At 46.5% G+C, this 119,288-nt stretch overlaps 6 protein-coding genes across 17 annotated transcripts; 3 read left to right on the plus strand and 3 right to left on the minus strand.

Moving 5' to 3' along the window:
* Positions 1 to 8,290: 8,290 nt before the first annotated feature.
* Positions 8,291 to 20,229, plus strand: THEMIS2 (thymocyte selection associated family member 2). The gene is made up of 5 exons (XM_040534995.1): positions 8,291 to 8,435; positions 14,147 to 14,287; positions 14,404 to 14,604; positions 14,794 to 16,020; positions 16,576 to 20,229. The coding sequence occupies exons 1-5, from the start codon at positions 8,342 to 8,344 to the stop codon at positions 16,668 to 16,670; spliced, it is 1,758 nt and encodes a 585-aa protein (XP_040390929.1). The 5' UTR covers positions 8,291 to 8,341; the 3' UTR covers positions 16,671 to 20,229.
* Positions 19,966 to 24,554, minus strand: RPA2 (replication protein A2). Of its 2 annotated transcripts, none has more exons than XM_040534997.1 (9): positions 24,408 to 24,554; positions 24,095 to 24,207; positions 23,895 to 23,996; positions 23,676 to 23,789; positions 22,852 to 22,926; positions 22,096 to 22,209; positions 21,662 to 21,772; positions 21,393 to 21,487; positions 19,966 to 20,615 (listed from the first exon to the last, which is right to left on the minus strand). In XM_040534997.1, the coding sequence occupies exons 1-9, from the start codon at positions 24,421 to 24,423 to the stop codon at positions 20,531 to 20,533; spliced, it is 825 nt and encodes a 274-aa protein (XP_040390931.1). In that variant the 5' UTR covers positions 24,424 to 24,554; the 3' UTR covers positions 19,966 to 20,530. The 2 variants fall into 2 exon arrangements, with proteins under 2 accessions (XP_040390931.1, XP_040390930.1); XM_040534996.1 differs by having other exon boundaries at positions 24,402 to 24,554.
* A 148-nt stretch (positions 24,555 to 24,702) lies between these two features.
* SMPDL3B (sphingomyelin phosphodiesterase acid like 3B) lies at positions 24,703 to 31,438 on the plus strand. Of its 2 annotated transcripts, none has more exons than XM_040534998.1 (8): positions 24,703 to 24,817; positions 24,938 to 25,278; positions 26,745 to 26,842; positions 27,389 to 27,532; positions 28,120 to 28,292; positions 28,443 to 28,623; positions 29,234 to 29,367; positions 30,491 to 31,438. In XM_040534998.1, the coding sequence occupies exons 2-8, from the start codon at positions 24,965 to 24,967 to the stop codon at positions 30,869 to 30,871; spliced, it is 1,425 nt and encodes a 474-aa protein (XP_040390932.1). In that variant the 5' UTR covers positions 24,703 to 24,817; positions 24,938 to 24,964; the 3' UTR covers positions 30,872 to 31,438. The 2 variants fall into 2 exon arrangements, with proteins under 2 accessions (XP_040390932.1, XP_040390933.1); XM_040534999.1 differs by lacking the exon at positions 24,703 to 24,817 and adding an exon at positions 24,834 to 24,847.
* Positions 31,439 to 32,840: 1,402 nt separating this feature from the next.
* XKR8 (XK related 8) lies at positions 32,841 to 36,307 on the plus strand. Its single transcript, XM_040535172.1, has 3 exons — positions 32,841 to 33,147; positions 34,142 to 34,338; positions 35,222 to 36,307. Exons 1-3 carry the CDS (start codon positions 32,855 to 32,857, stop codon positions 35,959 to 35,961), a joined length of 1,230 nt encoding a protein of 409 aa, XP_040391106.1. The 5' UTR covers positions 32,841 to 32,854; the 3' UTR covers positions 35,962 to 36,307.
* A 1,549-nt stretch (positions 36,308 to 37,856) lies between these two features.
* EYA3 (EYA transcriptional coactivator and phosphatase 3) lies at positions 37,857 to 108,018 on the minus strand. 10 transcript variants are annotated; one of them, XM_040535162.1, is made up of 19 exons: positions 98,901 to 99,032; positions 79,632 to 79,723; positions 76,968 to 77,062; positions 73,401 to 73,444; positions 70,365 to 70,444; positions 68,466 to 68,532; positions 67,536 to 67,678; positions 61,583 to 61,720; positions 56,777 to 56,859; positions 55,082 to 55,265; positions 50,954 to 51,093; positions 48,644 to 48,727; positions 48,031 to 48,120; positions 46,212 to 46,270; positions 45,132 to 45,292; positions 42,938 to 43,052; positions 42,410 to 42,531; positions 42,039 to 42,139; positions 37,857 to 41,206 (listed from the first exon to the last, which is right to left on the minus strand). In XM_040535162.1, the coding sequence occupies exons 3-19, from the start codon at positions 76,998 to 77,000 to the stop codon at positions 41,126 to 41,128; spliced, it is 1,725 nt and encodes a 574-aa protein (XP_040391096.1). In that variant the 5' UTR covers positions 77,001 to 77,062; positions 79,632 to 79,723; positions 98,901 to 99,032; the 3' UTR covers positions 37,857 to 41,125. The 10 variants fall into 10 exon arrangements, with proteins under 10 accessions (XP_040391096.1, XP_040391103.1, XP_040391097.1 ...); XM_040535169.1 differs by lacking the exon at positions 61,583 to 61,720 and adding an exon at positions 78,587 to 78,661 and having other exon boundaries at positions 98,901 to 99,009; XM_040535163.1 differs by lacking the exons at positions 79,632 to 79,723; positions 98,901 to 99,032 and adding an exon at positions 107,827 to 108,018.
* Positions 99,327 to 108,007, minus strand: PTAFR (platelet activating factor receptor). The gene is made up of 2 exons (XM_040535173.1): positions 107,827 to 108,007; positions 99,327 to 103,500 (listed from the first exon to the last, which is right to left on the minus strand). Exon 2 carries the CDS (start codon positions 103,440 to 103,442, stop codon positions 102,396 to 102,398), a length of 1,047 nt encoding a protein of 348 aa, XP_040391107.1. The 5' UTR covers positions 103,443 to 103,500; positions 107,827 to 108,007; the 3' UTR covers positions 99,327 to 102,395.
* Positions 108,019 to 119,288: the final 11,270 nt, after the last annotated feature.

Raw genomic sequence — 119,288 nt, forward strand, 5'->3', positions numbered from 1 at the left:
GGAGTTTGCAGGAGTTCATTCTGCATTAGCCTTTCTTCTATAGGCATAGTAGTGTGCTCAGTTACTTTGATAGCGATTTCAGGGTTTGGTGACGATGAGGAAAAGCCTGGAAGTGGCCTGTTTAACCAGTAATTCCACTGCCTGCTTAAGCTCAGATACCTCATAGCTCTGATACTGCTTGCTTTTTGACAGGTCAGAGGTGGTTTGTGCTCCACTGTGGAAAGCATTACAAGCCTTCAAGGTGAGGATACTTCAGGCTGACAGACTACTGTTGCTTTGGTCGTAGCAGCTGACTTAACATTTCTCCTGTGCTAGTCTTCCTTGAGCCCTGCTTGTGGGATCTCAATTCCTGCTTCTGTCTGAGGAGCTCTGACCTCCTGCTTGTTGTAACTTCAGGATTTCAGGTGTAGTAGAACAACAGTAAGCTTAGGACTTTGAATGACAAGCAGGGCAGGATGACTTGAAACTGCCTAAAATCTGTGGAAACTCCAGTTGTCTGCCCTGCAAGGCGAGGCAATTCTTTAGGCAATTTTTAGGTTTCCCCAGTTGAGTGTGGACACCAGAAGAGCAGGTGGACAACTTTGGTATCTGTAGGTGTTCATGGCAGTGTGATTTCCCACCCATGGCCTGAAGCTGACCTGGCCAAGCCTTGTTCCTGGCTTTCCACAGGAGCTTTCCTCTGCCATACAGCACAGACATCATCTGTTTGTCTCTGAGTGCCTCTACTTCTGTGTCTATTTCATTTTGCTTTCTTCCAGGCAAGCCACACAAAGACAGTGGAGACTGAACCCTCAGGACAGGAGCATGAAAAGTACAGCAGGTACAATGAAAAGTGCTGATAGCTAATCATCCTCCCTGGGCCTGCGAATACTGTCCAGAGGCCAAGCTAATGGCTAAAATGGACAGAGTAAGAAAGTGTGTGCTGCAAGCCCAGGTGGGCTTTTAAAGACTACAGATTTAAAGACTACAAATAACAAGTAGTAAATGATCTGATGTCATGTGGTACCCTGCGCGTGAGAATAGGAAACCAGTGTTTTCCCAGCTATCCACCAGCTGTCACCCGCACAGAAGGGACACGACAGGATGATATTGCATCTCCTTGAGCATCTACTGCAGGGGCTTGGAGAGCAGCTAGCAGCCCTACGTGCTGGGGTGGAGTGTGTCCTGTGCTGGCAGGGACTGCCCGTGTGGTTCAAGAACCTGGCTATTGGCTTTCAGTTCAGTGTAGATCCCAAAATGCCATTTAGAACATTGCACAGCTGAGGGATTTGCCAAGGGCCCAGTCAGATTTCTAGTAGCACCCAGAACTGTCACCTCCATCTGATGCTGAGTACAACACAGTCAGATGCTGAGTACAACCCAGTACAACCTGTCTCCTGCCAAAAAGCTCTGCACTGCACTGACTGGCTAGGCACTCTCTTGTGGGAAGCTGCACGTGAGATCTGCCGTCAAGCTCAGTGAAAGCTGAAATAAACCACGTGAATGTTTCTTCAGCAGCTTCCTCTATGCCAGGAGATGGCACTACGTGGTGTTTCAGACAAGCTATCGTGCTGTAGAAAGAGCTGTCCTTTGCATGCAGCACTGAGGTTGGTAGACCTTGGCCAGGCGCCTACCAAGCTGCTCCCTTGCTCCCCCTCCTAAGCAGGATGGTGAGGAGAAAGTAAAATGAAAAAAACTCACTGGTTCAGATAAGGACGTGGATCACTCATGGATTACTGTCATGTATTAAGCAGACAGCTTGGGGAAGATTAAGTTCATTTATTGCCAATTGATAACACAGTAAGGCAGTAAGAAAAAAATAAATTAAAGCACCTCCCATCCCCCCTTCCCTGGCACAACTTTGATCTCAATTTTTCTACCTCCTCCCCTGAAGCAGTGCAGAGGAGAAGGGAATGGGGGTTGCAGTCAGTCCATTACACATCATCTGCTGCTCCTTCTCGGTCCCTCTCTGCCCCTGCTCCCCGTGGGGTCCCTCCCACGGGATGCCGTGCTTCCCGAACTGATCCTGCGGGGGCTGCAGCTCTTCAAGAACTGCTCCCACACGGCTCCGTACCACGGGGTCCATCTGTCAGGAGCAAACTGCTCCAGCACGGGTCCCCTATGGGCAGCAGCTCCCCCGAGACCCTTTGCTCCTGCCTGGGCTCCTCTCCATGAGCTGCTGCAGTGTGGAGATCTGCTCCCCTGTGGTACCCCATGGGTGCAGGGGGACAGCCTGCTCCACCATGGGCCTCAGGGGAACTTCTGCCCCAGTGCCTGGAGCACCTCCTGCTCCTCCTTCACCAACCTTGGTGTCTGCAGGATTCCTTCTGTCTCAGTTTCTCAATCCTCTCTCTCCCAGCTGCTGTTGCACAGAATTTTTTCCCCTTTCTTCCCACAGAGCGCATGGCTCAGCTCTGGTCAGCAGTTGGGTCCCTTTTGGAGCCCTCCAGAACTGGCTCTTTTCTAACACAGGGCAGCTTCTGGACTCTTCTCACAGAGCCCCCAGCCCTCACTACCAAAACCTTGCCTTATAAGCCCAATACATGTTTGCTCTTCCCTCGTCATACTTAGTCATCAGCCTAGGAGCACAGAAACTTCATGTGATTTTATATGACTTGTTTGCTGAGTTCTCATCACTTCCTTGTGGGTTTTTGGGTGGAAAAAAAGCCAGTTCCAGGAAAAAAAGTTTCTTTTGAAAGGGCTGTTTCTGTCCACCCTGTCTTTTGCAGAAATCAACTATGTGAAACTGATAACAGCCCTCTGGCTGTGGGCAGTTGCTGGCCAACAGTTGTTCCTATTTTGATATCACTGGGCCCTTCTGTTATGTTTCATCTTTCTGTTCCCTTTTAACCATTTTGTCTCAGTTATTCCATATGCAGAAGAGAATATGCACTAGGATGTAGGTGTCAGTTGCTTCTTGATGACCAAAATCCTAGTCAAGATGTAGGTGCTGATCCACACCCAGTTCAGTATTTGAATTTCTGCGAATCATTTTCAGCATATTTTTTTTTACCTAAGCGTGTCAGTGATGTAGGTATGTAGGTAAAATAGGTATTTTCTTCCATCTCAGACAAATGCACAGTTGAAGGGAAAAAAAAAAAAAAAAGCAATTGCATTCACTTTACTGTCAGTGAGCTGAACCAAGAGGGAGATTGTGGCAACTTCCTCTGATTGTAGTAACTTCCTCTTCCCCTGTTACCTCTACTGACCATTCTCACCCTTATTATATGCTTAAGTAGGGGGAAGGATCCCCTTGAGAGGAGTTTCCATCTCAGTTCCCCGTGCTGTTGGTGACCCCTCTTCCTTGGCCTTTTGGCTGCACGGCTTGCGCCGGCCTCTGGCCTTAGTGAGGAGCTGGGTGCTGTTTGCTGGGAGGAGCAGTGGGTCACTGCGCTCTGATGTCCTCTGCTGCCTGTGCAGCCGAGTTGGAGTACCTCTTTGTGCTGTCCTACTGTCAGGGCACTCCTGTGAAGGGACCGCCTGCCAGGCCTCTGCATCTCAATTCAGAGAGGTGGAGACAGTGGTCACAAAGGGGCCCCCAGCCCAGGGGCCGTGTGCCTAGCCCGAGCCTAGGTCCCTGACCTCAGGCTCAGGGTGCCTGATTTGTCCTTTCCTTTCCTGGTCCCTGTGGGGAAGTGAGAGCTGTGTGTGGAAGGGGGTGGGATTTGTTTGTGACACCAGCAGTTCCCAGGGCCCTGCAGCCTACTGTCCTGTTCCTCCCCTAGCAGGCAGAGCTAGCAGGAAGACACCAGCCTGGCGAGAGCAGGAGGAATCGAAAGCGTTACATGCGATTAGTTCCACTCATTTATTCAGCCCAGGGTTTTGGCTGTGTTTGGGATCACAGAGCCCTGACAAGTTTGCTGCCTCTTCCTCCTACAACTGCTTGGTTACTTTGCTTCCTACAGGCATCCCAAACCTCACGGGGCCATTACACGTGCTTCCAGGTAGCTGCAAAGCATTAGCCTCGTTCACCTCTCCCTTGAACCTGAGTAGATGAAATCAGGCTCAAGGCTAAGCTACCATGAGAGCACAGCGGGTGTTGCTGCCCCCAAATCAGAGCCAGTCAGCCCTACGGGCTGTTGTCAGCCAACTTGGACATCTCTCCCCGCCTTAAGTCCAGGCAAGGGGTAGGGAAACAAGCGTGCAGCCCAAAACAAGCACATTTGAAAGACTCATACGACGAGGGAGAGTAGACTCTTGTCTCAGAACAGAGATGGAGGAGTTGTCTCACCCCTGCCCATGAAGTGCCCCTGCACAATAGATACAAGATTCTAAGGCAGGAGAGAGGAGCCTCCGGGAGAAAGAGTAAAGACCTCGTAAAGACCAAAGAGAACTCAGAAAGGCTGACCACACAAAGTTGGCTCAGTCTCCCAACTGCATCAAAACCAGTGCCACAAAAAAGGCGCAAAGGGTGTTAGTCATTGGAGACTCCTCTCTGAGAGGCACCGAGGCTCCCATTTGCCATCTGGACAATCCCTCCAGAGAGGTTTGCTGCCTGGGGTCTGTATTTGTGATATTACAAAGAGACTACCGAGTCTGGTGTGTTCCAAAGACTCCCACTTCCTACTTTTTCAAGTAGGATCAAACGAAGCTGTACCAAGGAAATTCTGAAATATCAAAAAGGAAAAATCCATGTCCCTTGGAAATATGTTGAAGGGATCGGGAGCGGAAGTAGCATTCTCTTCTGTCCTCCCAATTGGTGACTGGGACCCAGGAAGAAGGAGACGAAGGGGCCAAGTGAATTGGTTGCGAGACTGGTGGCATGCCAAGGTTTTGGGTTCTACAACCTTGGACAAGCTTTTGAGAGACTGGGCATGCTGATGCTGGATGGGGTGCAGCTGACCGGGTGGGACAAGAACTCACTGACAGCAGCCCTGCAGAGAAGGACTTGGGGGTTCTGGTAGACGAAAAGCTCGGCATGAGCCAGCAGTGCACGCTGGCAGCCCAGAAGGCCAGCTGTGTCCTGGGCTGAATCAAGAGAGACATGGCCAGCAGGTTAAGGGAGGTGATTGTCCCCCTCTGCTCTGCCCCTGTGAGGCCCCACCTGGAGTCTTGCGTCCAGGTCTGGAGCCCCCCAGTATGTTGATCTGTTAGAGCGGGTCCAGAGGAGGGCCACGAAGATGATCAAGGAGCTGGAGCACCTCTCCTACGAAGAAAGGCTGAGAGAGCTGGGGCTGTTCAGCCCACAGAAGAGAAGGCTCCGGGGTGACCTCATTGCAGCTTTCCAGTACTTAAAGGGGGCTTATAAAAAAGATGGAGAGTGACTCTGCTCAATCAGATAATGACAGGACAAGAGGGAATGGTTTTAAACTAAAAGAGGGGAGATTCAGATTATTGGTTAGGAGGAAATTCTTCACTCAGAGGGTGGCAAGGCACTGGAACAGGTTGCCCAGAGAGGTTGTGGCTGCCCCATCCCTGGAGGTGTTCAAGGCCAGGTTGGACGAGGCCCTGGGCAACCTGATCTGGTGGGTGGCATCCCTGTCCATGGCAGGGGGGTTGGAACTAGGTGATCTTTGAGGTGCCTTCCAACCCAAGCCATTCTATGATTATGTGATTCTCCCTATCCTCACTCCTCTTCTCATGCAGTTCTTCATATCCCTAAAGAAAAGAGATGCTCCTGGCCCATCTCCTTCCTCTTTGGCTCTGACTCACTTTGGCCAAGGCCAGGCTTGTTGCTGCTGGAACTCAGCAGCCTTGAGAGTTGCTCATAAAGGCCTCTTTCAAGCAAGATCCAGTGTACGATCCTACCACCTCCATGCTCACTGTCTCCAAGTCCAGGGCTTGGACACCTTCATGACTCCTTGTATTTTTCCAAATTTCCATGGAGATTTGGACACCAGGTCCTCAAATGTCCTGTCACAGTTGCACTCTACACCTTGCAAACTAGCATCCCCCTTGATCATGTTTCCTTGTATCACTCACCTGCTCTGGGAATCAGGGGCAGGTGGACCTGCATCTCACAACAGTGTCAAAATGCAAAAATGCATCAATGAGCAGAGCTGCACTAGTGCTGGGTTTCCTGTGTGCTGTTTCTGCTTGGGTGTTAGTTTTTCATGTCTGTGGGATGAAACTTCAGCAAAGACCAAGGACAGTCTTTGGTATCTTCTCCAACTACAACCAGCTTGTTAGCTTGGTAAACTATAGGCTGCTAAGCCTGGGAGCAGCTATATGGCATTGATATTTAAAATATATACATGTATGTATTTTGTTAGCTTTACTAGAATTCTCACGGTTCTGTTTAAGCCACTGTATGTTTCTGTCCCATTTCATTTAATTTCCCCGTGTCCTCTTATTTTAAACATATTTTTATCCACCCCTGGATATGATAATGAGCTTAATGGAGTACATGCTAAACATATATGGCTATAACTTGACTCTCCACCCAAATCATGCTAAACATCACCATGTGGGGGGAAGTTTAAGTTTAGAGTATAAAGGACAATTGTTAGTGTTAGAAAAAACAGCATTAGTGTTAGCATTAGTTAGATAAAGTGAGAAAAAAAAAGTTAGAAAAGTGGGTGGCGGAGGGGAGAGAAGACATTGGAGACCTAGAAGAGGCAGTTGATGGGCTGTGCTCCTTCTCCAAGACAAAGATGCCTTCTTGGTAAGCTCTGCACCTTCACTTTTTGGTGAGGAATACCCCAGACAGCATTTTGCTAGCACTGTTATCATATATTAGTGCTATTGCAGTAAGTATATTTGTCAACAGCAATTGCGAATCTGTTATATCTTGTCGACTTATTAAATACTTTCAATTTTGCAAAACTGTCTCAGCAAAAGTCCTTGGCAGGGCTCTGAAACAGGCAAACGTTTGACTACCCTTTTATGTGACACCTATAGGGGGTGGTTTTGGGAGCTGGGCTAGTTTTGTCTGGTGAAGAAAAGGAGAAGGGTGCTCTAATAGCGGCCCACAACTACTCAAAGGACAGTTTCACAGGCAATGGAGCCAACCTGTTCCCAGACGTGGCAGACAAGACAGCAAGGGCCAATGGCCACGCCTGCAGCCTGGGACATGCAAGGCTGAGCAATAGGAAAGCATCTCATTTGGGAGGGTTGTGCAGCCCTGGGACAGGTCACCAGGGAGGTGTGGGGTCTCCCTCCCTGTAGGTTGTCAAGATATTGGCACAGCTGAGCTGCTCTGGTGCCAAGGATAGTCCAGCTCCAAGTGGCAGTTTGGCCTGAAATCCTTTGGACACCTCTGCTGCTGTGACACGCTGGAAGGCATACTGAAATTGCCTTCTGTGTGGGAATCACAGTGCTCCAGCACTCTCCGTCCCTTAGATTGCTTTGTGCTCTTCTTAACAGTGGGAAACACACACCTTTCTATGAAGGAATTAAGAAATTCCTGTTCAGCAAATGGAGTCAAAGCAGAGCAAGACACCTTTTTGTGCATCATCTATTTAAAAATACCTTTCTTCAAGTTTTAGCCCTACATGCAGGCCCATCCTCCTGCTGTTCCTAGCCTGCAGCTTCAGTTTGATTCATCAGCTGAGTTGAAGGAAAGTTGTTAGAAAGATAAGGCTCACCAGGAGCTGCAGATCTCAGAAATGATGCTTCCATCTCAGCAGCCTGTGTGACTGGTGTGTGGAGCCTGCGGCCATGGGGACCGTGCTCCACTGCTTTGGCAAGGGACGGATTCATCTCTATGGGAGGCCGAGCTGGGTGCTGCTGCCTGTGCTGGACACAGGAATGTGGCTGCTGCCTTGCCCAGGGCTGAGGCAGCCACACAGAGATTCCATCTGGACCTGCTGCTTCCCCTCTGCTCCTCTGCGTGCTGAACACAGCCAGGGCATGATGCAGGAGAGATTTGTGACTGGGGCAAGTGGAATCTGAATGCCTGGAGGTGAGCAGGATGGAGGTGCCTGTGTGCTTCCAAGGGCTGAGGGCTGCCTGGACACAGCCCTTCAGTAGCTCAGCCATGGTCCGTTCAGACCTGGCCTCTGCCCCACAGCACCGTCACTCTGTCTGGCCTCAGACACAGAGGGGTAGGGCAGGCTGGCACATGGGAGGTGTGCAATGGGGACAGCCTGGGCAGGACGGACTGAAGCATTGGTCCAGCCAGGACAGCACCATGGCAGAGCCAAGGGTCTGTGCCTTTGCCTGCCCTCAGCACCATCAGCATGGGCAGGGCAGGGCTAGGAGCCACCAGGCCGTGACAGGCCATGGGTGACAGGAATTGGGCTGTCACAGCAGCTCATCAGTCTGTTTACACGGACTGGAAAGCTGCCAGCAGCAAGTATCTGGAGCAGGAACTTACCACTGCTAGAAGCAGAAGTGAAAACCATGCAGAAGTGAAAGCAGAGCCCAGAGCTGTCTTAGTTCACTCCCTGCAGAGGACCCCGGAGCACGCAGCAGCACAGGCATGGAGCCCCTCTCCTTCCAGGAATACATCTGCTCCCTGGACCCCACCACCCTACCCCGCATCCTCAGGATATGCTCTGGTGTCTACTTCCAAGGTAAGTGCTGGGTGCCCGCTGACGCAAAGGAGTGCCCCAAGGCTGTGCCACCTCCCCGTGGCCCTGAGAGATGAAGCCCTGACCGGTGTAATTTCCTCTGCTGATGGCCATGTTGGTGGTGAAATGGAGTCAGAAATTAGCAAATGCTGGATTTCTGGGTCTCCCAAAAAAATGGGAATGCACAGTGGGATCCTGCCCACTGTGCCAACACCAATGTGGAAGATACTACCAGGACTTGTGAGATTTCTAGCACTAGGTCACACTGACTTTTAAAGAGCAGGAGAAGCAGTGGTCTAATTCTTTTTCCCTGTAGCTCAGCAGAGATGGATGCTTAGCTCTCCCAAAGAGCCTTTACCCTTGATAACATCTTAAATTTGCTAAATGAGTAAAACTGCCACCGTTCATTGAAACAACAGCAGTTAACATGTTTAGCAGTTGCTGGTAGTTGTGGTGAGGAGGCTGGAGCAGGGTGTTTGTCATGAGTCCATCCCAGAGGGGGGAGAAGTTTTAGGCTGCAAAATGTTTGGTAGCAGCTCATTGAGTGCAGAAATTCAGGGTCAGAAGGGTTCATTGCTCGTGGTGGACGGTATCATGGCATGGCAGCATAGTCTGAGGAGCTCCTGCTCCATGAAAGGCAGCGTGTCCCAAGACATACTTACTCTGTCCCTTCGCAGTGTAGTCAAGTACCAACTCTTTCCCACAGCTTGGAAATGGTGTTTGCATTTGGCATCCAATTACATTGTTCAGTCTCCAGCCATTCCTGTTGTACTCTTCTGCACTGTTTATCTCCTCTGTTATGACATCTGCACCATTATCAGCACTGAAAGCTTTCCAGGGCATGGATTGTACAAGCTTCTAGGTATTTCCGACTGCTTAGAAATAAGTGTCAGCACAACAAGGACCCCTTGGCCAGCTCTTCCAGGGCTCCCAGCTACATATTTCCTTGGCTGCTGGTGGATGGTGTTAGACCCTCACAGGCAGATGATTATGCACCGGGGGTTAGTCAGCATTGCACCCTGCAGATGTGTTATCTTGCAGAGATAATGTTTCTTAAACATTTTGAGTTGAATATTTCTGGATTTCCTGCCATTACTTCTGGCTTTCTGTTTTGGGGACTGCAGGGGGGCGGGGAGGGTGTCTCCAAGAACTTCAACAAAACTCCTGCCACTCTCAGCCCTTTCTCAGGCTCCTCCCTCAGCCAAACACTCTTCATGTCCTCCACATTCTTGCTAATATTTTCTGTTGCAACTGCTGTGGCTTGATGCTACGATGGAGCTGAGGAGCAACTCAGGTTCCTACACAGACCAGCCACAAGCCTCCTCATGCAAAGCCCGTGTCCCACTGCCACCCAAGGGAGCCAATCATGCCGGGCATGTGGGGTTTCACAAGGTCTCTGCACCATGGCACAAGGCATGGCTGTGCTGCGGGCAGTGCAGCCCCACTGTGTGCTTCCTCTAATTTCAGATCATGCCCTCGATACTGTCATGGTGTGGCTGGAGGAGGGGGACCAGTGCTTGCATACTGCAAGAGACTTTCTGATGCTTTCTAGCTTTCGTTCACCTCTTCCTAGTTATTTTTCCATAGTAATTTCCACATTGAGGTTCTCCCTCTCCTGAGGAAGAGGTCCCAGGGGCAGGCGCTCTGCGGCTGTTCCCACCTTGCTGTTTCCCCTAAACTCTGCAGAGCTGTGCTCGTTGCTGCAGCTGTGCCTGTAGCCATGCTGTCCCCCTTGAGCACAGGGATGCCAGCCTGCCGACAGCAGTGTCTCCAGCCTTGGCTCCCTCTGTCCTGCCCAAGCCTGCCAGCATGGCTGTGCATGTCAGTACATCACGCCATGGTGTTTCGAGTTTGACCAGTACGTGGGGCTGCCAGAGGCGTCAGCTCAGCCCGCTCACCCAGGTGACCCATTCAGCTCCCTCTCTGCCACCACTGAGCCTGCAGACCAGCTCTGTCCTGACCCATGCAGCTGCCGGCCCTCCTCCCTGTCCATACAGGCCCTCCATGGCCCCCTTCAGCATCCTGGGGACCCCCAGCCCCACCACAGCTCCAGAGTCCTGTGACTCCCCCAGGAACGTTGGTGCACAGCAGCCGTGCCCTGGAAGCATTTCCACACCATGCAAGCGCTTCCTACATTTCTGCAGGAAGCTGATCCTTGCATAATCCCAAAAGCTGGTGCCACCTGCAGCGGGAAGCTCACACCACCCTCTACCCCGGCCACATCCGGCTCCCTCCAGTTTCCCCTGCCCATGGGAAGAGTTAAACCAAAGAGCTCCAAGTGTGTGCATGAGCGGCCTGAAGTGTCTGCTCATGCTCACCCCCAGTCAGGACCATGTGCACCAGGACACTCGAGCTCAGCCCTCTGCCGCAAAGGACAAAGCCTGAACCAGGGACAGGCTACAGCTTAGCCTCTCGGCACTGCCATGGGACTTCATTACAGATGACCTAACACAGGCCGCCACCATGTAAGTGGTATTTGTCAGTGACACAGACCATGCCGAGACTATTTGTGGTGGGAACTGCCAAGCTCACAGCATCAGTGGTGTTGGCAGGGACCTCTTGTGACCATGCAGGCCAAACCCCTACCCATGCTGAGCCAGTGGCACGGCACCACATCCAGGCAGCTTTTGAAGATCTCCAAGGAAGGAGACTCAATGAAGTCTCTGGGCAAGCTGTACCAATGCCAGACCACCAACACAATAAAACAAGTCTTCTTAAGTTCATAGGAAGTCCTTAGAACTTAAGAGTTTATTCCCATCCATCGGCAGGACTTTGAACATCTCCTTGTTGAACTTCATGAGGTTCCTGTCCTCACGCTTGTCCTTTAGCCAATTGAGTCCCCTCTTGGCCAGCAGCACGACCCCATGGTGTATCAGCCAGTCCTCCCGGTTTTGTGTCATCTGGAAAACTGCTGAGCTTGTTCTCTGCCCCATCATTCAGATTATTAATGAAGATTTCGAGCAAGACTGGACACAGTATTGACATCTGGGCTACACCACCAGTTACTGGCTTCCAAGTAGACTTTGTGCTACTGATCACCACCCTCTGGGCCCATAACCCAGTTTTCGGTCCAGCACAGCAGGCACTTGTCTAACCCATACTTCATCTGCCTCTCTATGAGGATGTGATGGGAGACATGCCAAAATTTTTGGTGCCAAAAACCTTACTGAAGTTAAGGTAAACACCACCCACCGCTCTCCCCTTGTCCACCAAGCCTAACACCTCATTGTAGAAGGTGATCAGGTTGGTTAAGCACAATATGATCCCCTTTTGATAATCTATGCTAATCTCAATCAGCAAAGCTTTTCATACTGTTTCTCACAGTATCGTTCTGGACAAAATATCCAGCATACATCTAGACAAGTACACCACACAATGAGTGAACAATTAGATGGTGGGTTAGGTTCAAAGTGTTATTGTAAATGGGGTTACATCAGGCTGGTCCCTAGCAGAGTTCCTCAGGGCTCCATTCTGGGGCCAATTCTCCTCAATATTTTTATAAATGATCTGGATGCAGACTCAAATGCATACTAAGTTTGCATGTGACATTAAGTTAGGAGTAGATGTTGACTCCCTTGAGGCTAGCGAGAAGTTGCAGAGAGATCTATACAAACTAGAGGGCACATACCACTGTATGAAGTTTAACAAGAGCAAGTGCTGGATTCTGCACCTGGGAAGGGGCAACCCTGGCTATACGTACAGACTGGGGAATGAGAGACTGGAGAACAGCCCTGCAGAAAGGGGTCTGGGGTTCTGTTTGCCAGCAAGTTGAATCTGGGTCATCAGCGTGCCCTGGCAGGCAAAAGAGCCAACCATACCCTGGGGTGCATCAGGCACGGCACTGCTAGCCGGTCAAGGGAAGGGATCGTACTGCTCTGCTCTGCGCTGGTGCGGCCTCACTTCAAGTACTGTGTGCAGTTTTGGGCACCACAATATAAGGACATAAAACCATTAGAGAGCATCCAAAGGAGGGCTATGAAGATGGTGAAGGGTCTAGAGGGCAAGACATATGAGGAGCGGCTGAGGTCCTTTGGTTTGTTGAGCCCAGAGCAGAGCAGGCCGACGGGAGGCCTCATGGCGGCCTGCAGCTCCCTCATGAGGGGAGCAGAGGGGCAGGTGCTGAGCTCTGCTCTCTGAGGACAGCGACAGGACCCAAGGCAACAGCATGGAGCTGGGACAGGGGAGGGTCAGGCTGGATATCAGGAAAAAGTTCTTCACCGAGGGGGTGGTCGGCCACTGGCACAGGCTCCCTAAGGACTTGGTCATAGCACTGAGCCTGCCAGAGTTATAGAAGTGTTTGGACACTGCACTTAGATACATGGTCTGATTTTTTTGGGTGGTCCTGTGTTGGAGCCAGGAGTGAGATCTGATGAGCCTTTTGGGTCCCTTCCAACTCAGGATATTTATTGATTATGTGATTCAATCACCTTTTCATCTTTCATGTGTCTGGAAATGATTTCCTGAATTAGGTGTTCCATCCCAGGGCTTGAGGGGAGAGTGACTGGCCTGTAGGTTCCTCTCTTGTTCTTCATGAACATAGAAGTGGCATTTGCTTTTTCTAGTCTTCTTGATTGCCCAGGACCTCTCAAAGATAATTGAGAGACTGTGTCAGCACTCATGGGTGCATCCCATGAGGCCCCACAGACTTACATATGTCCCGTTTGTTAAGATCTCCATGGCCTGATCATCCTCCACCAAAAGTAGGTCTTCTTTGCCTTCTTTTCCTCTGGTCTCAGGGAGATTCCTGAAGGCCAGTCTTACTCTGGTAAAGGCTGAGACCAAGTAGGCATTGAGTAACTTGGCCTTCTCCTTGTCCTTTGTCACCAGGTCCACTGCCACATTCAGCAGCAGGCCCACATTTTCCCCAGTCTTCCCTTTGTTGTTGATGTACTTGTAAGAAGCTCTTGTTGCGCTTCACATCCCTTGCCAGATTCAGTTCCGGGTGGGCTTTGGCTTTCGTAACCCCAACCCTGCCTTCTAGACCATATCTCTATATTCCTCTTTGGTCACCTTCCCCTGCTGCCACCTCTCACAGGACTCCTGTGTATCTCTGACTTCAGTCAGGATCTCCTAGTGTTAGATGGAAGCACCAACCACCTGCAGATGTTCTGGAGACAGGAAAGGACAGCTTAGAGGAAATTTAAAGGTCTGAATCTAAAACCCATCTTTCTGTCATTCTGTGTGTTGTTAACAAAGATTAACAACAGTTAAAAAATGCTAGTAGAGGCAGAGTCTTCCAGGAAATCCTGATGGATGCTGGTTGCTCAGCCCTCTCCAGCTGTGCTGAGCTCCACTACACTTGGCACTAGGGTGTCCAGCTGCAGCCCCACTTGTGCGGGGCAGCAGCAGCAGCAGAGAGTGTGGCCTTGTGTGATCCAGAGCAATCTCTGCCCACTGGTAATCAAAGCATGTGGGCTCAAAATTAATCGGCCAAGAAGAAATAAACCCATTTGTGAACAGCTTGCAAGCAGCAGCTGATGGGCTTGGCAGCAGTTGCTTCCTGCACTGCTCCCAGAGCACAAGTGCCCATGCTGATGGGTGACGGCTCCCTGTCCCCATGCTCTGAGAGGACAGGATAACAGAGTTGCTGGAGCCACTCCACAGCCACATGTGACCCAGCTGGGCTGTCTGGGGCCATGTGGGACACCTGCACCCCACAGCCCAGCCTCAGCACAGTGGCTGTCAATGACAACATGTCCCTCCTCTCCCTGCAGGGTCCGTGTATGAGATCGCAGGCAATGAGTGCTGCTTGTCAACTGGTGACCTGCTGAAAATCACAGCTGTCACGCTGCAAAAGGTTGTCTGTGAGAATGTGCACACGGGGCAGACAACGGAGCTGCTGCCAACATTTAAGGGTGAGCAAGGACACCCTGCCCCAGCCCACCACAACCGAGCCCCGTGGCACCCCACGGGGCCCTCCTCCCTGGGAGCCCTTTGCACCTGCCAGGGTCTCAGCCTTGCCCTCCCACAGGTCTTTTCCAGCCCTCCCCAGATCTGGGGCCATGCCCCATGCCACAGGGACCCTTCCTGGAGGGTGGCATGAAGAAGGGCCTGACGCTGCACCAGGCGCTGGAGTGGGGGGGCAAGCAGAGACAGCCCCTACGGTGCCCCACCATCGGCCCCCACGCCCTGCTCCTGAGCCCCGTCTACGAGGTGCAGGCCACCATGAACCGTGAGTCCTGCTGTGGGGTCAAGCAGGGGTGCTGGGGGGTGAGGGGTGGGGGGGGGCCTTACACAGGTTTGTTGTTAGGGCCCTGACACAGGCAGCGTGGGTGGTCACAGGCAGGGTGGGCACAAAGTGAGGTTCTCCACAGCATGGAGAGAGGCCGAGCACAAGATCAGGGTGGCTCTGCCCCTGCAGTGCGAAGGGACGAGGTGAAGATCCCCTCCACGCTGGAGGTGGACGTGGAGGATGTAACAGAGGAGTCGCAGGACGTTCACTTCTCCCGGCCACTGCTGCTGAGCGAGGTGCTGGGGATGGAGGAGGTGCTGCCGACACAGGCCGAGATCCTGGAGGGGCCCCGCAGTGCCACCATCTTTGAGAGCGCCTGGGTCCCCCGCCTGCGGAAGGGACAGCGGCTGCAGATCCACAGCTGCTCCCACACCTGGAGGGTCCTGGCCTCTGCCCGCAGCGGCACCCGCCGTTTCCTTCTCTCCAGTGCCTACCAGGGCCGCTTCAGGCGGCGGCCCCGGCAGTTTGCAGGGGTGCAGGAGCTGGCAGCCAGCCTGCAGCCTGGCCAGCAGCTGCACGTGGTGGCAACACAGGACTGTGAGGGCCGCGAGGACGACGTGCCCCCACTCAGTGTGGGTGACCGGCTGGAGGCCCGGCAGCTACTACTGGCTGGTGGCAGCACCCGGCTCCTGTGCCTCCGCCATAGTGAGGAGGAGGATGAGAAGGAGGAGGGCGAGGAGCTGCTGCTGCCACTGGATCTGGGGGGCAGCTTTGTGGAGGAGGCGTGTGACAGCAAGAAGTACAGGCTGACGGAGCTGGTGGAGCTGCTGCCACTGCCATGCGACGTCCGGGTGGTGGCCACAGACCCGGCCCTGGAGAGGGATGTGCTGGGCTCCTTCCCTGCACTGCGGCTGGAGGCCCGCATCACCCAGCCCTTTTTGATCAGCAGCTTCTGTGAGGAGCCAGATAAGGGCTTTGAGATCCCGCCCCAGTGGTTGGACCTCACCCTTGTCCTCACTGAGGAGCCCGTCCACTCCCAGGCCCCCTCCACACACTGCTCCCATGTGGAGGAGCTGACTGAGGCCTTCTACTACAAGCTGCTGGCGCAGCTGCCGGGTGGCTCAGCCCCGCCACCCCCACGGCCCCCCAAGCCGAAGGCGGCTGGTAGAGATGTGCAGGTGCAGCCATGCCCTGCCCCAGAGCAGAAGGACAGGGCACACTCCAGGGGAAAGCGCTCCCTGGCCCCCAGCCCCACCACCAGCTCCCAGACACGCCTGGCTCCTCCACTGCCGCCGCCTTTGGTCCTTCCCCAGAAGGCGAAGAGCCTCACTACCCATCGGAGCACCCCCAATGAGTACAGCCCACGCCCCCGTCTGCTGGCAGCTCCCTGGTCCCACAAGGCTCCCAGTAACACAGGTGAGGGGATGGGGCCCCCAGTAGCAATAGCGGGTTCTGTGTATTATTTGTATTGTCGTGGGGCACTGCTGGCCATGAGGTATCTGGGGCTGTCCCCATGGGGACATGAGGCAAGGATGTTCTGCTGGGGAGACCGGCACCCACATACCCAACCCCAGACCAGCTGAGTTTCCGTGGGTGGCTGCCCCATCCCTTGTCCCACACATGGGCCATGGCATGAGGGAAAACAAGGTCTGGCCTCCAGGGCTATTGAGAAATGAACACTGTACACGAGCACTTGGCCTTGACCTGCTATCAAATGCAGAATGTTCCTGCCCCACAGATTGCAAGGGACCCGTGGCACTGGAAAGCCAGTGTCTATAGTGGCGAGAAGCCCTTTTCCTTCTAGGTGCTTGGTCCCATACTCGCTGGGGCTACTGCTGAGTCCTGGTGCAGGTACTCCTCCTGCACCACCACACCAGGGAGGAGGGGAGGGCAGGCTGAGGCATCCCCCTATAGGGTTTCCACCATGCTCCAGCTCCATTTATGTACATAGTCTGTGCTTCTCTCTTGCAGACATGGAGAAAAGCAGTGATGAACATGACTATGAAGTCATTGAAGAAGACATTCAAAAGACAATTCACAAAATGCAGACTGTTTTTCCTTTCTAATCATCTGGTTTCTGGAAGCTGTCCAGCCTCTGAATTTTCTTAGATCTTGTATTAAATTAAGGCCATTAAATAGCCTATTAAATAAAGGCTAAATACAACCTTAGGGGTCCACAGCACAATTTCCAATTGCCTCGATGATGCAAATAATATGTCCCCCTTTCCTTGAATGCATCCTGGTCTGCGTTAGCAGAGGAGTGGCCAGCAGGTCAAGGGAGGGGCTTGTCCCCCCTCTGCTCTGCCCCTGTGAGGCCCTACTAGTGAAGACTCCAGTCCTGCATCCAGGTCTGGGGTCCCCAGCACAAGAAGGATGTGGGGCTGTTAGAGCTGGTCCAGAGGACCATGAAGATGATCAAGGGGCTGGAGCACCTCTGCTATGAAGAAAGGCTGAGAGATCTGGGGCTGTTCAGCCTACAGAAGAGAAGGCTCTGGGGTCACCTCACTGCAGCTTTTCAGTACTTAAAGGGGACTTATAGAAAGGATGGAGAACAACTTTTTGCTTGGGCAATGACAGGACAAGGGGGAATGGTTTTAAACTAAAAGTGGGGAGATTTAGATCAGAGGTTAGTAGGAAATTCTTCACTGTAAGGGTAGTAAGGCACTGGAACAGGTTGCCCAGAAAAGTTGTGGATGCCCCATCCCTGGAGGTGTTCGAGGCCAGGTTGGATGAGGCCCTGAGCAACCTGATCTAGTGGGTGGCATCCCTGCTGGTGGCAGGGGGATTGGAACTGGATGATCTTTAATGTCCCTTCCAACCTCAGCCCCATATGATTCTATGAATGCAAGCAGCCCATATGCCTGAGGAACAGCCACATACACAGACTAAATCCCTCCTGCTCTGCTGTAGCTGGCTGTTGTGCGATGGATTGCGTCCTCTGCTGTCACTCGTGGGACTCTCCAACTGCACCAGAGCAGCAAACAGTTGGGCAACCATCCTGGGAACTGAGCAGTCACCAAGATGTCATTGAGATGCTGGCCAAGGCCCTAGAACATGTATCTCACTCTGCTCCTATGCACTAATATCATCCACGCACTTTCTGCATAATAGCTTGGCTGGATCCTAAGGATGTGCTGTGCTCATAGCCATTTCAAACTGAAAAGTTCTAGAACTAATTCTTCTGTTGCAGTTGCTTTGCTGGAATCTACCAAAGGCTCATGAACCAGCATCAGCAGCTTTCTATACATCCTACTCCTACTGGACGAAGCATTGCCATCCTGCCTGACTGCTGCAGTGCCAGGCAGCACCAACACAGGGCAATTTCCAGACCTCGCTACTTCAGATTAGAAGCGGGTACAAATCAGAGCTGGAAAATAAGTTTTTCAATTCCTTTACTAGTAAACTTTTTTTTTTTTGTTAAGTGTAATTTTGGGTTGTTTTTCAGTTCATGTCATTCCTCACCTAGGGTCTAGAGCAGATTTACAAAGTTGCAGAGAGCATCTCCTCCCTTCCAAACTTGCTAAAGCCCTACATGGGATTTGGGCTGGTTTCCTTCTCTTTATTTTCACCCTGTGATTTACTGTCAGTATCAGGGTTCTCTCCTCAAATCACAGCATTGTGACTAAGACACTGACTCTTGCTGTTGAGATCATTTCACTGAATACTCATCAAAGCAAGAACTCATCTCTCCTGCAAACAAGCACTATCACCATTTACAGCACCTAAACATTATGTGCAAAGCTTCAACCAAGCAACCCACTGCAGTCACCCCAGAACACAATTTTTGGTTGCCCTGGAGGAAGAGTAATTGTTGAACTATGGCTGAGGAGGATGAAGAGAGGAGCAGGAGCTTGGATTTCACCCTTAGCTCACTCATAGCTTTAAACAGGCATTTTTCAAAGCAACAAACACTTCTGTCCCCAGCAGATCCAAACCCTACACCAAATTGTCCTGATAGCCAGACAAAAGCAGATGTCCTTTGATGCTTTGAAGAAAAAGCCAACTGGGGCCTAGGTAAAGAATTAAACCCTCTACAGCTGAAGACATTTTAACACTCCACTCACAAGCATTTCATATAGTCCTACAACTACTCTCTTTACTGCAGGCAATTCCAGTCATCTTCACTTCCAAAAATAATCATTTTCTTCCTAATCTGCACACCACCTGCAAAATTGAAATTATAGTACTTCCGGCTTCTAGGTCTGCAAGTCTCCATAGCAATCGTCACTTGTTACACATCCATAGTATGATTTAGCCCCAAAAGTACACCACGGACTACAGCTGTGCCACCATCTGAACCTGCGCAGGATACCTTGATTTTGCTACAGCATCAACAACGTAAGCAGATGCCGGTGTCACAAATGGGAAGACAGGGAAGAACTGCTTTTCCAAAGCCAGGTCACCTCATCCCTCTCAGATATAAAAATCTGAACTGAGATCCATAGTTTGCAACTCCCACGGAAGCCAGCTGACAAGCAGGGAGCACAAGCCATTGACGGCATGTGCTTTCTCCAGTAGGTCCCATACCACAGTGAAAGCAGCAAGCAGCTCTCAAAGGACAGGTCAACACAGCGCAGCAAACCAGGCTCCTATCTGGTGGACAGCAAGCACATTTCAGTTTTATCAGCCGTTAGTTTGAAAGATCCTGGGTCCTGCTTTTCAGCAACGCTAAACACATTTGCCACAGAAACCATGCATCCTCTTTGTGAGACCAGCTATGTTCTTTACAGGTTCATTGTGAACAATGCTTCTGAGTATTTATTAACTACTCAAATGTTCCCATTGACAATTGCAGAACAATTCCCAGGAGGTAGTTTTCAGCTTTGCATTTTATACAATGTGAAGCACGTAATGAATGAGAACAGATATTCCGAAGCAGCTGTCAACAGCATGCTGCCTCTCTGAGCAAAACAGGATTGTGCAGAGAAAGATGCAAATTTGTTACCTCCACACCGATGCATCACCACTATCCACATTGCTGCTTCCTAACTCAGTGTTTTCCTCTGTGATGTCTTAAACAAACAAATCCCACCGCAACTTGTTACATGATGTAATTCATTTCAGCTTCACCTAAGTGCTTTTGGTGGCAGAAATGATCCTGGCTCCACTTAAAACACTGATACAACTTGTAGTTTCTTTCAGTAGAATTATTTAATGTTTTCATGTCCAGATGTTTGTATCAGTTTGACTTTTTAAACCAATTTACCAAGTTAAGAAAATTTAAACCAGTTTAAGAAAAAATATGTATAGTTAACTAAATCCTTGGAAAGCATGGGCTATGTTTTTACCCACACATCTAAGTCTTATCAGCACGTTTTCTTTCTTTAGGGAAGAACAAAAGCCTCTAGAGCTACACGAACATGCAAGACTAGCCAAGTTAAATTTTTATTGGATACAAAATTCAAGAGCTCCAGTAATAAGATTACCTCATAGTACAAATATAGATTTAAATGCACAAACTAAACTAATTACAAATCTAGTCATGATTACTGTACATTAGTGGAATATTATGCTTGGCTACCCACTTTGTGAATTAAATGGAATGAAAGGTGTGGTAGTAGAAACAGCTCCAGAAACAAAAGTCAGTATGCCCACAACAAGATTAGAAAGTTTTTTTTTTTCTTTCTAACAGTCATTCTACTAAGAGACAAAAACAAACTGAAGGCTCTGAAGCTTTGAGTTCAGTTTTCCCATATTCGCTTATGCTTCCATCACATGGTCATGGCACAGTAATCAAGTCCAGTGAACAGAATCCTCCTACATGTTCTGCTTGTCCTTGAGTTCCAACGTGTAGGCACTCACAGAATAACTGTGACTCTTACAGACTAGAAAGAGCAAAGATCACCTTCTACATTGCAAAGCTCGGCAGGTTAACTTGAAACACAGACAAGCATCTGCTTAAAAACAAATCCAGCTAGAAAGAACTTCACTCAGCATCCGTAGACTTATAGTGATCATCATCCACAGTGGAGTAGATGTGTCCCTCGCTGCTAAGGAATTCAACTGCTTGCCTTTGAAGAAAAAAAGTCAATTGCTAAGTAGTCCACGTCAACACTTTTCTCTCAGGTATTTCCTATCTACAGCACCCCTTTCCCACTGTTCCTTTCCAGCATCTTCCAAGGGATGCTCCCAGTGACTGTATCTTGTTAGCAATTAAAGAGCTGCTCCACCATTTAGTAGGTACAGACTTTGAAAGCTATGTCAGTATGATCCCCCAGCAACGCTCAGTCTCTGAGAACAGAGAAGGCCACCACTCTCAGCATTTTTTTTCCAGATAAAAGCAGAACCTATGGCTCTGGTTCAAACAGGACAGAACACAGGAATATAACAGACATTAATACTGTCTTTAAATTTCACTGTTCTTATAACTTCTCCCTGATACTGAGAAGAAACAGCTAAGAAGAAAAACAAAACCAAACACCACCATCCCCCACTGTATTCCAAAATTTTGTTTGGGATGTAGAGAGAGAGAAAAATTGTCCTTGAACAGGAAAAAATACTGCTGAAGCACACCCAGGTACCTATTGCTTTGCTACTGAGCTACTGAACAGCTTGTTTTGAAAACAGAGAGTGATGCACTTTATCATCACTTCAACAGACAATGTCTCGTTCTAAACCGTTTCACAGAAGAATTCAAAAGCTCAGGCTCACTACTACATGAAATTACCAGCCCTGTTTAAAAAGTAGGGATCTAGGCTTGCCCACTATTTTCTTGTTTACCTCCTTTTATCAGTCTCCGTGAAGGACTACCCATATTTCAAGCACATCCTTTGTTTCTACACACTTACTTGATTGTTGACATGCTGACATTGTGGAGCTGAAGTTTCAGCTCTTGAAGACTCATACCTTCTGGGACAGGGCAGTTTTTAATCAGGTTCAGCACCTGGAAGAACATGAACTACACCATTAGCACACAGTTACGCTTCTCTATCTACATTAGACAGCAAGGTCAAGGAAGAATTACCAATCTTCAAAGAATAATCACTGCTTTATCCTACATCACCCTGCAGCAGCATCCACTGCAATAGCCGTCTCTGGAGAAGCTGCTTGCACCCACCTGACTCTGATGTGCTGTGAGTCCATTCACTGGCAGACTGCCACCTCCACCATAGCCCCCCATGTCACCTATCCCAGCAGAGGTAAATGACTGAGGTGCTCTTGATGCTGCCTGCAATTACAAGAGTAGAACAACTGTGGTTACACAGGCTGCTGTAAACCCAGGGCATGAAAGACTCAGCGTTATGTATCAGAGAGACAGTAATTAAAAATAGATTTCCAGAAGAAACCAATGGGAATTGACTGCAACACAATGTCTCTCCACGGAAGCCAGGACTCCTGTTACACCCTCACTGTAGCTCTTCAACAGTTGCAGAATTTCCATCCCCACAACCTGTATACAATTTCCCCAACGAACCAAGAGTTCACTCTCTTTGGGAGATGAACAATAATCCCGTAACGGCTAGCATGAAGTCATGATCTTGAAATACATACCATAAGATTTTTTCTGAGGATCATATGCGCATTAACAATCTCTAGTATGTGCGTGGTGAACTCATTCATGTTTTCCAGAGGCATGATCTTAAATGCCACCAAGCTTTTCTTATTCTTTCAGAGATTAAAAAAAATAGAAAAAGAAAAAACAAGTACAATTAACAATATACAATTAACATGACAGCAACAGAATGTGCTTAATCATTCTAGCCAGGAACAGGGACAGTGGTGGGTAGGGAGTTTTTCTGCACGTAACAAGCATCAAAGTTTTTGGACTTAATTTTTCATATGTGATCATGCAAAGCAGTGCAGGACAGGACAGCTTCTCTTTTAAACGGCTAGTAACTAACTGCACTCTGCTTTAACACATGCAGCATTATTTAAACGGTGACTGTTATGAGGCAACTCTGCTACATAATATGCTGCAGGAAGCATCCCCATTACCCAGATCATGGTTTAAGCTCTAGAGGACAAGCATCCAATAACCTGGTGGCCAGTACTCTTTTCCACTGAAAATAATTCACTGATAAACAGTGGCATTTTAAATGCATCTTCCATCCTTTCCATTTAGTAACACTATGAGTGATTCATACAGCAAAGGCAAAAACATTCAAGGATTTGTCCACAGAAAAGGATAATCAAAGATCACAAATAACTGGATATTCTAAAGGGAGCCTACTAACACTTAGCCAGATCCACCAATCCTTCAAGCCACTGCTCCTGCCTCATTACTTGAGGAGTCATATATGACCTCACCTGGAAGGACCGAAGATGACCAGCTACTTTTACGTAAGTTCCTGGAGGTACCACGATATTCTCGCCACCTGCCTCCTTACAGAGAGGAAAAGGAGAAAGCAAGGTGTTGCTATTCACATTTCCATTTCTCAATCATAATCAATGACTTAAGAAAGGTGTAAAGCCTCAAGCAAACACAAATTGTATCCATTCCTATGACCATTAAGAGCAGTTAGGTAAATATAACTGTAAATGAAAAATAGAACTTATTGATAAACATAAAATTAAACTTATGATAAACATGCAGTTAGCCAACAGAACGTCTGCTGAATTACTCTCCCAGAGGTGTTCAACGGAACTCTGCTGTTCACTTGCAAACGTATTTAGATTTAAAGGCTTGCTCCATCTGCATGAGAGTCCAGTGAAAACTAGCAGCATTTCAGGAATCATGCATAGGAAGACGAGACAATGTGCGCTGGTACATGTCTTAATCACAGAGTCACATACAAAATCTCTTTCACTCCCTGATTTTGTATTTCTTATGCAGAAGTATTGAGCATGCATCTCTCAGGACAGCTATGGTTGAGCTTCAGCAGCGAAACTCTAAAAAAGTTATCTGAAGTGATTCATTGCAGAACCACGTATGAATTACAAAACAGGAGAATAATCATGCACAACACCAGTGATCTCTGTTACAGCAACATCTTCCTTGGCTTTCAGAGGCATGTTATTCCCAAAATACTTTTCTAAACAGCTCTCTGTTTTTGTTTGTTTTGAAAACTACTCTCTCCATAGATCCTAAGTGCCTTCCACATAGCAGCCTCGGTAACAAATCTGGCGCTTACATCAGTATCAACCCACTGCCTGACATCCATCGGCGCTGCCGTCATGTCGTCCACCTTGTAGAGAATGTTTGTTGGTGCTTTCTCAGCGTGCCGAATGATCCCCAGAATGGTGACCTGCGTTTGAAGACGGCCGAGTTAGCCGGGGAAGGGCCGGAGGCGAGCGCGTTCCTACTCACGGCCTTCCCGCCGGTCCCCTCGAGGGCCACCCCCGACGCCCACCTGCGAGATCTCCACGTCCCGGATCCTGAAGGTCTCGTCGACCTGCTCGGCCGCCAGCAGCTGCGACACGGTGCAGGGCACGATGTTCTGGGAGCGGGCTCGCTGCAAGGGGAGGGCGGCCCCGTCAGCGCCTCCGGGCACCGGCCGCCCGCCGCGGCCCAGCGCTCCGGGGGCCGGGCGAGGCCCCGCCGCCGGCTTACCTGCTTCTTCTCCGCCTGGGTGCCGCTGGGCGAGCTGAAGCCTCCCGGGGACTGCGCGTAGCCGCCCGCGGGCCCCGAGCTGCCCGCGGGCCCGTAGCCGCCGTCGAAGTTACCTGGGGAGGGAAGGGGAGAGTCCGTCAGGCGGCGGCGACGGGCCCGCCACTAGCGCCGCGAGGGGCCGGGGCCGGGGCCGGGGCCGGGGCCGGGGTCTCGGGGGGCCTCGGGGGGCCCTCGGCGCCTCCCGCCGCCGCCGCCGCCGCCCGGCCCCAGCCCGGCCCCAGCCCGGCCCCCGCCCACCGGGCCCTACCCGCACTGTGCCCGCTCCACATGGCGGCGGTGGCGTCGGCGGCGGCGCTCGAATGGCGGGTGCCCGCCAGCCCGCGCGCCCCGCCCCTCCTGGCGCCCAATCCGCGGGCCCGCTGCGTCGGCCGGCAGCCAATCGTAATCGGCCTTCTTCCGGCTCCTGCCAATGGGGGGGAGGCCGCAGGGAGGCTGGCGGCGCCACGGGGAGGGCGGCGCTGCCCGGCCGCGCCGAGGCGCGCGGCGCTGCGAGGGGGCGGCTCGCCGGCGGCGGGGCGGGGCGGGCAGGGCACTGCTTGGCTCGGCACGGGTGGGCTCGGAAGGGCACGGCTGGGCAGGGCACGGCTGGGCAGGGTACGGCAGTGCTCTGCTTGGCTCGGCTCGGCTGGGCACGGCAGGGCACGGCTCGGCTGGGCAGGGCACGGCACGGCACGGCACGGCTCGGCACGGCACGCCTCTGCTCTGCTCGGTTCGGCAAGGCACGGCTCTGCCCGGATCGGCACGGCACGGCTCGGCTCGGCTGGGCAGGGCAGTGCAGGGCAGGGCTCGGCACGGCAGCCGCTGGCCGGCATGAAGGCGGCCGTGCTCCTCCTGCTGTGGCCGCTGGCCCTGGCAGGTGAGCGGAGGGAGCGCGCCCCGCCGCCCGGCCGGCGGCCCCGAGCGGCGTCGGGGCGCTTCTGGCACGTCACGGACCTGCACTGGGACCCCGAGTACGAGGCGGCGGCGGCGGCCGGGCAGGGCTGCCCCTCGGGCGGCTCGCAGGCCGGGCCGGACGCGGGGCCGTGGGGCAGCTACCTGTGCGACGCGCCCTGGCGCCTGCTCAACTCCTCCGTCTTCGCCATGCGCGGCCTCCTGCGGCGGCCGGACTTCGTCCTGTGGACCGGGTGAGGGCTGGGCGCCGCGGCCGCCTCCCCTGCCCGGTGGCAGCGGCCGGAAAGCCGTGCGGCCGGGAGCGATGCGCCCCGGGCTCCTCTGGCTCGCCTGTTCTGCGTCTCTCTTTTTTTCCCTGACGCCGTGGGAGCTGCCCGCTCGCGTCTGCGTCTGTAGAGAGCAGCTGTGAGGGGAAACCGTCAGATGCTCGAGGAATCGGCAGCGCCGGTTCCGTGGGTGTTCGTGCTCTCGGGTTATGGCTTGATCCCGCCTGCTCCGAGGGTCGCCAGGGCTTGGATGGGAGCCTTTAGGAGGGACCGGGGAGCCGGAGGGCCCGGGCGCGAAGGGTTTTTGGCAGACGTGGGGCTGCCTGTGTGGTAGCCGTTTTGGAGAGATGAGATCTGGATTTGTCTTATAACGTAAACCGGAGGCTCGGAGCAGAGCTGAGCGAAGCTGAGGGAGAGAGCATGGCTGCGAGAAGGCCTCTCGGTGAGAGCTGTGCTCCCGACAGGCCCGTCAGTGAGAAACTAAGTAAACGAAGGGAAGGTGTTGCAATTCACCATCCCTTTCTTTTCCTTTAAATTGTTGCCAGCTCTGGCTGACTTCACACAGAGCGTGAATACCTGAAAAACTTGCAGGTATGGGACGTGCTGTTTGTGTTGGTGCCCCAAACCCTGCCTGTTAGAGGCAGCAGGAGAAGAAGGGTGGAAAACAGCTTGTGGCATTTCTTCAGACTGTCCTGGTTCACAGTGCAGTTGCTAAATTCATTGTTCCTGCTTTATATGTGTACGGAAGATTGTTCCTACTCGGAAATAGTTATGTCATTGGTCTTTATAATTAAAAAGAAAAAATCAAAATAAGAGTCAATTTCCCCCAGTTCTTTGACATTGTTTTGAGTTTTGATCTTCCTCTGTGATGGGCTTGTAATCCTTGATAGCCCAGCATCATCTGCAAATGCCATAAGCATATTAGTGAAAATACTGAAGCGTGCGTCTGCCAGATTTTTGGAGGCAGATCTCAATGATTGCTGCCTTAATGAAGGCATCCATTTGTTTCATTTTCACTGAAAGAGTTGTTATCCTGCTGTTATCTTGAGTACAAACAGATTTGTTTCCCTATTGCTGATCAAATTTTGACCTGAGATTGCAAAATGCTTTCTCTTTTATGATCTCCGATCAGCTGTAGCGTCTATTAAATGCCCTGAAGTAGGGTGAGCCTCCATTTCTTATGCTTGTGTATAGGTTTTTCAAGGTATAATAAAGTGGAGCAAGTTTTCACTTTGAGTGATTCCCTGAAACTCCTTCAATGCTGTGGCTAGCCAGCATAGTGCCGATTCCTACCCCCAAAAGCCTCTGACTTTATCTTCTAAGAGACAAAAAGAGAACAGAGGGCACAAGTGCAAGCTCTCTGCCTCGCTTATCACTTTAAGCATATGTCTTGCTAGACAAAGGCATTGACCATGCTGTTTCTGTTTTTCCAGAGATGATACTCCTCATGTCCCCAACGAGAGTCTTGGAGAAGAAAAGGTTCTGCACATAATTGAAAATCTGACCTCTCTGATAAAACAGGTATTTCCAGGTAGGACTTGAGGGAAAGAAAAGGGGAGAGAAGTACAGAGTTTCATGGGAAGGACTTACCGGTGTGGAGCAATGACAGAATAGGGAATGGAGAGGGCCCAGAAAGGCTGTGGGCGATGACTCCTTTGTCCTCTTGTTAGTTGCTGTATGGAGTGAGGCATGTCTGAACTGAGGCACCTGATGCATTCTGGTTAACACAGAAGACAGGAAAAAAAAGTTTCTGTAATCACTCATTAAGACAAAAAAGCTTGCAAAAATTCTTTTTATCTGTCTCGACAGTGGGGGAAGGAGTGTTACTAATGGTGAGAGCTCATTGATTCATCTGTAAAGCCATGTCTTTGGGTGGCTTGCCCCAGGGAGGGATTGTCTTTGCAGCATTGCATCCCGTCAATGCAACCGTGTGTATGTAGTGTGGGTGATAATGCTCTTATAAAGCTCTCAAGCCATGCTATTCTTTCTGAGTCTGCAAGTGCATTGAAGAGCTTTGATGAGGATGAACTCTGAAACAAGCATGGACTTCTCTGTGCCTCCTTTTCCCTGTCCCTAGATACTAAAGTCTATGCGGCTATGGGCAATCACGACTTCCACCCCAAGAATCAGTTTCCAGGGAATGGGCACAGGATCTACAACCAAACAGCTGAAATGTGGCGTCCCTGGTTGAATGAAGCTTCTATTCCTCTGTTCAGAGCAGGTATAGCACCACTGGCTCATATTGGCAGCACTCTGGAGAACTGGGGCTGGTTCGGAGAATATCACAAGTCATTTTCCCTTCTTTTATGCTCAGAGCAACAGTAGTTTCAGTGAAAGGGTATAATTTAATGCTGATTTCTAGCACTGAGTTCTACTGCATGTGAGAAAAGAAATTTCTTTACGCTTTAATCTCTCCTGCTTTCTTTGAGTTACTGGCAAGTATCCCTGCAGAGGATGCACAGTGGTAAGCTTTGGTGGGGAGGAGAGGGGGGAAATGTGTTCTAAGAAAGCTGTTGGTACAGGCCAGCACCGTGGCTCTCTGCAACTGCCCAGCTCCTGCTCCTGCACATTGTCCTTGTGCAGCATCTACCTTCACCTTGAGAGGCCTAAGAGGGGCAAGAGATGCATAGGGAAGAGTCGCACCAAGTACCCAACTTGGACTGGTCAGAGCGCTGTTGGCGCCTTGTCCAGTGACTCTGCTGTGGCTATTGACAAAGAGCTGAGAGAGATGGAAACACAGGGATGTGGGGTCACGATAGCCAACTGGACCAGACCTCCAGCTCCTTCCCTGATGGTTGCATTTTGCAGGAGCCTTCTACAGTGAGAAGCTGCCCAGCCCAAATACAAGGGGGCGAATGATTGTTCTCAATACCAATCTGTACTATGATCAGAATAGTGAGACAGCTGGCGAGGAAGATCCTGGAGGGCAGTTCCAGTGGCTGGAAGAAACGCTGACCAATGCCTCTAAAGCAGAAGAAATGGTATTAAAATAAACAAACAAACTTCGCAGAGGGCTTCTCCCAGCATGGAAGCTCTTCTTGCCCCTGATCTCCCCTCTGTGCAGTCACCGCCAGCCAGTGCTCTGTAGGAAGTATGGGCTCTGCGTTCAGTGTGGCTGTTCACTTTTGTAGGTCTACATTGTGGGGCACATCCCTCCTGGTTTCTTCGAGAAGAAACGAGGCAAGCCCTGGTTCCGGAGTGATTTTAATAAACGATACTTGAAAATTGTGCAGAAGCACCACAGAGTGATTGCTGCCCAGTTTTTTGGACACCATCACACAGACAGCTTTCGGATGTTTTACAGTGATACAGGTACTGGTTCTGGTCACCCACATCTTTGCATGGTATCTCTGCCAACCCCAATAAAATCACTGTACATGGGAATTTTCAGTGACTGCTAGACAAATGCAGCTGGGAAGCCAGAAGAGGCTTGTTTTTTTATTACTTTCTAAAAAATTTAGTAAAATGCTTTGGTCAACAAAACACGACAATGGCCATGATCCCTACCCCCAACCTGTAGCTCCTGCTCTCCTCCCTGTTTCCCCTCAAATTTTGTAGTTTGCCCTCGATGCCGTGCTGCTGATCTTACTCCATATTGATGGGCTTTGACATTAGCTGAGACATAAGGGAGCGATTACGAACCTTTGCATTGGGTTTGTGGGTAGTGCTCTGGGTGTCCTTTGAGTGTGGTTCTCTTGTGCACCCCTCACTGTAAGAGTCTTCTACAGATGTGGAAAGCCTCTTCTTAGTTGCAGCAGTCCCATGTTCAATTCCTCATGCTGTTCAACGTGCTGGTCTTTAGGCACGCACTGTTGGAACTAGGGCTGGTGACAAAGCTGTTTGCAGGGTGATCTGTTCCTGAGATGCTCGCTGCAGTCTGGAGCAACTTCGAATTCATGGTTTGTTTTGCCCTTTCATTAAGGTTCTCCAATCAATGTCATGTTCTTGGCCCCTGGAGTGACTCCCTGGAAAACAACATTACCTGGAGTGAACAATGGAGCCAACAACCCTGGGATCCGGGTGATTGACTATGATCCCGACACACTTCAAGTGCAGGTAGGGGATCCCCTTGTACTTTGCACTGCAGTTTAGAAGGGTATTTTAATTCCTCCCTGTGGTTTAAACAGGCAGAAGTACAGAATAGAAGAGGCTTTGCTGGAGACAACCTCTAACCAGAAACTTCAGTCTCGTAGCTAGTACAAAGTTTTAGTAAGAGCGTCAGTGAGTGAAGGCAAGGTGACCACATTCAGCTGGTCCAGGCCTCCTGCTGGGATGCATTCCAGGCCAGCACAGGACAGACTTTGCTACGTTCTTTGTGTCTTTAGTTAGTCTCCTTTGATACTTGCTTTACCATGCAGGCGATATGGATTGCAGGACTTCTCTTTGGGAACTGACAGACTTGTTGAACCCCCTCGAAAAAATATGAACTGCCTAGAAGCTTATTTGGGTCCCCTCTAACTGCTGAATTGATTCATTTATAATGGGATCTGAATTTAGGTGAATTGTAGGGTCTGCTTCTGTTTGATTTGTCTCTTACTTGTGAATGGTGTTTTGTGCCTTTCTTTGCAATGGGTTAAAGCAGCCCTGCACATGTTTATAGGATAAGAAATTTATTCTTGTCTGTCCTAAAATACACTGCATAAGGCAAGGGAGCTAGTGAAGCTGAGAGAGAAAGGGCAAGAGACTGAGAACAGAACTTTTGAAAAACTTTATTCTTTAAGTTGCTCATGTTTGAGAAAATAATTTCGTTCAGTAAGTTACACTACTCCAGGCCTCAGCTCTGCCAGTGAACTGTATTGATTATATATACCAGAGTGATTTTTAAAGTAGGCCAGGCACAACATTCCTGATGTTTGGAGATAAAAATCAGACAGAGAAAAGCCATCCCTTCATTCCTTATGAAATAGTAAAAGGGACAATGCTTCTTTTGTGGTGTGTTCTGGAGGCTCTCACTTGCATCGTCTATCCCCAGGTTGATGTCTTGATAGAAAGCCCCTGTTGGGAGATGGCTCGCCCCTCACTGGGCTGGGAGATGTGTTACTTGCTGCCAACCTGTGAATACGCTTCACTCTGTTACACACTGGCATCTGGGAGAAGGGGCTGATAGCATCCTAGGCAAACGTTTCACTCAAGGGCTGATCTTCTGATTTGTCTTTGTTCTGTTTTTCTCACTCTGCAGGATGTGGTGACTTACTACTTGAACTTAACACATGCCAACATGATGGGCCCAATATGGGAGGAAGAGTATAGGCTGACGGAAGCCTTCCAAATCCCAGATGGCTCTGCACACTCCATGCAGACAGTGCTAGAGAGGATATCGAAGGATGCAAAGTACCTACAGCAATATTACGAGTTTAATTCTGTCAAATATGACCTCGACCTGTGTGGGGAGGACTGCCGTGTTGACCATGTTTGTGCCATCAGGGAAATTGATTTTACAAGATATGATGAGTGCGTTAAAACCAACAGCTCTACTACTGCCATCACCAGTGTTTGCCTTTTATTACTCTGCTTGCTCTTAGGGGCTCTTCAGTCCCCAGCAAGCAGTCTCATGAGTTAGATCAAGAATGAATGAGGAGAGGACAGTTTCACAGTGAATTAGTAATTGTGAATGCTTTCGGAATTGAGAACTTATTTGGAAACTATGACAAAATCAGCGTCTTTTACTAAAAGTTCTACGATGTTGACTAGACCACTTCTAGAAAGGCTCGATGTATCAGTGATTGCTATGTTGCCTTTTTGTGCCAGACTGACCTGCATCAGAGGGTTTGTCTTCCTTCCGCTGCGACTTCTGTGGTAGTTGCAGAAATCAGATGAAATCCAGGCTTCCCCGTAAAGTTTAACTTACCTTCCAAATGTATGAGAACTGTGAGCTGCCACATGCTCCTGAGGAGCCTGCTGCCAGCAGAATTCTTCATTTTGGCACACACTCCTCTTCTGAAAAGATGGCAGAAATGGTGGCCTGCAAAGTTTTGGTGGCCTTGTACAGCAGCAGCTTTCCCTCTGGTTTGTGAGCAAAGCCAGGTGGGGTTAGTGCTTCCTTTTACAGTGTATGAATTGCAAACAAGTTTAGGCCATGACATTCACGTGTCAGTGTCCAAGATACGGTTCCAATATAAGCTTGATTTTATTTTTCTTTTTTCCATGCACGTTCTGTGTTCTGTTAACTCTCATACACTTATTTTCTAACTTCAGCTGGGCATTGCAAACTGACCTTGACTACTTCACTGTTAAGAAAGACTTAATGATTTGGTAATTTGCCAGCTTTGGGCTTTGCTCAGCTCCTGTGAGAACCACAAGGGAACAAATACAAAGTAATTCTGGACCTTCCAGGTACAGGTGGATGAGCCAGTGAAGAAATACTCTCATTGTCTGTAAAATGCAGATTCCAGGGGTCTGACTGCAGGCTAAGGTGAGCAGGAGCTTGTAAGGTGGTAGGGTGTTGCTTGTAAGGCAGTAGGGTGCTGCATACAGCCTGAGCACCCTGCTGTATCAGTGCAGTCCCAGGCTACTCTTGCAGGCTGTCTGCGTGGTACCTGCAAACCATTTTGCTGGAGAAGTAAGGTTCGAAGAATGGAAAGAGCTGCAAAAGGAAGGATGAAACCAGTCAGCTGTGAGCTGAGCAGTGTAGGTCAGGCATGTGAGTGTGGTGTCAGGCCCACGAGAGAAGTGGCAGTGGAACAGACGTGTTGGAAGAGAAACAAGGACACAGGAGGAACAGCCTTCTGCAGAGCTGCAGCTTGGCAGAAGTTGGTATTTACCCCTGGTACAGCTCAGGAGTGTATACAGGACCAGTGTCACAGCACATACAGGTGCCAGGGCGGGAGGGATGCAGATGTCTGCTCTAGCAGACCGTCAGGATGGTCATGCTGCTTCCAGCCGGTCCTGGGACAGCTGGTTTGGTGCTGGAGTCCTTGTAATGGCCTGGGCCCCTCTGTGTGCATCTGCCCTCCTGCTCCTGGCCCTGCAGGATCTGAAAGGGAATGCTAGTGGACGGTGAGCATTTCTAGGTTTTGCTGTGTCCTGAAAATCACCTTGCTGTTTGCATCAGGATTCCAAGCGTCAGTACTTCAAACCCACTGCTCTGATTTCTGGCTGTCCCAGGATCTGCTTTGCAGCTTCCCGACGTGGGCGGGGAGGGGTGGTAGGGGGAAAGAGGCCGAGGCCGCAGCCCCGGGAGGCAGCACAAGTGCCTGCAGGGCTGGGCTGGGCGGGAACAGCTCCCCAGGGGCGTGCTCGGGGCAAGTGCTGCTGGCCCGTCGAAGGGTCCCAGTGACAAGCCTCCTGTAACTCAGCTGCTGTGTACGGATTAAGTGGGGGGGAATGATTACAAAGTTCACGGGGCAATAAAAACGTGCCGCCGAGCACTGATCGCTCTGTCAAGGCTGGGCCTCTTTTTCGCGGGGGGAGAAGCGGAGCCAAGGAGCCGCCTCAGGGGCCGGGCTTGGGGCTGCCGGGCCGGAGCGCGGGGCCGGGGGGCGGCGCCGCCCGGAGGGCCGGGCCGGGCCGAGCCGAGCCGGACCGGGCGGTGGCGGCCCCGGGCATGGCGGCGCGGTGCCCGCCGCGGTTCGGGCCGCTGCAGCTGCTGCTGGCGGCAGCGGGGGCGGCGGCGGCGGCGCTGGACGTGTGCGCGGACGCCTGGGTGGCGGCGGGGTACGCGCGGGCCGGGCACCCCGGCTGGGCCGCGCTGGGGCTGACGCTGCTGGCCGCCGCCTCGGCCGCCACCCAGGCCTGCAGCTGGCTCTGGTTCCGCTCCGACCCGGACGCGCTGCGCCCCGAGCTGCCCCGCTGCCTGCTCGCCGCCCTCCACCTCCTCCAGCTCGGCTTCTTCTACAGGTACGGCCCGGGGGAAGGGCCCCGCTCTCGTCCCCCCTCCCCGGCTCGCACCTCCCGCCCTCTCCGCGCCCTCTGTGGCGGCACCGGCCCCGCCGGCGCCTCGACCCCCGCCCCGGGTGTGCCCCCGGCCCCGCCGGGCCGCCCCTGGCCCCGGCACCGGGCTGGGAGCGGGCCCCGCCCGGGCCCCGTCCCGGCAGAGCCGCGGCCGCCCCCTGCGGGACGGGCCCGGACTCGGCCCCGCAGGCTCCTGCCCAGCCCCGGCGGGGGCGGGGCCGCGAGCCCCCGGCTCCTGTCCTGCGCTTTCGGTCCCGAGGCAGGGCCGGTCGTCACCCCCTTGCCCGCCCGGTTTCTCTTTGCCGCTCGGTGCCGGCCCTTTTTGGCGTGGCAACCAGCGACAGCGAGCGGAAGCGTCGAGACTAGACGATGCCTCGTTTTTTTACAGCAAATATAGTGCCTGCGTCCGTCTCTGTTCCCAGGAGCGAAGATCAGCTCCCAGAACAGTGGAGCAGAGCACAGATCCTGTTTTGGTTTCTGCTCCCCCCTTTTTTTAGGGGGCAGCATGGCCGCGGTGTGCCTTGCCTCCCCACTGAAGGAGATGACCTGGCTGCTTGCTGAACTTCCCCCGCAGAAATCAGGGGTTAGGTCGGAGGGGAGGACACGCACCACTCTGTGCCTCGGTTTTCTTTTTCCTGATGCACAAGCAAGCAGATGCCAGGGGCAGAGAAGCTCTTGTACGTTAAAGGCCTGGAAGCTGTGCAGGGGACACGGGGCGGTTGCTGCGGGGCCCTTTTGGTGGGGGCTGGCACCTTGCTGGTGTACCTCTGTCATGGGGACGGGAATTGCTTAAGACCAAGCTGAAATGAGCGGCAGCTCCAGGCTCGGACTTGCTGGTGCCACATGTCCCGCCAGGGCAGCGCGTGGTTGTCGATGGGCACGCTGCTGCAGGCGCCCCTGGCCCCACGCAGCTCCTCACCGCAGCCGTGGCCCCGTGCAGGTGTCTCCACGCTCTGAAGGTGGGCTGGAAGGTGTGCTGGGCAAAGGCAGCGTCGGAGGAGGAGCAGAACCGCATGGCCTTTCTCTCCCATGACATCAGCATGCTGCGCCTCTTCGAGACCTTCCTGGAGAACACCCCGCAGCTCACCCTGCTCCTCTATGTTATCCTGCGGACGAACAAGGCAGAGCCATCCCAGGGTGAGGGGGCTGGAACTGGGGAGGGGTTGTGGGGCTGCAGGCTTGAGCTTGAAGGGCAGGAGGGACCTGGTAGGATGTCTGCAGGCTGTAGGACCGAGCAGGATGCTGTTTTTCTGCCTTTGCTTGAGGTTCTCCAGCCATTCATGTCTCACATCCATCGCTTCCTTGACAGAATATGCAAGAGGGTGGACCCAGTCCTGTGTGCCCCACTGGCCTATGCTGGGCCTGGAGAGGGTTGAAGCTGGGGGACCTCTGTGATCGTTCCCCTGTGTCCCCTAGGCTGTGCCTGAGGTGTACCCCCTGCACCTACCTCACCTTGTGGTCCTGTACAGCACAGCATGCCCTTGGCCAGGGCCCAAGGGTCAGGAGAGCAGTCAGGAGCATGCTGGGGAGCAGGGAGGTGCTGTTGGGGACACGTGTGGAGAGTGGAGCGGAGCCCATGGAGGAGGTGCTTTGGTACCCATCCCAGAAAGGGGATGAGCCCCCTAAGTATCACTGTGAAGAAGCAGGGAGCTGAACCATGTCCTGGCTCTGTGGAGCCAGAGCTCATCTCCTGCCACTGTGGGCTGGGAGTTTCCCTGGCTGGGGAAATGGGCTCTGCAGAGCTCTTTGGTCCTGTCACCTCTTCCCCATCTCCTGGTCCAGCCGCCAGGCTTGGGCAAGGGAGAAGTCCTCCAGGAGCAGCACCAGCCTGCTCCTTGGGGAGGGCGGGAAGCCAGGGAGGCAAGAGAAGAAACAGAGATGCCGATGCTCTGACTCCCCAGAGCTGCTGCTTTGCATGCTGGTGGGATGTGCGTTTTAGCAATGTCTGGCAGGGTGATATTTGGAGCAGAGCCAACCCCAGCTCAGTCTGCCCTTTGCATCTCTGCTGCTGTGTTTGCAGGACTGGGGATCTGCACTGCCTTCCTGTGTGTGACCTGGTCTCTGCTGGACTATCACCAGTCCCTGCGCTCCTTCTTGCAGGACAAGTATGAGCTGAGCCTGGGCTCCTCAGTTGTCTACTTCCTGTGGAACCTCTCCCTCACCTGCCCCCGCATCCTCGTGGTCGCCCTCTTTGCCCTGCTGTGGCCCTACGGCGTCGCTGTTCACTTCCTGCTTGTGTGGCTGGCGATGTTCCTCTGGGTCAGCTTGCAGGGCACGGACTTCATGGGGTCGCCTGGCCCCGAGCAGCTCTACCGGGCCATTGTGGCTGTGATCCTGTACTTCAGCTGGTTCAACGTGGCTCCGGGGAGGACACTGTACCGCAGCATCATCTATCATGGCTTCATCCTGGTGGACAGCACGCTGCTGGCCCTGTCCTGGCTCTTGTGCCGCTCCCCTTCGGACGAGCACTTGTACCTCATCCCGGTGGTCTCTGCTGCCCTGCCCTGCTATCTTCTGGGGCTGCTGCTGAGAGTCAGCTACTACAAGTGGCTGCACCCCAGCGCACAAGCCCAGCAGCAGGGCAGCTATGATGAGGTGGATGCCAACAGGAGGACCGATGGGCTGGAGTTTCGGACTGTCTTGGAGCCGGACCTTGTGAACAGGAGGATGCAGTGGCTGGCCCAGCGCCAGTTCGTGGTACCTGTCCTGGCAGAGCAGCACTTGCTGAACGGGGCTGCTGCTGCTGATGGTGCTGTCTGAGGCCGGGTCTTCCAGCTCCTCAGGAAGGAGTCCTGCCTCGTCAAGGTGGTCTGACTTGCTAGGGAGATAGGTTTGCTAGTGCTCTTGGTTATTCCTCTGTGTGCTCCAGGCTGCTGTTTTGGGCAGCTTGGTGCTACGTCCGGGATGCTGGAGGGGCTGGGCCGAAAGCTGGGGAGATCTGCGAGTGCCTGGCCAGTCCCACGGCACAAAGCAGGGCTCCCACTGCTGCACTGGAGGAGAGCCACGGTGCTCGGGGCAGAGGCCAGTACATTGTGAATGCACTGTGTGTCAACCTCTCTCATTATTTATTATTAGGCTTTTCAAAAAAACAAACAAAACAACTGTTTGTCCTCTTTGTCTGTGCCTCTCTTGGTGCCTGCTGCCAAGGTTGCTCCTCATGGACGTGGCTGCTGGTAGTAGAGGGCTCATTCCTTCCTTGGCAGCAGCTGTTGGGTGTTTCTGTTTGCAGGCAGAATTTTCCCACTTCTGGTGTTTTGCCGTTAAGGTCAAAAATTGCCCAGTATCGAGGTGTGACTCAGAGCCCTGCTGAGAAGGGCAGAGAAGAAGGTGAGGGCTCTCTGTGCAGCGTGGCACCCACCTGGGAGAGTGGCTGCCTTGGGAGGGCAGCAGTTGCAGGGTGCCTGCACCTCTGTAGGGTGTTAGAGGGGTCCTGGGATGGGATGCGGGGCCAGGGCTCATGTAAGTAGTGGCCTCACCTCCTGGCAGCGCTTCACTGCTTTGAAAACGTGGGAGCACTTTCACACAGGGCCCTGCTTGCCCTGCCCCTTGATGCCTTTCCCGCTGTCCGGGGAGATGGGCAGCGCTGAGCTCAGCTCTCTTCCGGAGCTCGGCTCCTGTGCAGAGAGAGGGCACGGGACAAAGCAGCTCCTGCCTGCGGGTGGGCCTGTGCTGGAGTTTCTGCAGCCCCAAGCAAGCCGCTCCTCCTCCATCATCACTTGCAGAAAGAGCTTACATGAGCAGGGTAAGAGGCACTTGGGCGGCAGGCCCCGCGCTGTGCCCATGCTCTTGTCCCTGGGGCAGCTCGGGGCAGCCACAGCACGGCTGGGAGCTGGGGCCAGGCCCCGCTGCCCTGTATCTGCTGCCCCACACCCCCACACGCACCCTGGGCCCAGGCTGGCGGGGCTGCAGCTTGGCTCAGCACTTCTGGCTTATTTGTCACCCTATAGTCCCTTTGTAGCCATTCCTACCACCACCAACTACAGCTGTGACCAGGCTGGAACAACCCAGGGTCAGTTTCTTGGCTGTAACGGTGGCACAGGGCTGAGGGCCAGACATGGGGCTGCAGCACGGGAACTGTAGCAGAGCCTGGTCCCGTTGCCTGGACACATGGTGCTTGCCGGGGCAGGCTCCAAGGCAGCTCCTGGCTCCTTCTGCTGTTGCATGGCCCACCACAGCCCCTTCCCCATCCACCCCCTGTTGCAGGAGGGGACTAGCCCATACCAGGTGCTTAGGGAAGGGCGGTGCAGGGGGAGGCAGCCAGATGCAGCTGAACTGCTCCTGTCCCATGAACCTGCCACAAGGTAAGCCCAGGGCAAAGGCCTGGTGCAGCGGCTGTGCTGTAGTGCCACTGGAGGAGGTTGGTTGCTGGACTTGTGCAAAAGGGAAGGGGGGGAAAAAAGGCAGGGTTTGTGCCTCACTACCCAAGCACGATGTGACTTATGTGGGCAGCAGAGCAGAGCCAAAGGTCGTGGAACTGCACTGCTGTCTCCTGCAGGAACCCCCAGGAGAGCAGGGGCCTCCAGGGGCTGTGCTGGGACCTGAGGCGCAGCCACCCAAATTCCTTTGCTACCACTGACCCCAGCCAGGGCCAGCACCGAGGGCAGGGACCAGCTGCGAGGAGGCACTGTCAGAGAACAGACTGAAGCACTGACTACAGAAAATAAAGACTTTATTTTTTTTCCAGTTCATAGGACAGCTCCCGTTACACAGAACACAAACAGGCAACGGCTGCGCAGCCAGCAGCCCCTGGGGCTCCCCTCCTTCCGCCGTGCTGGGATGTCAGCGCAGAAAAGGCTGCTGCGGGCTCGGGGGGACTCCTGCTGCTTTCTGCGCCACCGCAGGCTGAGGGCCAACGCTGGCATTTCCCCCGGAGCACATGGAGGCACCACACACCGTGATCAGATGGTTGGTTTTTAAGACTCTGCATCTGCAGTTAAAAGCAGGGAGGAGGCCAGCAGCTGCTTGTGTGCACTCAGGCCAGCTCAGCAGGCCAGCGGGCGTTCGTTCACGTATTTGGATTTATCAGCGGTTCAGCTTACAGCCAGGTCAGGAATAACAGGAGAGCAAAGAGACACAGAAGCAAATCAATGCTTGGTTAAAGAGGCTGTACCTGCCACATGAGAGACAGGCAAAGTCTTAACATCAGCCAGCAGAGGGGGAAAAAAAATAAAATAGCCAGGTCAACCTTTATTATTAAACAAACACAGAAATGTACCATCAACCTCCTATTATAAAAGTACTTTACATACATTCAAGGAGACATCGTATAAATAGCAGTATCAAATGTCACTGGCTGCAATAGGTCCACACTCAGCTAAAATTCTGCTGCCATCTTAAAGTTTCTTCAAAACATTTTAAAAGTAAACAAACACAAAGCAAAGCCTGCCAGCTTCTGGGCTGCTTGGTACCTTGGTTCCAGCACTCGCTGTGAGTGCCTGGGCAAAACACATCCCACCTCCTAGCACGGACCGACATGGCTCTCCTGCAAGCAACTTTAGATGTTAGTGAAGCAGAGAGGCCACTTCCCTGTGCCAGGCAGTGGGAGGTTAAGGCACGGGTTTCCATCCCAAAGTTCAGCTGGCTGGAGTACAAGACATGCTCACAGGCTGGGACATCTCCAAGCCTGCTTACAAGACCTTTGGATGGGCTGGGGACCTGCAGAGAGAGGGTCAGGAACCAGCACAGACTCTTCTGTAACTTAGAGGTGTCCTGATCTAGGAACACTTCAGAAACAATGGAGCTGCTTCTCCACATGGCTCCCTTCCTCTCAGATCTGCTCTTGCTGATGCAGTAACGTCTTCTTCAGAGCCCTCAAATGAACCTAACGCTCAGCCCTGTGCCATCTCCACCCTCCCACTCTGCACAGGGCTCATGCTGCTGCTGAACACCAGCATGCACCCACAGCATGAAAGCAGAAATTGGCTCCTCAGGTCTTCTGATGGGACAAGAGCTCACATTGCTCACAGGCAGCAGCTGCTACACACACACAGCACAATCCTGAAGCAGAGGTTTCCTGTGAAAATATGCAGACCCAGAGCGTCCGCCTGAGAGCAAAGCACTAGGCCAACGTCTAGCAAGGAGCTGGATGGAAAGCAGATGGCTCCTGACTCCTGGCCATCTTGGAGTGAGGAAAAACTCTGATTTTTATATATTTTTTAAAACCAAAACTGGAGCTAGGAACATCTGAAACAGAGACCTCCATGTTCAGTCCCTCAGCTCTGGGGATCCAATGCCCTAGCACCTCTTCAGCAGTGGTGACCAGAGCCAGCACAGGGACAGACACCAACCCGTCACTCACAGGCCACATCACAGTGCATGGGCTGAGCCAACACAGCAACTCCCCCAGCACCGATGGAAATGATTCCTCAGTAATTAATGCCATGAAAGGAATGCAGCAAATACCACCTGCTTCTGTAGGCACAGCCTGAGTGGGTCAGTGTCCTCCCGAAGTGACAGGTTGGGTCTTTGAGACCAGACCCAGATGGGTTACGCTGGGCTGCAGATGAGATCTGGAAGAGTTTGGGTGCAGCCGCGGTGTTTGCTGAGCCCCGCTACACACCTCTGCTTTTCCTGCTGAGCCAGACATCTGGCCTCTGTAAAAAAACTTCAGGCACCTGCCGATTTTGTGCCATCAGGGTACAGGCAGGTGGCAGACACCACCAAACACAGCCTGATCTCGCACAAAACCAGCTCCCCGTGCCAGCACCCAGTCTTCAGCTGGTTATTTCTGGCTAGTGGTACTGCAGGTCACTGACTCCAGCCTTTTTTTCTGAGATAGTAGCAAAAATATCAGTGTAATCATCACTTCCAAGGTCAGTGTGCTCCAGGCTGGCAAGTCACAGTGTCTTACAAAATTAAGTCCCCCTTAACAAGGATTTTATTTTGTTTCTAACTACGTAGAGTTAGGCTAATGCAAAGAAGAATGTAAGAAAATTGAATCTGATTCTACTAAAAGGAACATACTCTCACAAATGGAGTCAGAAAAGCAGAGGTGAAGATTAGTTACCATATCCTTCTTTGTAACATTTATGAGGATTTAGTTCTCTCTCAAATTATTCCTCGTCCAAATGAGGTTTCTGTTCACTTCTCAGCACTATCTGCAATAGTCTCGTGCTGTATCTAATGTTCACAGGCAGTTTCATTTTCCCATATAAGGAAAATCTGTGGGATCTGCAGTTTGGGTTGTGGACTGCTGGAATCCAACAACCTACTACTTGTTAACAGGGTTTGGAGCCATGTGCAATGTACACACATTGACTAGAAGCCAATGGGATCAACCAACAGCAACACTTTCCTTTATGAGGAACCCTAGAAACATTCCCTTATCTTTCTATTTTCCAGAAATCCCACGCTGAAGAAATAACGTAAGGATATAATAATAAATTATCTGCTTTGAACACCCAGGAAAGGAGAGAGGACACACTTTCACATCAGTAGAGGTATTTTGACATTTTCATTAGTATTTCCCATGGAAAAAAACAATAGCTCTTTTCGGCTTTGCAAAACAAGGGAGATTCAGCTCTGCCGTCAGTATTTTTCTACAAAAATAAGGTTTTATGTTTACTTGGGTTCTATAACTAAGCTGAATAGAAAAGCAGAAGTATCTGTTAGAGCCTTCTCCACTGTATTACCCCTTCACTCTGGAGACTACCTGCTAGAAGAATTCAGCTGGCTTCTGTGAGTCTCTTCTTCAGACAAGCTCTAGGTCTGCTGAGTCTAGTGCTTCTTTATAGGACACCTTTTGTACTTGGCAGGGCCTATGCTCCTGAGGAAATGACCCGGTGTCACGTTCTACTGTACAATTTGCATTAGGTGTGTATTCTTCATCAAGCTGAAAATTGAGTCCCCAAATGTATGAGATTTCTGCCTCCCCAGCGATGAAAAGGGCTTGCAGGAGCTGCAGTCACGCCTTTGCTCCAGCGTCTTACAAGAAGTCTAACTCAAGGGCTTGGTGAAGGGACACAAGGTCTGCGTGGTTTGTGATCCTCCAGAAAGGCATGTTGTGCTGTAACAAGAAGATTAACAAAGTCCATTTTATTGGAGTGATTTTGCAGCTAGGTGGAAGCAGTCAAGGTACACCTGCAGAGTTGTGCAATACAACATTTGTGACAGCACATACCATGCTCAGGAAGGATCTCAGCCGTATGCACACTGGTATCTGAACCTTATCTTATCTGCACAACAGTTCATGATGGGTGCCAGCACTGACTATCAGCCACTTTGGGCAGTCATGATGGAAACCTCAGATGAAAAGCCTCCGAGATTCCAAGGGAATCTGTGTGGATGACAGCTCTGGCACATGGCAGTCAGTGTGACGCCTGAGAGATGCTGTCCTGACAGCAATCCATGCACTTAACTGCCTTTAATTAACACGAGTGAACAATCTACTCAGGCTTGTTCAATCAAACTTTTTGCTCCTTATCTGTAATTCAGGCTAATAGTAGATGCTCTGTATTGATCTGACTGCTGGCAATCAAGTCCTGACTCCCTCAGTGCTTCTGAGAAATTGCATTACCCTGACTGATAGACTCATGCTATGATCAAGGCCTGCCACATCAAGATACTGTCCCTGTAAAAACAGGGACAGTGCTACAATAACAGTCTGCAAGTACACATGAACTTCAATCCTAGACAAGAGTAAAACAGAAACTTTAAACCCTCAAGAGCCAGATAACTTCCCGTCTTCATGTAGTAAAAGATTTCTTGCAAAGGCAAAGTTTCCCCTCTCTGCCTCTGGCGTGAAGAATTCAGCCTTGGAAAAAGAGTACTTGCAATAAAAGACTGTTACTGTAACCTCCCTGTGCATCAACCCATATCCCACCTCTGCAGAAACCCACCTGCTTAGCTGCAACCTCTTCATCACGCCCATCTCCAATTACCACATAGGTGACTTTCTTTCCAAATCGTGACACAATCCTCTCAAAACAGCTTTCTTTGCCTGTCAAAAGAGAATACCACTATAATGAGCCTTAGGCAGAGAGAAACAGAAGCCTGACCTAACCCCTTCTTCCCAGAACAAAAATACGTTTTTGTCTTACTGGAACCCAGCTTGGTTCATAAGACCAGAAGCCACCACGATTAACATGGCTAGCTGCATCACAGCAGTCACAAGCACTTCTCAGCTGCAGAAACTGTGTTTCCTGTGTAAAAATCCTAGCTAGCCCACAAAAGACACCTCAATGCTAGGTGTCTCAGCACAGACCCTTACCTATTTTTGTAGCACTATAAATATTTTCAATGGGAAACACCTCGCCCAATCCATATAGAAGAACTTTGGCAAGAGCTGGCACCAGTTGGGTGGTTGTGATCAGGATGTTCACACAGTTTTTTCTAAAAGAAAAAAAAAACACACTTGTAAAAGCACACCTACGCCTCGTAGTGCTGAAGGGTACTCTGGGCAACTTGCTCAGCTTTCCGAAGTGCCATGAACTTTGCTGCCCTGCTTCTCCGAGTCTTTGTAGGCCAAGATTTTGATTTGCTTGTTTTAAACAAAAATTCTCCTGAAGAAATGTAATTTTCTGAGCACAGTCTTATTAAGAGGACTTTCCTAGCAAAGGATGTTGCCATAGAAAGACCCCAAAGGGTACTCACGAGTGGGGTTCCTGCACACATTCACTTCATTTCCTAGAACCTATGACAAGCAGCAGTAATGTACTTGTGGACATTGCTGTTAAGTGCATGCAAATCTAAGACAGAATAACTGAGAAAGCAACGTACATGTTTCCAGTTTCCATACCTGGACTGTATGAGTAGCAGGGACTTTAATGCAGTTTCCAGCCAGGAATCTGTTAACACTTCTATATCGGTTCTTAGTCGCTGCAGAGCTTCCCTCTTCTGTGGGCTAAGAAGGCCTGGAAAGCAAGCAACACATTTTCTCAGCTGCATCTGTAAGCCCTGTGCAGCTCTTAGGATACAAACAACAAAATGTATCGACTCTTATACAAAAAATGAGTAGGTGTCTTGCGAAGTCACAAGCAGCAGCAGGGGAAGGAACTCCTGCAGTCACCCCGTCAGACTTCCTGCTCCACACAGGCCCAAGGACCCTTCCCATCTTAATCACAGAATCAGAGAATCACAGAATGGCCGAGCTTGGAAGGGACCTCTGGAGATCACCTGGTCCAACCCCCCAGCAGAGCAGGGTCACCGAGAGCACCTTGTGCAGGATGGCATCCAGGCAGGTTTTGAGTATCTCCAGAGAAGGAGACTCCACAGCCTCTCTGGGCAACCTGTCCCAGTGCTCTGTCACCCTCCCAGTAAAGAAATGCCCCCTCATATTGAGCCGGAACCTCCTGGGCTTCAGTTTGTGCCTCTCGTCCTGTCGCTGGGCACGACTGAAAGGAGACCGGCTCCATCCTCTCGACTCCCTCCCCTCAGATATTTATACACACTGATCAGCTCTCCCCTCAGTCTCCTCTTTTCCAGGCTAAACAGGCCCAGCTCTCCCAGCCTGTCCTCGTTCGACAGGTGCTCCAGTTCTCTCATCATCTCCACAGCCCTCCTCTGGACTCGCTCCAGTAGCTCTATGTCCCTCTGGTACTGGGGAGCCCAGAACTGGGCACAGTGCTCCGCGTGTGGCCTCAGTAGGGCTGAGCAGAGGGGAGGATCCCCTCCCTTGGCCTGCTGGCAACACTTCTGAATGCAGCCCAGCATCCCCTCGGCTTTCTTGGCCACAAGGGCACATTGCTGGCTCATGGTCAGCCTGCTGGCCACCAGGACTCCCAGGTCCTTCTCTGCAGAGCTGTACTTAATGCCTTTTAAACATCATTTTCTCAAAACATCCAGTTGCAAACGGTCAGAAACGGTGCCTATACAGTCAAATCTGCTTCCGCTATTAAATAAAACAAAAAAAAAGAGAGCCCCTTGAGTCTGAAACTGTTTCCACCCAATTTCCAGCCATGCAATACGACTCCTCCTTGTCACTCCTGCCCCACCACTCCTCACTACACACAATATGCTCTAGTCCTCTGACAATGAGGCCACAGAGGGATTCATTCCGGGCTGCGCTGACAACTACTTTACCTTTAGACAGGTCCTGAAAAACTCCACATCCAGGTTTCCCACATGCAAAATATGAAATAATGTCTGATCCCTACCAGAAATAAGGTAATTGTGGTACAGTAAAATGCAGACTTTATTAATACAACTTTTAAGGCTGAAGGTTATAGTTCTGACCACCCTTTCTTTGTTTGTTTTTCAGAAAGTATGTCAAAGAAAATGTTGTGTCAAGCTTCTTTTGCATAGGCTAAGGGTACTCAAACCTGCAACCCACCAGGCTGTCACAGTCAGATGAGCTGCTCCAGCAGCACCCTGTTCCTAGGGATCTCAATGCTAAGATTCAGACTAAACAGAAACTTTCTCAACATTTGACTTCTGTGGAATAGAGTTGCAGTATGCATCTTTATTACTGCTGTGGCATTGGAAGAGAAGCAAACTCAGAAGATTTTAAGTGACTTTGTGAACAGACTTAGAGATGTCATGCCAGACTAAGCACGGCAACCAAAAGAACGAACACTTTACTTCTTGACAATTGCATAATAAAAGATTTTATGAAGGCATAGGTGAAAAGGTCTCCTAAGCAGAATGTTATATAAGTCATTTAGGCCTGTTCTACGCAGGGTGATAGGCAGCCTTTCATTCAAAAGTAGCAAAGGGAAACTGCACCAAACCCTTCTCTGAGATATATGATTGACTGACCAACCCTATCTACGTAAGTCAGAGAGCACACTGGAATACTGTTCAGTTTTGGAAGATGCAGCCTCTTAGATTACACAGAGATATGATCCTATTTAGCATTAGCAGAACAGTTAATTTTCATGTTCAAACATTTAGGAAAGCAAAAACTACTGTATGGAACAGCTACCAAGAAGAACCAAGTCTGGTGTTACAAACTCTGGTTAGTGCTCCAGATACTGGTGCATGGGAACACTCACCTCCAACATTAGTTTTGTATTTATCGTAGATCTCTCGTACCCTGCGGTAGCGGAATGCTAGTTTTCTCATCCAGTCCACTCCACCTTGGACACCAACTGATGAACTGTGATTTGCATTACTTCCTGAGCCACTGAAGCCATCCGTGGAGAAATTGTAGTTGCTATTAAAAAAAAACAACAAAAAACAGATCTATTATGTGTGCCACAGCAGCAGAGCCACTGTGACCCCTCTGGCTGGGTTGCAGATTTCAGCTCTGACAGCAGCTAGAAAAGCACCATGAAGAAGAACTCTGCACAACCACCACTGCACCCCTGATGGTGGAGGCCAGCTACTCTGGACAATGTGCTCTAATACCACCTACACTTGCTTTCAGTTCTCAACTGCTGTACTGAAATTTATTGATTCAACTTCTCTTGCATACCCCCAACACAAAACCAACTTTTGCTCTTCACTCACTTCTCTGCAGTACAGAACATCCCTCCCACTAACCTCTCTCATTCTGCAGTGATAAACCCCCACGTAGTATTTTTCAAACATAACAACTGCCTCTCTAGATCACAGCTACAGTTCCACAAGCAGATGAGCTGCTTTACCAGCTCATGACTGCAGGAAGCAGGTTCTGCTTCACCACTTTCTCCATATTTCTTTCTCCCTGACAGACGGGCACTTCTCAGACCTTTCCATGAGCCAGTTCAACTCACTAATGCAGCAGAATAACTATCCCCCTGTCTGACTATGTATAAAATCAGCTCACAGGGAGGTGCAAACTGTAGGGAGACTTTCAAAAATCAAAATCATCAAGTTTGGAGTGCGGGTTCTCCACTCATTACACATCACTGAGCATATAGATAATATTCAACAGTTCGACAATGCAATTCCCATTATAATTCCAAAAGTTTTTTGTAGGTCTTTAAAAAAAAAAAACACACAGCAAACAAACACCATTGGCTGAGTTTCAGACCCTGCACAATGCTGGCCTCCATTCCTTAACCCCATTACAGTTTGGTTTCTTTCTGAAGCCCTGCAAAATAAACCAGATTGCATCAGCTATAAGTTTCATGCATTCTTCAGTACGTCACCTTAAATCTTGGCCATTATCATCAGATGCCACATCTTCTATGTGTACCTGGTCACACTCCTGTTTAAAACAGGAAAAAAAAAAAAAAGCAGAAGCCACTGTTGTAATCCAGAAACATATCAAACTTTGCAGATTAAAAGAAGCATGATACAGAACGATCCCTTCACATTTGCCAACAACACCAAACACAGCTATACTGCCTCCACAAACCTATACACAGCTTCCATTAGCTTTGGTTTCTAGTGCTTCCATTAGCTTTGTTTTACTTTGTACCACCTACAAGTCCTTGCCAAGACAGGGATTTGAAGCACCAGAAAGGTCAGAAAAAAAAAAACGTTTTTATGACATTTTGTCTGCAAAGAAGAAACCTCAACACTTGCTGAACAAGTTGAACTGATAATTCACTTATCATCTGAAACCCTTCTGCCATTTCACAAAAACAAGCTAAACAAAAGCAAAAGTACCCCCAAACCATATTATCTGGTCAACTGATGATACTCAGTTTAAACAATAACATAATGGTCAATTTTCTTTTACTAGAGATCCACAGCATAAATCTTGGATTGAAATATCAATACCTTATTGCTCTGGCATTGCTGCTTAGTACAGCTGACTTAACCCAGAGATAAACTGCAAATACCTTAGAACTACAAGCAAATTTTCCCCACCTCAAAAATTTCCCACTGCAACTACTACCAACAGCAGTGAGTGATGTTGACTACATAGTTCACATGTCAGTGACTATCCTTCCAGCACGAGAGACCCCTTTTTTTTTTTTCCCTGGGGCAGAGATGTAACTGTCATTACCACTTTTGTGAAATTCACAGCTGCCATAACTGTAAACTTCATTTAAGTTTCCATTTGCATTAACAAAAACATCTTGTGTTTTCCCACCATGTACACCAGTGATGCATCTACATTTAACAGGTCACTCTTCATATTCAGCCTTCATAAGATTTAAACTAGACCTGTAAATTCTGCAAATTAGGTTCATGAATCCATATTTTTGTGCTCAAATTTCAAAGATGACATAAGTAAGGAAATCTGCTTCCAACCACTAAATTCCAGACTATGCCAAAATTTCACACCTCCCCAGATAGCTTGCATTAGTCTTTTCACTGCTATCTGATGTCATGGCATAGGATACTGCCATGATTCAAGCAAAGATTTATATTCAGCTTCTGGGAAAGTGCAGAACAGACAGATGTATTTAATTTGGCAAAGAATACTGTGCATGAAAGAGGATGGATGCTGAACAGAAGTCCCTCAAGAAGAAAAGGAATGGGAGAGCAGCAAAGATAGCTTGTGAGAACAGAGGGTAGCACCTCCGTAGGTACAGCCTGCTTGTCTGTGGAAGCACATCCTTCATAATTGTTACACAGTCAGTGTGACCTACTGGTTCACTGGCTGAGACTGTCTTTTGTTTAGCCAAAGCCCCAAGAACTAACATTCTACAGGTCACCTTTTTCTCCAGATCTCTGGTCTCTATTTCAAATATAGCATCAGCGAAAGCAAAATGCTTACCAGTCCAGAATGAAACTATAATACAAAGTAGGCATCGCTCTTAATGTTTTCAGGTACAAGTAGAAACCCATAGGAGAGCTAGGAGAGCTCATGACACTGGAAGTGTCCAGGATGCCCCTGTCTCAGATAAAAGAGAACAAACACCCCTTTGATTTGGCTCTGCTTAGAACCACTTAAGTTTTGGCATACCATTATTCATTATTGACTTGCTGTGAAGCACATCTGCCTTCACAAACTCTGCAGTGTAACTCTAATTAATATGGAGTTTTACTTTTCAAAAAACATTTGCCATGTACCTCTAAGTCATTGAAAAACAGGTGAGTATCAGCTACTTCAAAAATCATCTCCTCCATTGACAGACCAGAGCCAATCACTAGAGTTGGATCCTGACAAAACAAAAAGAGAAAATGTAAACTCATCATGGTTACAGGCTAAAAGTAAGTTATGACAAATCTTTCATCAGTTACTTTGTACAGAATTTCAAATGCCTATCAAGAATGATGTAATTCCATCCATTGACTCAAAATGTTAAAAAAACACTTCAGTACTTCATGGCAGGGACTGAAGCACTTTTAGAAGCAACACATATATTCTAAAATCTTCAATGTATTTTGAAAGAGAAAAAATACTTCTTTTGTACTATATCCTCAATAATTCCCAATAATGATAAAAGCAGTCTGACATTGTTAGAAGGGAAGTGTTTGTGATGTTAATAATCTAACTTTGTATAATAATCTAACTTTGTATAAAGCCAAATCTAGCGTTCCTTTTCTCCCCTCCAATTTGCAACAAGTTAGAAGTATCATACTACACATTTAAAACAAAATAGAATTTTCTATTCCTTTTCCAGAGATTAACATTTACTTCTGTATAACACATGATTTTTTTCCACATAAAAGACAGCATTACCTTGCCATATTTTTGAGCGTAAGACCCTGTGAGAAGTGAATGGAAGATTATGATGGTCTCATCCAGGTCCCAGAGAAACACTCGCTGGGTAGAGAATAAAATCAAGTCAGAATCATAGAATCATTAAGGTTGGAAAAGACCTCCAAGATCATCTGGTCCAACCATCTCCCTACTACCAATATCACCCGCTAAACCATGTCCTTAAGCACCAGATTCAACCTTTTCTTAAACACCCCCAGGGATGGTGACTCCACCACCTCCCTGGGCAACCCGTTCCAATGTCTGACCGCTCTTTCTGAGAAGAAATTTCTCCTCATTTCCAACCTGAACCTCCCCTGGTGCAACTTGAGGCCATTCCCTCTTGTCCTATCACTAGTTACCTGTGAGAAGAGGCCGACCCCCAGCTCCCCACACCTTCCTTTCAGGCAGTTGTGGAGAGCAATAAGGTCTCCCCTGAGCCTCCTCTTCTCCAGACTGAACAACCCCAGCTCCCTCAGCCACTCCCTTGTGTTCCAGATCCTTTGCCAGCTTCGTAGCCCTTCTCTGGACAAGACTCCAGGGCCTCGATGTCTTTCTTGTAGTGTGGAGACCAAAACTGAACACAGCACTTGAGGTGCGGCCTCACCAGAGCAGAATACAAGAGGACGATCACCTCCCTGCTCCTGCTGGCTGCACTATTCCTGACACAAGCCAGGATGCCGTTGGCCTTCTTGGCCACCTGGGCACACTGCTGGCGCATGTTCAGGTGAGCATCAACCAACACCCCCAGATCCTTTTCCTCTGCACAGCTTTCCAGCCACCCTGCCCCAAGCCTGTAGCGCTGCATGGGGTTGTTGTGACCAAAGTGCAGGACCCAGCACTTGGCCATGTTGAACCTCATCCCTTGGCCTCTGCCCATCGATCCAACCTCTCCAGGTCCCTCTGCGGGGCCTTCCTACCCTCCAGCAGAATGACAATTCCACCCAACTAGAGTTGTAGAGTTGAGATAGTTCAAGTATGGTGCTATAATAAAGGAACAACTTCTAGGGTTCATTTTGTGGTTAGTTGCAGTATGCTTTTTAACAGATATGAACAACAGCATTCATCTCACAGGCTAAATACATTACTAGTTAAACTCTTCCAGTGTAGCGTGGTGGAGTTTATATACTGAAACAGGGCAACTATACACTCTGGGTAAGACTCGTTTGATCAATTTTTTCTCAAAAGCTTCTTTTGTTTTTATAGTTATAAAAGCAAAAACCTAGAGTGATAATGAAATTTACAGCCCAGCTAGGGTAGATATTTACTGCTGACAGTATTTAGCAACAGGTAAATGACCTTGGTGTTTATCAGAGACGCCTTTGTTAAGATAAATAAAGGTGATTGGCTGTTGTGACTGATAGAGTTTTAGTACAGAAGGACTTTGACAGACCTGAGAACTGGGCCAGCAGGAACTACAAGAAGTTCAATAACTGCAGATTCTGTATGTGGGGGTAGAATAACCCCTTAAATAGGTCCAGGCTGGAAAGAGCTGGAGGCTACAGTGGACACCAGGTGCAATATGAGCCAGCAGTGCACTCTCCCTGTAGATAAGATTAACTGCATGCTGGAGAATACAGTGAAGAGCTGATGGAGGGAAGGTGTTCCACTCTGTTTGGTGCTGGGAAGGTCACCCCAGAATACTGGGTCCAGTATTGTATCCCCTGTTCAAGAGGTATGTGAGGAAAGTGGAGAGCAGTCAGCAAAGGGCTGCTGAGGCTGAGGGAGCTGTGATGGTTTATCTTGGCAGAGGACACTACGAGTGATCTAATAGCAGCCCACAACTACTTGAAGAATAACTGTGAAGATAATGGAGACAAATTCTCAGTAGTGACAGATGGAAAACTGCAATGGGAAAAAGAACAGGCAAATTCCAGCTTGGGAGATTCTGGATAGAGAAAGAAAATCTGCTTCCCAAGGTGGGTGTGGTAGTCCCAGGACATCAATATATAGATGCAGGATCTCCAACCTTGGAGGTTCTCAAGACTCAACTCAACAAAGTTATGGTCATCCTCTTCTAGTGCTGGGGAGAGCCCTGCTCTGAGCAGGAAACTGTGCTGGAAACATCCAGATGTCTGCTCCATTGACACCACTACAATTCCAAAATGTGTTTAAGTCAGACTTGTCAAAGGCCACTGAAGAACTCATTTGGGCCAGTTCTCAGATAACAAGGGTCACGGGAATTTCCTACATTATCCCCTTTCATTTCCATGTACACAGGAGGAAGGAAAGAGAGAACTTTTACCACCACACCATTCTGTAATGCTACCTGTAGAAAACATTAGTACTTACCTCCAATTCACTGTCCTGTGAGGAGGAGGTGTCTGCTTTCCTCTTCCCTCTGTTCTTCCCAGGGATGTTTTTTCTTGCCTGCTCATCTAACTCTTTACTTGCTGTTGCTCTTGACAATGATGGACTTGTGGATGCATCTCCTGCAGAACGAAATCACAGAGCTCTCATCCCCTCATGTCTCAAAACAAACACCAACACAAAACTCACAGCATTTGACCACAAGCTTCCCCTGCAACAGGTAAGACATTATCTTGCTTTATTGAAGCAATAGTAGTCGAGCCATTGTTAAAACATAAAACGTGATTTCTTTGTCCCATCATTTCAAAACAGCTTTGTCTCCTGAATTCAGTACCTGTCAGGACTGACCTACTTACTGCATTCTGCTGCAGTAAAAGACATTGCACCCTTCAACGTAAGGCCTGTAAATCCCTCAAAAGTCTCACTATCCTAGCACTGCTTTATTCTTCAATTGTTTCTTTTAATGCTTCTTGAGAGTTTCTGTCAGAAACTCTTAATCTGGAATGAAAGTACAAAGGAAAGTATTGAGTAATGCCTGTCCATCCTAGATTTCCTGGGCTAGTGAAATGATTTTTCTGTGTTGAGCAACCCTATAGGAGACATGCTGTTTTCAGCATACACTACTCCCTCCTGTTCCACTGCAAAATATCTTTAGAGTAACAGTTAAGCAACAGCCAGTATATGGAGTTATCTGGAGTATGTTCATCGCATACAAATCCACAGCATGCTGACTGTACACGAGACATACATAGACTACAGCTACATTGCCCAACCATACCCCCCCCAAAAAACAAAACAAAAACAAAACAAAACAAGAAAACAAACAAACCAAAAAAAAAAACAGGGATGTAGTTGGCCCTGGAGACAAAGGCTTGGCCAAGCAGCATGGCCATGACTGAAAAGAGATACATTAAAGAGCCAATTCTCCAACCGGTAAGAACTCCTCTCACGGGGAAAGGGTAAAGCACCACCACCCAGTAAATAAATGTTTTGATGTGCAGAGTACTATGACAATGGGAGACACCCTCTGAAACCTCTATTAACACTTCACACAGAAGATTTAACATCCCAGGTGTCTGCCTGACTTATTCAGAAATAGGACCAGAACTCTATCAGGAATGCAGAAAGGCATAGGGTCATCCATGTCCTCATTCAGGGTTACCAGATGGATGACCTGGACCAGTTTTTGACTCTGGAGCCAAGCCAACTTGAAAGCTTTTGAATTCAGTCTGGGTCTTGAGCATGAAGCAATTAATGAACATTGACCAATTCCTATGAAAATTCACATAGCATGGTGAACTCAAGAGTACTCCTGAACTAAGAAAATGTCACTGAGAACGTTAACAACTGGGCCATTCTCTGACTGGTGGGTTGAAGTAACAGGTCAATTGCTTGGAGCTTTCGGAATCAAGTAAAAACAGATTCAGGTGTGTAGATCTCCTGCTGTTTGCTCCAACTAGAGGACAACTGCTTCCTGAAAAGGCAAAGCACTCGAAGCACCATGCTTCTTGATTTACAACATCACAGTGTGCTTTTTGTCACCACCTCACTGTGGTATCCCACAAGGTAAAGATGGGTTGACAGGAAAGGTATGGACAACACCTCCTGTCCTAACAAAGGACTCAAGCCCTTTTGGAGCTACAGGAGTGTATGACCACTCTTTCTGGAACCCAGGGAGAAGGAATTGTTTCCAAGTTCTACTTCCCAGGAAGGGAAAACCCAATCAATAGGACCCAGTGGACTGCCCAGGAATTCTGCCCAGCCAGAGCTCACAGCATTATCAGCAAAGTCATCCAGTACTGCTATCCGTATTCTCTCTTTGAGGGGGAAAAAACAAACAAACAAAAAAAAAAGCGTTTAGAAAGACACCAATTCTTGACATGTAAGAGCTAGGAATACAGGTGTAGTGAGGTCAAAGTGTTAATTATTACTACGGGTTAAACTAGGCAACTTGTTCTGAACTGGACAGCAGTTCAGAAGCAGCTTTCCCAAAACAAAATGTTGCATGCAGAGTTCTCCTTCTCTGTGCAAAGAGGACTGAACACACGCAAAATCTGGCATTTGCCTAGTAGATGGGTTTTGCCAAAACAATGGTAGGTATGCAGGAATGCAGGTCAAGTTAGTGGGGATAGGCCTCCAGGAGAGAATGCTCTGGTGAAATACAGCTATCAGAGACAAGCCTCAAAAATAGCTCAGAGGCCATGTTCACAGGGCAGCCACTCAGCAAGGCACTAGATGGACTGAGACTCCAGAAAACACTGTAGGAGTTACAAGGAATTAAGAAAATAAAGGTCCTGAGATAAGCCTAGAAAAAAGGCAATATTTAAAGCAAAAGAATCTAACTATTGGATCACTGTTCCATTCCCTTGGGCATCTAAGGAACCAAGGACCCACAGTGCACTCTGTGTACTCATGCCCAAGGCATGCGGGGAGTAGGTGAGCTAAGACATAGCAAGTTCTGTTTCTAAGAGCCTGTGACACAATCATTCACAGGACGAAAAGATCTATGGAAAATCACAAGCAGAAAGAAAAAAAAAAAAGACCATTATGAAGACCTAATTGCAGTCGCTCTTCTTTAAAACACCTTAAAACAGAACTTAAAACTTCCAGCAAGCACCAAAGGCTGTGGAGAGGGTTTAAACAGCAGTGGTGGAGTGATGCTGGTTATCAGATAGGTACCCACCCAGCTGCTTGTTCATTCTTCCCTCCAGTGGGCCAGGGGAGAAAACAGGTAGAGCAAAAGTGAAAAAACTTGTGGGTTGAGACAAAAACAAGTCTTTGTCTTGTAACAAGAAAGGAGGAAAAAAAAAAATCAAAACCAGGTGCTGCAAAGGCCCACCACCTCCCACAACGGGCTGATACCCAGCCAGTCTCCAAGCAACAGCTGCCTTGGAAGCCAAAACGCCCTGCCACCTTCTCCCTCTGTGTCAGTTTTTATTGCAGAGCATGTCATTATATGGTATATATACCACATATATATGGTATATGTATTTGGCCACTTTGGATCAGTTGTCCCTGCTGTGTCCCCTCCCAGCCAAAAGTGTGCTATCAACACTGCTTTGGCAGTTAGCTTCATCCCAGCCAGACACAGCACACTAACAAAAATAAACTGAATCCTTTTTATTTTTCTCACCTATCAATCTACAACAGACATCAGATTTCACTTGATAAGTGCTCTACAACACAAACAGGATCTCATAACACCTTGTGTAAGATGCTGGAGGAAGCACTAAGTCTTTGCTTTTATCGTCGTTAAATTTAGAAAACTGTATTTTTGTTGAGAAAAATCTTAGTCAATCAATACCTCTACAAGCTGGTACATTATATAGCATTAGTGGAGAAGGTCAGGCAAAGATGTGACTTCTCTAGAAAAGTCGGTTAAGCCCCCTTCCACATTTCTTCTATTAACAGCTAAAATCTGCCCCGACAAGTGTCAGGTAACTTAATACTATGCAGATCTGTTCACGTACAAAGCACAGCAGCTTTCAATGGTTTACATGATGAAGCAGACAGAAGAGAGGAAAGTAAAGGATGCACTCCTAGGCACATCAGAGACCAACTCATTGAGAGGTCGTGGCCAAACTACAGCTCTTGAAAATGCATGAGAAGTTCCAAAGGGTCTCCTTACCTGGGATTGGCAGCTGTGTCATGACTGCCAGGTAACGTGAATACCTGGCTGCAGGAAGGAAAGAGCTAGGAGCTATCAAGGCTGGGTATCACATAGATGCCCTGGAGCCCACGTGGACACCTAGCCCTGACACATGACAAGAGGCAACATACCCCAGAGAGCTGCTGTCAACTCCCCTTACAGTCACTCCTGGAATTCCCTCTCTCTACAGCATTCAGAGTATATGGTGTGTGTCTCCCGAACCACGGCAGTGTAAGATTTCCAATACGTAAGTCTGCCTGGCCCACCACATAGTCTGCACATCAGTGAGACGGAGTGTGATGATGGAAGCAAGCATCCTGTCCAGGATTGCGCAGCACACAAATGTGCTGCAATTACACATTTTGAAATAAAGTTTTCTCCATGTCTGCACACTGTATTGTTTATCAAAGGTATTAGCCACCCTGTTACAGATGCCACCCTGTTAAAGATGCAACCATTACCAGAGGAATGTCTCTGCACCGTCCGTGTAGGCACCATGGCGTTTGGTTTTTCAGTCGGATATGTAGTTGTTGCTAACGCAGTACTCTCCGCGCTGCTGTCTGCTGGTGTTATGGCCCCAAAGCCAGAACTTGGGTAACACGTCTGGTACTGACTTTGGCCAAGGATTGTGTACGTAGGATATTCCTATTAGAGGGAAGGATCAGTTATGATAGGACACTCCTTTCAGAAAACATTCTATATCATGGTGACTTTTATACTAGAATATGCCTGTCAAAGAAAAATGTCAGCAAGAGCATAGTCTGACTTTGACTTTATGCTATTTCCTTCCACACATGTAGGAAATCCCCAAAAAACGATTGAGAGAGATGACTTCACAATGGCCTCCACAGCAGGTAAGTTCTGCCCACAGAAGGCCAGATACCACAGGGCCTTTCCTCTACCTCTAGTTTCTTCAAAAATGAATTTATATGAATCATGTGACAGTAACAGGGGAGCATCGAGTTGATGCCAAGGCATCAGTCCACTCTCTGTCTTCTGGAATTTGTGTCTTTGTCTTGCATTTTACTTTGATACCAGATGTACTGACAGCGATAGAGAACGGCCCTGGCATTGGCTCAGAATACAATCCCAGCCACAAGAGCTAAAGGATAAAGTGCCTTTACTCATGACCTGTCTTCAGAAAGCGATTAAATTGCACACTGTGATGAAAGATATCTATTTCTGAAGACAATTTACTCATTTTGAAGTTGATCACTGAAATCAGAGGGCTCCTGAACTCAAGCTATACTTGAGGATTTTCATTTCTGCTACTGACAGTAAAGAAAATAGCCACCCTCTAAGTGCCATGTCACGTTCTTCTGGCACACTGCACACTCCCAGTTCACTCAGGGAGCTTCTTGGATTTGTGAACATACATCAGGCACCTCAGTCTGCACTACTATCCAGGAAAGCTTTTCTCCTTAAAATTCTATGCAAGTTTATGCTAACGAAAGAACCTTAAAAAGCAGCAGTGTAAGGAATTTGCTTTAACCCTTGGATTTCCCACAGCTCCTGTATTCTCCTTCTGTAAAGCTGTGATGTTGAAGGGTTCCTTTGTAATATCTGAATATTCAGACTGGCAGTTAACTGCTGCCTGCAGGGAGAAAGCAGTGCTATCTATTACCCACAGCAGGTCATAGTGTAAGGGGGAAGGGCTCTGTATTAGCCTCAAGGCTTTTCGATTTTGTTTTATTCTAACTATCAGAACGTATATCTCACTCAACTTTTTTGATTGCATACAACATACATTCCTTTCTTGCTGAGGGAGATCAAAGGTATTCAAAAGATGTCCAACCATAATCCCCCGTGTAGTTTGGTTCTAATAATAGTTCTATTGTTTCTTCTCCAATGTCTCTCATGAAGAGATCTCAGTGCTCTGTTTAAAATTCACCGCACAATCAGCAGATAAGGACAGAGCTACGGACAGCTCAAATAAGTTTGCTGTGAAGGCCAAAGGGAAGAGCGACATGGTCAAAGACATAGCAAGAACAATTTTGCTGACTTAGAGTAACATATCGAACCCTGTAATTTTAGTAACCATTGTGCTCTACTTAAAGTTGTGCAAACATTTTGCTTTCTTTTGTTAGTTTTGAATAATGTGTTAAACAAAGGTGAATGAGATGCTGCACATAAATATAGCAAGAAGGAAATTTTACCTGTGAGATGCTGGCTACGGCTGATGTAGAAATATTGACAACAGTTGAGGATGTAGAGACTGGATTGGCATTGGTAGTTGATGCTGTAAAATTAAGAATTACTTCATATATATATATATGTTTCAAGAGAAATACGAGAGACAAGACCAAACTAAGATGTAAAATAAGTTACTAAGTTCTTACTGGCTTAGGTGCAAGCATTTGTGCTTCCAGCAGAACTCTGCTTGTAAAGGCCAAAAAAGTGTTGGGGTGTATCTTGAAACCAGTTACATTTCCACCAGGCTTACAGGGGAGGAGAGCTGACACACAGTGATCTTTAAAAACATAATTTTCAAGTGTTTCAGAAATTTTACCTAGAGCTTTTAAAAAGATTTTTCCCCCCTCCGTGCCTGCTAAGCAACTGGAGTTTAATCAGAATGGCTACATGACTTTATGAAAAGTTTTGAGAAGACAGAAATCACATTCTGATGTTTAATTATTAGCAATTAAAAATGAATCAGAATAAACAATAGACATGAAGTGTGTTTAAATCAGTTCAATAACCAAATGCTTATCTGTTTGCATTGGAATTAGTATATTTAGTTTAATTAGATCAAAAAAATAAGGAAAGAGTAAAAAATATTTCAAAAATATAAAAAGGGTGCTTCCTACTGGAGAAGTGAATACATCTCCCCATATATATCCCTGTGAGATTACAACTAGTTTTTGGATGAGAGTTTCTGAAATAATTTGACAACAGCATGTAGGACAAATTGTTAGAGACTTCTAGTTGTTAGTAAGAATTTTAAGACGTTTAATACTCTTCACATCACTGCATTCAGTTCTTCTAAAGCATGTAAGAGGCAACTAGACCTTCTGGGAACAACTAATGGCATCTGCTATATGTCATTTAGCAGATTTGATAATTTTACAGCAACAGGGCCATAACATTAAACATTACTCCACAGAGTTTCAGGAACCTCAAGGATTAGTGAAAACAAATATAGGAATAAGCACGAAAAAAAGCATGTACTAAACTAAGTGCCACCAAGAAATATTTTCTTCTGCTAAACCTAATTTCTTTACACACAAATAAAACCAAAAATTGTTAGACACTTATGAAAAGACTTGCAGAAATCCACAATATCACCTACTTTACCATCACTCTGAGAAAAGCCTTTCTGCAAATAACATCCATGCAGAATTCACCCCAAGACTGAAGAACTCAACATCCTGAAGACTTCAGTCTTTCTACCCCAGGGAAGCTGCAAAGGGGCACAGACCACCACGAACTCTTAATCAATATACGTTGTGTTACAGCAAGCACAGGTACTACCTGGTAAACAGCTCCTGGAAAGAGGAATCGATCCAAAATATGCCTCAAAAAAGATGAAAAACAAAAGAAATATATCTTATAAGAAGTGGAGAAATACACAGTATTTACAAGAGGTGGGAAATGTGAAGTGGCCTCTCTACAGAAGCAAAAATAAAGGCAAGTGATTAGCCCCTGGGAATCCCCTCATAGACAGGAGCAGCAGTGTTCAAAAACAGGTGGAAGAAAGTTTGGGGGGGTGAACATTTAGAAAAAGGAAAAAAGGCTGCACTAAACAGTAATAATGGCAATGAAGATATTCAAGTGTATGTTGTAGCTATGCAGCTACTAGAAGCAGGAGCTGTGAGTCAGGGACTTGGCAGATACTCCTCAAATGCAATTGCTGAAGAGCAAGGGATAGTTTCCAAATAAAAATCCTTTTAACTATACATATTACGGGAACAATCAAAGCTGCTGTTTATAGTAAGAAAATGCCACCTGGTAGGGCACTGTGAAGCACCGATCTCCAGAAAAGCTCCTTGCTAACACAGAATGAAGCTGCTGGGAAGCTGGAAGAAATGAACTACCAAAGTTGTTCTACCACGTCGCTCAAAATTATCAGGGAGAGCAAACAGAAAGAGATTCACATCTGTAGTGCACTGAAGAGGCTGCTTCTCCACTGAGATGGATCACAGAAGTTAAAAAATAAACAGCAAAAAACTTCCAAGAGCTGGGACTCTGGTAAAAACACAGACCCCCCAATCCGCAACTTCATTGTTTATCTTAACTCCAGTCTCATTCCAAGATTACTTTTTTAATTATCCTGTATCTATAAAATGTAACACATCAGATCTTTACAAACGGCTTCCACTACATAGATAGAGCAATTCTTTCTGCACTGGGGGTCAGCACCTTTGCCTGTAAATGGGCCAAAAACACACAAAAATGTTTTGCGTGGATGTGCCAGAAGGGATTTTTCATGATCATTTCATGATCTCAGTTTTAATGGACCTGCAAACACCAGTCTTTGCCTTGAAGCTGCCATGTCTCTTTTTCTCTTCTGATTTCTCTTTTTCTCCCCCACTTCCAGAGCCCATCTTCAGACCTTTCATCCCTAACTCCCCTGCCTCGTTCATCCCATTCTGTTTTGCTTCAGTTGTTTTCAAAAATCCTCTTTCAAGCTGCTTTGTGTGCTGGGAAGGGAAATGGTAATTAATGCATTCTACATTTCACTTAGCTGCTTTGCTCGCATGGAAGGAAGAGGTGAGGCAAGAAGCAGCCATCCCTCCCGTGTCACTGTCAGCGCTTCACAGAGCCTCTGCTACTTGCCACCACAGCTACAGCTTGCATGAGTACAAAAAGCAAAATTCTCAGTCACTAAGTGCATCTGACCTATTACCAGGGTTTAAATATCATATTAGTTCAGTCCAGCATTAGTCTGCAGACTAAATTGTATTGATCATGCACTGCAAACATGTCCATTGGGCCAGCAGCACTGTTTAGCACTCTGTTTTGTTTGAAAAAAAAAAAAAGATAGATCTTTAAGAGATCAATGGTCTTTTTCCATCCTTCCAGCTCCTGCTCTCCACCACCTCCCCTGCACCACCAGTCCAAGTACAGACTTGACCCTTCAGTGGGCAGTCTGCTAACTTGCTGAAAAGGAAACGGCAAAACCAAAAAAGGAAGAGCTTCCTGCCAGTTTGCAAAATGTTTTACGTAAAAGCAATAGCACTTACACAATTCAGGTGATTTTTTTCACACTTTCAAAGAGCAGTTCAAAAGGAAACTCTCCTCACAATATGAGACTCCTAGGCCACATTCCTACAGATGTACAGGTCGAGTATTTTAAAATCCTTCTGTGAAGTGAGGACTGACCAGGGATCTCTTTTACCTCATTTATTCCCAGGGATTTACCTGCTTGCTGTGGTACATCAGCTGACAAAACTGCTTGAGGTCACATTATGCAGAACTATTTCTGACAAATTCCCCTTTGCAATTAGGGCTAGTGCTATAAAAACATTACCATTTATTCTGCCAGTTGAAGTACCTGGAGAAGAGTTATATTTAAAGAATGATAGATTTCCAGTGGCGTACTTCTAATCATAAACTATGAATGTGAGAAGTAAATTGAGAATAAACACTACATTGTGCCATTTACTGTCACAATGAAGCAAGGCTGAGCACGTACCATGACATAAAATGTCTTTCCTATCAGTGAAAGACATGCTAAAAAAAAAAAAAAAAAATCTATTACCTAATTATTCTCCTTTACTTGGCACTCATTAGAACACATCTGGATATGGCATTCAGTTTTGGTCCTCAAGCACATGAAAAATGCTGCTAAACTTGAACAGGTCTGTCACAGAACCACCCAAACGGTCAGAAGCTGGAGCATGTGCCCTGCGAAGGGATGCTGGGGCAGTGGGCTTCTTCAGGCTGGAGAAGAGATGGCTTTGGGGCACCTAACATCAGCCTGCAATATCTACAAGGAAGTAATCAAGAAGACAGCGCCAGGTTCTTTTTGCAGGTGCACAGACAGAGAAAGAGATAAATGGTCAAATGGTCAGATCATGAAGGAGAGGATGCTCTGACTTGACAAAAAAAAAAAAATCATGATGACAGTCTGTCACTGGAGGTGGTGAAACACCGATCCTTGGAGGTTTTTGATACCCAAATGGATAAAGCCCTGAGCAGCCTGGTCTGAATTCAGTGCCAACTGAATTTGAGCAGGAGGATGGACTAAAGATTCCTGAAGTCCCTGAGTTATTCTATGAAAATATCACACATGTAATAGATTAAGTATTCCTGAAATGCTTCCTACAAGCTATAGAGACAGATTTTCATAATTCATCACTCAAATGCAAATGCCAAAAATTCAGTCTAAAAAAAGGGTAATTATTTGCACATATTTGCCATAAGCTAATTGCCGTGGAAGCCAGTGAAAGTCAGCACACAGCTTCTTAGATGGGACACTTTTGGCAGTGGGAATATCTGTAGACTAGTTCTGTAATCACAAATCCACTTTCTAGTAGAGCTACCAAGCTGGAGGCCTCACGCAGCAAGACAAGCAATATATCCTGGTCTGTGTGTGTGTGGGGGGGGGGGGGGGGGGGTGCATATACATATAATATATGAGCCTTCTACTGCCAGAAGGAAATAAAAAAAATCCAGCCTGAGTCAGTACATTTACTGACTTCAAGCTAAAGACCAACAACAACAAGCTGCAAGAACATTCCCAGTAAAGGCATGCAAGAACACAACATTTAGTCTCCTTTCCCCATCCCATTTGCTCTTCACCCTGTTAAGTCCATCAGCATGGCACCAACAAGCCAGCCTGGTGCATACAGAGGTACGTAGCAAATACAAAACCAAACACATACACACGCTCAAATAGAAAAGAGACAAAGCATAAAGAAGCATGCACAAACCAAGAACAAACGTGCAAGCCTCTCTATTTGTGGTATCTATACTCAATTAGGTGGAGAGAGATGCAGATAAAAACCATGCCAAGTTACCTTCAATGGAATAAGAATAATGTGCTGGGCTGGGCTGGCTTGTGGTTAACCCTGTAGTGCAGGTAAGAACACTGTGCTGACTTGTAGATGGAGTCTGAATTAAACCACTTTCAGGTTTCATACCTGGCCACAGTGCACCTGAATCAGATAAATTGGACCAGTTATAAACAAATATGCTGGGACCAAACAGCATGCTGCTACCTCAGATTAAGATTTTTTGCTTGTTACAAAAGCAAGGAACAAATCACACATGGAAAATGTTTAATTTCTGCATTAGGAAGCCCTGATTGTCAGGCAGCACATGGGTTAGAGCTGCTGACAAAACTCGCTGAAAGAGAAAATTAAAACCACCAACAAGACCAATTTCCAAAGTTTTCAATTAAAAACCCATTAGTGTAACAGTAAGACTCACTGCCACGTAGGTATAAAGGAACTGCTAATACCTCTGATGTTTTGGGCTGAGTTTCACAGCATTGTAAATGACCTCAGCTATTACGTAGCGAGGCTGGAGTTGGTATCAGTTAATGTCAAAGTCAACGCTTCTACTGCTTCACTGGGTTTTGGGTCAAATACTTAAAACCAAGCTAGAAGTCAGTAATTTTCATAGACTGACATAAGAGAAAATGGAGCTCAAAAAAAAAAGGGGGGGGAATCTGAAAGTTTCCTCTAACTTTTCTGCCATTCTAGAAAGTATTTGTAACAATAATGGCCAAAGCACACATACAGCAATGTGATTTTTAATTTGTATGTACAAGGCACACACAGGAAGTGTGGTTTCAGCTCAGGCACTGTGTTAAGGTCTAGTCTGCTGCACTGACAGTGGTGACAACAGCATCTGACTACAGTAACTCATCTGAGGCCTGGCTCTTCAGGACTCTTCAGGCACTTTTTGTTGTTGTTGTTGTTTTGTTTGTTCGTTTTTTGTTTCTGAATTCAAATTTCATCATTTCTGTTTCTTGCAATTTTAAGTCCCGGGAATCCAGCTGAGGTCTGAAAGATGATTGTCAAATACTCAAGATGCTCCAACTTTTCCACCCTCCTGGACTAAGATTTGTTCCTAGGAAGTAGAAAAATTTTCCCTTGGAATAAGATACTGCATTTTTAAGAGTGGGCAGAAGAAAAGTGCATTCATTCTTTCAATACCAGACTGACGGGATAAAAGGATGCTGAGGTCACATTTTTATGGGATTAACGACTCAAAATTATCAACCCAGAGTATGAAATACATCCAGTAGTTAAAGCTGCTGCACTCCCCACGGCAAAAGTCTAACCTGCCTGGGGTTAACCTACAGCCAGTTAAATGCATTTCTCCCTGGCCTGCAGTAAAAAAGCAGGAATTAGCTGAGAAGATCTACTTAAAAACAAGCAGGAGCGTGCAAAGCAGAGGGACAAAGGACATCTGGAGCTAGGCACAAAGCTTAGGGCCAGCAGAAAGACCAACCTCTGTCTTAAACCCCTTCCAGTTCAGGGAGGAAAGCACCAGCATCATGGCTACAAAAAACAACCGCAGCCTTTCAGCTGCTCCAGCAGGATGAGCCATGGGCTACGAGCTCAGAGTCTCTTAGGCAGAAGGTCACAGGAGATCCTAGAGCCAGACAAGGAGTATCTCCAAGAGCTCACTCCTCATTGCAGCTTTGTCAGAATCAAATTCTGCAATGGTTCTTTGAGACTGGGTATGTAAATAAATCAGTCAGTCACCTATGAGTCAAATTAACTCACCCATCTGTCTATCTGTATAGCCACTCAGGGTTTTGGTTCTTGTTTTTGTTATGGTTTCAAACCTTGAGAACCGTGATAATCAGCAAACAAAAGGGAAAAACTGATTTAAGGACGATTGCAAACATATTGCAGAAATTCCAGGACAAAACGTATGGGAAACAGATCCTTTAAGGAGAGTAGAAGGCATTGTTTTTGTTCAGTCTAGAAAGGGAATGCTACAGTCTTCAATTAAGTAAGTAGTTTTTAGAGAGGACAGTAACCAAAGCTCCTCACAGTGCAAGATCAGTGGACAAGTCGCAAAGGGCATTGATATCAGACAGTCACAGAACACACCAAGGTGCCTAACCGCTGTGATGGTGAAACACAAACCACCTCTGAATGCTGTAGGATAATCATCATACACTGGGTTTAAAGCCAGATCAAACAGACATGTCAGAGGTGTTCGCAGGGTTGGTTGGATGCAAGTGCAGGAGCTAACTCAGGGCGTGTGTGAAGACATCTTTCAGACCCAGCTTTCCACGACCGTCTCTTTGTCATCACTCAATGTGCCTTCTACGTGATGCTCTACATTCTGTTCAGAAAGGCACGCTCTTGCACTGGCGATGCACATCCTTCCCTGTTGTCCTGCATTTAGAAACTAGTGTAGCCTCCAAGATGACAAAGAAAGCAGGACGAGATGGGTATAAGACTCCTGCACATCTGATGGCAGCACTGCAGCTGAGGCAGAAGAATGGCACAGGACACATGTACGTACACAGAAAGGCCCCACACAGGATAGTCTACCACAAGTATGTTTTTCTGGAGTTAATGTAAACCATCACATCCACAATATTTCTAACACAACCTTAAAGCCACGCACATACAGCTTGTTTGTCATTACTCTCATTTTAATGTGTTGGTTTTTTAAAATAAATCTCTCCAGACCACAAATATGTTTTGTGTGCAACAGTCAGCAGAGCACTAAACACCAAAAAAATTATTCCAGCACAAGGACAAGTGACAAACAGGCATATATATATATATACATATATATATATATATATATATATATATATATATATACACACACACACAGAAGGCCATCTCTTCTCCAAAGGCAGCACCCTGAACTGAGTGATCTCAAGACTATGCTTGTGTTTGTCAGCTTGCTTCAACTTCACGCATAAAATACACCTGCCTTGCTCCAGTTAAGAAATCCATGATGCCTTCTTTTTGACATAGGAGCAGATGCACAGTAATAAGACATGCAAACCTTTGGAGAAGGCCCTTTGATGTGCTGGTAAAACACCTGGCCTAGCTGGCCAAGTTCTCACCTGCTCTACAGAGATACTATGAGCAGACAATTTCTAGACTTTCCTTTGCACCATGCATATTTGGTCCTCAACACTCCACCTGACCTGTCCATCTTCTCGGTATGATCACACAGGTACTACTCCAGTAATGGAAATCGTACTGGAAACGGCACTTTTAATATTTCCCTAACACTTAAATTCAGACTAAAAAATAGGGTATTTAATAGTAGTCCATGAAAACTTTACCAATGCATTTCAGTAATTGATCACATTTCAAAACATATTTAATGGACAAAAGTTGCTATGAAGTCAATAGAAAATGCTGATCTCTTGCCCAGGTCTTCAGAAGATACTTTGAATGAAACAGCAGAAATTAACAGTTAATTAGCTAATTACTGACAGATTCCACAGACTTTGAATTAAAAAAAAAAAAGGTAGAAAAACACCACTGCCACCAACAAAACACCACACAGACAAACAAAACTCTACCAAAAAAAAAATCTACCACCCCACCATGAAAATTTCACAGACAGGTCTAAAATACCTTTTTAAAACATCTTGGCCTACAAAACCAAACCAAACCAAAAAAAAAAAAATGAAAAGAAAGTACACACAGCACAGTAAAATACAGAGAAGCAGCCTCAGTGCACTGTCCACAACAAACTGTCAATAAACACCAAACAAGTGAAGGAAACGACACCACCAGCCACTGTTTAGATGCACCAAAAGACCATGAAAGCAAAGGGCAGGCACCCTGGGAAGAAGAGTACATTCCAATGACCATACCACAGAGTCAGGCACGGTCTGTCAGTTGACAGACACCCAACACTAATTCACAATTAGTGAATTGTGTTTGACAACACCCTAATCCACAAAAAAAAAAAAGAAAAAGACAAGGAGTACAGTGTTTAGAAAGATAGCAGACAAACTACAGTGGCAACTGAAGGCTTGGGTCTGGACATGATGGAGGACTTAGACTAGATGATCTTCAAAGGTCCCTCCCAACCCAAACCACTCTACAATTCTGTGACACGGCATCAAACCTCTCCATGCTCATTCATCCTTCCAGGGACAAGCTTTCCTGAAGGAATGACTGGAGAGTTCAGAAATCACAATGGACATACTTGAACCTTACTGGAAGGGACTGCGCTGGAAGTGCAGAAGCAGCAAACATCAACAGCCACCCAAATGCCCCTCTTCTCCTGAAGAGCCTCGAGTCTCTCTTTAAAACAGCTCTCACACCCTGCAAAGCTCCTACTTCATGTCTTTCAAGCAGTTAGAACAACATATCTCAGCATTAATACAGTGCTAATGTGATTTGGGAAACACTGATTAAACCCTAATGTCCCAGCTACTCCAAAATTATCATTCTATTCCTAAGGATCCCTCAATGACAAACAAAAACTCCTTTCCAATAATCCCAGCTATATGGGGGGAGAGCGAGAAGAAAAGGGGCTGGAGGGGAAGAAGTGCATACAGTTTTACATGTTGACCATTCTCGTAAAGGTAACAATTTGTGCTAAATCACATAGTAGTGTAACATATCTAATAAGAATGAGCACAGTTGCATCTGCTTTTCCACACCATCTTTCAAAAATACCATGACAAATCAGTTGTTTTGTAATATATATAAAAGTACTGGCTCTGTCAGTGGCTAGCAAGCCATACATGTTGCTTTGTTTTTATACAATTAGTTCTTCAGCTATAAAAAAACTATCCTTTTACACCCTGAATTCCTAAGATTTTAGCACTGAAAATAAATTGGCAAGAGGCTCTGTTAATATAGCTATGCAATATGACCACAACCCCCCAAAACAAACGTTTCATGGCTATCTCACAGCTGCACAGCTCACTGACAACACGTTTTCTCCTGTGTTACCTGCGTGGAAGGGTGACGCTCTCCCCTCTCAGTAGAGCTAGGCACTGAGGGGCAAAACAGCCTCCGCTACCACACATTTGTGAGAGCTGGCAACATCACACATTTTCATATGTGAAACCAAGTGGAGCGAGATCAAAAATGAAAAGAGAAGTTTAAACGTTAATTTGTAATAATCAGTCATATAATTTCATAAAGGTGGGGATACTTAATCATTTTTTTCTCCAGCATCTGTCACTTCAATATATAGAGCATGAGAAAAGACCAGACAGCTCCTTTCACTAACTCATATCTCTCAGAAGTAGATGTTTCTGTCTGCACTACTCATCCCCAACCCCCTTTATACTTCACAGAGAAAAACAGCAATTATCTTCTAAAACAGACCAAGACCCCAGGAGGTGTGTCTTTCTCTCCATGCTCTATAAGGGAAGCATATGGTGAATAGCTCAAATCTTGCCATCACGCTTTAGATGCTCAGTTACAACAGGACCCTTATCCTCCAATCATCTGCAAAAACTGCAATGGCTGATAGAGGGCTCAAGTATCAGAGCAACTTAAGCAAACTTATTTGCTGAGAAAACTCAGAGACATTTTAGCATGAAATCTGCATTTGGTGAAACATGAGATAACAAAAAAGTCTTATTCCTGGCCAGCAAAAAGGAAAGGAAAAACATCTTCAACCAGTATGGGGCTTTGCATGATGTCACTGACCAGGAAACTGCACAAATGCAGCTATACCATAACTGGAGAAAATGATGACCCCAAACTATGAAACATCTGGCAAGCTTCATGGATAGACTTTCAAATTACCGGCCAGGAAAACAACTTTGGAAAAATAGGATTTTATAATATGAAGTCCCATCTAGAGGTGGCTCCCACTAAATCAGAGTTATTGCCACAAAACATCTTTCTCACATTTCACTTCAATCCACAGTTTACGCCAGGCATGTGCTCTTCTACATGCTCTTCTCTCCAATACATCCGGTTAAACTTAACATTTGCTTTTTAATGAGACACAAAACAGTAACTACAGGCACTGAGAAGTCTTTGAAAATTTACTTCTTACCGAAAGGAGGTAGTCCGTAGGTTTGGGTGGTCTGGGGGTAGATCGTGTAGGGCTGAGATTGCTGTAGTGCTTGGTACTGAGTCTGACCAGGGTAAGGGCTCATTGTTTCCGATACAGGTACAGAAAGGATATGTGCATATGGCCTTATTAAAAAGAAGGAAAAAAAAAAAAACAACCACTATTTACCTTATGCAGCTTTCAACCTCCAAGCCAGAAGACACCTTATTAAATTGCTTTAGAAAGAAGAAACAATTCACACTGACACACGCTCTCAGTGTAACACCCACTCGTGTTTCCTAATCTGACAGGCTCTTGGTTTGCTTGTTTCTTCCAGTGAAACCAGAGGAAGCTCTCTCCTTCACAGCAACAGAACACTACTTCTTTCTTCAGGACTGGGAAGGCAAGGGGAGAGGGGAAGAAAGAACTCCCTTTTCCAACAGGCATGAGAAGTTAGTTTCAATCATCATGCCTCCCAGCGTCAATTTCTAAAGCTAATTTTGTATAGCATTATGTATCAGAACTAATGGAACAAAGAGACTATACAAAAGTAAGCATGGGGGATTTAGACCTACTATTATTCTGTGCTATGGGGAAAAACTATTAACATCCCCAAATGTGGTAAACAACCAGCAAAATCTTATACTCCCCTTATATTCATTTATGTCTGCCTATTCCTCAAATACTACAGGCAGTATTCAACATGACTATTGTGTTGTTAATTACTTGAAGATGCTCATTCATCCTTGCGAAGGTAAGACAATGGCCACTGAAGCCAAAGGGTGACTTCTACTAGCTTCAGTGTCTACAGCAGTAAGTGTCTGTTGCCTAGCAGATATGAAAGTGCAAGTAAAGAATAACAGAAATGCATAAAGATGCAAAAGATTACTTCAGAAAAGAGTTACAACATTTTATAACAATTGTTCAACTTACTTTGTAGAATACATTTGTGAGGTATAATCATTTGATGACCTTGGGATATAATCAGTGCATGTCATAACTGGAAAAAAATAGTTTATATAATTACACAGGAGATTTCAAAACCCAACAATTAATGTCAGTTAAATATCACCATATGCAGTCCATTTTAACCAACACACAGTATTTAACAAAAGTTTTTTAGTTCCTTGGATATCTGTTTTAAAGTGAATTCTGAAAAAAATGGAGCATTAAAACAACAAAAATGTTCTTGCTGATCCACAGCAGGTAAATGCTTCAGTCAGTACAACTTCTCCCTTTGTAAGTGTGCTTTCTCTTTATCAGCTGGTGCCGTCAGCTTTTGCAATTATCATTACAAAACCTCGACTTCAACCCCTGCCCACACCCTTGCACATCCCAAACGGCCTTCATGTGCACCAAAGTTAATGTTTCATTTTTGTACCCTGGAGCAGGCACCTGAGCAGTGCCCAGGCCTGGCACAGTACAGCTCATTTTCTGCTTATGCAGGAGTTCGCAGGCTCATTTTCTCACACGAACTCGGTATGACTCCTGCCAAAGAAGTAAGAGCAGAGAACTTGCTTTTCCGCGTACTGCCTGTACCCACAGCATGGCTCCAACAACCTCTCTTTCTTTAGAAGAGCTGCTCCCAGCTTAACAAACTCAATCCCACAGACCATGGGCTCAGCACAGTGCACAAAGCTCAGAGTCCGAAAACGGATGACCTCAAAAGAAATTTGACAATTGCATATAATGGAACGCTTCTGGTTTTTAACACTGTCTATGGTTCTAGAATACCTCTTATGAGACAGTTCTCAATGATAACACTGGGGTGGAAAAGGGTGCCATTAAAAATATTGAATTCAGATGAGCAGACCTGATAAATACTCAGTTGTCCATCAAACTAGGGAAGTGAGGATGTGCAGGACCCCTTGCACAGTTTCTAGCACCATACAGTCCCTCTTGCACAACACCTCCATAGAGAACCATGGTGCAGTGATCTCCAAGCTAAACATTTTTGGCTGTGAGTCTGTAGAGTGCGTGGGTTTATTAGTTCAGTTCTATAAGCACCATACCCAAATTCTTAGCAAACACAGCTGTGCTGCTTATGGATCCATGCAACTTCTAGAATTTCCAAATGCCTTATCCAGATAGACAGCAGATTTTGCAGGCTAAAACTTCTGGTAACTCCCAGAACAGCAACAGCACATTGATTAAAACAGCAAACATGCAATCTGTTAGCAATGGGAAGTTATATGTTAGATATTTTCAACTAAGTTGAACTGATTTACAGTTGTAAGTAACTACAGGTAGTCAGAAGTATTCTGCACAGAAATTTAATTCCATAATAGCCCCAGCCCTCTTTTTCTAGAGGGGAGGACAGATTCCACCTCTCACTTACTATGCAATCTTTCTAATTTTCTGCCTCAGTTTCCCCTCCACTTACTTTAAGGAATTTCTGCAGACATTAGATATAGTTCAGAGTCTAAGACTAAGTGTATAGTGTATTATTAGAAAAGACCCAACCAGCTGTGTAGAGATAATGACTTATAAAACTAAAATCTTTTATAATGGGCATTATTATTGATCAACACAACCTTTCCCTGAAGAAAAACAATGAACGAGGCAGGTAAGACACAGCAGTAACCAGCAGCAAGTTTGGGGACAGTAATACAGAAGTAGATAGCAAATGGTATCTGCATACCATCAGCCACACAAAGAGAGGCATTAGTGCTTTGTTAGCACCACAGGAAACTTTCACCTTACAACTGATAGTGAGGATAGGCTAAAGATTACAAGGAGGAGACAAAGCTAGTACTTGATGAAGCAAAATAGTAAGACCAGTGAAAGAAACGAGGAAAGACACCAAGAGCAGAAAAACTCTGAGATACTTACTCTCACTTGACATGGGAAGGTTTGAACCAAGGTTTGAAGATTCAGGTTTCTGATCGCTGACTTCTGTGTTGCTCACATGACTGCCAGGACAAATAAAGGCTAATCATTAGCATTATGAACCTTTGCATTAACATCCTTGGGCATCTTAACCCCGGGTTTCAGCCTTCCAAACTGAGAGAAACTGATTCTTAACAGAAACTAGCTCTGCACTCTTTGATATTTCACACAGACATCCTAAGAGACAGATCGGCAACTCTGATTAGACATTAAACTGTCATCACCTTCAGCATGTTAACTCACCAACTAACTGGTCTCTGGATACGAGGCTGTATCTTCACCAACAGCTCAGCAGACCTAGCAACTTGGCGCTGCCGCCTGCAGTGCTAAGTATGAACTTTCCTCCTGGCCACCAAATCCCTGCAGTTCAGGCACCCACCACTTCCACAAGAGTTTAATTTGCTAAACCAGCACAAAAAATCATGGAGTTGTTTTTGCTGGAATAATAGACTAAAACTTGGTGCAGAGGGTGAGCTACAAGCAGGAACTCCTCCTCTCAGGAGCAATAGCCTATTATGTTGTCTCCCTCACCTTGTAAAACTGTAGTCTGAAAACATCTGAATAAAACAGATGCCTCAAAACTTCGTGAAAAGCTGTGTTGCAGAACTAAAAATAATAAAATTAACAATAAAACGAAAAAAGGAAAAAGCAATTTCATTAAGAAATTAAATGTTCTTCACACTCTACATACAAAGCCAACACTTACATGTAACTAAAATAACGCATTAAAAATTCAGTATAATCTAGTAATTGTGCAAACATTTCTGAAGTATAAAACTGACACCCATCTCAAGGATGCTTAAACACTGGCCTTCAGGGCCAAACCCAGCCACAAGGCAACCTCCCTTGCAAGTGGGAATCTGAGACAACAGGGCCACAACACACCACTCCCTGCAGCATCAGCTTAGCTCCTGTAGGCACAGGGGAGGAAGAAGCTGAGGAGAAAGCAATTAACCAGCAATGCCCATTGAGCTCCATCCACCCCAGGACTGCCTCCTCCTGGCTGTGACAGCCCCTTGCTGCCCTGCTCCTTGTGCCGGAATGGGTTTGAGATAACCCCCTGAGGCTGAGAGGCAATGCCAGGCAGGGAGCACAGCTCTCCTGGTACACCATGAGGGTATGGGAAGAGCTGAGTAGTGAGTGTTTGATTTCTCACACATGTAAGAATTCTTTCCTTCAGCTGGAGAAAAGAAATGAAGCTTGATCAAAATGCATTATCTGGCTTTTTCCCCTGAAAACCCCTATAAACGAGAATCCTTGATTTTTATTTATTTTTTTTAATATTAGTAGCTGAACAGACTTCAGTAACATATTTTGAGTTTTGCAAGAAAATAACACTTCTGTGAAGACTTGGGGCACTTGTCTACTATTATTCTTGGGGAAAACAATCCTGTGATTCTGTGGCACAGTCAGTCAGTGGCTGCTAAATTGCATGCAGTTTGTAAACAGGTTGAGAGCTGTACAGCTATTTCTTGAGATCACTTCCTATGGAAAATGTAATAGCAGATAAAATAAAATTTCTGGTTATACCATACTTGCCCATGTTTCCTCTCTTTCTCATTGCTACTCCACTACTCACATACCTGTGCTCTTGGGACACATTCATCCCACGTGCTTTCGTCAGAAACAACTTTTCAGTGCTCCCCAGTTCACAGAGAAATTGTCACTTGTACTGCAACTGCCTTATACTACGGAGAGGTTCCCAAAGACAAGCCTTACAAACAGAGCATGGTATATTCAAAGGGTTAGACTCTCTTATGCAGCTGGATGCCTAATGCTCCCAGGACAGACTATCCCCACTGGTTACAGTCCTCCCCTTCCCCACTTGCAGAATTGAGTTAAAACAAAAAAATTGAAAGTACTGACATCAGCTGAAAATCACACTGTTGTAGAGAAAGAGGTCTAATTACTTTAGAGTATTTCATAGGTTATACTTATAATCAAACATAGATTTATCAAAATAGAACAACAATATTTAAGCAGAACTGCGATTAGGTTACAAATACCCCCCACCCCCTTTCTATTTTTAAATACTATACGAGGATGTTTACACTCAATAGGGCCGAATCCTGAGGCTACTGGTGTCTGCAGGAAGGCAGTGTGATGGGTGAAGGAGAACCCACACCCTTCACACCAGCGTTCAGACCTGCCTGTGGCGCAATCGATAGAGAGCAGAGGCACTCCTAGGCCAGGCTCATCTCACCTGACACTGGCTGAAATGGAGCTTGCAGCAATTAGCTCAAGTTTCTAACTTCTAGGCACACAATGAATTTCACACGCTGTTTGCTCACTGTTTCCTGTCAAACTTTTTCCTTCAATATTCTTTTTTTAATAATTTTATAGCTACTAATATAATTCCGGGCTTCCATATACCACACCCACTCCTACATGCATGGCACGCACTCTCCTCACTCGCATTGGAATGTCAAAGGATCCACAAAGAAATCTTTCTTCAGTTGTTGTTGTTACTCACAGGAACTGAATAAAACCAAGTAAGACATCCTCTCTCTATATAATAATAGTGATTAACTCCTGAACATAACATACATGAGAAAGCCTCTACTATGCAAAAATAGTGCAATACAACAGCTTTAAACAAAAGAGGCTATCATATTAAGAGCTTTTAATTTCTTAAAACAGTCATCCACAGTTTTGCTGAGAAACGTAGCACAGATATTATCGAGTCAATCAGAAGAAATGCATGTTACATGCAGTACACAACAGCCTCAGCAGATTCAGTGAACAACACGATGCTTGATGCAATTAAAACTCTCTGTAGTTACTTTTATAAAAGCTTAATAAACAGCATTTTTTTTTTAATTGGGAACTTAATCTCAAAATTATAGCCAATACAAAACTGAGTTATATTTGCCCTCTGTGACAAATACAGTAATATGCAAGCTTCTAAAATAGAAGTTTATAATCATATAAAAGCACTAGTAATTGTTCCATGCTAAAATCAAATTCAAAATTGCGTACCTTAAGCTTTGTTCTCTGGATTCCTGCATCTTGGCTTTTTTCACCTGCAAAGACAGAAATGTTCGGAGCCACAACTAAAAAGAGCTGTCCTTGACAGAATCCACGTACACAGACCTCCATTAGCAGATCACAACCGATTACTATAGAGTTCGCATTAGTATCTAAATACAGAAAGCCTTGCATTGAACTCCAGAGCTAACCAGTGTAACCATGGATTCTTCATCTCAAAACAAGCTTTTTCTAAATTAGAAAAGAAGTTCTACAGCTGAATGTGTTAGCAAATTGCCATGTTCCTTAAATAAATAACAGGAGATGATGTATACGGCTACGTAAGTCTTATAAGGACTATTTTATGGAAATTAGATAAAAGAAACATTTTTTTTTAAAATCTTTTTCTGCATAATTTGGTACAGCTGCCAAAGGCTGGTGTTCCTTGCTCTTCCTTTAAGTAATGTATAAAGATAGGAACTTAAATATTTTTCCTGTTCATATCAGTAATAACTTAGGAGCTCTGATTTTCATTTCTGAATAAAACCAATATAGTTGAATCCAGTTCCCACAGAGTGTGTTATGCACCCAAAAGCACTGCCTTGAGCACAAATTGGTTTCTTGCATGCAGGCCACAAATACTATTTTGAAATTCTGGGCAGGATGAAAGGGTTAGTTTCTTTAACCTGTAGTTTTTTGAGCAAGGTGTTCCTGTGATATACTGGCTTTACTTCCCCTATCTTCTCCCTCTAACAGAAAGTTTTGCAGCCTTCCAAACTCCTGGAGCACCTTTAGATGCCAACTATCCTGTTTCTGTACCTAAGCTGCACTCTGTTCATCCCAGTTTCTTCAGGGCACTTAGCAAGCACCAATTTTTAGCATCTCTCTTCTGCAAACAGAGTCTAGGAAGGCATGTGCTCCAAATAATGCACCAAAACAGCTACAAGAATTACAAGCCACTAACTTGAGTACAATGGTCAAAGAAAGACTGCTGCCACATACAAAAGTTGCTAGCAGAAAGGCCTCACTATGTTACTCCAGTGTTTGTCTCTACGGAAGTATAAATAAAAAAACAGGAACAAGCAATTTCAGCATGAGATGCCAAAACGTGTTCAAGACTGTATTTATTTATTTATTTATTTAACTGAATTAATAAAATGCTGGTGAATTCCTGATGGGAAGTGGGAAACAGTAGGCAGAGGTACAAAAGGGTTCAAGGCAGCAGCAAGGGGAAAGCAGTCAGAAAAGAGTAAGGAAGTAAAGCTGGCAGGAGTCTTCTCTCAGTCTGCTTTCATCTCTTCATTTTTTAGAATGGGAGGTAGAGAGAGAAATCAGCTGGCCAAAAGTGGGGCTTTGCAAGTACACGTCAATTTTACTGACATTATCATCAAGTCCAGAATGGAACAACTGTTCCTATAACACCTCTTCACAGTCAGGACCCGAGCTCAAGGTACTGCTCTGCCTGTTTCTGTCCCAGGACTTAACTTCCATCTTCCATCGCACCACAAGGCTACTTACTGTGCCTTATCTTCCTCTGAAGGGAGATCTTCCACTCTCTGCCAGAAGCCTGCTTTCTCTGTTGCACTCAGAACAATACTTGAATGAGTTTTCCTTTAAGTCAATAGCTGATTTCATTAAAATATCAATAAATATCTGGAGAGAGTTTCACACTCCCTTTTTAAATGCCTCTGGAATGGGATAGCTAGTGCCAGCATGCAGAGTAAGTCAGCAAAACAGCAATTTGATTTTCACATCCCTGCCTTAACTAGCTAGTCTTGGACTGGCCTCATCATCTGCAGGCTTTTATGAGCAAATCTCCCAAATGTCTAATCGCTAAGTGATAGTATTTACAAAATCTTGAAACTTTGGTGAGATTTTTTACCACCGGTCCATACCAACATAAGTAAATGACCTGATTTTGGCTTTTCTTTTTTTTGTTTCTTTTGAGGGGTGGGAAGGGGGAAGTGAAATACATTAAACTCAAAGTCTGGTGACTTCTATATAGGCTCCTTTCTGGATTCAGTTATCAACAGTTTGCAATAAACATTATTTTTAGAATAAACATACTAATCCTCTTGCCATGATTAAGAAAAGCAAAATCATTTGAGAAAGAAAACAAGTTTGTACAATGTAAATTCTGGGCTACTAGGCAGAAAGGATCTTAAGTTGGCTTTTTTATTAGTAAAATTAACTTGTTTAAAGAATGGTCTCACTAAAAAAAAAAACAAACAAAAAAACTTTTCCTTCCTCCTGTAAGAATATGCCACTATATTCAAAATACCATCTCATTCAACAGTTGTGATCAATATAGTCTCAAATTCTGTCTCAGAATGACTGACTGGCATAAGGTATATAAATGAAATTATTAAGAAAATTTTCAGCAGACAATTACATAAGAATCTGTTTATAGATAATGCTCTCATGTACCAAAACCAAGCTGTATTCAGTCTCTTATGCCCTACGGAATAAAGTTCTATGAAGACAATTTTGATTATATAAGGATGTAATTAACAGATATTCCTTTTTCTCTATACACATTTAATTCAGTTTTAAATTCGACAAATATCTGGAGTTCAAATTATGTTTCTGCTGATTAGCCTCATGTTCTGTGCATAAAGGCTCATGTACATAATTTGCTTGTGTTAAGCAGTATTTTGAACAACTATAAATTTGTCATAAACTGCAAAACTGCATAAATGACCATACAGTGTATTTTCTAAACTAGTTAACTGAAAAAGATAGTATTGTCATACTCAAACAACCTCAAAATATTTTCAATGGGAAAATTACCTGATTTCCCTTAGCATGTTACATTGTTTTTGTGTGCATTTGAAATTATCTCCAAAATTAAAATAAGCTTCACTCCCAGAGTAACTTGGCAAATTATTGTTGCGTTTGCCTCACCTTTTATCTGGAGATATAATGTTAAAACCTTTTTTTTTTTTATTACAATATTACTTATGTCTCAGATATACACATTTAACTTCATATCGTACTGTTTTAATAATCACTCTACCCAAAACTTATGTGACATTTTATTATCAGTAACTTACAATGCACGATATTTCAAACATCTAAGATGTCTGTACAGAAATTTTTAACTTAAGACATACCTCCTTACATGAATACCCTGTTAAATTAAGAATTTTAATTAATGTTTTCCAGCAATGGAGACGATGCTATGCTTAGGATCATAGAACCTTTTCAAGATCATAAGCACAAGAAGAATTAAAGACTATACACCAGCATGCTGATTCTGTCATTAAAACAATGATTTTTAATATATCTAGAAAAAACTTTAAATGGTCTGATTTTCTGAGCAAAGCAATTGTAGGCATAATTTTACATAGAAAGATTACAGAATTCAGGCATACATAACTATTCCTTTTAGTACTGTTGTATGTATAGTAAATTACATGTATAACAAGTTTTATTAACAGTAAAATGATTTTTCACCTCTAGATAAATACAGTGAGTATAAGGCTTACTGTCTATTATTAATTGAAATAACTATATTGAATTTATGAGATCACTTATTAGTTTTACATGTTCATTTTTAGTATTTTTAAATGTACTTACTGGTTGTTCGGGTAAATCTTGTGGCTCTTCCATGGGTATTACTATTTTAATGCTTAAATGATTCAAATCGTGTGTTCCTCAGCAGTCTTCAAAGCCTGTCAAAAAGGGTGTTCATAGCTTTATGTACTTTTGGGGGTCTTATCATTTAGGCTATCAGAGAACATTAAATGTTATATATTCCACCCACAAGCTTTCTAAACTCATGTTGCCATCTCCCATGTAAGAGACAAAATTCATATATGGAAAGATTTCATAAACAAGGGATTTAGCTTTAAGCTTCAAGATACAAACAGACATTTTTAATCACGTGGCACATTTCTACAACATTCACTTGTACCATACTGACTACAGAAGCTAATGTATCAATCAGACATGCACCATGATTTTAAAAACACTTTAAATGATCAAGTCTGGTCTACTAGGTCAGTAAACAGAGTGATTCAATCTAACCTGTTTTAATTTAGAACATTTATATAACAAACACACAAAAAAAAATCAGGACAAGACCGTACACCTAAATGTATTTACATGCAGTACTGTCTATTGCCAAATTCACAATGGAAGTTTATTATTTCAGTTGCATCCTTCAAAAAGAGGAGTTTGATTAACATTTGCTTCCAAAATTTAACATTTATTTTAGATAGTAACCCAGTAGCATTTAGCATAGAGTTCTTATATACTATACCAAAGAGCTGCTGTACCTCAGGTTTTAAAACTGTGAAAACGAAACGTTGAGGGTTATTGTCACAACCTTATTAATTTTTGCAACTTGCTGGACAAAAGATAAAGGCGTGTCCTCTACAGCTTTCTCCTCTACCTGACTATTGCTCATAAACGATGTTTTCCTATTTATTCCATTGCTCTTCTTTGACCCCCTCTTCTCAGAGCCAATTTATTAAACACAAACTCTAACCTCTTCAGACAAACTCCATCTCAGCCGTACCAAAAGCAAGGAGACGTTTCTGCTCCCATCCCGGCAGAGCCTTCCCTTACATATGGAAACATGTCTGTTATTGCACACAGAGCAAAATCCTAAATGGATTACGGCAATTAGAAAAAACACTGAAATACACTTAGTGGCTTGGAAGAAACAAAACACAGCAACAATACATGTACCTACTCTGCAGAGTAAACAATCTACTCCTGCCTCCCCAGCCATGAAACTTTGCTTTAAATCTTGGTGGAAACGCGAAAGGCTATTTACTCAGCTCTGCTTTCTCATTCCTTTCTGTTTTCACATCCTGTCTAGAGCTTTCAAGCACCTTCACAGTATGAAGTTGTGCCCTTGAAAACAGACTGCACAAGTTAACAGAAACAATTTTCCAGTGTCCCCAAAACAACTGCTACTTCCCTCTCCTGACCCCTGCCAGACCTACTTGAACTCTTAGCTTACACGGCTAGTCCGCTCCCAGACCTGGGTGGCTGCTGCGAAGCACTCCACTCCAACCACGCAGAGGTTTTGGAGGCTGGAATAATTTCATATTATCCATGAAAACGCATATGATTTATTTTCCCTTATTAGAGGAAAGGTAAAGGTCTTAAATGCCAGGGTAGAATTTCATTGAGGATTTGAGTATTTTCCAAGGTTACCTCCAAAATCAAAGGCTACTTATTCTTACCTTTACTGCCTTAACCGTAAAACAGCTGAAGTTACAGTAAGATGCTTCAATAGCTCAGTTTCTTCTCCAACGAGTCTACATACATACAAGAAAGCGTGCAAAGTACCATTGTCACCATTACAATTTTTCCCTACCAGTTTTGTTATTATTTTAAATATAAAATCTTATTTCCTTTGTATTATAATAGGAATAATACAGGAAAATCAAGACAGAAGAGAAACAGTGGCGTTCAAAGATGAGGAATAGCAGAGTGGAATACAACTGCCAACTGCAATGATGTTTGATTTTGATATCAACAAGCCCGGTCCTGTCCCTTGTCCTTTGGTTTTGTTATTTGACACTGCTTCATTGTGTAATTACTTAGAAAATTCCCAAACTAAACTCTTCAGTATGAAAAAAGATTTCAAATCAAGCTTTGAACCATACAGCAGTAGCCTCCCATTTCACATTTTGTTTTAAAGCTGTGAGCAGTGCTTTCATTTTGTTTTTGAGAGGTCACTAAGTAATAAGACAAAAAGATTCCAAGAGTTCACGTTGGAACATAGAACTGCATCACAGAATGGCTTGGGTTGGAAGGGACCTTAAAGATCATCTAACTCCAACCCCCCTGCCATAGGCAGGGAACGTGTTAGATACACTATTAAACAAAACTCTTTCCAAAAGACTAGGGCACCTTGTGCCCTAGCAAACGAACAAAGCAAGGTAGATGAGCAGTAACTTCTTGCCTAGATGAGAAGTGAAAACTTGACCTCTAGTGGCTTCACGTTGCCTTCTAGAGAATAATCCATCCCTTCAGAAATTGGAGGTTGGGCAGAAGACCTCTTGCAAAGGTCTAGTGTTCATAGCTGTTTTTACAGAGAAGCAGGCTGAACAACTGGAAGAAACAGCATGCGTTCCTGGGTGACAAGGATGTGATTAGCCACTACACCTGCACTAGCTGGGAGTGATAGAGTCTTTCTCTAGCAAATGCTTCCTACACCACAAACAATTTAAGCTGACAAAACTCGAACTGCTGCTGAAGGAAGGGTTCCTGCTTCTCCCTTACCTCCAGCAACCCACTCTGGCTTGCCTGACATCCCTTCCTTTGTCTGGCAAAGCATTTGTGTGGCTGAGCAGCAGTCTGGATCTGATCTTGTTCTAGGGAAAAAAAAAAACAAACAGAAAAGAGCCACCCAAACACAACACTTCTGCTAGGATACTTCAAGTGGGACCAGCTCCAATCTTACACAGTCCCATGCTTAGGGGATCCACAAGGGAGGAAAAGGTGCAAGAGCATGCAAGCGGGAGAGGAAAATGCCCTTTTTCATTAATAACCACTGTAACATCATGGTTTCATTTATTGTTTTACTTATGTTTCACTTTGGAAAAACTGGGGACACGAAGTCACTGCGATATACCTACGGCTCAGCGGCCTTCCCATCTGCATCGTCCGCCCACCCGCCAGCTTCTGCAGAGCATCTCCACGACCTCTCAGGCTGGCCACGGCCGCGAGGCAGCCCAGGAGCTCGCCCTGCTGCCGCCGGCACCCGCAGGCGCAGGGCTGGGCAGGGAGCTGCCTCGCTCACTGCTCCCGAGCGCGGCTGCCAGCAGTTTCAGCGCGGACGCCCTGGGGAAAAGGATTCAGGGAGCAGCTGTTCTGGCCGCGTTGGCTTCTCTGGCAGCACCCTCCGGCAGGGCTAATCCCCCCACTTGGGGCAGCACGCTGCCCTCTGGCCACCCCAAGCAGCTCCGGGCACTACATGTTGCCTCCGAGCCGGGGTCAGCGCCAACAGCACGGCGCAGGGCTTGGGTTTCCAAAAACAAATCCGGCACCTTGCACCTGCTCAGCGTGAACTACCTTGGGCTATTACCTTACCCGGCAAACAGCTCTCCCTGAACAAAGTTGATTTTTAATAACTGAAGACAGACAAATGATTTTTTTTTTCCCAGCATCTCAAATCTCAGATTTTTAACTTACATAAAACTCGAGGCACCTGTGCTTTAGATAAGCTTACCACACAGTTTCTTTTAAACCACAAGCAACTACAGCGGAAGAGATACCAAAACAGATCTTCAGTATCTTTAGTTCCAAAGAAAGTCCAAATCGTTGCAGTGACACCCGTGACCAGAGGTGACAATGTAATCGCTGTGCAGGGGAACAGGGACTGCCACCAGTTCCGCTCCCCCTTCCCATGCAAAACCACCGCTTCCCACAGCTAACTACTGCTTGCTAACCTCCGAAAAGAAGAAATCAGTGATTAACAGCTTCGGGAACAGCTGGGTTTGGTCACTTTTTCTGTCTATATCCGTATTTTTTTTCTTATTTTATTGCTTGTGAGGGGAGGTCCGAGAAGTTGCTTCTGATGGTCAGAATACTTCCAGGGGCCACTAGGCTTATGAATGAAAAAAGCCTGTACAAAAGATAACCGAGTGTGCCGCAAAGCATCACATAGCTTAGTGAAATGAAAAATACTCAGAACAATGAAAGAGTCAGGACTTATACTCTGGAAAACTGGCAAAATATTTTTTTCCCCTACAGGGTATGGTTTTCATTATTTACCCGATGAAATTTTTTTGTAATATCTGACTTAAACAACATTTTAAAATTTAATCGAGACTTGTTGAATAGTGATCCTAGTTTAATTCCAACTTGCCCAGAACACCAACGATGTAAAATATCCTGGATAGGTTTTGCACCTCATTTTATCTTGCTCGCTCAATTTATTGAAACATATTACATAAATTTCAAAACAAGGCATCAAAGCATAGGTATGGACAAGAGAATTACACAGATCAGTTGTCTGTCTTCTGTTCTGCATAATATCGCTATGCTACTAATTCCCTATTAAAAGCCCTGGCAAGCTATGTACAGTTTCTTGCACTAAAACCTGGTTTTAAAAATCCCCAAATGCAAAGTCTAGCTTGATTTTTTTTTAGAACTACATATTATAGATATAATTTGCAAAAGCTACCTGCTATTAGCATCAGGCTAGACTGCTATTTCTTTTCATTCTGTTCTTTTCAAGCTCATCTGATTTGGCTTTCAATATAAAATTTCGGCTGAGGAACAGTTCTCTCAAGCTGCAAATAATTAAAGTCAAGGACACTGTGATAAAACCAACAAGCTGTAATTATACTGATTAGAAATAAAGCTGCTTGAATATGGTTTTATATTACTTTAAAATAGTCACTATTTCCCTTAGAAAAAAAAAAAAAAAACTTTAGTTGGTCTAATGAAATTAAAGCTATTAAATAGAAAGTTGAAATAAAATGTTTTGTAGGTTTATTCATAATAACGTGATCTGTGCAGTTCCTTCCATTTCTTATTTACTCAAGGGCCAGCAGCTTACCACGGAGAGCAGTGGATACAGGAATTAAGCAAAAGAGGAGTCTAAGCTTCTATTTTCCAGTGGAGCATTTCGTGGCAATCTGTCCCATTCTGCCACACTACGCACACGCAGGATCGCAGAGTTCAGCCGAAGTGATTTAAACCCTCGCCCAACCAGAGCAGGATTTCTCCTGGCTACACGCTTTGACTTTGTGCTACTCTGGGTGTCATCCCACTTTGGTCAAAGGAGCAGCACCTGGCACAGTGGGATGTGGTGAATACCTCCCCTCTGACATTTTTATTTTTTAAGTTTTATTAAGTACAAAAGGAAGAAAAAGAGAGAAGAGACATACTAACATTACTATATACTGCACAGCTACCAAGTGCTTTTTATTCTGCAGGTTCATTACCTGAGTTTTAATCTTCAGGCAAAACAGGCTAGCCACCAGCTCCCACACAGGGCACGAGCTGGCGTTTGGGTAGAGCTTTCTTGTTCGATGGGAAGCTTCTTGACAACCTCCTCCTTCCCCCATATGCCAGCATCCTCATATCCAACAGTGATACTATTTCATCAGCCAAGCTGCCAAAATACTTTCAATTTGAAATCCAGACCAGCCAAACTAACTTTCTGCCTGCACCAGGAAAGCAAACTCAGCCCTCTTACCATTTTTACGGGGTCTCTTTGGAAGATCTGGCAAGAACAGGCGCTCATCTCAAGTCCCAAAGAATTTCCCATTTTGTTTTTAAACAGCCTGAATAAAGATCACAGGAAATGACAGCATCAGTCTGGTTCCTGGGTTGCTTTGTAAAATAATGGCTCCTTAAGAAACTGTCAGGAATTGAACAATTTTGAGTACTACGCTTCATTTTTCCTTCCTTCAGGCAAAAAGAAGAAGGAAACGCTTTACAATGCTGTACCATTACAACAATGCAAACAAGCTGAATGAGTAAACAGATGCCCTGGCCTGTCAAATGGTCTGTCTGGTAAGTTGGAATACAAATTCAAAAAACTTTAAAGACAGTAAGAAGAAAAGCGAGTCACAGCATTCACTACACTAATGCAGTTCCAGTGGCGTGCAAAGACACAGAAGAAAGAGCAGAAGGAGAGGCCCATCTAGGTGCCCTCCTCCACTAAGGACCAAAATCCAAATCCTTTGATTTCACACGCAGACCTACAAGAATTACTGTGAATCTTCACATCTGTTAATTTACAAATATCATATTAAGGCCACACATTCAGTATCTGACAGTCTTCCTGAGACTGCCAAGCAGATGAGAATAAGGGCATTATTTCAGCATTTGAAAATACAAATGTAAGAAGAGGGAAAAAGAATTCAAACTTCTAACTTCAAAATGTGAAAGCCCCAAATCCTACTTAGTAAAATTATCAACAGTCAACTCCTCAGGCAACCGGCTCTCCAGCACAATCCTTAAAAACTCTCCCTAAAATCCATCTTAAGGGCACCATACAATAACTCAAGCTTCGGTCTGTTAATTCCACCGTCACCCTAAGTACAGTTCTCTGACGTGTTCCTTTTTGTAACAGCAGAGAGTAATCATAAAAAAAAAAAAAAAAAAAGAAAAAAAAGGAATAAACTTAATGAATGAAAGCTGTGCTACACACCAGCCTGCTGATTTCCCATCTTTAACAATTCAGTGGATCTCACGGCAAAGATTTATACTCAGCTATTCCTCATTCTCCATGCACACACCCACACACACAGACACACACACACACAGATATTTCCAAAATATTGTGAAGAATACCAGAGAATAAACCTTTGCCGTGAGATCTGCTGGATTGTTTACTGCTCTCTATCCATGTTCTCTTCACATCTTTATTAACCGGGGAAGACTCGGAATAAAACACTGTAAGAGTTATAGGGAAGGCAGATTATATGCCTTATTTTTGAAGGTACGAGTGGCCATGACAAGCACATAAACACAGCTCTGTAGGACATCAGGTTCATGGTTTGATTAAAATTTCATAAACTAAAAAGGGAAGGAAAAAGTGTAGGATCTAAAAATTGAGAAAAATACTGAAATTAAACGTGGCAACAAAAATAGGCATTGTTTAGGCTAAAAATGGATTTCGTTAATAGGAATTTTCATGTTATTTTTTTAACCCCCTGAAGTGTTATTGACACGAAGCCTGTCTGCACTTCAGTTAGCTTGAACAATGACACACATGCAGCTTGGCTGCCCGGTTCTTACACAATTCTGTTAAATTTGATTTTGAAACATAACAGGGAAATTTTTAATGGGGAAATGAACTGTTTTCACAAAAGGAAAATTTGGAAATAACAACTTCATCTCTGAGAAAAACAACTCCCACTGAGCCCAGAAACAAGTCGATGATTTCTTCTTGTCAGATCTGACATTTGCAGAGCCCACACGGAACAAGAACACAGACGTGCCATTAACCTTTTAGTTACAAAACAAAGTACAATAATTTATATACACATAAGAAAAGTAAAAAGTCAATTAGCTCCTCTTTCCACGAGGAAATCTAAAACTTTTTTTTTTTTAGATAACAATGAGGTTATCTAAAACATTTTTGTGTTTTAGATAAACAATAATTGGGTTGCAAATTTCTGGAGGTGCAGCTCTGCAAAAAAGAAAAGTGATGCTTGTCTTAAGAGCTTTTTAAAACAAACTTTCAGACAATAGAGCATATTAACTTCCATTTCTAGATGCCACTTTCAACACATTAAAAGAGATTTGTAAAGTTACTGAAGCCACAAAATACTTAACTTTTTAATCATTTATCAGTCAGACAAAAAGCCTGCATCGTATTAACCACAAAAAAGGCATTATTTACATTATGCAGCTCTAAACTTTATTTTCAATAAGAGATTTTGTGCGTACACATCAAAAATTCATATAGCTACTACCACACAGTACCAGGAAATTAAGCTAAAGTTCTGCTAGACAGAAACTGTTTCAACACTCAACTTTCACCATTATTTTGTTAAAAAGGTTGTAACTATAGTAAATTTACTTATTTCTCTTGTTATTTTGCATTAGAGGCAGCCATGGTATTTATCACCGTGCAATCAGTTCTGCGGACATCTGTAGCTATTTGTGTCTTAGCAACAACAGTTGCTAGAGTAACCTGCTCAAAAAAATTAAAGAAAGAATAAAGTACTGGATATTTGAGACTTTTTACTAGGAAAAAAACAGTTTAAATGACTGTGTTCGATACTCAGCTGCTCGGTAACAGCCACTGCTTCTAATTAAGCATACTTCTTACACCACTTGCTCCACAGGGCACCAGCCCTGCTGGCAGAGGCAGGTGGGAGCACCGAAACACCCTCCTGGCCAGACCGATGGCCCGCCTCACCCCGAGCAGCACAGTCTCCAACAGCAGATGCCACCCGCAGGGAGTGCGCGCGCAAGCCTGGCCGCCCTGCAAGCCTCTCATGCCCCCCTCCAACAGACACGACGGTAGGACTGCAGGGGGACACAGAATCACACAGAATCGTCTAGGTTGGAAGAGACCTCCAAGATCACCCAGTCCAACCTCTGACCTAACACTAACAAGTCCTCCACTAAACCATATCACTAGGCTCTACATCTAAACGTCTCTTAAAGACCTGCAGGGGTGGTGACTCAACTGCTTCCATGGGCATTCCAATGCCTAACAGCCCTTTCGGTAAAGAAGTTCTTCCTAATATCCAACCTAAACCTCCCCTGGCGCAACTTTGGCCCATTCCCCCTCGTCCTGTCACCAGGCACGTGGGAGAACAGACCAACCCCCACCTTGCTACAGCCTCCTTTAAGGTACCTGTAGAGAGCGATAAGGTCGCCCCTGAGCCTCCTCTCCTCCAGGCTGAACGACATCCCGCCCCAGCCTCTAGCCTCATCCCCTAGCGCCCACGCAGACCCGATTCCCAGGGATTTGCTCAGCCCCTCTCTGAACCTGCTGCTGTCAGCAGCCACTGCAGCGTCCGGGGGCAGCTCACGCCCGCCACGTAAAGAACCTCTCCGTTTTATGCCCATCTCCAAAACTGGTTTCTGAGTGCCTCCAGTTCTAGTATGGCAGGACTGGGTGCACATCCACTGCCTTCAGGATTTTGTACACGTTGGTTACATCCACCCTCCAAGCCAGAGTCCCAGTCTTCAGCCTCTCTCCATATGGCAGCCACTGCATTCCCTGTGATCCCTGCCCTCCTCTGCTTCCAAGACGCAGAGATCTGAACTATGTACAGCATACAAGATGTGGGTGCCTCTACAGCTTTACAAAGCAGTGTGATTATGTCTCTCTGTTGTTTGCAGTGCTCTTCCTAACGACAGCTAACATGGCTGAAGTTTTGGGGTTTTTTTGGCTGCCATTGTACACTGTGTAATTACTTCAATGAACCATCACCACCCTCAGGTCCTCCTCTCCAAGCCTGTTTTGAGTTCAACCTTATGTAGGTATGGTTTAGATTGCTTTTTCCTAGATGAATTTAAGGTAGTTTGCTGCTTTTCCTAATTACTCTAAATTCATCCAGGGAAAAGGAATCTAAACCATATCTGAAGGGCAACAAGAGGGACTTCTAGGGCTCTTGTAGGCACACCAGCAGCAAAAGACCAAGAAAACTGTCAGTCAGCTGCTGAGCAGGGCAAGTGATCAACTGATGAAGAACACAGGTAGAGCTGAGATAACTCTATGTCTTCCTTACTTCAGGCTTTACCGTCAAGGCCAGCTCTCAGGCCTTCCAAATCCTTGTGCCCAGTGGCAGGGCTCAGAAGAGGACAGCACCACACGTACAGATGGTACAGCTGGTGACCTTGGGGATGGCTCTTCCAGGAAGCTCTGCTAGAGGCTTCAGCGAAGGTCACTTCACTGCTCCCTGCCTTGCAAGCTGCATTTGAGCTGAGACTCGCAGTTTTGGCACCTTCCTGAACAATACTGCACCTAAATGGTATGCCATGCCCAGATGGATACCCTTCAATCCAAACCATGACCCATGGACCAGCCTCTGGGTAGCCTCAGACCCGACTCATCACTACGGAGCTGCCTGGCACAGGATGGTGGTTAACCACAGTGACCATCTCCAAATGCCGTTCTGACCCTGACATGGTTTCCCAGCTTGACCTCAAATCTGCCCATGGACTCATGTGGCAGCCTCTTGCCTCAGCCTAGACACCAGCCAGCTTGTCTTGCTCACCCCTTTGGGTGCTTGGGTACCTTTGGGTACTGAGGGACTGTACCCTTGCTGGTGAGGGCACAGCTGCTGCAAGCCTTGCTACCACAATTAGCTCCCCTTCTTTAGGGATTGCATGTCCCTGCTGCTCCCTGACACTATCAGTGCCAGAGAAAGATTAGGTTAGAGACCGCCTTAAAAAAAAAGCATGTCCATATGACCATACAGACTGAAAAGGGAGGTGGCCAGTGTCACTGTAAAGGCACTCTCTGTCAACTTTTGAAAGGTCATATCAATCCTCGGAGGTCACTGATAACTGAAAAATGGCAAATGTCATGTTCAAAACAGGCAATAAGGGAAATACAAGCCAGTCTGAGTTGCTTTAGTGGCCCAGACGACTGCAGAGAAAATTTACATGGAGACCATTCCCATGCACGTGAATGGCAAGAAAGCAGCTGAGAAGAGCCATTGTGGATCCATCCAAGGCCAATGGTTCCTGACCAACCAGACTGCCTTTTCTGATAAAATGGTGGGCTCCATGGAAGAAGAGAGCTGCTGACTTCATTTCAGTAATGCAAAGTCCCTCAGCATCCTTGCAGCCACTCTGTGCAGGTATAAACTACGGACAGACTACACAGCAGATGAAAAACTGTCTGGACTGCCAGATTCAATATAGGTGAAGTGCCAGGTGTAGAGCCATAGAAGGAAGGAAGAAGTTTTTAGAGCTGCTTAGAATGGCAAAGTGACACTGGAGTAACCTCAAACATTTTTAAAGTTTGGTGCTTTGTTTTCGTGAAGCAACTTCTTGGGCCCAAAATCTATCCTTACTTCTGTTGCTCAGTGCTACTGTGCACGGGGATAGTGTATATTCTGGGGGGGGGACAAAGAAGGAGCATGTCCAGAGAAGGGCTACAAGGCTGCTGAAGGGCCTGGGACACAACTCCTGTGAGGAGCAGCTGCGGGAACTGGAGTTGTTTGGTCTGAAGAAGAGGAAGCTCGGGAGACCTTGTTGCTCTGCCTGAAAGGAAGGTGTGGGGAGCTGGGGGTCAGCCTCTTCTCACAGATAACCAATGAAAGGCCTAGAGGGAATGGCCTCAAGTTGTGCCAGGGGAGGCTTAGGTTGGAAATAGTCAGTTAGCTATAGACTGGTCAGCCTCACCTCCATCCCTGGAAAGGTGATGGAGCAACTTATCCTTAGCGTTGTCTCTAGTCGTATCAAGGATAAGAGGGTCATTAGGGGCAGTCAACATGGCTTCACCAAGGGGAAGTTATGTTTGACCAACCTGATAGCCTCTTATGGGGATATAACCGGGTGGATAGATGATGGAAAGGCAGTGGACGTGGTCTATCTTGACTTCAGTAAAGCCTTTGACACCGTCTCCCACAGCATCCTCACAGCTAAACTGAGGATGATGGGGTAGTGAGGTGGACTGTGAACTGGCTGAAGGGAAGAAGCCAGAGAGTTGTGGTCAGTGGGACGGAGTCGAGTTGGAGGCTTGTATCTAGTGGAGTTCCTTAAGGGTCGGTACTGGGACCAGTGTTGTTCAATATATTAATCGATGACTTAGATGAGGGAATGGAGTGCGCCATCAGCAAGTTTGCTGATGACACTGAACAGGGAGGAGTGGCTGACACGCCAGAAGGCCATGCTACCATCCAGCGGGACCTTGACAGGTTGGAGAATTGGGCGGGGAGAAACTTAATGAAATATTATAAGGGCAAGTGTAGAGTCCTGCATCCGGGCAAAAACAGCCCCAGCCACCAGAATAATTGAGGACTGTCCTGCTGGAGAGCAGTGAAGGGTAAAGGGACCTGAGGGTCCTGGTGGACAGCCAGGACCATGAGCCAGCACTGTGCCCTTGTGGCCAAGGCTGGTAGTATCTGGGGTGTATCAGAAGGGGTGTGGTTAGTAGGTCAAGAGAGGTTTGCCTCCCCCTCTACTCTGCCCTATAAGACCACATCTGGAATATTGTGTCCAGCTCTGGGCACCTCAGTTCAAGAAGGACAGGTTAACTGCTTGAGAGAGTCCAGCACAGAGCCACAAGGATGATTAAGGGAGTGAAGCACCTCCCTTACAAGGAAAGGCTGAAGGAGCTGGGTCTCTTTAGCTTGGAGAAGAGGAGACTGAGGGGTGACATTATTAATATTTAAAAAAAGTAAAGGGGGATTGTCAGGAGGATGAAACCAGGTTCTTCTCAGTGACATCTAATGATAAGACAAGGGGCAATGGATGCAAGCCGGAACATAGGAGGTTCTGCTTAAATATGAGACAAAACTTTTTCACTGCAAGGGTGACAGAACACCAGAACAGGCTACCCAGGGGGGTTGTGGAGTCTCCTTCTCTGGAGACTTTCAAGGCTCACCTGGACGTGTTCCCGTTTGACGTGATTTAGGTGTTCCTGCTCCGGCAGGGGGATTGGACTGGGGGATTAGATGATCTTTCAAGGTCCCTTCCAATCCCTAACATTCTGTGATTCTGTGAAATTAGAAGACATTTCTTCTCAGAAACTGCAGTCAGGCATTCAAACAGGTTGCCCAGGGAAGTGGTGGAGTCACCGTCCCTGGGGGTGTTCAAGGAAAGGTTGGACGTGGTGCTTAGAGACATGGTTTAGTGGGTGACATTGGTAGTAGGGTGATGGTTGAACCAGATGACCTTGGAGGTCTTTTCCAACCTTAATGATTCTATGATTTTATGATTCTAACTACCAATCTACAATCTAACTACTGGCTGGTAACAAAAAGCAACCTACAATAGCAGTTACTGGAAGCAATATTAACATCTTCATCATGACCAGACTGATGGGACAGAATGCCCCTTCGTCCAGTGTATGGATAAGAGCAAACCGGGGGGCTGAATGCCTGAATGCCTTCAAATGCCTGAAAGGCAAAACTGCAAGTACAATGAAATGCTGGAGGAGTGGGCTGGCAGGAACCTCATGGAGTTCAACACAGACAAGTGCCATGTGCTGTACCAGGGATGGAGCAACACCATGCAATAGGGTTGGGACCCAACTGGGAAGTCACAGATCTGCAGGAAGGAAAACGGGGATCCTAGTGGACAAGAAGCTGAACCCAAGTCAGCTGTGAGCCCTCACAGCAACAAAGACTAGTCTCAAGCTGGACTACGTTAAAGCCAGCGTAGCCAGCAGCAGAGGAAGGCGACCACTCTGCTCTATCTGTGAGATGGCATCAAGAGTACTGTATTCAGTTTTTGGCTCCCTAGCGTGAGAAGGAGCCACAGCGTCAAGCCAAAGGGCCATTTAGATGAACAGGTGGCAGGCACACGTGACATCCAGGGAGATGCTGAGGAAACTGGTCTTGTTTAGCCTGAAGAACAGAAGCTGAAGGAAGTAACAGGAATCTAATTGCTGTCTTCCACTGCGAAAAGAACATCATAGGAAACACGCAGCCAGACTCATCTCAAGTGCCTTGAGAAAGAGGCAATGGTCACAAATTGTAACAAGGAAAATTCCAGCTGGACCTAAGGAAAAAATTCTTCACTGTGAGAGTGGGTCACACTGGAGAAGTGACCCACAAGGATGGTGACATCCACCCTTGCACATTTTCAAAACCCTAGTGGACAAGACCCTGAACAAGACCATCCATCCACATACTTGCACAACTCCCATGGTTTAAGAAGGTGGAATTTTCCTCTACATAATCTATGCTGACACTTTTCCACCAGACTGCATTTTCCAGTAAACACGGATTTTGTCTTTCATAACTCTTTATCATCTCACTGCTGCTGGAAGTCAGTCATCTGTAGGGAGTTCCCAGGGTATCTAAAGCAAAACATCTTTAGCAGTAACATACAAGGAATTCACTGACCTTCTCTGTGATGGCCTTATCACACCCCTCAGGTGCCCACTCCTTGACCCCTGATCACCAAGCAGTCCCACACAATCACTACCTGACTTCCTTCTTTTGATGAATTTAGAGAATGTTTTACCACTGGTTTGAGCTTCCTTTTGCAAGGTGCTCTTCAATTTCCTTTTTACCCCTTTTAATTCTGTCTACATTTCACCTGCCATGTTGCAGATTTTCCTGGTCTCACCTGGGCATTCTTTCCATTTGTTAAACATTCATCTTTCCACATGATGGCTTTATTATTATTATTATTTATTTTTATTTGGTAGCTTTCCCACAGAGCCACATAGAGATTCTGGGGGTACAAACCATAATTTTTTTTTCACAGCCTTCAAGCTGCATGTAGGCTACATTTTGTGCAGCCCTTTTTAAGCTTGGGGGGAAACTGTAAACTACTTAATTCATTTTTATGTATTTTAATTTCTTGAAGTTGAACATCCATGTGCTGAATTTATTTGGTCTGCTGTCCCCTTCTACCCAGTTTCATCTAATTGTACTGTAGTTGCTATTACAACTGTCCCTCTTATAGCTCAAAGTAGATCCTATGCACCACCACACTCAGAAAAACAGCTTCTCTTGTAGGTTTAACATTGGCTGCTGTAGGAAACAGTCATTCACGGAGTCAGAAAAATGTTCGCTCTGCATTTCTTCCTGATGTGCCATAGAATTAGTCTCTGTCTAGGTAGCTGAAATCTCCTACTACTACTCTTCTAAATTTGCAACTTCTTTGATGTCATATAACAGTTCCTGATCACTATCACTGTCCTGATTCAGCAGTTGCCAGAATAATCCTAGTAGTATATTTAAGGTCTGGGATCTTCACCCATACAAACACGTACTTCTCTTTTCCTGTATTTTTAATGCTGTTACCCTTTATACAGTCCTTCACGTACAGTGTTTTTCTCCCACCATATTACCCTACTCTACCATTCCTGTAAAGCTGACATTGCTGCATCCCAAACATGATCTCCTTCCACTGTATCTCACAGATAGCTGTTGCAGTACAGTTAGCATTTGATGCCAGTCATGGTAGTTCTCAGTATCAAAACAACATCTGTAATCACACTTAAAATAATTGGTGTGATTACAGGATCTACAACTGATTAACGCTGTTGTGTGAAGAGTCACCTAGAACAAGAAAGAACACATTTCACTTACAATTCAACAACCTCAAACCTTATAACTGGCTTTATATTATCATCAACAGGTATCAAACAAATGTAGGCTTAAGACGGTAAAAGATTAACTTCTATCTTCTCACCACATCTCACTGGCAAAATCCTTTTCCTTCTCTGCTCTTAGTAGGTCAGCCAAGTTTCAAAGAAGAATGAACTCCACAAATGGAAGCAACATCTCCTCTGTTAGGTAAAATCTGGGCAAAGAGATATATGATGATTTTCTTCCCAATCCTATATTAAAGGTCTCCTTTCTCCCCATTCTCTCCTTCTTTCCTGTTAGTTCAGATGCTCTTCAGTGTCAATCATAATTAGTAAATGCTGTCAGTGACCAAATCAAATGCAACCTAAGAACCTATGACCCAATCCTGAGGATGACATGTATTATATTTTATAAAAACAGAGAGAATGGGCTATTATTTATTTATTGTATGTTTTTTATAGTTATTATTTTTGTAATGTTTACTTTTATTGTCTAACACACCTATTCTCCAGACTACAACAATCAATTTTAAAAAATCTATATACAAATCCCCCATAATAGTACAAAGTTTCTAAACAGGCCTCAAAAGATCTTGTAGCCAGGAAAACAAAATTTTCACAGTTAAAAACACATTCATATTTCCTTTGTCTTCCCTGCTGTCTTTCCATCTGTTCTCATTTCCATTTTGTTCTTTCATGCCATCACTTATTTGAATTATCTGATAGTACAGTCATTACATAACATTTTATATTTAGCCTATAAAAAATATTTTCAATTCAAGAGTACTCAAATACAGTAACTTCTAAAAGTGATGTCTCGTTCCCATCAACTCTCTTCTCCAGAAACCAAAAAGTATATTTCTAGACAACTAAATTTTGGTGACATGAACTTTCAATCTTTAGATCTGTCCTACCTTCACACTTTTTCTTTACTATTGAGAAAAACAGCTTTTTCTCCCTGCATTCTTCCAAGTCTTCTTCTAAAAGTAGCAAAGAAGTGCATTCTGGCCAATATTAAAAAAAAAAACAAACAGGAGAGTAAGAAAAAGAGAGTATGAATTATTGAACACTGCTCCAGGCATCACGTAAAACAGGCCCTCTAACCTTTTGGTATGTACAAGTGTTGCTTGATTCCAGGGAGAAACAAACAAGATCATGAAGATATCTTCATTGCTATGGATATATTTTCCTTCAGACCTTATCATTGAGAATTAATCCCTAACCAGACAACAAATAAATCCTAGCAAAAATAGTGCTGTGTGTTCTGATATTTCTGATTGTTGTACACTAAAATCTGGAACGCAGAATGAATTTGGGCGGATTAAGCACTACATCATTCTTTTACCAAGATATTTATAATTAGTTGAGTCGCAGCAAATGATATCATGCATTTTATTTTTAGCTGACACCAGTTGCAAAGTGAATCATGTTATACAAACTACCACAGAGGTAATCAAAAACCATTTAACCTTACACTCTGTTAAGCTGCAATTAGTTTTGCTTAGCAATTGGACTGGGCGATGAATGCAGGCACAACCCATTTTTGCTGCTCAGGGCGCCCGGTTGGCTGTAACTCTTGTGACTGAGTGCCCACTCCCAGCAGTGACTGATACGCCCCAGGTTTCGGCAGAACCAGCAGCGACACACACCTTCATGCCTGCAAGGCCAGAGGAGAGCTCACTGCCGGCTCTTCCCATCCTCTGAGCAACAGGACACTTGTGCTCTTTCTGGCACAAAGCACAGACGAGGTGCAGCTCTTCAGACACATCTTGTCCAAACTTCTGCAATGAGATCTCAGGAACTTGCCCAGCTGACAGGATAGTGAATTTTGACCAAACATAGATGATTTATTCAAAAGGCTTTAGAAGGAAAATGAGAACGGTGAATATTTTATTTCAGGGCTTTTCTTACTGCATCTCAACAAGGAATTACCTTCTTGCTCACCACATGAAACTGGTAACCTTTGAGAAATAAAGTCCACAGTATTTTCTACTACCTTTCAGCTCCAAAAGCTGTTCTCATCAAGACAATCCCAAAGTGCCGTCTTCTTTGAGTTGAGCCTAAGCCATCAGCCTGCCAAAAATGCCGCCTTGAAATAGTCCGCTTTTTACTCTCACCATTGCAAGAAGCAGCTGCATGACAAACACTGGATTATGACAGCATCAGCCTTTAAAAACTAATGTCTTCAGTAAAGACAACCATATGTTCCTTACAACAGCATCCAAAAAAAGGTCATATCGTTCAGAGACTAGAGAAGCTCAGCCAACAAGTTGTTGCTGTTTTTTACTTCAGCACAGAGGTAAATTGTTTAGGTCCTCGAATGCTACAATACAGTTTAATAATTCAAAGAACTGTCAAGCAACATTTGCCATCTTATTTTAAAATGCTGAGAGTAGTGGTATCATTGACTTATGGTGACATTTTGGCTTCCTTCAGCTCAGGTAAGAGTGTTTTATAATGGTTTTTTTTTTAAGCCAGAAGAATTAATTTTTTCCTCATACACAGAATATCAACCTAGCAGCAGGCCTGGCATGACAGATAACTACTGGATAGAAAAAAATTGATACAGTAGAAAAAGAAGAATAAAACTTTTGTGTCCATACAGTTCTCCAGAATACCAGACAAAGTAACGAAGAAGGAGTTGGTACTATTTTTGAGTCCCTTTATCTTCTAGAAAGGCAAACTCCCCTCCCTGTACCCCAAAAGTTCTGTATTGACAGGAAACGGAGGTTTAAAACAAATAAAAAACAAGGCAATGGTTTCTGAAATGTCAAGAACTCTTACAATGGTATTGAACAAAACATGAGACAGTGCAAATGGGACCAGACTTCTACATAAAACTTCAAAACCTGGAATCCAGAGTTGTTTTTCTGTGACGGTATTTTTCCCCCATCGGTAAAAGAGAACAGCTATGCCTTTACCAGGAAAGAAGAGTGGAGATTATTTTTTTTTTCAACAAACCCATGATAAAGCCTACTTCAGAATACTTCCACGTGGTTTTCATAGAATCATCACAGAATGCTTTGGGTTGGAAGGGACCTTAAAGACCACCTAATTCCAACCCCCTGCCATGGGCAGGGACCCCTCCCATCAGCCCAGGTGCCCCCAGCCCCATCCAGCCTGGCCTTGGGCACTGCCAGGGATGGGGCACCCACAGCTCCTCTGGGCAGCCAGGGCCTCACCGCTCTCAAAGTAAAGAATTTCTACCTTATGTCTAATCTAAACCTTCCCTCTTTTAAAAAGAGTTTTGAACAAAGCTGTCACCTCTCTGCTCTGAAGAGTGATTAATCATCTGCTTTTTCAAATGATACAGGTACTAAATACTGAATATGCCTTCCTCTTCCCTGCTCATCTTAAATCAATCATAACTAAGGAAGAATTTGTTAAGCTCTGTCAAATATAATAGCGCAAAACAATCGTCATGGAAAAGACGTTAGTATGAGACTATTTTGTAAAATTTTCAAAATGGAATTACACATGATAGCAAGGTATTTATAGAAAAATAAACCATCACCCAAGGTTTAAAGCTGCCATACGCTTTATGTTACGTTCCAGTTGATGACTTTCAGAGAAACAGAACTATCAGTATTTAGATTGAAGTAACACAAACTTCAAGTCTCAAAGGAAGCTCTTGGGATGTGAGAATAGATCGCTAGACATGGAGATCTCTCAAGAGGAGAAACCCATCTTCTGCAGAACTGAAGAACCATTCAATTGCCCCTGAAATTAGACAAGCCATATTCTTAATTCCAGTAGTTTATCTAAGAGATGAAGAAAAATCCCAATCAGATTCATCACAATAGTAGGCTGTTTTTCTAAATACAAATCTGTTTTTTTTAGTTGTATAACCCAGTTAAGAACTGTCCGGTGACATCCTGGGAAAGACAGAACAGCAGTGACTGGTGTCGTGTAGATCAAAAGGACACCATACACTGAAGAGCCTGCAGTGACATGCTGTGTTTTCTCACCTCAACACTACTCTAAATACCAGGTTTGTGTAACGCATTAGAATAGGAGAGAAGCTGACCCCTCGCAGCAACCTTAACTGAAGCTCTAGATGCGGCTGCAGGAAGGAAGAAAAGATTTGAAGTTCCTGCCTCAGGTACCGGAGTACCTTCAGTCACAGCACCCACATGAGCTGATTTAATCGCTGCTAGAGAAGGGCCACCAGAGAGAATACTGCTGAAGAGCTGCTTGTTTTGCTGCCTTTTAACAAATGAAAGGAAAAACTTCCAGACAAATTAGGATGACAAAAAAAAAAAAAAAAAAAGAGAATAAATTAAGGATAAGACAAAGGAAGGAAAAACTGAAAAATGCCTCCCTCAACTTACAACTAACCGGAGTGTGCCACTGGTCATGGTTTGGGTGACCAAAGAAAACACTCACGAGACGCTGCAAGAGACAACATTGCCTGGAGTTGGGTTGTGCTTGTAGACATTGCTGGGTAGGAGATCATACAGAAACCTCCTGTTGTTAAATTCTCATGGGATTCCATTTAGGCACTCAAAAGTTTCCTGTACATCTCCATCCTGACAGCTCCTTTTTCCCTTGCAGAGAGGAAATAAAAAATATTCCTATTTCTGATAAGTAAGAATACAGGCACTGAGTTACTCATGTCCACCCTCAGATAATATCCGCTGTAAATCTTGAAGCTTTATGCATTATGTGACTTATGCATGAGAATGCACTACTTGTCAGGTTTTTCATTCAATTACAAAAAATCAGTATGTTTTATCCAGTTTTACGTGTAACCATATATAACCTTCAGTATACGACAGCTAGGACACAGCATGCTTAACTTGCTGTACAGGTACTCCAACCTGTTAACACAAAATGTGGAAACCCTTTTAATAAACTATATGACATATTCAATTCAAAACTCATTCAACATCTCAATGTTTATAGAGCAAAGTTTTAAGAAGCTACAAATCCTTCAAAAGTCAGCAATTACACGGGAATTACCACAAGTCGAACACATCTGTGATGGGGAAGTGACAGTTCTGCAATCCCATCTGTCACACAAACAGCACACAGCGACCAACGGGCCATAACTGCTGCTGCTGTTGCATGGAAGAGCTGAGATAGAGGTAAAAGCCGCAGAAGGACACTGTGCAGTAGTTCTAACGGTTTGTGAACTGCTAGATCTTAACCACAGCCACCTTGTAAATGGTTAGAAGCGGGAATGTAGCTGCGTAATGTTGGTTGCGTGGTAAAAGCTGGATTGCGGAACTGCACAACTAAGAAGTAATATACCACGGGGTGATTTTTTTAAAAAAGCTAACTTGATAGCTACATTTGGATAAGTCATTAGTTTTGCAGATTAAGAAAACTACAGTCTTTATGCATTTTTAAAAGTAGCTAATTACAAAAACAGTGACTTGAGGTATGTGAATTGTCACGATTCTAAACAAAAGCCTATCTTATTTGGTATCTTGAATTTAAGATAATCAGGAAGAAGCAGAAGTGAGGGAAAACAACAGAGGCAGGTGACAATTGTAAAAATCTTCTCCTACCAGCTAATACAGCTGACTTTTAATTGCTAGTCAGAAATTACCAGACTATGGATTAAGTGCATAACAGGTGCAGAAGTAGAGCTAGCTCCATACAGAGAGGTCCACCACAACATAATCTGATAATCCATCTGATTTACTACAGTTACGCCGCATTGAGGACTAGCTCTAGTCTGGAAACAATTTAGCCACACCATGCACTGCAGAGACCAAACCAATAAGGCATGCTGTGCCCGACCTGGCTCCACACAAAGCTTCAGCAACTCTGCAGAGCATTCCCAGACCCAGGAATGTCCAGCAGAGCTGATCTGGGTCCAACGCAGCTATAAAGCCCAACTGGTCATGGTCCTACCAAGCTCAAACACATCGTCTTGGACATATCTGCACAAGCTCCAGTGCAAACAACAATTAAATCCATCCAGACTAAGATGTACAGATACATTTATGGATGTTAAGATATTCAAATGCATCCAGACGAGGGTGCAAGAGCTGGAAGGCATGCCCTATGAGAAGAAGCTGAGGACATGTGGGTTGTGTAGTCTGGAGAAAAGGAGGCCAAGAGGTGACCTCCTTGCTCTCTGCAACTCTCTGAGGAGGGGGAGCACAGGAGGTCTCTTCTCCCCGGTAACTGATCACAGGGTGCACGGGAATGGCACCGAGCTGCGCCAAGAGATGTTCAGACCGGGCATGAGGAAAAATTTCTTTACCGTGAGGGTGGTCAAACACTGGAACGGGCTTCCTAGTGAGGTGGTTGGTGCCCCATGCCTGGCAATGTTCAGGAGACATTTGGACAGTGCCCTCAATAATATGCTTTAACTTCTGGCTAGCCCCGAAGAGGTCAGGCAGTTGGACCAGACGACCTTTGCAGGTCCCTTCCAACTGCAGCGCTCCTGGCAAAGCCAACGCAGACTGAGCAAGGCCCCCCTGAGCCAGAGCTACCCACCACTCGCGGCCCTACGAACAACCCCCCGAGGCCCCGGCGCGTCCCGAGCTGCCCGCAGCCAGTTTTTCCTCCCCAGGGACCCCACGGAAGCCGCTCCCCTCTCCCCGAGCTGAGGGAGTCACCGAGCGGCTTCCTGCAGCTCTCGGCTGCTTCCGGGCGCCGCCGGGAGCACCGGGCCCCACCGTGCTGCGGGGGGCAGCGGCGGCCGGGCGCTGAGTCCCGAGCTCCGCCCCGGCCGCGCTCCGCCATCGGCCTCCGTTCCGGCGGGGGAGGGCGACATGCGGCCCCCACGCGCCCCCGAGCTGCGGCCCGCTGGGCCCGGAGGGGCCGGCGCGGCGCCGGGGCCCCGCGGAGAGGGAGAGCAGCGCGCGGCCAGGCCCCCCTCGGCGGGCTCTTACCGAGAGGCGGCTCCGCGGCCGGGCCCGGGAGCGCGTCCCGCATCCGACATGGCAGCGGCGGCCCCGCAGCGCCTCGCCCCCGCTAGCGGCGGCCCGACCCGGAACCAGAGCGCGCTCGGCCACGGAAGTGGCGCCGCGGCCCCGAGGCGCCTCAGCGCGGGGCGGGGCCGGGCGGCGGCTCCTGGCTGCGGGCTGCCTCGGGCGGCTGGGCCGGAGGCACCGGGGGCGGTCGTCGCCGTGCCGAGAGGAGCCCCGGGGCGCTGCCGCTCGGTGCCGCGTCCCGGGAGGGTCCCCAGGGCCGCGTGGGCTGGGGGCGGCAGCCCGGAGCCACCCGCTGCTGTGCCGTGCTTCTCGTGCGCTGTTTCGCTGCTGGGGGTGTTATTATTTATAAAACAGCGCGTCACTTTTCAGGCTGAGCGTCAGAGCAGCGACAGAGAGAGTTTGGTGTCTGTTTTATTTCTTTTTTTTTTTTTTTGGTCTGGTAAGTTTTTTGAGCGCACAGACCTTTTTTCAGAAGTTGCTTCCCCTGCGAAGTTATTTTTTTCCCTTCCCTTTTAGCAGGTCAAAACTTGCTGAGGTTTTAATTTTCACCTTTCTCAAGAGTTCATGTGGTGATTAGAAGAAAAAAAAAAAACACCTCCAAAATCGAAAGGAACGCAAATAGGCTGTCAGACAAGCTTTGTCTGCAGATACTGAGGCTTTTCCCGTAAGGGTAAATACAGAAAGATGAGAAGACGGGCTCTTAAACGCCAAAACCCTTGGAAGAAGGACTTTATTTAGAAGAATTTTTGAGGATCAATTTTATTGCAAATTAAAGCACTGTAATGCAACACTGCTGTAAAACAAAGTAATTTCAGGAACAAAAGTAGAAGCTCAGACTGTTTTTTAAAATGCATTTTTACTGACTTAATGATTGCAACATATCCTTCTGAAGTGTCCTCAGAGTTCTTCCTCCATTGTCCCCTTTCCTCAGAAGCAAGTTTACATTTGTTCTCTGAGGTCACACTTGCCTTACAGTTGCCTTCTGTGGAGCAAAGCATATTTAAAAACGGTAAGTAACCTACACTGTAAGCTGTGCTATAAGCTTTCTAGGAATCGATAGAAGACCACATCACCACATAGAATAATGCCTTCCCGTTTCTTCTAAGAGTTACCAAGCTCAGCTCTTAAGTGCTTTAGTGGCTGTGTGGCATTTGAGCTCTGCTATCACATCAGCTGGTGAGGGGAAAAGGGAACAGTCCCACCCTGTCTGTCAGCTGCAAGAGCTTCTCAGGCAGACTGTGGCATCTCAGGAGGGCTAAAATGCAGAAGTAGATTCCTCCAGCAAGCAGGATTTAGGCTTTTAGATGAGAGATTGCCACCCTTGCTGTGCACTATGAGTGACTACAGAAAACAGGGATAAGCTTTGAGCATTTCTGAGGGACGTGGTCAGGGAAAAGTCTCTGCTAAGAACAGAGTCCAGTCTGCTACTACTGGAGCAGAGTCCAGGACCAGGAGGCGAATACATTCAGTTTAGGATCAGATTCAGTTATTTGCCTTGTATGGGGCCTGGAGTGCACAGCTCACCTCAGGAGATGGCATCAGAAAAAGTGTCTTTGTTCTTTTGCTCATTCACACACATAAACATAAAAGCTGCTTAAGGATCTTCAGGAGATAGATCTGAAGGACCCCTGTCTCAACTGGATATAGGCAAGTCTGATACTAATGTTGGTCCTATCTTTGGAAAGACTCGAGCTTGTCCTTCAACTTCTCCTTGTTACTGATGGGTATAGGAAGGCTGCTGTGAATGCATATAAATAATGAGTATCACAATGTCAGATGCGCTTTTCCTGTCATCAGCCAGTCTCCTATATAGTTTGAGGAACCAAAAGGTTGTAAAAAAACAAGTAGCTTCCCTTCCCTGCCCTGCCCTGCCCAATTTCCTGTGCTGGATTGAGCAATTTGGGTCAGAAACAGGAACCTCAATTGTCTTGTGATTTGTAACAGAACTCAGCAACGCTGGAAAACCACTTTGCCTTAGGTTCCTACTGACTGCAGCAAGCCCTGAATGGGGCTGGCTGGTCTCAAGTGTTTCCCAAGTGCATGACTTACATAGTGCACCACATCACTGTGCATTTACTGGTTTACTCAGAAAATGGCCATGGACTATGGACAATGGCCAATGGACTAATACTTCATTCATGGTAGGATATCAAGAACCAGTCAGCTTCATTTCTTCATTGCAGAAATAAAAAGGCTGGGGGAAGGAAATAATGCACAGCTGCTTTTTGGAATCCTAAGTTTAAATAAATAAGAATAAAAATACAGAAGAGTTTTAACCTTTTTTTCTTCTCACAGTAATGCCCATGCTGACAACAGTCTTCTGTTAACTGGAGCCTCCAAAGTGAGAGTGGATCTCCACAAACACATGCAGTCAGCCAAAAAATACCAAACTTTGTGCAAGAGGCCACTTATTTGCCCGTTCTGCAATCATACAAGAAGCCAGGGCAGACAACAGTCCCCCTCGGACACAATGATGATTTGGGATGGGGGCTGAGGCACTGCCAATTTCTCTTCTTTTTCTCGCCTTTGTCCAGTTACATGTCTAATTCAAAAGCTGAGAGCAAAGACAAAAGTTCATAATAGCTGCTCCTAGGCATCTGTGAAGTACGGACCCCAACAGACCATGCGAGTATAGATGTATCTCTCTTCTTTGATGGAACTGTTAGGAACTCCTTGGACTATGTCCCTTTTAGCCACTCAGGAGCTTCTTTTGCTCATACTCTTAACAGAACCATGCAAGCTGCTCAGAAAAGTTACTCGATTATGTTAGCAGTTCAGTGTGTTCCTCCAGGTTTTTCAGAAGCCTCTTACAGCTCAGACACTGGACTCTTCTTGGGAGCTGGGTGGGCAAAGGACAAGGGATGGTGCTACCTGGGCTGACACAATGGATAATTTCAGTGTACTTTACTTCCAGCTGCTCACTGCAGACACTCAATGTGTTTCTTTCAGGCAGATTGCCTGAGCTGTTGTCAGTGCCCTCAGCCCAGACAGAAAGTGCTTTTCTCACAGATTATTACAGGTTCCAATTCTGCTAGATGTGTGTGATAGAAGGAATCACAGAATGGTTGAGGTTGGCAGCGACCTCCGGGTCTATCTGGTCCAACCCCCTGCTCAAGAAGGGACACCTAGAGCAGGGTGCCCAGGACCAAGTCCAGACGGCTTCTGAACATCTCCAAGGAGGGAGACTCCACAGCCTCACTGGGCAGCCTCTTACTAGCACTCAGTCACCCATACAGTACAGAAGTGCTTCCTGGTGTTCAGGAGGATCCTCCTGTGTTCCAGTTTGTGCCCATTGCCTCTTGTCCTTTCACAAATGAGCATTCATTCTTCTATCTAAGGGATAAAGGAAATATAATAGCCTGGTCCTCTGTTGTGTCCCTCAGTGCCTTCTCTTGAGAAAAGATGAGTGACTGGTTCACACTTCCCAGTCTCAGCAATTAGAACCCATCTGACCTAAATCCTAATGGCATCCTCTTGGTGAATGGTGCCCTCAATCACTGTGTCTGTGGTTTGCCTGGAGCACTTTCGACTCCCTTTCATGTTTTTCAGGTTTTCTGAAACGTGCTTCTGGAACTTCTTGGTGAGGAAGCAGTAGATGACTGGGTCCAACACACAGTTCGTACTCAAGAGGCACAAAGTCACTTGGTGAGCATCATTGAGTTGCTGGCGCAAACGATGGTTCTCCTTCTGCCATTGCTCCAGAACAGTCAGTGTCCAGGGCAGGTCCACAATGTGATGAGGTACAAAGCTTATGATGAACACCACTAGCACTGTGCAAACCATCCAGAGCGCCCTTTGCTTGACATGAGCACTCTTCTGCTGCTGCCCTGATTTGGAGAAGAGGGTCCTGATAATGACGATGTTCCAGGCTAGGATAAATAAAAAAATGATACAGAAGAGGATGCAGATGATGACATGAATGGCAAGAACAGGTGTAACATTGCTAGTAGAGTCATAGCGCTCAAAGCAACGCGTGTAATTCTTCAAGCCCATTTTCTCCACATTAGTATTATCATCAAAAACATAATACAAAGAGCTGCCCACTGTTATGATCCAGATAGCTGCTGATAAAAAGATCCCCCTTCTCCGAGTGGTAAACTGAGCAGCTCTAATGGGATTAGTCACGGCTTGGTAGCGGTTGTATGTGATGACCATCAGAAAGGCAACAGAAGCGTAGGTGTTAACGAAAAATAAGCAGCCAGCTACATTACAGAGGAACTTGTGCATGAACCAGTCTCCATCGTGGTGATAGTAAATAATCCACAGTGGCATTGTAATCAGGAAGAGCAGGTCAGCTATTGTCAGGTTCAGCATGAATATCTTGATTTCATTGAGTTTCTTGGTGTGATAAATACGTCTGAAAATCCAGAGCACATAGCAGTTGGCAACAAAGCCCAGAATGAAAATGATGCTGTAGAAAACAGTGAAGAGGTCATAGCGAAACGGAGAGTCTATTGGGGATGCACTACCTTCAGCACCACCTTTACCCTCTCCAGACATTGTGCTGCCGAGTGGACACGTCTGATGCAGAATTTCCTGCTCTACCTTTTCTTCTTACCTAAAAATATAAAGCATAAAATGACCTGATTGGTACAGTGCCATTGCCAAGCCAAAACCCACCTTTCATTTTCAGCTGCCTGTGACCACAGGAGTTTTGCCCCATGCCCTGGGTCAAGCTGCAGGTACCTGCCCTGTCCAATTGTTCCTGTCTTCTATCCTGTTTCCATGCCATTCTACCCTCTGTGACTTCATCCAGTGTTTTTTTGCTGCACTGCAGATCTCAGATCACTAATTTCAAAAGAGTTTTCTGTATTAAGGTTCTTATAACAGATAAAATCACTCTGCTCCCAGCTAAGTAGACTGAGCTTCTAAATCTTTTACTGTAAGCAAGCAGGTTTTCCATTTGTCTTATTTTTCCTGTGGTTCTTTCTTAATGCTTCCTAACTTCCCTACATTTATTTTAACCTAGAAATTCTAGAACTGAAACAATATCTAGTAAAAATATCTCACTAGTGCTACGTTTCCAGAGTTGGCTTTTACGTGTTTTTACGCGTTTTCTGCTTACGCTTGTAAAGATTTTGTTTTCTTAGTTACAGTCACTGCAGGGTCAAACATTGACTTCGTAGGCTGCCAGAGCTCTCAGTGTTTCTACTGAATGAATGATGTGAAAGATGAGTCGCTAGCTCTAAAGGGTGGTGTACATTCTTGATTCTTAGCTACAGCTCTCTTTCTTAAAAGCCTGGCTGTTGTCTATTGTACCATCATTTTGAATTCAGGTTGTCATCAAACCACTCTCTCTTTTTTTTTTTTTCCCTACCATTTCTGCAATAAATGCAATTGTCAGCATCAGCAATTCTGTACTTTCTTATGTCATTGAAGCTACTGACAAACACAGTCTCTAATGAGACACTTTCAGGATTTTAATATTAGTAGTCCGCACCTCAGTTAGTATTTCTTCAGATTTTACCTACAGTTTTGACATCAAATTCCTGCATCATCAATACTGTATGTGTTCTTGTCCCACATTTGTGTGGGATTCAGTCTAATCCCTTACATACTTTAACATGCTTCTTTCACTATCCAGAGGATGTACATTCCTGTTCTTGGCTCTAGCACCAACGACCTGTGTGGCACTGGACAGGCACTCACCTCTTCTTGACACAACCCTGCAGATCTGCTGGTTTTTTGCTCCTTCTGGAAGTCATGGGAAGATAGCTGACTAGAGCAGGGAAAGCAGTTTGAGAACCACCAGCAAGGGTACGAGGTTGCTCATTCACATCACACTTGCTGGGTTTGTAACTAATTTGAGTCAACAAAAGGTTTGTAAAATGTAGAACATGGTGATTTACCTTGAGAAAGAGTACACGTTACCACTAGTTATGATGCCTAAATTTCTTGTGCAAGTTACGGTGGTAATGCCAAGTGCTGCACAGTGCAATGTGCTTGTCTTGGCTCTGCCAGCGCCATGGACAGCAAGCTTTTTACCCCAAAGACCACTGCCTCCTCAGAAAGCACCATCCTACCTCAAAACTTTCTGCATCTTCCCCAGCAGCAGAGACATGAAGCCCCAAATCACCCTCTCTGAGCTGAGTCACTTTTGTGCCCATGTGCCAGTGGTTCCTCATTTACACATTTGCAATTTTCCTCTGCAAATAGGGAAGTCATCTCTACCTCGAGAACACTCTCTTTCCTCAGAAAACTCTGCAAATGCCTTTGTACTTCTTCAGAGCTGTTAGGAGAGGGAGGTGGTAGTCACCGTCCCACGCCTGTCCCTCCTTACTCCTCACGGGTGCTCTAAGGACATGACAACTACAGATGTCCACAACTTGTTGTTGGACCTTCCCATTGCTGCTTGCTGATGGACAGCACCAGGGTTTGAGTGTCTAAACTCAGTCCTTCAGCCATCTTCCATATGAAGAGACTCCAAAGCCTGGGAATTAACAAGTAACTGTGGCAGTACTAGTAGCTGGCCAGGTGACACATGCATCTGTCCTCTTTCACCTTCATCTCTGGTGAGAACCCCCTGATCTCTAAAAGGTAGTACCTGATCCAGGAGGTGGTAGCCAGGCGGTGAGGATGCCCTCAGGGTCTGGCTGCAGAGGTCTGGCACCTCCCCGAGGAGAACAACGTCTCAGCCCCTGCTGCCCTGTGGAGAGGTCCCAGAGCAGGCAGGGGCCTGTGCTGTTTCCTGTACTGACTTTGATTCGTGCAGGACTCAGAGCAAATCCTACTAGTCATCTTATGGCTCCATTTCCACCCCTTCATTTGTGGATGAAGAGTGGTGATAATCACAACATGGCCTTAAATAAACGTCTGTTAGACACAGCTCTTCCACTCACTGAGGCACCATCCCTGGTAAAGACATAAGCCAGTCGGAAAGGTTTGCATCTCTCAGCTCAGAGGCGTACCTAGCAGATACAGACGCTCCGGGAAGGGATGAAAAGAGACTGGTGGGGACCTTTGTGTTTTATACACTGTTCTGATGTTAGAATAATAAAGAAAATCAAGTCCTAATTACCTATGATCATTAGAGACCTTATGTTTCTTTCAAATTTGCCTCCTAAACCCCCAGTTCTAAGTAGCTGCCAACTGCATCAAATAGTTCTGGTGTTTGGGACTGGAATCTTTGGAATGAAAGATGCTTTATCACTGTAGCACTAAACTTGAATATACCCAAAGTGAGAAAAAAGAAAAGGTGGTGTATTCCCCTCACAGAAATCATGAGGAGATAAGTGCCCACATCCAATACCCAGACATCACTGTTACTCAGAAACTGGTCCTTTGGACTCTGCTGCAGGGAAGTCCCTCTACCCTGCCATTTCTGGTGCTGCACACAGAGGCTCTGGCGGACTTCACTGCTGGTCTTCCCAGGCCTGCCCATCAGCTGCCAGATTTAGCAGACACAAACCTGCATGTCCTCCTCCACTGCAAAGCCGTGCACCTGAGGATAGGTTTGAGCTAAGGGGCTGCACTTTGACCAGTAGAAATGAAAGCAAGAACGTGCTCTACATTGTTAAGTCTGCTGGAAACCTCTGGCAAAGGTGCAGGATGGGTGACTGGAGATGACAATGCTTATACAGCCCTGGCAAGACTTGGTAGAGCTCATCTGTCTTGACAGTAGTAGACTGTGCAGTGTCAATGCCACAGTCCTTCAGGAAATAGAATAGAGAGAACAGCTCGGTTGGAAGGGACCTACAAAGATCATCGAGTCCAGCTGCCTGACCACTTGTCCTGGGTCTGCCTGGGACAGAGTTCCCTCTCCCCACAGCAGCCCATGTAGGCAGGACAGTGCTTATACAGCACCAGTGTTTTGCCTATTGCAGGCACAGCATCGGGGCTGCCTCCAGCCCCCACAGCCAGCAGGCTGAGGGTGGGCAAGTGGTGGGGAGGGGACATGGCCTGGGCATCTGGCCGGAACTGATCAAAGGCATATTCTGCACCATACGCTAATAGGCTCAGCAACAGAAGCTCAGGAAGGGGAAGGAGAAAAATCATGAGTTATTTTTCCTTTCTTGCTTGTCAAGCCAGGTATTCTACAACATACAGCTAGAAGACAGCATGGCACCCTTCCCCTCTAAATTTACTCAATACCAACTTTACTCTGCAGCCTGAGGAACCTGAGTTCACATTTTCATGAGATGTCCTCAGCCCTAAATTCTGGAGTACCGTACAGGGAATCTCACTCATTCTCTCCCATTGAAGTGGTTCCCCTTTGCATAAAACATGTAAACTTTAAACTGAAAGAGAGCAGATTTAGGTTAGATGTAAGGATGAAATTCTTCACAATGAGGATGGTAAGGCACTGGAACAGGTTGCCCAGAGAATTTATGGATGCCCCATCCCTGGAAGTGTTCAAGGCTAGGTCGGATGGGGTTTGGGCAACCCCTTCTAGTGGAGGTTCCCTGCCCATGGCAGTGGGGATGGATCTAGATGATCTTTAAGGTCTCTTCCAAGCCAAACCATTCTGTGACTCTATGATTCTATGAAATGTTCTCCATGCCAGCAGAAGAGAAAAAAAGAGTGGTGGTTGGGTTGTAGGCTGGCAGATGTGGGTCCCGTTCACTGCAACAGCACACTGCACTGCATTACCAAAATCCCTGGCATCTGTAGCTCAAGCCACTGCCTAGTACACTAGTACCTCAACCAATAATCCCAAGTGGTTTGTATTGTCAGCTCCACTGTAGGCAAAACTAGAGATGAAAGTAACCAGATGCACAGCAGAGTGTGGCTGGGACAAATACTTTGCTGGTCCCAGTCTCTCCAGCGGGCCATGTTCTCCCAATAAGGATTTACAGCTACAAGGTGCAAAGACCACACTAACACAAGCTATGGCATCAGCAAAAGCATTTTTCAGCAGTACCAATAAAGTCTATTTTGTGCTTACCACAGGCAAAGGGATTCAGTGCAGTATGTCCATCTTCAGCTTCAGTAGAGAAGTGATGTAAGTCTTATTGAAGGTGCTTGGTCCTCTTCCAATTGTTATATTCTCTGGCAAGGGTCTGAAAGGTGCCCATGCAGGCAGCTCTCAAGAACAGGACACCAATGAGAGCAACTGCAGCATGACTGCAGAGTCACTAACGAAGAGGAAATGTGTGACCTCAGCCCAAAGGAAATGAGAAATAAAATAAACTGTAGAGGAAAGGCAATTAACCACAGCAAAGATCTGGAAAGTCCTTAAAGCTGTTTCCTCAAAGTATCTCTGCTTCTGATAATTGTGAAAGTTGGGGTTTTCCTCTAAAGGCAGAATAGGAATCCACTGTCTGTCCTTGTTTGGACCTGGGATTAGCATTTGAACATCATTTTTCCAAACAGATGAATGGCAGAGGCCAGAAGAGTTTTGACTTAAAAACTTCGAGGAAAGGAAGTGTCAGGAAGCTCATATATCTCACGGGCAGACTCATTCCCTAGCAGAGTCTTCTTCACATTTGTGTTGGGAATAACAGACCCAGGAATCCAGCCATTGCAAACCTCCTTTTATCTCAGGGACCTTCAAGCAGCCACTGAGAAACCACAGCGTGGCAGATCTTCACCTGAACCATCCACCTTCACATCCTGACCACCAAGATTTGGGGCAGCCTGAAGACCACTCATCACAGTGACGCAAATCGGTGCGGTGCTCAGGGGGACACCAGTGACAAGCAAAGCTGGACACATGGTCCTGGCTATGCCCGCAAATTCCAAACTGCAGCTCCCATGCTGGGCAGCCCTGGATCAACGCCAGGACATACCACCCTCCTCATCAGCGGGGCGAGGGGACACTGGCAGATGGCACAAGGTGCACAGCAGCAATGCTATTCTGTGGAGATGCTGACTTTGACCTGCCTGGTCATGGGCATGCTGAGGCGGTGGGCTGTGCAGCACTGGGGCAGCTGGTGCTACGCCTGCACCCACCCCCCAGCCATGCCAGTGCCTTGGTATCCCCTGGCCAAGGGCAGACAAAGCCCCAGTGCTGATCTGGACTTCTTTGCCTGGGTCAGTTCCACCCTGGATCTTCTCCTGCACCAGCTCCTGGGGTGCAGACAGCCTCTCCCAGGGCCATTACAGAGCAGAGCGCCTCGGCGTGGTGCCCTGGGCCAAGCAGAGGCTGGCAATGCTGGCAGCCAGCGGGAGCCCAGCCGAGCTCCCAGCCCGGCAGGCACTGTGCAATTGCTGTGCTCAGCAAACCAGGATTTCCTGTTGCCCTGGGCCCTGCCTGCCCAGGCTCCAAAACACCCTGAGATGCACAGGGACAGCACAGGCTCCGAAAAGAAGAGCAAGAGCCCTGTCTGGAGCCTCTCGTGCTCAGTCGCAGGTGAACCTGAGAGCAGCTGCCATACGGGGCCCTTACCTGAACCCCCACAGCCTCAAGGGGTGGCACTGAGGCCAGTGGACCCTGAGCCACCCTCCCCGTCCCTGCATGGGTGATTTCTGCCCCTAGGACCGGGTGCACCACAGAGATGCCATTTGCAACACAAGGCAGCAATGCAGCATCCGGCAGCTGGCACTAGCTGCATGAGCCCTGAACTGCTGCAGGATCACCCTTACCTCCCACAACAACAGCATGGGATGTCCAAGGAACGCAGAAGCCAACCAAGCTGAACAGGACCCAAACTCCCCTGGCACGAGGGAGCCCTGCAGGGGCAGCACTGCACCAGCATGGGAGACCCTGTCCAGCCTGAGCAGGGTGGGCCCTGCCTGGGGCTGCCAGCATGGAGCAGGGGGAGGTGTGCCAGGGACAGCTGGGTTCTCTCTGTGCCAGACCCTGTCTGGGTGACCAGAAGGGTGAGATCAGGCTCCTGCAGCAATGCTACAGATCTGTGCTGGAATGGAGGCTGCAGCAGTCTCCTTCCCTCCATCACCTGCTTCTTCCCTCCATCCCCCTTCTCCATCAGCTGCTGTAAAGATGGACCAGGGAATCTGATCCTTCAGGGACTGGCCAGAGCCCCATTTATGCCCATACAACTGATTCTGGGAGCTTAAATTAAAAACAAAGAACACTTCAGTGAGGTTAGCTGGTAGCCAGTCCACGACTTTGGACAGAGCAGGCGTTGAGACTGTCTTGTCACTGCAGGAAGGGGAGCATTAGCAAAGGCTATAGCAACTGCAAAACAAAGTGTGCTGTCCTGCTGCAGCCAAGTTCTTAGAGGAAATGAAAGCCCAAGAGGTTTTGGGCTGCGGAGGAGTTCTCATCAGAAATAATTTCTCCCTTTTCTGGGGCTGCAGCATTGCCTGTTTCTGCGTATGTGATTTCGAATTCAGTATTAAAATGCATCTTTGTTTCAGTGGCCCAGCTTACTGAGTGGTACTGGCAGTTTTTGACTGCCCTGTTCTCAGTGTAATTTACCTCTCATCCAGTCCTAGGGAAGCACACAAATTCTGACAACGCTGAATGCTATGCAAGACTAAGTCCCAAGAAAAACAACAACAAACAAACCTTGAATGTGCCTTTACTTTTATCAACCAAACACACAGTCTAATAAAAACAAATATATATATTTTTTACTATAACTTATTCCCATGTGACTCCAGCACCTCCCTGGGCAACCCATTCCAATGCCTAACTACTCTTTCTGAGAAGAAATTTCTCCCAATTTTCAACCTGAACCTCCCCTGGTGCAACTTCAGGCCCTTCCCTCTTGTCCTAAGAGTTTCTGCTACCTATCATACAGGTAGCAGAAACTCTTTGGTTTAGAAGATACAGTATTATTAGCAGATATCTGGAGGCCACTTTCCAAGAGCAAATCCACATTTTATTAGTGGAAACAAGCTCTCTGTGGCATACAGAGGAGTAGCATTTTAGCAGACAGGCTTTGCATGCATTCTGAACTGCTTTGTTCAAGAGCAGTGAACAAGAACAACAAAATACCAGCAGCGAGTCTCTGAAAGCACTAGCCACTGCCCGCAGGATTAGAGCTGTGCAGTGCAGCATGCTGGATAAGCACACAGGTGAGTGTGATCCCTGCCAGTCCTGGTCACTGTGACGAATTCTCTAGTGCCAGGACAGGTCTTTGGAAAGATGTGAAGTCAATTTTTCACCAAAGTGGATGGTGAGCTGATGCTAAACATTATTTTCTGTGAGTTTCCACTACTGATCTCACAACAACAGCACAATTTCCTTTTGCTCATTACAGGAAAGAAATACTAAATAAACTCTGTAGCTTTCCTTAGTGAGCACTTTCGAGCCTGGCACAACACATCCCCACCTTATTACCAAGTGTGCTGGAATGTGCCCAGGAGCTTGGTTTGCTCAGCTGCAAAATACCTTTCCCCTGGCTGCTGAGATCCTCAGGGGCCAGTGAGCAACTACTTCCCAGTAGCCATTTGACAGCTGCAGAAAGGCAGGGCAGGGCTTCAGCTGCCTACGGTGGCGCTGCTGGGATAACCCAGGCTGGCAGGACATGCTGCTGCTAGGAGCCGGGCTGCCACATCGGCCGTGAATGGAAGGGGGAGCAGGGCTGACTCTGTCTGGCGTTGGCACAGGGAGCCCTGTGCAGCCCTGCCCCAGTGGTCAGGGATGTAAGCTGTGGCGGCCATGGCATAAGAATTTGTATCCTGCAGCTCAAGGCGGCTCAAAACTGGGGGTTTATCTCTGGGCTCCTTTGAGCAGGAAATCCACACGCACCAAGCGGCCAGGGCTCTCCAACACAGCTGCTGCTGCAGGATCCAACGCTCAACTCGCTTCCCAAGGACCAAACAGAATGCGTTTGGGTCCTCATCTTGTTGTGGGGATCATCTTAAAACACAGACCTCAGAAAAACTGCAACTGATTGAGCCGCCCACAGCCAGGTCCCTGTGCTCCCACAGCTCCACACTGCAGGGGTGACCTCCTGGCAGGGCCCCAAAGGCAATGCCACGGCCAGCAGCACGTCTCATCCCTGCTCACTGGGCTCTGGGATCAAACACACGCACACCTCCGCAGGGGCTGTGCAGCCAGACCATGTCCCAAGACACAGACAGGCAGAAAGAGCCTGCAGAGCTCGGGGAGGGAGGCAAGCAGAAAGCGGAGGATCCTCTTACCTCGGGGCCCGCTGGCCCAGCAGCCCCCAGCCCAACGGGTCCCTGCCACGAGCGGAGCCACCAGCGGGGCTGCACTGGCAGCGTGTCCGTGTCTGGGAGGAGAACGGGGACGGGAAAGAAGGCGCTGGCCCGCAGGTGAGTGACTCACTTCCCTCTTGACACTTGTGACATGGCTCAGACATGCCCCGGCTGCACCCTTTTGCACAACACCAACTCTCGTGGCCCTTCCTCGAGCAGACAGGCGGCTGGGAAATGGCTGTGCGAGCCAGGGCCTCCCTCGGGCATCGCCATCCTGTGCCTCGCAGGCCTGGCGCGGTGCAGCTCAGCCCAGCAGCACGGCTACACCGGGGCAGGGCTGGGCATGGCCACAGGGGGAGCAGGGACCCCACAGGTCTGTCTTCTGGGCCTCTCCTTTCCTCCCAGGCACCGGGGCTGGGACCAGCATAGCTGCAAGTGCTGCTGTGTTCAAAATGCCTCCACGGTAGCTGGCGACTTGCTTGCAGCGTCAAGATGATACTGCTTTGTGTGGGAGTCCCAGTATGGGCCAACACCGGCCAGAAAAACATTCCAGGCCGTGGCAGTAAGTTTCCTTGTCCTCTCTGCAGCATTATAAGCCCCTCTCAGCTCTTGTTCTCCTCTGTTCCACCAGCTTGGAAAGAAAGGGTAGATGGGACATGTGAGGGACCCACTCGATCTTGGCCTTGCTGCTGTAGTCCCCAGGGCATGTAGCTCTGGCAGTGTGCTCAGGTCCCATGTGGGAATTCCCCAGATGCGTATGGTGCACTGGCATCACTTAGACTATGGGCATAATATCCATCTGAGTCACTTACATTGTAAGGAGAGATCACATGTTTCTGTCTGCTCTCTGTATTCACCATGGGTTGTCTAACAAGGAAATATTGTTACGTTTTCTTTGCTGTTAAGAGCTGGCACTGGTTTCTGCAAGGAAAGAAGCATGAGGTTTCTGAGGGCTGAGACAGCCCTGAGGGGCCAATCACAACTGGTAGGTACACAAAGGCATGCTGAAAGCACATCAGAGCAGGAATACAACCTGCACTGTTATCAGAAGGAACCGGGTGTTTGCACATCCTGTAGTCTCCCCATCTACGCCTGCTAGACACCCAACTGCAGCGTATGCAAAGCTACTGTAAATACCCAGATTTCTCAGCAAAGATGCACCAGCTTAATTACAGCCATTCTCCACAGAGAAGGCTGCCAGCATGCTCTCATTGTGATTAAAGAAAACTAGGCTATGATAGGAGGAGCGTGGCCAGCAGAGTGAGGGCAGTTAATATCCCCTCTGCTTGGTACTTATGATATTGCACCTTGAACAGTTTTTGCAACCACAAAGGGACACGGAAAGCTGCAGTGGGACTGACAGACAGCTGCCACTTGGCCCGAGCCCTGGAGCACAACCTACAAGGAGAGGCTGTGGGAGCTGGGCTAGGATAGAGCAGAGCCTGAGGGGCGATCTGGTGGCTGCCAGCAGCTATTGGAAGGGAAGCTGCAAGAGGGTGGTAGCAAACACTTCTCAGTGGCAAATGGTGTGACAGGGGGCAACAGCCACAAACTGAGGTGCGGGGCAGTCAGGTGGACATGATGAGGTTTTCTCTAGGAGGGCCGTGCAGTCCTGAGCCAGGTACCCGGAGAGGCCAGAGGTCCCTTACCACTTGGCTAGATAAAGCCACAGCTGACCTCACCTGGCACTAGTGATAGCCCTACTTCAGACACGAGGTTGAATTAAAGACCTACAGCGGTCCTTCCCCAGAACATCGGTTCTGTGATTTGAACTGCAACAGGTGCACTGGGGCGTGTGCCAGCATAATTTTCCTTTACAGATGCCCTCCACATCATCAAAACACACTCATGCAAACTCAGTTCCATCCAGACGCACTGTTCCAAAGTGCCCAGACAGGGCCTGCGTGCATTTGAAAAGGATGCAATTTGACTGGACCCAAGAAGATGGGTGACAGATAAATCCCATGAATTATTTTCAGGTTACAACTTTATCTGTTTTGGTGAGAAGTGTTTTGGCTGTGAAGCAAGGGACTTTGCACCTTAGTGTTAATATTTAATACTACATCTGGACTTCTCTGCTGCTGCAGGACAACCGAATATCTCAGAAAGGTAATTTGAATGAAGCAGGCTGACAGAGAGGCTGGTAATGCATGAGGGGCCATTTTAATGGTAGTGAAGAAGTCAAGCCAAAGATCTCCTGCTAGTAAAGAAAGACTTAATTCCCCCAAATTCTTATGCACCCGTTCTTGCCCGAGGAGTCTGAAGCCCTCCAGCTGGTGTGATGGGGGGGCCTCCTAGCAGGGAGGCTGCCAATCCTCAATAGCGAGTCAGGCAACTCAGCAACGTGCTGTGCAAATGCTAGTCGCTGAGGTGCTGAGATCAGAGCAGGAAAGATGAGCCCAGCCCATAGGAGCAGCACACCCAAACATCTGCCCATCCTGTGTACAATGACAAGTCAGGACTGTGGAGATTCATCTTCCAAAGGGCAAAAGGAGTTACCAGAGAGCCGAAACCACACGAGCTGCCAGCAGCCAGAGGTACGCTGCCACAGCAGGAGTTCTAGAAAACCAGATTTCAAACACTCCTGATGTAGCCATGCATGCTGACAGGCCTGAGGATAGCTTGCTGGTGCCCAAGCAAGGGATGATGCCCCATTTCTGCTTGTGAATTGCAGGTCTTACAGCTCAGCTGCCTGACCAGCGGAGGTGTTGCTCGCACTGTCAATTGTAAGAGGAAAAGGAAGCTGAGACAGCCCATTTACTCTACGTAACAACACTGCAATAGCCCATCAGTTTTTTAGAGAAACTTGCTATGCTAAGTTGTATTGGGTTTATGTGGCAAGATTTTGGTAACGGGGTGCTGCAGGGGTGGCCTCTGTGAGATTTCAGAAGCTGCCCCATGTTAGATAAGGGCCAGTTTCATGCGGTGCCAGAGGGACCCACCACTGGCCAGAGCCAAACCAATAGGCAACATTGTTTACGCATCTGTGAGAGCATGTTTAAGAAAGGGGAAAAAAACCTGCTGCACAACAGCACCTGGGAGAGTGAGGAGTGAAAACCAGCCCTGCAGCCACCAAGGTCAGTGCAGAAGCAGGGCAGGAGGTGCTCCAGGAGCCAGAGCAGCAGTTCCCCTGCGGCCTGTGGAGAGGCCCCTGGTGGAGCAGGCTGTCCCCGTGCACCCATGGGTCCCACATGGAGCAGATCTCCACATTGCAGCCTGTGGAGGAGCCCTTGGTGAAGCAGGTGGAGGTGGCCTGGAGGAGGCTGCGGCCCATGGAGAGCCCAGGCAGGAGCGGGGGGCCTGCTGGGAGCTGCCGCCCATGGGGGACTCATGCTGGAGCAGTTTGCTCCTGGGGGATGGACCCCGTGGTACGGAGCCGTGTGGGAGCAGTTCTTGAAGAGCTGCTGCCTGTGGGAAGGCCCCGCAGGATCAGTTCGGGAAGGACGGCATCCCGTGGGAGGGACCCCACGTGGAGCAGGGGTAGAGAGTGACCGAGAAGGCGCAGCAGAGACGAAGCATTAGGGACTGACCGCAGCCCCCATTCTCTGTTCCCCTGCGCTGCTCAGAGGAAAGACATAGAAGGGGGTGGATGGGGGAAGGTGTTTTTAGTTTGCTTTTAGTTTCTCACTGCTCTAGCTTGTTAGTAATAGGTAATGAATTTTATTAATCTCCCAAGTCTGTGTTGCCCATGACGATAATTGTTGAGCGATCTCCCCATCCTTATCTCAACCCTTGAGCCTTTTTCATCGTATTTTCTCCCCCTTTCCCTTTGAGGAGGGGGAGTGAGAGAGCAGTTGTGGTGGAGCTCAGCTGCCCAGCTGAGTAAAAGCACCACATAAGCCCAACCTCTCACAGTTTCTCTAGTTTCAGTTATTTTAAGAGAGCATAGAAGGACTAGCAAAATAAATTCTCTTCTGGAAGATGAGGAGAGCACCTGAACTTGGTCTTTTCCACATGGGTCCCTCGACCCAATGTTGCCGTGGCTATAGCTAATCCCCCACAACTACAGTTATGCTCCTGAAATACAAATTGCACATGGCAAGAGTTGCTATAGCCCAAGGAGAAAGGGTGGAAGAAAGGGTTTTTCCATGCATTACAAAGACGGGACAGCTCTTTAGGAAAGAGGAAGGGTGGAAGAAGAAGATACAGCCACACAGACAGTATAAGAAACGTTATGTTGGATCCAAGCCGCCTAGCTCAGTGCCATGTCCAACAGCAGCCAACGGATGATGATCAGAGAAGAAAGTGAACACAGTATAGTGCGTCCCTTATCATACTCCACCAGCATCTGCCAATATGTGGCAGAAACTTCCTCAGCTAGCAGTTACACTGGGATCTTTATAAAGCATTTATGCGAACACATGCATGGATGAAAAATTATTAAACACTTCTGTCCTCAATGATAGTCTATGCTGAGTTCTGCAATCCACCATAGGAAAAGTACTCATGTGTCTTTTCAACCAATTTCTTGCTGTTTTCCCCCCCATTACCTCTTGTTCTCACGTTCAGGAAAAGAACATCTTTTGATGTCCTGGTTTCCCTCCGTACCACTGCTTGTTTTCACATACTCTTTTTGAAAGGCAATACACCAAAGCACGTATAAAAATAGGCATCTATGTAAACTGTAAGGCATGTCCACAACATGGCTTCATAGCAAAGATGACAGTATTTTCCATTTCACTCTGTGTCTTTGCCACTGTACGCTGATTCATTCAGCCCTGTGGCCGAGTGACTAGGACATGGCTCCTGAGCAGCAACAGCTCATTTAGAGCACCAAATGCATGCACCAAACTAAGATAAATGTTAAGTAATACAATGGTTTATGTCTCAGCAAGAATGGATTTCATCTCTATCTTACCACTCAGGCTTTCTGCAGCCATCAGGACTTGGTTTAGGCTTTACCGAACAGCTTTTCCACCCAGAGAAATCTAGTTTACCTGGCAAGCATCTGGTGAAATCTAGACCTAGACCTGTCTACATGTTCAGGGGGACACTCCACTCATCCCTAGACTATAAAGTAGCACCAAACATGGAAATCCTGCACCCTGTCCCCTTTAATCCAAAAGGGAGGAGGTTCCTGTTGCAGTTTCCCTTTTGTTATTTTCTGGTACAAGTAAACTTGCAAAGGCCCTTTCCCATCCCACTATCACTGTCCAGCAGAAAAATCCCCACAAACTGCAGATGAAGGGGAAGGCAACCCCCCTGCTTTAGAATGGAACCAAAACCTTCAGGAACAATTTCTGGATTTCTAAAAAGAGCTGGACTCTGGTAGACCATGGTGTACCGTCTTTGGAAATCAGACACATAAGACGAATTATTTCCACAGAAAACTAAAGCCAAGACCCTCCTGTAAGGTGTCTGTGTACTGATCTGGTACCTTTTCTCCTTCCCAAAGAGAAGAAAAATCCTTACTCCTACCAATGTATTTTCTTGTCCTACATAGCAAGGACAAATACTTTAGTCTACATGGATCACTGACCCAAAAACAGCTCTAAAGATGGAGATATGAGGGCTTTTAGGACCTGCATCATTTCTATCTCTTGTAATTAAACAGTGAATTAAAATTCAACCTATCTCACTGCCTTGGCATACGTTGCAGAGGCCAGGCAACAGCCCAGCCTGCATCTATTGGGCATCCACATTGTGTGTTCATTTCTTTCCCACCCAAGAAATTCAAAACAGTTTGCTTTTACAAAGCCTGAATGCAAGGGGAAGGTGCTTTTAGTTTCTCACTGCTCTAGCTTGTTAGTAATAGGTAATAAATTTTATTAATCTCCCTATGCCGAGTCTGTTTTGCCCATGATGGTAATTGTTGAGTGATCTCCCTGTCCTTTGAGTCCTTTTCATTGTATTTTCTCCTCCTATCCCTTTGAGGAGGGGGAGTGAGAGAATGGTTGTGGTGGAGCTCAGCTGCCCACCTGAGTAAAACCACCACAGAGAAATACTGCATGTTCAGACATACAAACATATCATAGGCAGAACAGGAAGAAAGGAAACAGGAACAGCTAACTTGAGAATGAGCACCATTGTTTATAAGCCACATGTTTTGCTGCCCCAAACGAGTCACACTCAGTGGAAAAAATGACTCAAACTGAAGAAGCTCAGAAAACGAATACTTCAGTGACCTGGGCCACAGGCTACACTCTTTAGAGAGTGTGGTGTCATTCCACTGGTCAAATCTCAACCATCTACATCTATGAGAAGCGGAACCAGAAGCTTAACATGGGTCTTAAAAGCATTTCAAGTTCTCATGGGACTCATTGTAAGCTACCTGGAAAAAAACAAATGTGTAGAGAGATCTGAAAGGTCTGTACCGTGGGTCAGCAAAGATGGTAAACTGTATGAAAGGAAATGCTACCAGAAAGACCAATATTTCAATATCAAAAATAACGACTCTGGGAAAAAAAGTCACTGGGAGGAATCTCTAAGCTAAAAATAGTTTCACAGCGGAACCAGAGCCAGCCAAATTAGAGGGACAGCATGTCCTCTGGGTGAGAGACTCCAGCTGGAGTCTCTCACATAGCAGTGCTCTAATCCTCTGTGCTACCGCCCAGCACCGTTCCTTTCTTACGGCTCTTCATCTAGGAAGCAGAAGAGCGTCTCAGAGATACCACCACAACAGTTACCTAACATTTTCCCCACAGTAACCTTGTGTAACTGTTGCCTTTATAAAAAGTTGTGTCCCACCAAAGTGTTCCCAGTTAATGAGGGAATGGGCTATGCCAACAAAAACCAATTTCAGTGCCTGAACACAGCCATGCTGCATAGTTCAAAGTCTCCCATACCTATCAGCCCACTTTAGTCTACTGCTAAATATTGTTTGGCTCTTGTGTGTCACCCAGATGTCATCAACATATTATTTAAGCTGTGTTTTGACCCTTGAGGCTCAGCTTGAGCTGCAGGTTAAACCTAGCAGGACAAATGAGGTAAAAAGAACTGTATTTCTCTATTTACACAAAAAATTGGAACCACATTTTACTGTTTTAAGAGCTAGTTTATGTATAAAACACCAAAATACCTTAGTTTTATTAGGAAAAGATGTTTCACTTTACATTCAGTCACACAGTCCAGTTCATTAGAGGAAAAGAAGAAACAAAGGCAAGTGGAGAACACACCAGCCGCTTTTCAGCAAATTCATTTAAGCCCTGGGCCCTGTCAGAAAGCACTATTTCTTTGGAAGCTACTTTCTGTAAGAAAAGCAATTTTCTGCAGGAAAATCTGTATGGTAACACAACAACTTGATTATGTCACTCCTCGGCAGCATGCAGAAATAGAATGCAATTAATCAAAACTTATGGGTTGAGACATTGGAAAATGGACACATCTCTTCAG

Source organism: Cygnus olor, chromosome 23 (assembly GCF_009769625.2).
Source record: "Cygnus olor isolate bCygOlo1 chromosome 23, bCygOlo1.pri.v2, whole genome shotgun sequence".
In the NCBI taxonomy this organism is placed as follows: Eukaryota; Metazoa; Chordata; class Aves; order Anseriformes; family Anatidae; genus Cygnus; species Cygnus olor.

Coding starts and splice junctions, on each gene's coding strand:
- THEMIS2 (XM_040534995.1), top strand. CDS start 8,342: ATGGAGCCCCTCTCCTTCCAGGAATACATCTGCTCCCTGGACCCCACC. Junction 14,605..14,793: donor GGTGCAGGCCACCATGAACC/GTGAGTCCTGCT, acceptor CTGCCCCTGCAG/TGCGAAGGGACGAGGTGAAG. Junction 16,021..16,575: donor CAAGGCTCCCAGTAACACAG/GTGAGGGGATGG, acceptor TCTCTCTTGCAG/ACATGGAGAAAAGCAGTGAT.
- RPA2 (XM_040534996.1), bottom strand. CDS start 24,423: ATGTGGAGCGGGCACAGTGCGG. Junction 24,208..24,401: donor GTGGAGCGGGCACAGTGCGG/GTAGGGCCCGGT, acceptor TTCCCTCCCCAG/GTAACTTCGACGGCGGCTAC. Junction 23,790..23,894: donor GGGACGTGGAGATCTCGCAG/GTGGGCGTCGGG, acceptor CTTCAAACGCAG/GTCACCATTCTGGGGATCAT.
- SMPDL3B (XM_040534998.1), top strand. CDS start 24,965: ATGAAGGCGGCCGTGCTCCTCCTGCTGTGGCCGCTGGCCCTGGCAGGT. Junction 25,279..26,744: donor GACTTCGTCCTGTGGACCGG/GTGAGGGCTGGG, acceptor CTGTTTTTCCAG/AGATGATACTCCTCATGTCC. Junction 26,843..27,388: donor GATAAAACAGGTATTTCCAG/GTAGGACTTGAG, acceptor CCCTGTCCCTAG/ATACTAAAGTCTATGCGGCT.
- XKR8 (XM_040535172.1), top strand. CDS start 32,855: ATGGCGGCGCGGTGCCCGCCGCGGTTCGGGCCGCTGCAGCTGCTGCTG. Junction 33,148..34,141: donor CAGCTCGGCTTCTTCTACAG/GTACGGCCCGGG, acceptor GGCCCCGTGCAG/GTGTCTCCACGCTCTGAAGG. Junction 34,339..35,221: donor CAAGGCAGAGCCATCCCAGG/GTGAGGGGGCTG, acceptor CTGTGTTTGCAG/GACTGGGGATCTGCACTGCC.
- EYA3 (XM_040535163.1), bottom strand. CDS start 77,000: ATGGAAGAGCCACAAGATTTACCCGAACAACCA. Junction 46,271..48,030: donor TGTTTTTCAATGACTTAGAG/GTACATGGCAAA, acceptor TGTTTTAAACAG/GAGTGTGACCAGGTACACAT. Junction 43,053..45,131: donor ATACAAAACTAATGTTGGAG/GTGAGTGTTCCC, acceptor CTTGCTTTCCAG/GCCTTCTTAGCCCACAGAAG.
- PTAFR (XM_040535173.1), bottom strand. CDS start 103,442: ATGTCTGGAGAGGGTAAAGGTGGTGCTGAAGGTAGTGCATCCCCAATA.